This window comes from Zootoca vivipara, chromosome 14 (genome assembly GCF_965207765.1).
Source record: "Zootoca vivipara chromosome 14, rZooViv2.hap1.1, whole genome shotgun sequence".
Taxonomy (NCBI): domain Eukaryota; kingdom Metazoa; phylum Chordata; class Lepidosauria; order Squamata; family Lacertidae; genus Zootoca; species Zootoca vivipara.
Window position 1 is genome coordinate 16,407,684 of NC_142597.1, and position 139,866 is coordinate 16,547,549.

General features: G+C 48.6%; 6 protein-coding genes across 12 annotated transcripts; 2 read left to right on the forward strand and 4 right to left on the reverse strand.

Annotated features, from left to right (window-relative positions):
• Positions 1-1,096: 1,096 nt before the first annotated feature.
• On the reverse strand, positions 1,097-29,130 carry FXYD6 (FXYD domain containing ion transport regulator 6). Of its 5 annotated transcripts, none has more exons than XM_088658065.1 (8): positions 28,951-29,130; positions 8,082-8,141; positions 7,401-7,439; positions 7,221-7,295; positions 5,470-5,506; positions 4,568-4,617; positions 4,005-4,047; positions 1,097-2,780 (listed from the first exon to the last, which is right to left on the reverse strand). In XM_088658065.1, the coding sequence occupies exons 2-7, from the start codon at positions 8,137-8,139 to the stop codon at positions 4,019-4,021; spliced, it is 288 nt and encodes a 95-aa protein (XP_088514191.1). In that variant the 5' UTR covers positions 8,140-8,141; positions 28,951-29,130; the 3' UTR covers positions 1,097-2,780; positions 4,005-4,018. The 5 variants fall into 5 exon arrangements, with proteins under 5 accessions (XP_088514191.1, XP_088514190.1, XP_088514193.1 ...); XM_088658064.1 differs by having other exon boundaries at positions 8,082-8,144; XM_088658067.1 differs by having other exon boundaries at positions 28,927-29,130.
• A 1,872-nt stretch (positions 29,131-31,002) lies between these two features.
• On the reverse strand, positions 31,003-53,123 carry TMPRSS13 (transmembrane serine protease 13). 2 transcript variants are annotated; one of them, XM_088658063.1, is made up of 14 exons: positions 52,917-53,123; positions 48,856-49,036; positions 47,950-48,060; positions 42,663-42,785; positions 42,315-42,444; positions 41,466-41,558; positions 38,633-38,676; positions 36,740-36,899; positions 36,581-36,634; positions 35,993-36,168; positions 35,766-35,864; positions 35,469-35,611; positions 34,348-34,500; positions 32,919-33,084 (listed from the first exon to the last, which is right to left on the reverse strand). In XM_088658063.1, the coding sequence occupies exons 1-14, from the start codon at positions 52,938-52,940 to the stop codon at positions 33,064-33,066; spliced, it is 1,512 nt and encodes a 503-aa protein (XP_088514189.1). In that variant the 5' UTR covers positions 52,941-53,123; the 3' UTR covers positions 32,919-33,063. The 2 variants fall into 2 exon arrangements, with proteins under 2 accessions (XP_034994909.2, XP_088514189.1); XM_035139018.3 differs by lacking the exon at positions 36,581-36,634 and having other exon boundaries at positions 31,003-33,084; positions 52,917-53,083.
• A 9,516-nt stretch (positions 53,124-62,639) lies between these two features.
• On the forward strand, positions 62,640-69,908 carry IL10RA (interleukin 10 receptor subunit alpha). The gene is made up of 7 exons (XM_088657554.1): positions 62,640-62,799; positions 63,038-63,161; positions 63,335-63,513; positions 64,646-64,806; positions 65,280-65,430; positions 66,149-66,270; positions 67,883-69,908. The coding sequence occupies exons 1-7, from the start codon at positions 62,748-62,750 to the stop codon at positions 68,777-68,779; spliced, it is 1,686 nt and encodes a 561-aa protein (XP_088513680.1). The 5' UTR covers positions 62,640-62,747; the 3' UTR covers positions 68,780-69,908.
• Positions 69,909-70,909: 1,001 nt separating this feature from the next.
• On the reverse strand, positions 70,910-101,716 carry SMIM35 (small integral membrane protein 35). Of its 2 annotated transcripts, none has more exons than XM_088657556.1 (4): positions 101,577-101,716; positions 76,114-76,230; positions 73,665-73,698; positions 70,910-73,062 (listed from the first exon to the last, which is right to left on the reverse strand). In XM_088657556.1, the coding sequence occupies exons 1-4, from the start codon at positions 101,581-101,583 to the stop codon at positions 72,957-72,959; spliced, it is 264 nt and encodes an 87-aa protein (XP_088513682.1). In that variant the 5' UTR covers positions 101,584-101,716; the 3' UTR covers positions 70,910-72,956. The 2 variants fall into 2 exon arrangements, with proteins under 2 accessions (XP_088513682.1, XP_088513681.1); XM_088657555.1 differs by lacking the exon at positions 101,577-101,716 and adding an exon at positions 78,655-78,798.
• On the forward strand, positions 90,117-114,890 carry TMPRSS4 (transmembrane serine protease 4). Its single transcript, XM_060268318.2, has 13 exons — positions 90,117-90,343; positions 103,212-103,245; positions 104,046-104,159; positions 104,478-104,630; positions 104,738-104,870; positions 106,122-106,226; positions 109,043-109,083; positions 110,321-110,480; positions 111,575-111,741; positions 112,454-112,549; positions 113,500-113,642; positions 113,957-114,106; positions 114,271-114,890. The coding sequence occupies exons 1-13, from the start codon at positions 90,341-90,343 to the stop codon at positions 114,280-114,282; spliced, it is 1,311 nt and encodes a 436-aa protein (XP_060124301.1). The 5' UTR covers positions 90,117-90,340; the 3' UTR covers positions 114,283-114,890.
• Positions 114,891-125,975: 11,085 nt separating this feature from the next.
• On the reverse strand, positions 125,976-137,350 carry SCN4B (sodium voltage-gated channel beta subunit 4). Its single transcript, XM_035140042.3, has 5 exons — positions 137,015-137,350; positions 128,232-128,392; positions 127,190-127,436; positions 126,744-126,870; positions 125,976-126,308 (listed from the first exon to the last, which is right to left on the reverse strand). The coding sequence occupies exons 1-5, from the start codon at positions 137,067-137,069 to the stop codon at positions 126,218-126,220; spliced, it is 681 nt and encodes a 226-aa protein (XP_034995933.2). The 5' UTR covers positions 137,070-137,350; the 3' UTR covers positions 125,976-126,217.
• Between the last annotated feature and the right edge of the window lie 2,516 nt (positions 137,351-139,866).

The following is a 139,866-nucleotide window of genomic DNA, read 5'->3' on the forward strand; positions in this document are numbered from 1 at the left end:
GGGTCCTTCCCCCCCGAGATCAAGAGTGGCAAAGGGAGAGGGGCTCCTGCAGGCAATAACTGAGGTTTTTTCACCACTCCTCCAGCCTGCCCTATATGCTAGTCCTCCTGGTAGGCAGTTCATTGCTGCCTGGAGCCAGTCAACCCTATCATACATTTCATAGAATTGTAGAGTTGAAAGGTGTCACAAGGATTATCTAGTCCAACCCCCTGCAGTGCAGGGCTCTTTTGCTGAACATTTTGAGTTTGAATTAATTATCTGAGGGCCCTATCATTTGGCAGCAAGTGCTGGGGGGTGGCAGTGAGGTGGAAAAGGAGGAGAGAACTGTGTGTGCACCCCTTAAGCTCGCTTATTCCCCTCTGATGCAGCGGAGGGCAATATCTCCTCCTCCTTCTCTGGTGTTGAAGAAAGATTCAGCTACCAGAATGGTTGGCTTCTGTTTCTGGAACAGGGTGTGGGGTGTGGGGTTGCACCACCTTGTCCTTTGCCTCAGGCAGAAAAATGTCCTGGTCTGGCCCAGAATCAATACCAGTGAACTGCTTCCTAAGGAGGTGCCACATCCCTTGCACTGAGGGAGTCCCGTCTCAAAGCAAAGCAAAAGGGCTGGGTGCTTTATGCAAGGAGCCACAGGCAAATAAATATCTGGATGTTGTGTCGGTTTTGAATGGAGAGGGGCTGCAACTTCTGCAAAGCATTTCTGCCTCTCAGCTTTTTCTTACTTGAATGGGGAGAGAGGGGGCCCATCTGGGCACTGGGCAGGGCAAGTGCTGAGGGTGCTGGCTGAGGTCGATTTAGGGGAGTGCAACCACTTTCGTTGCAATGCATGTGGAGCCTCACAGACACTGCAACTATGATGTGGAATGTAAGGTGAGAGGCAGGAGGCCACCGAATTTTGGCATTGCACAGGGCACAGCTGGAATTTGAAATCCCAAGGTCCACCACTGGTGTGGGGAGGAATGAGGGCCAGGCACCTTCTAGTCACAGCAGAGCTCACACATGGAAGGCCTGGGCGAGACCAGCAGCTCCCCCTGCAAAGCCCCACAGAGAGCAAGGGCTGGTAGGACAGCTAAAGCCCACAGAGAGAAGCCAGAGCCACTGAAATAGAAATGATATTTTATTCCTCTTCTCACGTGGGTTTTGGGACACAACACAAAAATGCAACAGTCCTTTATCACAGCAGCACAGCAGGGTTGCCTATTTCAGATGAAGACACAACAGTGGGTTTGGCTTTCAGAGTTACAACACTTTTACAGCTGGATGGCTTTCTACCAGGTGTGTTAAATGGCTGTTACCAAACTGCACACTACAGACACAACGGAGAGGCACATGGCAACAGACGACTGGTGGTGTACACACAGCAAGCACTGGTGGAGGGGGCAGAGCAGGGTGGCCCACTCACTCATTGGTGTGAGCAGGAGATGAGGCCACCTGGGTGGGAGGCAGGTGGCCCCAAGCACAGCACTCTGACTGCCCTGCACAGGCATTCCCAGTGGCCTAAGTCCATCAAGGTTGGCTGAGCCGGGCAGAGAGTGATCTTCCTGGGGCTAAACTGTGCTGACTGAGACAGGGGTCGAATCCCTTTGCAAATCCTCACTGTCCCAGACAAGACAGAGGAGAGGGATTCCCTCCTTCCAATGGCATGGAACTGACTTGAATCTGTCATGGGGGCAGGGGCTCTGGCATAGAGCAAACCTTGCATTGGAACAAATTTAACAGCTGAATTTGCACATGTGGCTGCGTAAAGCATTGTGGAAAGACAACCTGGTGGTGACAAATTGATGGGGCAGTGATGGGGTGGAGGAGGCTGATCTCTGCAAAAAAAAAATATGCCCCTGCCTTTTGGTGCCATTTCGGCCCTGAGCCCAGGAGCAATTGCACAGCACGGCTCCAGGCAAGCCTGTGTAAAGTGAGAATGTCACCTTTCCAAGGCTTTACAGAAGAAACCTGGAAACTCTGCAGATCTCCCCACACAGTGGCATGGCTGGAGGGCAGAGATTTGCAGAGGCAGCACTCCCAGGTAAGCGAGGCAGTGCTGTTGCTGACACCTTCCTCTCCCAGTCACATGTGGAGTTGGGAAATGAGAGCTCTCCCCTCACCCCTGGCACAGAACTAGCTCCCTTTTCTGCCTCCTTCTGCTTCACCAGATGACACTGGCATCTCCCCTCAGGTTGGCATCACAGTGGCATGGGCAGGGGGCTTCTCATAGGCCTTGCTGAGTACTGGTTGGAGGCGAGAGACAGACACAGCACATTTCTTATGGAGAGGGGAAGGGGACCGAGGGGGGGGCAGGGCTGGAAAGAGAAAGTGAGCTGCTCTTATGGCTGAACACTGCACATTATATGCATAAATACCCTGGGCCAGGTTCCTGCACCCTCTTCTCTCCCCCAGCCCCACTTCATTGCTTTTGCCAGGATCTGAGGTCATGGAAAGGTACAAGGAAGAGAAGTTGTACAGGCCGAAGGAACCTCCTTTCTCACTCTCCAAGGATGGAGCATCACGTCAGAACAGCACGAGGGAAGTGAAGAGAAACAGACTCACACGACAACATCGAACTGGAGGCAACGGTCACCACGGATTAACATTACACAGGTGGATGGTATTGGCAGTAGTTGGGGGTGGGGGAGTTTTTTAAAGAGAGAACCGATGTTCCAGGACACAGCCCAACATGGACACAGAGCTGGCAGCATCTCCCTGCAAGGACCCAGGCAGGTCCTTCGCCTCAGCCTCTCTTCACATCGTTTGCATCGGAGGTCCGCTTGTCCGTTGTCTGGTCTCTAGATCTACAGGAGAAAAAGAAGGAAGGAAAGGAGGGCTGGCAGCCTGGAAATTCCAGCTTTGCTGGTGGTAGAGCGCAAGGGGGGGAGGGCACGCTGCCTTTCTAGGAAGGAGCCCAGATTGGGCACGCAGGTTGTGTCTGACTTGCGTGGTTCAAGATCGGGAGATTGCATCTGCTCCTTTATCTTAAAGACACACATTAGGAGAAGAAGCGGCAGGCAGCCGCCACCTGTGGCTCCCACACACCTCTGCTTGCAACAGCCTGCAAGGCCATTTCTTGGCCGGCTGCCAGGAATTTTGCGTTCACAACTATCAGTCACTTAAACAACTTGGCAGGAGGGGGGAACCCAAGTTCAAGGAAAAACACCATCTGCATGTGAGAGTGTCTCTGCCTTTGACAGGGACAACATTCAACAGAGAAATCAGGCTTTGCAAAGGCAGAAATCTGCAGCCACTATTAGGGATTAGATCAGGCCTCCATAAGGAGCTCAAAAGGAACATGTTCCAACTCCTGGAACTGGGGCTTCCTCCTTGTTGTTCATCCAAGGTTCATCCTGCCCCCCAGCTCCACCCAGCAGTCCCTAGGAAAGGGTCATGGGGGGACGTAGGGGCTAATGCAGCTCCAGTATGGGAGGAATGCTGAAATATTTGCACCCCCATTTCATTTTTTTCTCCTTTAATTGGCAGAGTTGGGAGACAGGGCAAGAGCCCATTGGAAAAGGAGAAGCTGTAATTAGTGTTTGTTATCTTCCAGCTCAGGAAGGTTTCAAGCCTTGACTCTAAGGATTCATCCAGACTTCCTTTTGCACAGCCCTTTCCAGGCACAGCTCCGTGTCCATGTGTTTTCCTTTATTGTCCAGGCATTTCCCCCAGAGAAACTCATGTTTTACTGCTGAATCACAGCAAATGGCAATCCATAGAAAACCCTGGGGTGTCGCTGGTTTTGTTTGCTTCAGTATAAATGCAATAAAAAAATAAACAAACGAGAAGAAGCAAAAGAAACCCACCCTCAAGAGATGCTGCCCTCATGTAGCCAAAACTGAGGAAAGAAGCCCTCTCCAATTCTCAAATCACTGTAACCACATTCCACAGAACAGAAATAGGGTGAAGTGGCCATGGATGGGTCAGCCTTCTGCCGCCCAAGTTTCGGTCCACCCCACTGGTATTGCCACCCCATGCAATGGCACACAAAGGACAGACAGCACTCGCTTCCTCTCTGGAAAGCTCACCTCGTAATTTCTGTTCAGTTCTCCGCCTTTTGTGCTCCTGTTGCTGCAGAAAAGAAAAGAAAAGACCACCTGAAAAATGCCCCTGACTCCTCCATGACACAGCTGTACATTTTCTCCTTATAAGGAGCACTCAAGTAAGCGGCTAGGGGGGGAAACATGATATCTGACCACCCACTCCTTTTGGTCTGGCACCTCCCACTGCCAGACAAAAAGGACAAGAGAGTTTTTGAAGACGTCCCAAATGCCAAGCAGGGAGAAACTATTTCCCATTCGATCAAGAGTTCCTAGAAAACTGGCCATGCAGTTAAAGTGGTCTGTCTGCTTTTTGCAAACCAGCACTGCTGTCACACAAAGCATCCTGGCTGCTTCCACTTGCAGCCAAGACTTCTACGCACAAAAGAAACATTTGAGCACACAGACTGCAGGCAGAGTCAGGAATTCAGAGTGTATCTGAAGCACTCCTTCAAAAGCACCCTTGGTCAGGTGCCAGGATGTTCTTCCCAACACAGAAGGAGGAGGAGCCCTCAGGAAGCTTCTGCACAGCAAGTATGAAAGGCCCTTACCATTTGAGGCAATCAAATTCTCCCCCTGTGCCTCCTCATCTCCAGGAGCCCTGCAAAGAGAGACAGAGAGTGCAGTGGAATGGCCAAATTGCCTCTTGCCCCAGCTGGGGTTAGGGGAGCAGGCAGGGGCCCATGAATGGCCGGTGTTTTTGGCCACAGTTCTATAAAGACGGTTCTCATTTTTTTCCATCTTGGAAATCTATCATTACATTTACAATTTAAAGACACCTCAGAGAGACTGCCTGAATCTCAAGGCCATCAGCTGTCAGGGCAACTCCTACAGAAACACCTGAAGCTATCTTTATTCAGAGTCAGACCATTGGTATTGCCAATGGTATTGCCTACTACACTAACTGTCAGCAGCTGTCCAAGATTTCAGACAGGGGCTTATCCCATCTTCTAGCCCTACCTGGAAATGCTGCCTGGAAATGAACCACAGACTTTCTGCATGCAACACAGACGCTCAAACACTGAGTTATGGTTTCTTCCCCAAATCTCCTAAGGGAAAGTACAAGGATGCTTTTAACTTTGCTCCCTGGGTCTAAACTGGATGTGACATGATGGCCCATAGTTGCCCATGCAAGAAAAACAGACTTGCAAAGGCTGAGGTGGAGAAGGAAGAAAAGGTTGGTGTGTCTGGAATTCTGAACAGAGAGAGCAAAGCTTCTTCTCTCAGCTGCTCCTTCCAAGGCTGCTTTTATTTCAGACAAAAAACACATACTTGATCTAAGCTGGAGGAATCCAACTAGAAAGTCGCAGCCACTTTGGCCCTTGCTCCCTGGAATAGGATGTCATGGTATTTCAAGTTTCATAGGAGTAATGAATGTATGGGGGCGGGGAAGGGGCTGAGGAGAGAGGTGTCACCCAGACGGAACCCAAGAATCCTCCGGGCTGCCACATACCTTGGCTTTTGGTTGAAACTGCACCTACATCTTCTGCCTGGGAAAAGAAAGAGCATGCCATGAACTTAGAACCAGAACCTCAACAAAGGGTTGCCTCTGGAAACTGGGCAGGTGTCCCTCCAAAGCATCACTGGGCATAGTTCCCACCAGAGCCCTCCTCAGTGGCAGGCTATCTTCGTGCTGCTGCTGCTGCTGCTGCAGCCCACTTCATCCCATGGTAGTGTATCTAGGGCAGGGGTTCCCAACAAAATTTTCTCGAGGACCCCTCATCGAGCCGCTATTGTGACAAGGACCCCCATTAATTCCTAATCCTAAAATTAAAAAGTGAGAGCCAAATTAAGAGCCTTTTTATATTTTATATTTATACGTTTTTTTACAGTTACAACAGAGTACTCCATCAGTATACAGTTAGTTTTAATTTTCAGTTCTTAATGAGATGAGTTAAATGTGTCCTTTGAGTCCATTATTTCTGAAATATTAGGTTCCAAACTTGAAACTTTCACTCTGAAATCCGACCACATGTCGAGCCGATTCCTATATTTGTTTTTCATGAAACACATGGAAGAAAATGCTTGCTCACACCGATATGTGGTTGCAAATGGAAGGATCTTTTTCATTGCCTTATCTCCAAGTTTCTTGTAGTCCTTGCGGCATACAGCAGAACTACTGCTTCTATCTAATTCTAGTTTTGCGCTAGACTCTGCTCATGCAGGAAGCGGCCAAAACAAAAAATCTGTTATCATACGAAATATATTTAATATATATTTTATTCTAATAGGATCTTGAGGACCCCTCTGGCATAGCTCGCGGACCCCTGGGGGTCCCCGGACCACCTGTTGGGAACCACTGATCTAGGGAATTCTTGGGTCTCTGGAAACTGGTGAGAACATTCAGAGCTCATTAGTTGAGCAACAGCTCAATCCTCTGTCTGCAGGAGCAGGAACCAAAACACTCCTCTCCCATTCTTGTTACCCAACAGAGAAGAGGGGGAATAAGAGAGCCACAACTGGGATGGGAGGCTCTGAAACTGCCTCCTGAGCAGGTAGGTTTCATTTAGGCTGTAGTAGAGGAACTGAAAGTACTGCATGGGGGGGGGGGGGGAGGAAGAGGTGCCACCCAGGCAGGGCCTCAGTGTCCTCCACATATGTCACCACACATCTTGGGCTTGAGGCCATTGTTTTAGACTGATGGCAACTTTTCATATTCAGAACAGCCCTGTCCCTCGGGGCAAATTTAGGCGGTGCTGTTCAGGCCAAGCCATTTTACTGCTTGAGGCGGAGTAGATTTGGCGCCCACAAGCCAAATCACACAGCACAAGTCTACTGGAACAACAGCCTCCTTGGTGGCCAAATTTCATTTTCTGGCCCTTAAGCGTTGTAAGGTTAAAATTGACAACATTGATATGGGTCTAAATGTATAGCCTATTTCTTATTGTCGGTTTAAGTTTTAAGTTCCTTTATATGTCCGATGTTTTAATTTTTGTATGGATAAATGTTTATTTCTGACTGACGGTCGAATAAAGTCTGATTGAAATCACACAGCAGCCAAGGGTGGCCAAATTATTTCGGCACCAGAGGCAGAAAATCCCAGAGGTCTGCCTTCCCCTCCTTGAGATTACACAATATGCAGCAATAGCCCATTAATAAGCTGACAGCTTGTTCCCTTTTTTTATGACACCTTTCACTCTGCTGCCTGAGGAGGCTGCCTCACTCTACCAAACGGGAGGGCCGCAGAGAAATTTGCAGACTCACTCAGTATAAGGAGGATCCCCACAGTGAAGAAGACCACAGCGAAAACCAAGCCACCGATCCGAAGGGTCTGGTAGTCTGGAAGGGGAGAGAAAAGGAAGATGCCGCTCGCTGCTGCTTTTGCAAACAGGCTGCAATGCCCAGAAACACACCGCACAGGGAAGGATGCTTAAAGATGCTCACCATAGTTAAAGGGGTCTTTTTCCTTCTCTTGATTAGTCACTGGAAATAAAAAACAAGAGCCTCATGAATATGGATCTGTCCACAGCAAAATACATGAGAATCCATTTCCCCCAATATGTGTGTGTGTGTGTGCGTGTGTGCGCGCACACACACACACTCACACACTCACACATGCAAGGAGGATGGGTTGCTGGAAGGGAGCATTTATGCCAAAAGCATGGAAGGTGGCAGCTCCCAGGAATGTTTCTGGGCAGAGAAACTGGGGCTTTTGCTACCTGGGACTTAGGGAGTAGCCAATGGAGCAGGAGAGATTTCAAGAGGATTTCAAGAGGAAGTGAATGCTTTGCAGGTGTGTTTTAGATTTGAAAGCCTGCTTACATGCCCACGAAAATTAATTCAATAGTACAAATACCCGAGTCACCCGAAGAGATAATGCTTCACCCCAACGCTTTCATCACACAAAGAAACAATGGCAGAATGAACCTGTGTGTGCCCCTAAAGGCTCAAGAAGCAAAGACCTCTCCCGAGTGCCTTGTTCTGTTCTCTTGAAGAGTCTCTTCATTAGGTGGCCCCTCCCTCTCCAGGGATGGCACTGGCAGCAACCTCAGGCAGAGAGCAGTGGGTTGGGGCAGGTGTTTTCATGAGACCCATTCTCCCCACCCATCCAAGGCTGCTACCTACCATCCACCAGCATCACTGGAACCAGCAGAGAGCAGAGAAAGATCAGCCCCGTTTCCATGGCTGCTGAGGAGGAAGAGAGAAAGCAGAAAGGGGGAGCAGGTGGTCAGACCAAGGAAGGACCAATTGGGAGATCTGTGGCAACAGGACAGTTAGCACTGCAGCAAGTCAGCCCACCCTCCAACCTGTGGGATGTAATCCTTTGGAGCAGTCAAGTACAACATTTTCTGTTTGCCTAGAGTGAACATGCATGAGGAACGTTGGTTCAGCCAGTTGAACTTCCTGTTACACCTGGCTGGAGCATCCTTCCTTTTGCATGTGACTAGTAGGTGGGCGTAACCTTTCCATTGGGTACCATTGGGGAAAGGGTGCCATCGTGGCCGCTCCCCCCTCGAACGCACAACCCCGGGATGCATGCCAGGCCCCCACAGGTGACGCACCATGCCCCTGGGACGCGCCACGCCCTCAAAATACACAGCAGCCACGCCCCCGCCTGTTCTCCGCTCCGGGGGGGGGGGCTGCAGCATGTTGCTCTGCCACTGGACCTTTCCAGACCTGGTAAATGACCAAGTGATGTAGCCACCTCCCTTCTTTTTCGTCCCTGATTCACCTGGACTGTACTGCTGGCTGTCAGCCAGCAGCCCCTAGGTAATCTCCCATTTGGGGTAAACCTGCTTGTACATACATTTGTAACTTTAAGCCTAAAACCTGCCTTAAGGGATCACACTGTACTCTGCCTGATCAGGAGTAAAACTTCTTTTTGTTACTTATGAATAAGACTGTTGTGTCTTTATTCTTTTAGGAGGGATTCAAGGGATCTTACCAGGAACACATCCAATCTGGGCAAGCCAGATTGAATTGTTTATTGTCTTAAGAGACTCACTTGAGTGTGTAACCAGCTTCTTGCTGTGTAAAGGGGAAATGCACTCTGCTGTATAAAGAAGCTTGCTAGGGTGAGTTTGGAAGGATTATATAAATCAATATATCCTCTCCTGTTACCCACAACATTCCCACACCACCCTGTTGCAACTCACTGAGCCCATTTTGTGTTGGACAAGGAATCCTGTGACATCTCCCACAGTGGGAAGATCTGTACCAAATTCCTTCAGCAGTTGCCTCCCATCTTTTCCAGAGCAGCTGCCCACTAACTGCCCAGGAGCGGCACAGGTCACCCTCCAAGTGGGCTTGAAGGTCAGTGGCTCAAACCACTTTAAAGCCAAACTCTTAAAATATCACTTAAAGCAGAGGTTAGCAACCTCTGGCCCACAGGCCGCCCATGAACCGAGCCACCCGCTCGGCGAGTCCCCTGCGCACTGCACTAAACCGGTGCAGAGCGGCATGGGGACTCACCGAGCGGTGCCGGAAATGGCACCTGCACCATTGCAGACGCTGGAAATCGCTTCTGCGCAGGCATGATTTCCGGTGTCTGTGCAGCTGCAGATGCCATTTCCAGTGTTGCCCTGCGCCCGTCCGGCCCACAGACGACATCCATGGGAACGATCCAGCCCATGGTCGGATAACCTTGCCGACGCCTGCCTTAAAATATACAGACTAGCAGGTAAAAAGGGACCCCTGACCATTAGGTCCAGCCGTGACCGACTCTGGGGTTGTGCGCTTATCTCGCATTATTGGCCGAGGGAGCCAGCGTACAGCTTCCAGGTCATGTGGCCAGCATGACAAAGCCACTTCTGGCAAACCAGAGCAGCACACAGAAACGGTGTTTACCTTCCCGCTGTAGCGGTTCCTATTTATCTACTTGCATTTTGATGTGCTTTCGAACTGCTAGGTTGGCAGGAGCTGGGACCGAGCAACAGGAGCTCACCCCGTCACAGGGATTTGAACCGCTGACCTTCTGATCAGCAAGCCCTAGGCTCAGTGGTTTAACCCACAGCGCCACCTAGCAGGACTAGCAGGACAACAGCACAAAAAGTAAACTTTTAAAGCCTGTTTAAAACCAACAAGCAAATAGGCTTGCCTAGTCACAGGCTGACAATCCATAATTTGGTGGGGGAGGCATTGCCGAAAGGGCTCCATTCTGTGTGTCTGCCAATCTAGTTGTGTTCATAGGTGAGCATCTCAACAGGTCGTCCAAAACAGATCTTAAAAGTACAGGCTGTATTGAATTGGCGGGAGCAGTCCCTAAAACCATCTGAACCCAAACATTTAGGGCTTTAAATGTCTTGAAATGGGCTGGGAATGTGGGAGAATGTGCAGCCAAGATCACAACTGTGTAATTGCTAGAGAGTCACAAACAGGGGGGGTATGATGTCACATAACCCCTTTGTGGTAGGAGGGGAACAATAGAAAACTTAATATTCTTCTTCCTCTTACTGCGCACAATCTTCTTCTTACCTAGAATGGGATAGGTTGTCAGCAAGCTCTCTCCAAAGAACACACACCATTCTTGAGCTGAACAATGGGCTTTTGTAACTTTTAATGATTATTAATTGCCTGCCTGATTTTCATCACTGTATCTATCTGAACCCTGGCACGTCTTTTGGCTTGAGTAAACTTTATATTTTCTTCTTTGCCTAAAACAGGCCTGAAAGTGATTTCTTTGTTAAGAGGGAAACTTAGATGGGAGATGGTCCAAGTCTGCTTAAGCACCCCAGGGATAACATAACAATTCTTTTTAGAAGGTTGCAAAACCTTGCCCCCAAAGCTTCTAAAGATCAGCTGCACGTGGATAGTGATTTTTAACTCTGCTGAAATAAGTATTTGCATTCTTGCAGAAGTGAAAAGGATAATAAATAAGTAATTAAATAACCTCTCCTACCCTCTAAAATCCATCCAGCAAGAAACATACTAGTGGCCTGTATAACTGGTGCAATATAGGCATCATATGTCCCATCCACCCAACCTGCATCCTGTACCAGTTTTGGTTTCTGAACCATATTCAAAGACATATTCAGATAAAGCGTATTGCAGTAGTCTAGGCTGGAAGTTACTAATGCATGAATAAAGGTGACAAAGCCCAACAGTTCTAGAGAGGGTCACAGCTGGTGCACCACTGGGAAGGGAGATTTACATGTGAGGTTCTGGATCTATTTCTCCCCCATCTGTAACCCAGGCCCAACTCTGTGCAACAAAATTTAACACTGGGAAGTTGTCCTGAATATGGGATTGCCCTTTATTGTATGAAGGATAGATACTGTCCCGGTCTGCAAACAGAGCCCTATTTTCTGCCTTGGCAACTTATGGCTGTGGTTAACAGAAGCACCAGAGGCATCAGTCAATGGAGTCTTTCTTCACAGGCCAGAAAGCACCCAGCAAATTCGTACTTTGGAGTGCTGCCACTCAAAGGGTACCATACATAGTTCTCTCAAGTGCCCTTCAGGTAGCCAAACCTTGTGTTCCATCCTGCAGATTACTCAGGGCCAAACCACAGTACTTTTAACGTGTCTGTGGGGTTGTTGTTGTTTTTTTAAAAAATAATACAGTCGTATCTTGGATCCTGAACGCCTTGGTACTCGGACATTTTGGCTCCTGAATGCCGCAAACCCAGAAGTGAGTGTTCCGGTTTGCAAACGTTCTTTGGAACCCAAATGTCCATCGGGGCTTCTGCAGCCAATCAGAAGTCGTGCTTTGGTTTTCAAACGTTTTGGAAGTCGAATTGACTTCCGGAAAAGATTCCGTTCGACTTCCAAGGTATGACTGTAATTCTTTTATCACTAGGGAAAAGGAGGGCTACAGTCAGGACCAGGGCTTCTACCCTTTCCCTCTCTGACATGGTGTTGGCAAAAAAAAATTACCAAAAGCACCACCTGCTGTTTGTGTTGGGAGGAAAGCTGTGAAAGAATCTCTGGTCTACCCCCAAATGTCACCACAAAAATATAATGCAGCTGGAACACACTGCCCAGCCACATTAAAACACACACACACACACACACACATACTGTACTTGTCAGCATTTCATGCCAGGTCTGCAACTGAGAGGCAGTGTGCCTCTGAGCATACACAAGCATTCCCTCCTTGCCACCTTGAATGTAGAATCCACCTTGGTAATTAAGCTGTATGGAGATATATATATATATTTGAATGATAATCACAATGCACCATGAGCCCATGTGACATTTCTCTTCGGCAACGTGGCGCTTCCTTTGCTGGGCAGGTGAGGAGTCCGTAGGGGACTCTTCATTTCATGACCTGCAGCACATATCCTGCCTGGCTTGCCAATCCTCCACCCCAGAGCAGAAAGGGCTACAGACAAAGAAGAAGCAGGCCCCACCTATGAACCTCTTCCTGGGTGCTGGACAGAGCCACTGAGCTTAGCCTCAAAAGCTGTGGCTGCAGCATCCAAGACCCAACCAGCAACATCCCTCCCTCCACAGCTACAGAACAGGCACTGGGATGCCTGGGGTGTAGAGGGTCCTTCTGCCTAACCACTGACTCTGTTATCCTGCCCCAAGCCTTCCCCTAAGCCTCCTCTTGCATTGAGAGTTACAGCCAGGGCCACAGAGGAGCAAACCAGTTGCCCGCAGGGATGCATGTAACAAGCACATGAAAGATGGCCCTTGAAAAGATTTGATGCATTTGTCACCAGAGGATGTGGCAGTGGTGGCTGCTGCTTAGGGACATGCTAGACAAGACAGCTGAGTGTACCTGTGATCAGACCTCTCAACAACAACCACCAAATGGGAACAAGGACTCTGGCAGAGAATATGAATGCAGGCAAGAAGGTGTGCAATAGAATGGCAATCATGTAAGAAATCTTATTGGCCACTCGGTACACATTGAATACTGTACAGTGGTACCTCGGTTTATGAACACAATTGGTTCCGGAAGTCTGTTCATAAACTGAAGCGTTCATAAACTGAAGCGAACTTTCCCATTGAAAGTAATGGAAAGTGGATTAATCCGTTCCAGACGGTCTGCGGAGTAACCGTTCATAAACTGAAGCGAACTTTCCCATTGAAAGTAATGGAAAGTGGATTAATCCGTTCCAGACGGGTCCGCGGAGTACTTAAACTGAAGCGTTCATAAACTGAAGCGAACTTTCCCATTAAAAGTAATGGAAAGTGAATTAATCCGTTCCAGATGGGTCCGCGGCGTTCATAAACCGAAAATTCATAAACCGAGGTGTTCATAAACCGAGGTTCCACTGTAGTGTAATATTGGGAAGGCTGTCTTAGAAGTAATATAGAACTAACTGATAATGATTAAGATTAGATGGGTAAAATATGAATTTATTAATGCAGTATTGTTTTAACTAAGTGGTTCCCTATATTTTGCAAATAAGCTTATCATCGTAAGGACCCTCTAGAATGACTTTACTGTTTTGTTTGCTGTTGTTGTGATTTGTTTCATCAACATGAAACATAGAACACTAATGATTTATGGAAGATTGTAAAGATAAAATACAAATTGTGTTTAAATTGTATAAAATGATTCAGGGCAACCCTCTCCAGGTATGGAGTGGTTGTTTTCCCGCACCCAGGCACAGCATCTCAGCAAGTGACCACTGGAAGCTGTAAAACAGGTGGGAAGGAGGCAGAGAGAGCTGTGGAAACACCTCCTAGCAAAGCCTAACACTTCAGCAGGGGCTGCCAGCTGGATGCCACCTGTCCAAAGGCTGCAACGCCAGCTTTGAGGCTGCCTTCTGTGCCTTGAAGGGCAGCCACTGAGCTGGGCAAGTAGCTGGAATCTGTCCTTGGACTTCCCTTTATTAACATTGTCCCTGAGCCACAGCTTGCCATCAGCTGCCATGGGAGGAACAGCAGCATCCTGCGCTGGGGACGGTAATGACATAGGTGTCCTTGCCAGTGCTGGTGAGCAGGGTTTCATTCTGCATAGCAAGAGGGGCCCCAAGGACCTCCTGTCTGCAATATGGGCATGTTCTGCTGGGAGTCTGATTTCTGCTGCTGCACGTGGAGCAGGGAGCCGTTCTTGGCTTCAAGGCTGAGCAGAGCCCATTCTGGAAGGCTCCCCACCAGAGTCTGGTTCTCTTGCTCCACTCAACCCTTTCTGCGGCAAGACAAGCACTTTCCCATCATCCTTCATCCCCAAGATTAGTCAAGTGTGCCAAGGGAACCCTGTGCAATAAGAGTCTCAGTCACTCATGAAAAGGATCAGGGATTTTGCATATTTAAAGCATCCAACTTCCCTGTGGAAGTTCCTTGGGTAACCTCATAAAAGGTAAGAGCCAAGATCAAGCCACAATGAGAACTACCCAGTGAGTCAAGTGTGCTCTGTTCCTACTGCTAATCTTCTGCTGTCTAAATTGTCCATCCAGTAGTCTCTGCCTTGAGGACAGCAGTCGATCTGGGGACTAATGCATCATTTAGCAGATCTATCATGCAGCAAGCAGTTTTCTTTTGTGATTTCTCCCTCCTCCTAATGACCAGACACAAAGGGGCCTTTGAGCAAGATCAGAGAGTGAGATAGATACTCTGCCTGTTCAGTGTTGCCTGCTCAGCTGCAGTCCTCAGCGTGAACAGGGCTTCTCCCCTTCTTAAAAATTAACCATGAAACCCACGAGACCCCTCCCAGGATTCCTCTCCAGGATGGAGATGGCGGGGGACTGTGGGATCCTGGCCAGTAGATGGAGACAGCATAGAACCCTCATGACTAGAAGCCACTGATAGCTTTCCTCTGACCAAGAGGACCCCATGGCAAAGCTTGTTATTGAGGAAATATTCCCCTCAAGTCATGATCAGCCAGGCTGGTGTGTCTCAGAAAGTTCCCCATGCCAAGGGACTTGCTTCCAACTTCCTGCACCCAGCGTGCTACAGAAAGGGCAGCCTTCCACACAAGCCATTTCCTGTCCCACATGCAAGGACCCTCCTGCAGGAGAGAAGTGGGTCGGGGTGGGGCAGCAGCCACAGCTTTGTTGTGCTAGCCACAGATGTCAAGGAAAGGGCTGCCAGCCTCCACATGCCATCCCAGCCCCATGGCAGGATCTGGCACACAGCAAGCAAAGACAACAGTATAGCCTCCTCCTCCTCTTGCAGCTGATGTGTGTAATCCAGCTGGAGAAATATTTGGAATGCTTTTGTTTTGCTGGCCAATAGCTCCATCATTCATGCGAAGAAAGAGATTAATGGAATACAAAACTTAACACAGGCTTTTCACATTTAGGGAATGTACATTTGCAAATATATCCATGCATGCTTTAGTACGTGAGCATGGATTTCATGTGCTAATCAGGCAGCTGCTTGCTCAACCACAAAGCAAAAACTCAGTGAAAGTTTGCAAAAATCACCAAAGCAGTAAAGCAAAGACCTTTGATAAGCATCTACTAGTGAGCAGCATTGGAAGCTGCACTGCTGGGCCACTCGCACCAAGAGAGAGGAGGCCAGGGTGGGTGGGGAACTGAAGAACACACAGGGCCAGCGCAAAACAAGGCAACATCTTTCCCTGGTCCAGAAGCAATCTGGACTGGTAATTAGTGATGGGGTGTCATCCTCCACTGCTCCTTACCTGAGACAGAAGGCTGAAAAAGGGAGCCAAGGTAGGCCTGTGACAACAGACCAGAATGGTGGTGGTGATGGGGAGACGAAAGCGGAACAGCTGGGGGCCACCCTCCAAAATCCCCAACTGAGCAAGTCCCTTCAGTCTGCCTAATGCAGGCATTCCCAAACTGCGGCCCTCCAGATGTTTTGGCCTACAACTCCCATGATCCTTAGCTAACAGTGGTCAGGGATGATGGGGATTGTAGTCCAAAACATCTGGAGGGCTGAAGTTTGGGGGTTCCTGGCCTAACGGCATTGCACAAGGTTGCCCACCCCCACACTTGACCGTTCATGACTGCTACACACCAGTACTGCACATACACAAGCACACACACCTGAGTCCAAAGTAAGCATCTGCTCCCATTCAGGGACCTCAGCATAAAGGTGAGTGTAAATAGCAACCTCAGTCCTTGTGAGGGTGCAGGGGAGCCCCATCAGAACACCATGGACTCCATCCTTTGAAAATGGGCTCTTCATTCTGTGTTTACTCAGCTATAATCATATATTTCAGCCACACACAAAATCTCCCCACCAGGCTAGAGGGCAATGTACCTAGCACTGGATTTTAATCAGAAGGGAGGGATTTTATCAGATAAATGAGGACATTCATGTTATCTCAGTCTCCTCCTTTAAAGTGTGCATCAGAAAATTGACTTTTAGGACTGCACAAGCATTCACCTTTCCCTTTTGCTTTTAAGGTATCCCCTGTGCACAGCAGAGACAGTCAAGTCAATCCTGTAGCTTTTCATGGTGGTTTTTGCAAGTTCTGCTGCCTAGTCACAGATACACTCCCCACCCCCACCCCTCTCAGTTTGCCTGCCTGCCTCCCCTCCTCCCTCCTAAACCAATCTGGACAATCCAACTTCAGGATTTGTTGTTGACTCATTGGCTGTGGGCGTCACTTTTGCTTCCTATCTGATTTTTCAGGGTGTATAAGAAGGCAAGACAAAAATGGAGGCCAGCTCTTTGTCCACAGATTATGTGAACCCCGGTTAAAAAGAAGCATCTGTCACAAATCTCCCCCAAACCAACCCCTTTAGAGAAGAGTTTCTCTGTCTCAAGCACACTGCACCCTTTTCTTCATGTACCTTAAAACAGGCAGAGCCCAAAGCCTGCATTTTCTGCACCCTAAGAAGAGTGGAAATTCATCTCTGCAGCTCAGCAAAGGAGAGAATGTCAATGTTGCCCATCGTCTTCCCGGAGCCACCCAGCCCCTGCTAACATCACAGCTTCCTGTTCTTGTTAAGGGGCCTGGAGGCATCTACCAAAGATCAAACCTGGTTAAAATCATGGCACTGCCCTTGAGTCTTGCCTGCACAGCTCAGCTGCCTCAAGGGGGAAAGGGGGTGCATGTGTGAACACAGGCAGGAATGTCACTTTGCTTCAACATCAATCAGGCTTCTAGTGTGAGGGAGGTTTTCTCCGTCTTCTGCTCCAGAGATTCTGAAGCCAGCCTGCACTGTGCCTGACAAGTGCTTCCCGCCACATGAATGCATTCCTGGCAGGTGGGGAGAGAGAGAGAGAGAGAGAGAGAGAGAGAGAGAGAGAGAGAGAGAGAGAGAGAGACCGAGACCCCTTGGCTTGTGGTCAAGCCTGGCCGCAGGAGCAGGGGTGGGGTGGGGGAAAGCACCAGTGCAAATGCCATAAAAAAAGGAGTAGCAGTGGTTTGCAATAAGGTGCGGGTGGCACTGTGGTCTAAACCACTGAGCCTCTTGGGCTTGCTGTTTGGAAGGTTGGCGGTTCGAATCCCTGTGACGGAGTGAGCTCCCATTGCTCTTCCCCAGCTCCTGCCAACCTGGCAATTTGAAAGCACGCCAATGCAAGTAGATAAAGAGGTACCGCTGTGACGGGAAGGTAAACAGCATTTCTGTCCACTCTGGTTTCCGTCACGGTGTTCCATTGCACCAGAAGCAGTTTAGTCATGCTGGCCACTTGACCCGGAAAGCTGTCGGTGGACAAACACCAGCTCCCTCGGCCTGAAAGCGAAATGAGCGCTGCAACCCCATAGTCGCCTTTGACTGGACTTAACTGTCCAGGAGTCCTTTACCTTTTTACCTTTTTTTAGTGCCACAAGGAAGAAATAAGAACAAAATCTGAGCAGGCTGAAAGCAAAAAGTAAGGTTACCATAACTTCCATCATAGAGCTTCAGTATGCTGATGTCAACGTAGTGTGCACATGCTCAGAGGATGACCTCCAAACCATCCTAAATATCTTTGCAGTAGCTTACGAAAAACTTGGCCTATCACTCAACAGCCAAAAAACCAAAGTACAAAATAACCCCTCCGCAGCACCACAAATCCAACTCAGTGGTGTAACGTTGGAAAATGTTGGTCACTTCCCCTACCTAGGCAGTTACCTTTCCACAAGGGCCAACATTGATGCCGAAAACCAGCATCGCCTGAGCTCTGCGAGTGCGGCTTTCTCCTGATTGAAGTGCAGAGTGTTTGAGGACCGGGACATTCGTAGGGAAACCAAAATGCTTGTTTACAAAGCTATTGTACTACCAACCTTACTGTATGCTTGTGAAATGTGGACCACTTATAAATGCCATCTCCAACTCCTCGAAAGATTCCATCAATGGTGTCTCCGAAAAATGTTACACATCACTTGGCAAGACAGGCGAACTAATATCAGTGTACTGGAAGAAGCAAAGACCACCAGTGTTGAAGCAATGATTCTTCAACATCAACTTCATTGGTTTGGTCATGTTGTGCGGATGCCTGATGATCGTCTTCCAAAGCAACTACTCTATTCCGAACTTAAAAATGGAAAGTGTAATGCTGGTGGTCAACGAAATAGGTTTAAAGACTGTCTCAAGGTAAATCTTTAAAAATGTAGTATAAACACTGACAACTGGGAAACACTGGCCTGTGAACGCTCCAGTTGGAGAACAGCCTTTACCAAAGGTGTCATGGGCTTTGAAGAAACTCGATCTCAGGACGCAAGGGAGAAACGTGCTAAGAGGAAGGAAGGCTTGGCAAATCCACACCATGATCAACTCCCACCTGGAAACTAATGTCCCCACTGTGGAAGGACATGTGGATCCAGAATTGGCTTCCACAGTCACTCACGGACCCATTGTTAAAACCGTGTTTATGGAAGACAATCTTACTCGGCTACGAGTGATCGCCAAAGAAGAAGAACAAAACACCTTGGATGATAATTCAGAGTGGAAAAGTCACAGGCACCACCAGAAACATCAGTGCTGGTTTGTTGTCCATTCTGCACAGAAGGGCTGGCTCTAAAATATTGGATGCTGGCATTTAGGGAGCATTTTGCCATCCCAGTTTTGACTTGTCAGGCTTGAAGGCTGCAGAAAGCCCCCTGTTCCCACCTGTCAAGACCCTCAGGCTCCTCCTCCCAGGATTGTAGCTTCAAGAGTCCCGCAAAATCAGAAGGCACCATCTCATTTTGCCTCAGGTGGTGAGATGGGACAAGCCACCCTTGCCTCCTTCCCTCCCACTAACCTAAGGGATCATGTCCTAACCTAACTTGGAACAATTGCCAGATCCATTTGGAGATGCTTTTCCTGGCCATGGAGGGGGTTCAGCTCATCAACCTGACGTATACATCACAAGACAGAATGTGGCAGGTCCCCAAAAGAATAGCTTGGCCCACTACCCACCACTAAGTACAGTCATACCTCGGTTTGCGACCACAATTTGTTCCAGGGAGCCGGTCGCTCCCCGAGTTCGTCGTAAACCAAGGGGCTCTTCTGCGCATGTGTGAAGCGCCGGTAGAGCGCTTATGCACATGCGCGCGTTGCGCAAATCGCTTCTGCGCATCCACACGCCACGGTACCCGGATGTAAACACTTCCGGGTCCGCGGCGGTCACAAATTGATCGGTCGCAAACTGAGGCGGTCGCAAACCAAGGTATGACTGTATCTCAGATGTGACTTTGGCAAGGCTTAGCTGCCTTCGTGGGGAAAACAACCTCAGAAGAAAGCACACGGGAGCATTCTTAAACGGGTGGCCCTTAATTGGAGGGTGGGTGGAGCCCTGGGTCTTTTGCACCATTCCCCAGATCTCCAACCCCATCCTCACCCCACTTATTAATCTTTAAAAATTATTTGACTTTGCTTACATAGGGTGCTCTCTAAAAGCTGACCTAATTTACATGTAGACATGCAAATTAGCATATGCAGATTTCATGCAGATTTTAATCATAGGTTGTGCCTCAAGTCTTTTAAGGGCCTAGCAACAGCCCTGGAGCCTAGAAGATTCTCTTGCTTGCTTGAGCAGAGAGGATGTTCCTTATTATTGTTTTTTTGCCTCCGCCTGATTATCTAAATATGTGAGCCTGCCTTTGTAAACAGAAACTCCAGCTAGCACAAAATATTGCTGCTTGCCTGTTGACAGGCTCGAGTCAGTGTAGTCGTCTCTCCATCTTATGCAAAACTCAGCTACTGAGCACCAACAGGACCATAGCCAAAGGGTGTAAACCCCAAATGTTTACAGAGGTACAAAAAAATCTTTAGGAAAAACGACCAAAGGAGCAACCCGCCTCCACAACAACAAATAGTGAGGACTGAACATGGTCAGTGATGGGCAAATAATGTCTCTTGGGGCCAAGGCAGTGGGTGGGAGAGTGGAATGGAGTTCCTTGGAAGGGGGGTGGCTTGCTAGCTGGCTGGCTGACACACTGAAATGAAACACTCCACAATTCATGGGAGGTCCCAGTTGTACCACTTCTTTTATTTTAAAACAGCTGCACCAGCTATTCATTCATTTCTGGGCTCAGTTCCAGGGGCTGTTTTTGACACTTGAGGCACTAAACAGCCTTGGACGAGGATCCAGATATCAGGGAGAACATCACTAACTGCCTCCTCCTACACAAACTTCCCCAGAATGACGACGGCATTCCTGAACTCAGAAGGAGCAAGCCCCGTTGAACACAGAGGGACTTGCTTCCAAGTAATCGGATTGCACGGTAAGTCCTACAGGCAAAAAACGATGCTTCCGATTCCACTATGGCATTTTGCACAGAAGCCACATTTGCCTCTGCAAGCAGCAGCACCTTTTTAGTTAAAGCCCCAACATTGTGCTGCACCTTCCTGCAGGAAGTGCTTGTGCACCCCTGTCATCTTTCCATAGGTGTGCTAAGACTTCTTCAAAAGGCCTTGATTCGGCTTCTCTGTTGTAATTTTTGTAGCAGATAGAGGTGCCGAGGCAGCAAAAAGATATGGGCAGGGAAAACGTCTTAACACTTACAGTCCCCTCATCCTATTATCATCAGTGCCACCCGGTTTGTGATTAACTGTGGCTGGTAGTGAGGGTGAAGTTTGGAGTCATTGTAAGACCACCCACCATTGCAGGCAGTGGGTGACATTTTTCACTTTGGGGGACAAAATCACTGTTTTGTTGTTGTTTTGATGCATCTATGATTGTGGGAGAGTCTAGTCCCCAAGTTTGAGATCGAGGGGAGGGACATAAGAAAGCATACCATACTCTCTTAGAATGCCTGAAAGCAGAAGCCATGGGTTCTGTTTTCAGTCAAGCATATGAAATTCAAAAGACCTTCTGTTCAAGGTAAGGAAAGCACATGGGGAAAGAAGCAAACATCTCAGCCTCTGAAGGTCAAGCATTATGAACACTGCAAGATGAATAATGTTCAACTTATGTTACTGTGGACCAGAAGCTCCCAAATCATTGCAAGTTCTGGGATCTAGTCCCTAGCTCCAGGAGATGCTATCCTGTAGATTAAGATAATCCTCACCAGGATAATTGTCTGAGCTCAGTTAGGAGATCCAATTGATACCCACTAGCTTCTTGATTGATGCAATTTTCTCATTTCTCAAAATATATGTTTATAACTCTGCCTATCAACCAAACCCACTCTCAGCCCAATAAATTCTAGCCTTTATTTCTAGGCAGTTCTGGATATTTGAGTCTGCAAGTAAATTGTCTTCCTCAATGTATTTGTCTGCACTCAGAAATCAATGTTCAAAATAAAAGACAGGTTTTATGCATTTAACATCTAATTACCATCTAATTAGAGCATGGCACAAACTGGAGCCAAACAAGACAGTATGCAGATATACAGTGACATTATTTGATAATTTACAGAGGGTTTGCTGTTGCAGCAAGAACATTAAAGGGCTTGTCTGCACCACAATTTACTGTGTGTTTGAATTCCCATTTAATTTGAGTAGTCCACATGATGTTACCCTCAAACAACACCAACCTTGATGTTTTCCTGCTGTAAACTCAAGTTTACCCATTATGAGGATAATCAGATAAATTGGGGAAAATCATGCTCCAAACTGTTCCACTCAGGGTCCCAGATGATTTGCTTCAGTGTTTTTGGGTGGATGGATCAATTGTCATTTTCTGCTGCTCCCTTTTCCATGCCTACCACTTCCACAACACTTTCATTTCTTTTCTGGCTGTACTTGTAACTATTTACGGTGTGGTGTGGTGTGCTCTTAAATAGAGGGGTGGTGGTTGTTTTTGATGCCTCAGATTTGCACAAAAATAGAAAACTGTACAAGCAAACCACATCCAAAAATTCTACACTATACTGTATATATTGGGCAGCAATCTGGAAAAATATATAATTGCTTTCATTTCTTTTCCAGCATGCTAGTAAGGCCTGGTGAGGAGCTCTGTGTGTGTGTGTGTGTGTGTGTGTGTGTGTGTGTGTGTGTGTGTGTGTGTTGGACCGGCTAGATGCAGAGGAATGGATGGAAGCACCAGCTTGGAAACCCCCCAAGGGAATCTCCAGGGGAAGAAAGCTCAGAGCCAGGGGATTGGTGGTGGGACAATGATGAGTGATCTGAGGGAGAAGACTGGGAGGAGGAAGTGTTGAAAGCTGAATAGGTACAGTAACAGGGCTTAATGAGCAGGAAGAGGGTGGGGCAAAAAGCAGTCCAGAATCAAAGGCAGGATAGCAATGGGGGCCAGGAGACAGAGGTGAGGCAGGCTTCTGGAGAATACAGGAAGTCTCTCCCTCCTGCTGTCACCAGCTCCCCTCCTCCCTGGTCTCCCTGAAAAAGGGCAACGAGAGACTAGACGAAGGAGCCTGAGATTGCTTGGGAAGGACCCGAAGGAAAAGGAGTCTTAGGGAGCAGAGAAAAATAAGGGGACCTTCCATCCTCATAATGGCTTCATAGGAGCAAGACCCAGTGGCGGAGCATATGCCAGGCACGCTCCCGAGGGGGGCATGGCGCGGAAGGTGCCCTCCCAGGTGCGGGATAGCCGCTCAGGTGCCTGGAGCAGCGTGCGCACCCTGCAGCTGGGGGCGGAGCAAGCCGCCCATGGCGGAGATTCGGTGTGCCACCCACCTGTGACTTCCAAGCCTCCCCCAAGCTGTCAAAACTAAGGGGGATGGGGGGAATGCCACCGGCAAAGCAGTGCAGATCCCTCCCTTACGCCAACAACTCAGGGTAGGCTTTGGAGTTGCAGATGGGCAGCATGCTAAATGTCACCCCCCTCAGTGAGGGCACCCGGGGCAGTCCGCCCCCACCACACCCCTTTCTATGCCCCTGCCAAGACCTACTGGGAAGAGTTGCTGTGATCACTAGGCCTATAGTGTTTTGCTTTCTTTGAGTCAAGAGTTAACTTCACAGACACATTGCTAACCTGCTCCTGACTTTGGCTCCTGAATGTGTTTGTGTTTATTCAATTGCCTGACCATATACTTTTGCACCCTTCTTGCAAGGGTGGGATAGGTACGGAGGTCGGCTATCTGTCCACATGCCCTGTCAGTACTTAACTGGCATAACAGAGTCAACAAATTAGAAGACAAGGACAAACACCGAAGGGAACATCTACTGGTGTGGACTGAAGTTGCTTCTCAGGTACAATTCCAAATGTGCATGGGTGTGAACTACTTCAGTCTAATTAGAACAGGGGGAAAGCAGATTAACAGCAAAATTATGCTCCAATGTGGACAAGTCCAAAGAATCTTAAAGCAGGGGCACGGAACATCTGCGGCTGGTCTCCATATGTTGTTGGACGCAACTTCCATCAGCCTCAGACAGTATGGTCAATGGTCAAGGAAGGATGATGAGGTCTGTAGTCCAGCGACACCTGAAGAGCACCGGTTCCCACCCTGTCTTAAAGACTTACAAATATTATTATGTATAGGCTTTCATGGACTAAAGTCCACTTCATTGGAAGAAATGCACAGGCATATGGGGACAGACAACTAAATTGTAAATTAACTCCGCATTCTCAAGATGATTATTTTATCATGTATCACAGCTGTGGTCAAGGGTCCCTGTACTTATTTTGTATTCCTGCAAGTTATAATGAATGGGCATTAAGTACATTTTGCATTACGTTTCCTCTGACCCCCACCCTCCAGATGCATATATTCCTGTACCTAAGGATTATGCTTCATGCATCTGCTGAAGTGGACACTACGGTTTGGCTGTAAGCAACGTATCACATTCTGTTTCAAAAATGGTAAAACTGTTTTCATATATTCCATAATTTTTTGTATAAGCAGGGTAAGTTTTTCATTATATTCCATAATTTATTGTATAAGCAGTGTAAGTTTTTCATTTAATTCAAAGTCAGCTTGTTTTAGTGATTGTATACAGCAATCAGCAGCTAACATTTTGCTTATGAAGTGTCTGAACTAGGAATAGAAAACTTGATTTAAATCAGTTTTTATACCCTGCCAGCTCAAGCTCGCTTCCAACACACTTTCTGGGCCCTTGTGTTGTGTTTTAGACAGTGTAAAATGTCTCCTCCTAACAGCTGCTCTGAAAGTTTTTCTTTCCTGTTCCCCAAAATTGGGATGTGGCCTGAAGGCACGTGATGGAATAACCTTGGTGAAGCTAAGCAGATCTAAAGCAGGCCTATGCCTGGGTGAGGGACCTCCTGGGAGCCCCACAAGCGATCCTTTGAGCTCCATGGCAGAAAGGTGGAATATAAATAAATGAAATATAAAGATGGACCACTGCTGGTAGGCCCTGTCCATCTTCTCATCTCCCCATCTGTCATCTCAGATACTGTACTGTCCCTCATTTAAGCTTTCCCATTTTCTTTCAACAGGGTGCTCACCCCATAGGTGCCAACTCCCAGACTGAAAAATCCGGGATCGGCGCGGCGCAGCACTGGAAGTCGCGCTGCGGCCATTTTGGAACTGGACGGAGCAGCACCAGAAGTTGCTTCTATGCATGCTCTGCCCATTTCCAAAATGGCCGCAGTGCCAGAAATCGCTTCTGCGCATGTCCAGAGACTCCAGAAATGCGCAAAAGGGGCCTCCCCGGGCTGGTAAGAATCCAGAGGATTTACGGGGGTTTTTTAAATCCAGGCTGCCAGCGGGAAACGGCTGGGAAAACGGGGGTTTCCAGGGGAATACGGGAGACTTGGCAGCTATGGCTCACCCACACACACAGGAGGGAGGAGGAACGCAGACCAATGGTGTGCAAGCCCTTATATAGACTTTTGAAATTGCCACCCTGTAGCTTTGGCCACCTCATGAGAAGAGAAGACTCCCTGAAAAAGACCCTGATGCTGGGAAAGTTTGAGGGCACAAGGAGAAGGGGACGACAGAGGACGAGATGGTTGGACTGTGTTCTCGAAGCTACCAACATGAGTCTGACCAAACTGCGGGTGGCAGTGGAAGACCGGAGTGCCTGGCGTGCTCTGGTCCATGGGGTCACGAAGAGTCGGACACGACTAAACGACTAAACAACAGCAGTTCAAGGACCACTCTTAGTTGGTCTCTAAGATGCTACTGGACAATTTTTTTATTTATTTCGACATCACAAAAGGGGCGGTCTACAGCAGAATCCTGTCTGGCAGGAAACCTGTTAACTGGTTTACCTGGACAGCCTGGCCATTCTTTTGTGATGATAAACACTTAGTTCCTGAGTCCAGGTCACAGGCTCACCCTATTCATACTCTAATGTGCCCTCAAGGCAGGATTTCTGAGCACAGACACAATGGGGAGGCTTTGCCCATTTCCATTCAAACTGCAGCGGAATATTTGAGGTCACTGAAAGAGTCAAAATGGCTTACGGAATGTTTTCCTGTACACAAGGCCGGTGGGTCCATTTAGGCGAACTAGGCAGTTGCCTAGAGCACGTAAATGGAGGGGGCGCAAAAACCCCGCGCCGCCACCACCCTCCCATGGCGCACGCTCACGCTCCTCCCGCCTATGGAGGTCCTATGGAGCGCAAGCCAAAAGGAGAGCTCAGCGCCCTCCCGCCTATGGAGGGGACGCTGTGAGCTCCTCAGTGGCTGCAACGAGCAAGCGAGTGATGGCGGCGGCGGCCGTAGCTGAAGCCTTCAGCTATGGGCGCTGCTGCTGCCACTCGCTCGCTCGCGGCAGCCGCCGCTGAGGAGTTCACAGCATGCCCTCCATAGGCGGGAGGAGCGCGAGCCAAAAGGAGAGCTCAGTGCCCTCCCGCCTATGGAGGGGACGCTGTGAACTCCTCAGCGGCTGCAACGAGCGAGCACTGCTGCTGCCGCCGCCGCCGCCGCCGCCAGAGGAGCTCACAGCATGCCATCCATAGGGGGGAGGGCGCTGAGCCCTCCTTTTGGCTTGCGCTCCTCCCGCCTATGGAGGGGACGCAGGGGCGCCAGGAGGTCATTTTGCCTAGGGCGCAAAAAGCCCTAGCACCGGCCCTGCCGGTACAGTTTCAGACATGTTGTTTATATATGTGTGTGTGTATGTATGTGTGTTTGCTTGTTACATTTATGAACAATTTGTTTTATATCTTAGGTCCTATAATTGTCATAACATGCCCAAAATCTCAGATGTGTATTCCAGTAAAGTGAAGCCAGAGTGCAGTAGCTATGCATCTACGCCAGAAGAGCTGGCTGGATCAGGCCAATGGTCCATCTAGTCTACTATCCTCTTCTCAAAGTAGTCAACCAGGTTGACTACTTTTGGGAAGCCTGCAAGCAGGACACAACCACAAGAACTCTCTCCTCTCCTGCAGTTTCCAGTTACTGGTACAGTCATACCTCTAGTTACGTATGCTTCAGGTTGCGTACAACACGGGATACATACGCGCCGAACCCGGAAGTAACAGAACGGGTTACTTCCGGGTTCGGCGATTCGTGCATGCGCAGACGCACCCAAGTGACATCACGTGCGTGCGCAGAAGCGCCGAATTGCACGGGGAGCATGCGCAGATTCAGCGCTTCAGGTTAAGTAGTGCTCTGGATGCGTACGGGACTCTGGAACGGATCCCGTTCGTATCCAGAGGTACCACTGTAGAAGAATTACTGCCTCTGACCATGGAGACAGAGAACAGACAGCATGTCTAGAAGCCATTGATAGCTTTGTCCTCCAGGAGCTTATACCTTTGCATCATGCCCACACGCAAGCCAGCACAGACATAATTATTAGGATTCAGATTTTAGAAAATCAGCGCTTCTGATTGCAAGGCTTCTGATTTAAAGTTTGTCGCACAGATCTGATAACTCATAAATTACTATCACACATTTCGCCCAGTCAGTTAAGAGTTAATTGCTTAATTGCAACGTGAGCCCCAGAAAGACAAGCCTCCCTCTTCTCCTCTGCTTGCAACAAAATGGTGGCAACCATGACTCTCTTAGGGGCTCATTGGGGCACCTCCAGTGTAGCTGAGCTAAAAGCCCATCCCGGCCAGAGGTAGTTTTGGCCAGCTGTGTCTCTCCATTGCAATGGCATTAGCTCAGGCAGACATCCTAGCCTCCCCCTCCCCATAGACTTTTAACTCTGCCTTTTATTGCAGCCCGCCCCCTTCCATCGCGCGCGCTCTCTTCATTCGGCTGGTTTTTGTTTTCAAAAGATAGGAGAGAGAAAGCTGAGCCCCTCCCTCCACCCGATGGAGGCCAGATGATGCCAAGGAGGGGCTGCCCAGAGGGCGCATGCGCACGGGGAGGGAATTGCGTGGAACCACTTTGAAAACATTTCTTCATGTTGCAAAAACCAGATAGGTCGCCCCTCCCTCGGCCCTCCTCCCACAGATCCCTCCCTCCTGCAAGATTATGCCTGTATTTTCCAGAGGGACCCCCCCCCCGGAAAAAAAGCATGAAACCCCTCCCTCCTCTTCTTCCTCCGCCTCCGTCGGTTCTCTTCTCATGTTGTGCTAGATAAACAAGGTTTCTCCTCCGTCTACCCCCTCCCCGCTCCTGCTCCCGCCCCCACCGACCATAATGGCTTGCTGTAGTTCACGTTGTATCCCCTTCCAACCGCCTGAATCATCCCACAGTCAAGAAAAGTCGCCTCGTAAAGATAATGCAATATGTTTGGAATGCAAGTCTGGATTAGTGTTTACCAGAAAAAAGAATGAGAAGAGAGGGGGCGGGGCGGGGGGACGATCGTCGTGGCCGGATGAATCCAGGCGCACGGCTGAGCGGCTTACTGAGGGCGGGGGCAGCGTAGATGGGGGGGGGGCGGGCAATGCGCGAAATTGCAGGCTGTCAGATGGGATTCCATCCACTAGCAGGGAGGGAGCGGGGAGAATGTCGAGGTAGGCCGGGGAGGGGGAGAGACTAGTCAAGGCAAAACATCCTCCCAGACTTATGTGGGGAGATAACTGGTAACTAGGCAACCCACGGAAAGAAGAGCCGTGCTAGCAGGTGGTTGGCACGGCAACAGCAAGGCCAATCACAGCCGCTCAATGGACGGATTTGCAAGACAGACAGACTGCAGGGCATGTGCAAGAAGAGCCACAGCGGTGCCAACAAGTGGGGCGTTGAAGGGGGGGGGAGAGATGCAGCTGGGGAGGCGGGAGGGAGGCGCGCAGAGAGCGCCTGGCGAAGGTAGGGTGACGATAACACTGAGCTCCCGGGAACTCCCGCTGAGCATCCAAAGCAGGCATCGCAAGCCCTACCACGCAGCAAGAGGGCGCAGGGTGGGTGTGAGCGATCCCCGGGTGCCGGAGCAGAGTCTTGCCAAAGAAGGCGCCCTCTTGGCCCGTCTCTTTCCCGCGCCCAAAGTGTTGGACTGCAGTTAATGCTGGTCTGGAGGGAGACACTCTGCGAATGCTCAGAGGCACGCTCCTGGTTATTCTCTCTCTCTGTCTATTTATTTTACAGATTTGATCCCCAAAATCCCAAGGGGTGAGAAGGGGGCAACATATTTAGGGGTACATGACGCCCCAGATCGGATGATTGTTCACTCAGGACAGTTTTGGCCTGGCGCGGACTGGCTGGGTGGGGTGTCGTGAGTGGGAAGACCTGGAGGTGCTATGCCCAGGAATGGGAGGGAGCTGATGTGCATTTGGAAAGGCTGTCGGCGGGCAGAAGGCTAGAGCGGCAACTGCCCGGCTCCTCGGGGCAGAGACCCGTCGAGTGCGAGGGAAGGACAATTCGGGCGGGGCACCGCGGGAGGCATTTGCTCCCCGGTCACGTCTCCCGCGGCGCCTAGAAGGAAGCAGCCCGGCGTTGGCCGGACCGGTGTCTCCTGGAGTGGGGCCCGAAAGCCTGCGCTACGTAGCTACCTTCCCGTCGGGGGCCCCGCTTACCGGGCAGGCGGCGCGAGTGCGACGGCGGCTCTCGGGCGTCTGGCGGGGCGAGACGAGACTGGGCTGCAGGGGGGCCGCTCCGACGACGAAGGCGGCGATCGCAGGGCGAGGGCGGCGCGCGAGGCTGGCAGGCTTGGTTAGGGTGTCTCCTTTCCTTCGGGCGCTGCTACGCTCAAGCCCGCGTCCCCTCGTGGCTGGCTGGGGCTGGGCGTGCCACGGGCTCGGGCATGGCTGGGCTCGGCTGAGAAAGAGGGAGGGAGGCGGAGGGGGGGGGCGAGCTGCGCGGAGCCGGGGAGGCGGCGCTGGCAGACAGACGGAGGGAGGGAGAGCGAGCGAGCGAGCAGGGGCGAACTGGGGGGTGGTCTCTCCGCCACCTGCACTGATGTCAGAGCGTGTTTCTGGACGCAGCCCCGAGACCGCCAGTCTCCGTTTCGGAGCGGCCAGCGGCTGCACTGCCTGCCTGCCACGGTCTCAACGAAGCTCAAGCAGACCCTCGACGCCATGCCAGCTGCCTGGGGGTGCTTAGGAGGAAGGCAAAGCGCTCTCTGCCCATGTTCAGCGGCGCCTTCACCGATCGCCTTCACGCGATCGCAACTACGCCCAGCCTTGGGAGGACTTGGGTTGTTCCACACTGCTCTGGAAACTGCTCTCCAGTCCCGTCCCACCCCGGATCTCGACGTTTCATGAGAGTAGCGCCGGTCCAGCGAGCTTACGTCGAGCACCAGAAGCCTTGCTGCGCGGACCCTGCCTTGCTCCCTCCCTCGTCCTGACTGGGGGGGGGGCTACAGCATCAAGTGGGGACTTGCCATTGCGTACTGATCAGAAGGTCGGCGGTTCGAATCCCTGTGACGGGGTGAGCTCCCGTTGCTTGGTCCCGACCCAGCTCCTGCCAACCTAGCAGTTCGAAAGCACATCAAAATGCAAGTAGATAAATAGGTACCGCTATAGCGGGAAGGTAAACGGCGTTTCCATGTGCTGCTCTGGTTTGCCAGAAGCGGCTTTGTCATGCTGGTCACATGACCTGGAAGCTGTACGCCGGCTCCTTCGGCCAATAATGCGAGATGAGCGCGCAACCCCAGAGTCGGTCACGACTGGACCTAATGGTCAGGGGTCCCTTTACCTTTACCTTTTTAACCGTCGGGAAAGCTGGTCAACTCTCAAGGCAGGAGAAGAGTCTCCAGCAGCGCAGCTTGGTTTTACATGTCTCCAGTAAGGCAGCCTGGTTTTCCGTCGGGGACAGAAGACAATGCGATTCTCCGCCTCTTCCCCAAGAAGAGAAACAGGAGGCCCTGCCTTGCCCACTCCCTGCTGTCCAGCTGTAGCAGCTTTCTAGGGGCCGAGCAGGAGCAGCAGGTGCTGAGCTCTGGCAGCTCAATATTGAAGCAATGCGTACCAATGTGGAAAATGCATAGGCCCTTTGGGGGCTAGTACAACTGCTGCTGCATCAACTGGGCAAATCCTGAGCTGATTGGCTTCCCTGTTCCTGACCAGGCTCTTTCGAGATTTGCATTCAAGACCAAGGTGCGTCAACATCACACACAGCCACACACTACCTCTAGCAGAGGGGCGGTGAACTTGTTGTTGCTCCTCCCTGACCATTGGGCTGCCTGACAGGCTGATGGGAGTTGGAGTCCAAGAATACCAGGAGGGTGTTTCCTCTCCCTGCACATCCTACTTGCCCTCCCTTCCTTGGGGGCATTCATTGCCTCCCCCTCTTCTTCCTTTAAAAAAACAGGTGGCTCTAAGGGTTGCCAGATGGATGCCCAACAGCTTCTAAGCCTAGGAATCCTGCTGACCTTGCACTGCTGGAGAATGGTCTTTTAGGAGCCTACCCCAGTAATTGTTTGGCTTCTGTAGGGAGTGGGGGGGGGGATGCAGTCTCTTGGGGAGGAAGCTGCTTGCAGGAAAGACACCTCTGGTTAATGGATTGTCCATCTATAGGATGAAGTGTAAACCGACCAGGAGAGCATTTTTCAAATGCAAAGCCCAGAACTCTGGTTTATACAATGTAATTGATTGAGAGGACAAGCAAAAGAATTTCCTCAAACAACACATAATTAAATAATATAATTCATTTTCACAAGAAGTGGCAAAAACCACCAGCTTGGGTGGCTTTAAATGAGGATCAGGCAACCCTGTGGAGGAGAGGTCTATCTACAGTTGTTTCCCCGAACAGCTAGGTTGAGCCTTTGTAGTGAGAGGAACTTACCTCCTACCGGTAGAACCAGATGCAGGGGGCTAATCATCAAGCTCTGCTTGTGAGCACCCAGATGTATCTGGAAAGCCCTGGGTTCTGTATTTGATGGGCAAGGTCACCCTGTACATCATCCTGCGCCCTAAGATCAGGAGAAATGGCTCTCCCTCCAACATCAGGACAAAGTCTAAACCCAGGAGCTACAGAAATGCGATTTCAGGAGAAATAATTGCCCAACAGTTACTATCAGGCTAATGTTGAAATGTGTATAAACATTAGAGGCAATTGTGGCATGGGGTGTGGTCTTTAAAGAGCACTGAATACATGTTGCTGCATGAGGAGCCCCCTAACAGCCCCGGTTCTTTGGGGCAGGCACAGTACTAAAGCTGGCTCCTCTTCACACCACCTCAGTGGCATAGCATGGGTTGCTAGTGCCCAGGGCCACATGAGGGATGGGAGGGAAGCAGGTGGAGTACACATGCACATTCAGCTGCCTAATGCCGCCCACATGCATCACCCAAGAGATCTCAGCTGCAGAGATAAGAAGAGCTGTTTTGTTGTCTGGAGAGGTCACTCCTCGTTTGCATAGAGGAGACAGTCAACAGAGCCCAGTGATGAAAGCACACCCTAACAGTTATGCACCCAGGACGACCGCTCCTGTGCCCCCTCCACGCTATGCCACTGCATCTCCTGTTAGAAAACTTATTATTGCCACATACCGATTATGCGCATTTCTGCTCGAAGAACTATGACGCTGATGTGGCAAAACAGCTGCCTTTGCCAATAGGCAAATCATACACAGTTGGTGGCTGGGCGCTTGGCTACTGGCAGCAGACACAGATAAGAAACTCTCTGCACTATAAGAAGGCAGCTTCGCTACCATGGTCTACCTCAAAGGGAGAGGTCATAACTAAGTGGTAGAGCACCTGCTTCACATGCTGTAGGTGGAAGTTCCAGGGGGCCTGGCTAAGAAAATGCCACACCTGAAGTTTCAGGAGGTGGGGCTATTACTACTGCCAGTCAAGCAGACAGTACAGAGCGAGGTAGACCAATGGCCTGCATCTCACTTGACATTGCAAATGGAAATGCCCCATAGGAAGCCATTGTGCCAGAGCAAAGGAGGCAGTTCCTCCCACAAGGGTGTGTTGTTTAAAAGGGTTGGAGAAGGGCAGAGAAGAGGCTTGTTCCCACAGCAGGCTGCCACAGTTTGGGGACTGAGAGGCACCCTTCTGCAGCTTGCCACTCTCCCCACATAGGATCACTGGTGGGGCCCAGTTCCCCAGAGTGGGTCAGTGGCATGGATATATCTAAGGCTGAAGCGTTTCTTAGCTGTGCCCTGAGGACTTCCCAGTGAGGGAGGCTGAGTGGGTAGGTGGGCTTAGCTTCCAAGGTCTTGTGATGTAGCCAGGCTGATTCTAAAATGCAAAGGAGGCAGAGATGCAGCAGCCAAAGATGCCACAAGGGCTCCTCTTCTGCCCTATTTCCAAGTGCAAGGACCTATCCAATCCATTCCTGGTCCAAACTGCACAAACAGGCAAGCTTAAACACTGAGAAGTAGTCTGTTCTCTTTTAGCCAATGCAACCTGATCCCAAGAGCAGTTCCAGAGCTTGAGCGCAGCTGCTTCTCTGGGGAGGACATAATCACACTCCACACTCCTCCCAAATGCTCCATTCCAGGCCCAACATCAGTTGCATCAGCCCCCAGAGGCACAAGCCAGAGTCCAAGAGGCACTGACAGCAACAGCAGCAGCAGCAGCCCAGAAGTACCAGAAGAGGGGAGGAGAAAAGGTTGTCCTTTGCCACACAGTCATCCTGATGGCCCATGAGCAGGACAATGCATCTGGCCACCCCAGCCTCCATGAGGACCTTTCCATGGGAAGACAGATGTGGTGCTGGGGGCAGAAGAGGCCCTTCTTTTCTCAGTCAGTCTGGCTCTGGCTCTGGAATGGAAGGAATGTAGGAATGAAATGAGCCCACGGAAAGCAGCTGCTTCATCCCCACAACTGGGGGAAAGCGAGAAAGGGGCACCTGCTGCCAGACTGAACTTCTGCTACTCTGGAATGTGCAAGCTTTAATGAGATCTAACATAAGCAGTCAAGTACAACACTTCCTGTTTGCCCAGAGTGGACACATGGGGATGTTGCTCCAGCCAGGAGGACTTCCTGTCATACCTGGTCTGGAGCATCCTCCCCCTGCATGTGACCAGGTAGATGAGAATGACCCTTGGAGACCCCATAAAAGGGTTGGTCACGCAGCCACCTTCCTCTTTCTTCTTCTTTGTTTTATTCCATCTTGATGCTTTTGCTGTGTGCTGGCTCTCAGCCAGCAGCACATGGGCTCATTCCCATATGGGATGAACTCAAACACTGTTCTGTAACTAATAGCTAACGCCTGTCTTCAGGATCATCCTGTGAACTGAATGTAAGTAAACTTCTTGTTACTTTTAAGAAAAGACTGTTGTGTCTTTATTCTTTCTAAGAGGTAACAAAGGGTATTTACCAGGAACAAACCCAATCTGGACAAGTCAGATCGGATTGCTTAAGTAAAGAGATTCAAATGAATCTACCAACTTGCTTCCTGCAACATACTGGGGAATTTAGTCTGCTACTGACTCACTAGCATGAGTGAGGGAGGATAATATTTAATCAATATATCCTCTCCTACTATCCACAACACTCCCACACTTTTGAACTCCCCAGGGCATCTTCTTCAGGGCAATGAAAAGGAGATGCATTCAGTTGCAAATATCAGTTTCTGTCCACATGGGCGTAGCCAGGGGGGCAGCTGCCCCACCCTAAATCAATTAAATATTATTAAAATCAATTAAATCAATTAAAAATACTTAACTAACCAATTGCGTTGCCAATAACTCAGTTCTTCCTCCCAACATAATGCCTGCCCCCCTCTAAAAAAAATCCTGACTACGCCCATGTCTGTCCACATTTGTAGGGCAGAAGGTGGGTGAAGAATGGCTTTAGCACTAGCTATTTCAGACCTGTCCCCATAATATGACCTAGAAGTTGCAATGAATCAAGGATGTGCTTCCCTCCACTAAGAGGTATGTTTGCTGGACAAACCTCTGATCTTTTAGCAGAGCATTGAAGAAACATTTCCAGCACCTCCCCACCTGTGGTCTGCCTGCCAGTCTCCTAAGCTAAAAGAAGTCAGCCGGCCCCCAGCAGGCTCCTCACATGCTCCCTTACCTCCATTTTGCTGTAAATCCAGCTAAGCAGCTTTGTGACCTTCGTGTAGACACCAGGCTTGTTCTTCTGGCCACAGCCAGTCCCCCAACTGGTGATGCCAGCCAAGTACCAACGGGAGCTGTCATTACAGACCAGGGGGCCTCCACTGTCACCCTGGGGCAGAGAGAGAAGGTCAGTGGGGCAAGATGGAACCAGAGGCTGGAGAGGGGTGGAGCAGAAGCCACCTGACATTTGGGTCCCCCAGGAGATGTCGGCTACAGTGGCTTGTGAGCAAGGCCCATGAAGGCACCACAAAGGGGGACTTTCCACTGCAGGCCTAGAGTTTATGACAGGATGTGTGCCCTGGGCATAACCTCTCCTCATGGCAACACAGCAGGTAGATCACCTGTCCCAACATTTTAAAGAGCTGGACAGGACTTGTAATTTATTGAGCCCTCCATCCCCAGAAAGCACAGCCTCTTAGGGACACCTCATGTCAGGGAATGGTCTGGAACTGAAGATTGGGGAATGCAGTCGCAGGCAGATCACTCCTCACAGAAGAGGAGGGGGAATATTCGCCCCCACCCCCTGCCTCCAGCATTTTCAGAAGCAGAGAGAGAGGCAGACACAGAAGCTAAACAGCTTAGGGAGGAGTTACCCAGCAACGAGATAAAGGGAGGGGGCAGCTGGAAGACACATCAATTGAGTGTGTGAGAGACCCCTCCTCCCCACAGACTTGAAGGTCCGCACAGAGAACAAAGGAGGCAGAGATGGGGAGGAACTTCCCATTGGTGTGCTCCTTGCTGCGGAAGTCGGATTCAGAGTAGGCAACTGATCTCCTTGCAGAGAGTTGCGTGTTTGTGCTTGCAACATGATGCTGTAATAAAAGGACTATAAATCTATCAACTGCTTGTTAATTCTTATCTGTGAAGCTACAGAAGGGAGAAGGGTACTCTCCACGCTTGACACCTCTGGTCAAAGCACTCCACTTGGTGCTCAGTGCACCCACCTCAGCCCCATGGCATTTGGCACTTGACTTCTGGCACCAGTGAGAAGAGGATGGGGGATGACCAACCTGAGGGCCCATGGGTACTCTTGAAATCACACCCCCTTGCCTTCTTTCAGCAAAATACCATTCTCACCTGGCAAGCATCTCTTCCCCCTTTCAAGTACCCAGCACACATCATCTGTGGGGTCAGGTAGTGGTCATAGACATTCTGGCTGTTGCAGAGTCTGTAGTCAATTATCTTCACCTCTGCCTCCCGCAACTTTGGTGATGTATTCTCTGAAATAAGCAGACCATGATGAGATGAAGGAGCTCTCCTGGGCACACCAGCACCTCCTGTTGGAGTTTGCTCTGCAGCTGGCTTGGCGTCCTCTGCACCCCTCAAGCTGCAGTTCTACAACCCATCAGATGAAGAACCCCCACCCCAATTTACCTTCATTCTCGTTTGTCTTGCCATAGCCTGTGATGTAGCAGGTCCTCCCAGGCTTGAACTTCTGATCAAACATGGGGAGGCAGGCTGGGCGGACATTGGCTGAAGCAGAAAGAGAGAGAGATTAGTTTCCCCTTGAGGGGGAGGCTGTGGGCTTGTTTCACCAAGGGACCTCAGCACCAGGAAGGCAGGGAGGTGAGATGTGGCAGCATACAGTTAGGGAGCTTTACCTGATAAGGTCAGAGGCCTCGAGAGCTTCAGCAGCGCAATGTCAAAGTCATCATGATCATCATCGTATTTGGCATTGATGATGATGTGTGAAACAGGGATGCCCGCGGTAGGCAGGTGCTTCAGGTTTGAGGCCCCAGCATACACCTTCCACTGGTCCAGGATCTTCACACTATTCCTTAGAGGCCCAAAGGATGAAATGCCACACAAGTTAGGGCAGAGTCACTTCTGCTTTTGCCCAAAGCCATCTTCCTCAGCACGAACGTGTGCTCAGAACATAAATTATGTGTGACAGGGGTGCATGTGAGAGGGAGAATGTGCTTTGGATCAGGACCGGGTGCCAGGTGATGCAGCTACTTTATCAGAAAGAGAGGCATGGAGGGGAGGCAGGGGCCAAAAAGGACAGGGCAGGGGCTGGTGGGGCTTACGTTGCAGTTGGGAGGAAGCTGCAAGCAAACCGGGGGGGGGGGATGAGGAAGAGAGTGGAGTGGGGTGACCTGTCCAGGGAAGTGGCCATGGCATCTCCTGCCTTGCAATAACAGGTGGAGTAGGCATCAGGGATGGGATGACAGAGCAGATGGTCCACTCACTTCCTTCCTGGACCTCCTGGACTTCCTTCCAGCCTGCCATGGTATCCTTCAGAACTACACGTAGCCACAGTGGAAACCCAGAAGGTCAATTTCCCCCTGCTGATGCAACCCTCCAACCCAGCCCCCACCTCGCAAGTTTTGGCCAGGGATGCCACTTACATGAAGAAGCAGTGAGCTGCTGTGAGGACCCACTGTGGGTCGATGATGGTCCCTCCACAGATATGAATCGACCCATAGTGCAGGCTCACTTGCCAAGGCCACTTGTTGATTGTTGTTTCGTTGCCTTCAACAATGCGGCCAGACATTGTTTGCCCGCAGTCTACAGGGAGAGAAGACATCCAAGAATCATAGAATTGTAGCATTGGAAGGGCAAGCAGAGAACTCTTGTGCCCCAGGAGAGCTTGTGCCCAAAATATGCCATGCTGAGATCTGGCATTGCACAGTTCCGTTGCATCACCCAAAGCTTCCTTTAACTCTTCCCCTCCTGCCCTCTCTCTCTAGTGATGTGCCACTCCCATGGCATTCTCTTCCCCTCTCTTGGCCCATGCAGGGACTTTCCTGGGACTGGGAAGCAGTAGATGGAGACAATGACAGGCAGAGAGGCAGAGCAATGGGTGCTAGTTTTGTCTCCATCCCCCTCCCCCTCCCAGATGAGTTTCACAATAGCAACACGGAGACCAAGGAGGAGGAAGCTCAAAGCCAGGCCCACTCTCTGGGCTGCATATGAGAAGACAGGTACATAAGTAGGTGGTGAGGGTGACCAAGGTGAGTATTTGCCCTAATAGACCATCCACCACTGGAGGCTCCTATTTCTCACTTACACATCTCTGCTGTGCTGGGCCCATGGTGCTTCTGTGTTTCCAGTACGTTTCCGAGCACAATTCAAAGTGTTGGTGCTGACCTTTAAAGCCCTAAACGGCCTCGGTCCTGTATACCTGAAGGAGCGTCTCCACCCCCACCATTCAGCCCGGACACTGAGATCCAGCACTGAGGGCCTTGTGGCGGTTCCCTCGTTGCGAGAAGTGAGGTTACAGGGAACCAGACAGAGGGCCTTCTCGGTACTGGCACCCGCCCTGTGGAACGCCCTCCCAGCAGATGTCAGGGCAATAAGTAACTACTTTCAGAAGAGAGCTGAAGGCGGCCCTGTTTAGGGAAGTTTTTAATGTTTGATGCTGTACTGTTTTTAATATTCGGTTGGAAGCCGCCCAGAGTGGCTGGGGAAACCCAGCCAGATGGGTGGGGTATAAATAATAAATATATTATTATTATTATTATTATTATTATTATTATTATTATTATTATTTAGGGGTGGAGAGGGAAGAACTTCTATTCAAAGGGGTGATGGTATGGATGGTGACCCGGAAACTGCAATTAATCCAGAATGCGGCAGCTAGACTAGTGACTGGGAGCAGCCGCCGGGACCACATAACACCAGTCCTGAGAGATCTACACTGGCTCCCAGTACGTTTCCGAGCACAATTCAAGGTGTTGGTACTGACCTTTAAAGCCCTAAACGGCCTTGGTCCTGTATACCTGAAGGAGCATCTTCACCCCCATCGTTTAGCCCGGACACTGAGATCTAGTGCCGAGGGTCTTCTGGTGGTTCCCTCACTGCGAGAAGCAAAGCTACAAAGAAGCAGGCAGAGGGCCTTTTCGGTAGTGGCGCCCGCCCTGTGGAACGCCCTCCCATTGGAGGTCAAGGAGATAAACAACTACCTGACATTTAGAAAACACCTAAAGGCAGCCCTGTTTAGGGAAGTTTTTAATCTGTGATATTTTAATGTATTTTGCTATTTGTTGGAAGCCGCCCAGAGTGGTGGGGGAAACCCAGCCAGATGGGCGGGGTATAAATAATAATAATAATAATAATAATAATAATAATAATAATAATAATAATAATGGGACTGGGCAATGTATGGTCAGGCAGGGATCACTTCAGGGTAGCTCACAGCTCAGTCTCTTGGGTATAGCAATGGAAATAACATAAGATCCAGGAGGGGACCCTCCCCACCTACCTCCCCTCCCACCTATATAATAGCAAAGTCTCCTTACTTGTGCATCGGAGGGAAACATACTTTCCAGTGCCACATTGGGACCTTCAGGAGAGATGAAAACAGACTCTGTTAGGTTTCAGAGGATGGGTCCAGCAGGCTGCAGAGTCAACACAATGTGACCTCCTGGCTAAGAGAATCGAGGTGCAGTAGGATCATGTCTCCAGGAACCAGCCAGCCAGCCACCTAACTTACACATGTGCCAGGAAGGACCACATTCCTCCTGAACCACAAATGGGCTTTCTGAGCACCTGTGTGCCCAGAATAAGCAGGCTTGGCTAGAACAGGCATGGAAAGGGATCTCCATTCCTGTGCTAGACAGTCCAGGGAATCAATGATCCAAACAGTGCCCAGGCAAAGGCCGATGCCAAGGGGAGAAAGGAGTGCCTCATCCATCAGGTGAGTTTCCCCAACTTTGTGTTATCCTCCCAGCAGTTTAATCTAAGAGACAGTGGCTTTCTCAAGGCCTCCTTGGCTAAGGGAGGATTTGAGCCACCTCGCTTCTCAGCATTTTTCATGGTTCCACTGACTCTCTTAAACCAGACTTTTCGAGGGTTAAGGGGCCCCAGTCAACATATAATAATCCTGGCAGATTTAGCTGGAGTTCTTTTGCCATTTCTAGTTCTTAGCTAAATAAAGCACATTTATAAGAGTTGTGGGATGGCAACCTCACATGCTCCAATATGTATCAGGTGAGCCCTTGAAATGGCCATTTCCTCATTGCAGTTCAGAGGGGCAGACTCTAGCCAACAAATTGCCTCCCCTGTCTTGGGAGGTGGGGTCAACAAAACACTCAGTTAAGCAATAATTGTTAATTTATGTTCTGGAACTCACACATTTTAAGGTGTGAAAAGTCTCATCTCTCACAGCTCCTTTGATGTTAGGGATTATGTTCTTTAAAGGGAAGTAATGCCTTGAATAATTTTGCATAGCAGATGGCACCAAGTCAGGAAGCACATGGTAAACTGATCTCCTGTGAAATTCACAGCTCCAGCTAACAACATCTTTGTAATGTGGCCTGAGAGAGACACAAATCTGAGGGATCTTTCTGTACACACACACACACACACACACACACACACACACACACACACACACACACCATTTAAACAATTTTCAAAAATAACACAAGACTATATATGATAACCACACAGAAATCATGTAATTTAGGGTTAGATTCAGATTCCAGACACATGTAGAATAGACCCAAGGAAGATCATGGGACTTAAGTTAGTCATGAAGAATTGATGGTTAAGCATGACGGGAAGTCTGGAACCAACACACAGGAAGGTGCCCTAGACCAGACCAGATCAGTACATTCATTCACGTAGCCAAGCAGCTGTCCAGGGTCTTGGACAGTGGGGGACGGTGGGGTGTTTTTCCTTGATACTTTCCACTATAGCAGGGTGATCCAATATGTGGCCCTCAAGGCCTTTTTTGGCACCCTCTGCAACATTTGACCCCCACACACCCAGCCCTTGCACTGCCTTCCCAAAGCCAGTTAAGTGAGTCACTGGACTTTGTAAAGGAAGGGTGAGAGCTCCGACAGGGTCCTAGAGTCCTCCAAACTCCTTAAAGGCTAGTTAACACTTTCCTAGCTTTGGGAAGGAAGGTGTGGGCATCAATATTTTGCCTCGCTGCACCAACACCATCCTGCACATGCAGCAAGGCAGTGTATGGCCTGCGGGTTCCATGTCGAAGTATGATTGCAACCCAGTTGGGACACCTTCAACTAGAGGGTACTCTTGTACTGAACTTCCCTGCAGGAAGAGGCCCATCCAGGATTGCATGATGAGTTGTTGTATGGCAGGAAGATCTAAGGATACCTGGATTTGGGGTGGATTTGTGGCAATGGAAGGATGCAGCCCTTGGCATTCTGGCTAGGCAAGCAAGAGAGGGAAGAAGCTGGAATCGTACTCATTCTAGTAATCCCTCTCCCCCCACCAATGCAATGCTTAAATTATGTGTGTGCGGTGTGTGTGTGTAGATGCATTTAATGAAATCTACAAGCCCCATCCCCTGACTCACCCAAATTTTAGTCAAACCATGCCCCCTAATACAAGCTTCTAGAACAGGGGTCAGCAAACTTTTTCAGCAGGGGGCCAGTCCACTGTCCCTCAGACCTTGTGGGGGGGCGGACTATATTTTTTTGGGGGGGATATGAACGGATTCCTATGCCCCACAAATAACCCAGAGATGCATTTTAAATAAAAGGACACATTCTACTCATGTAAAAACATGCTGATTCCCAGACCGTCCGCAGGCCGGATTTAGAAGGCGATTGGGCCGCATCCGGCCCCCGGGGCTTAGTTTGGGGATACCTGTTCTAGAAATAGTCACTGGGATCTGTCACAGTTTGTTTATGACAATAGCAGAGCCAGTCCTATCATTTAGTATGGGGACACACCTGACTCAAGCGGCAGATGCTGGAAAGTGACAATGAGCTGGTGGAGAAAGAGCTGTGTGTACCACAGAGTCAGTTCTGCATCCCCTAAGCTCACTTCCTGCCCTCAGGTGCAGTGGAGGGCATGGCCTCTTCTCCAGTGTTGAAAGAAGATTCAACAGCCAGTTTGGTTGGATTCTGTATCAGAAATGGGGTGGGGATGGAGGGTGGGAGTTGCAATATCTAGACCTTTGCCTCAGGCACGAACATCTCCTGGGCAGGCCCCAGGATTGGAGAGGGGCCAGTGCAGCCCCACCGCCAGTCTACAAAGGGGCAATCAATAACAGCCTACCAAGCTTAGCAAGGGGCTGCTACCCTGTCCCAGAATCTCACTGATAGGAGGAAAGGGCTGCCCTCTCCCCTTTCCAAAGGCCACCCCTTGCTCCCTTACCTGCTGAGGCTCTGCTGGATTGTGCTGTTCATTTCTCCGGCTGTGAAGCTGTTCCCAGACCACGAGAGAGGGGCATAATCTGTTAGAGAGGCACTGGGGAGACAAAGGAGGCCGTGTTCAGGATGCAAGAGCCGACCTTTAGGGCACAAGGCCTATCTTGGGGCAGCCCCAGCATGTGTTTGTACTAAACAGAGGCAGTGGAAGGGGCACATGTGGATGAGATGGAAGGTGGAGGGGTGTCTAGCAGGGGCTGCCTCTGAGGGCAGCAGAGGGATGTCACCCCCACCTGGGCCTCCACTGCCTGAGAGAGGGGGCGCCCCACACAGAATCACAGAATTGTAGAGATGGAAGGGACCCCGAGGGTCATCTAGTCCAAACCCCTGCAGTGCAGGAATCTCAACTGAAGCATCCAGGGTCATCCAGCCTCTGCTTAAAAACCTCCAAGGAAGGAGACTCCACCACCTCCTGAGGGAGACTGTTCCACTGTCGAACAGCTCTTACTGTCAGAAAGTTTTTTCATATGCTTAGTTGGAATCTCCTTTCTTGTAACTTGAAGCCATTGGTTCGAGTCCTACCTTCCAGAGCAGGAAGAAACGAACTTGCTCCCCCTTTCCAGGCTAAACATACCCAGCTCCTTCAACCATTCCTCATAAGGCAGCGACCCTTTGATCTCCTTTTTTGCTGGGAGAAGCAGGTAAGCCACACACCCTCCCTGTGGGGTGGCAGCGAGGAGGCGCCTGGCGGCAGATGTTCTGGAAACTACCCGAAGAGGAGGAGGGTTGCCTGCTGGTCTGCGCTCCTGCCTGCCTGCCTGCTTGCTGGGGCACGCCGCCCCCACCCAGGACTTACTTGATGAATCCGAGTTGCTGGCAGGTCTTCCTGGATAAATCATCTGTCCAGTCTTTGCTGCACACGGGCAGCCACCGCTTCTGGGGCCCCGAGTAGACCTGGAGAAAGGACTCGTTCCCGGCGAAGCGCACTGCAGAGCCGGAGAGGAGGAGCCAGTGAGGACCACGAGGAAGAAGAGGAGGAGGAAGACTTAGCCCTGCGGTGGCAACGCTTCGAGCGCCTTGCTCGCTGGAGTAAGCAGGCGACCCGGCCGAGGCCTCCTTTCCCGACCCGGCGAGCACTTGCCCGGCCCCGGCTCCCCAGGTCGCCCCCCCAACCCTCCCTTCGCACCCCCGGGGAAGGCATTACCGCAGTCCAGCTCGTCGCTCCGCTGAGAGCATTCGGCGACCCCATTGCAGCGCACCGCGTGGCTGTCGCATTTCTCGGCCGGCTCCTTGTAGACGATGCCGGTGCCAGAGCGCCAGAACAAGACTGCGAGGGGCGGAGAGAGAGGGGGAGAGAGATTAATGATTCCCACCGCCTTTTCTTTTAGCTGAGCTGCATTTGACAGATTGTCTCGGCTTCGAAGTTTATCTGGGTTTACGCGCCCGTGTTCTTTGTCCACCAGGTGTCAGGAAAGCTCCAGCAACCAGCAGAGGGAAGCTGTTATGCCCTAAAGGGAATTCCAAGCCTTCAGAAAACACCGCCTCCCTTGTCAGGGCTGCTGCCCTTCGTGATCCTCGTGACCTCCCGAGGATAACGAGGACACTCTTCCCACACACTGAGTTGTGGTCAAAGTGAGCATGGCGATCCCTCATAAACTAAATGACACCAAAAGTGCTTCTATATTAGATGCTGACCACACTCGGTTCATTTTAAAAAACAACAACAAGGCACCTGCGTGATAAAATCATCAAAAGGTAATTGGGAAGGTGAAAAGAGCCCTGCAGCTGCATCAGGCCCAAGGCCCAACCGGTCTATGGCAACGGTCAACTTTATGCAGGATCTGAGAGCCACGGCAGTCCTCTCTCCCCTTCTAATTCCCAGCAACTGGCATTTACTGTATCCAATACTGGAAGTTCCCCCAATGCTATCCTTGTGCTCCTCTCATGTTCATTAGCTTGCAGAAAATTCTGCTTAAAAATATAGGTGAAGGAAACAAAAGCATAATCTATACAAGTGTGGATCGCCTTTGGCCAAGGCTTTTTTTTGCAGCTGGGACTCACTGGGACTCAGTTCCAGCACCTCGCAGGTGAGCACTATTGCCATTATAAGAGAACAAGAGAAGTGTTCGTGGCAAGTTCCTGCAGAACTTTTTCTAGAACAATAGCACTGACTTTCGCGCTGTGCTTACTGCCTTGTGACATATGTGCTGGGCAGGAGAGCCCAACACATCACTTTCACAATTACCTTCCTGGTCAGTGCCATTTTTGCGGCACAGGTTTTTTGAACCTGACCTTATGCTAAAATGTTTGTTTGTTTTTGTTTTGCCTATAAAAAAAGATTCATGCAGTGGAGCTCAAATGGAAACATTTTAGGGTTTTTTTTTTAATAATTACAAAAATATTTCCCAATTAGCACCATTTTAGGAGTGACAGCCTCCTCATATTTTAATGAGTGCCAAAACACCTATATTAGAAAAACAACAACTCAGTAATAGCGCTTAAATGAAAAATCCTTTTATGTACAATGTCCAAAAATGTTTTTCTTTTTAAAAACCTGCACTGCTAAAGCCACACTGATCAGGTGACAGCCACTCCCTTTCCTGTACAGATGGCTATGCCATGGTATGGAATGGGAGTAGAACACAGTGGGGTGTGCGCACACAACAAGTGTGGGACCCTAGTCTGAAGCATGGAAAGTCAGTTGCCACAGCCATGGGTGTACCCAGCATGGGGCAGGGGGGTGCAGCTGCCCCCCCTAGAAGGCCAAACCACGGGCCCGACTAGGGAAGCAAATACCCTGCGCAGGCGCCCTGCTTGCTGACACGGGAGGGGAGGGGGGAGGAAACGCTGCTGGTGCCGCGACTCCGCGGCTCCTCGGCGGCGGCTCCTCCTCTCAGCCTGCCCTGCCTACATTTGCACCAATTCCCACCCACTAAAGCCTTCGCGCCTCCCAATGGAAAGCCCTGCCGGGCGGCAACCTCTCCTGCTTAAGAGTTCTGCTGGGCTGGCAAGCGAAGGAGACGCGGCTCCCTGCATTGGTTGCAGCCGCTGCCGCGCTCTACCTCCCGGTAGGCTGCACTGCGATCGTTGGCATCGCGGGCTGGGAATCGCCCCCTTCCCCCCTCCGCACCTCCCTACCCCCCCCCTGAGTTAGGAGTTGCTACTGAGACTCCTCCTGGGCCGGGAGAGGAAGTGCACCGACAGGAGCCAGTTCAGCCTCGGTGGGTGTTTGCGCCGGATTGCCGGCGGCAGGAGTAGCCCAGTGGCAGTAACCCTTCCTCGCTGCCCCCCCACCCCCAGCAATAGGAAAGGAGCTGCCTTGGGGGGCGGCACAGCTCTCCGCTCCCCCTGCGTGCATTGCCCTCTCCGGGCATTGGCTGCTGTTTCCTTCTTTGCAATGCGCCCCCCCTCAGCCGCTCTCCATTGCTGCCCCTGCCGAGAGAGGGGCATTGAGGGCGGGGGAGCCGCTGCCACCGCCGTAGGGTCACAGCTTTGGGGGGCTCTCTCGCCTGCGCTGCGCCACCCCACCTTTCCCATCTTTTGCTCCCTTGCGATGGGGAGGCGGCAGTGGCAGCTTCTTCTTCTTCTTTGAGGATCTCAGCTTGGCAGGGGGGGTCCCCAGTATCCTCCCAGGCCACGGGGGGATGGCCCCCCAGGACTAGCAGACCTCTGAGCTCCTTCCCCATCCCAGATATATAGGGTGGGAACTGGCAAGGCTTTGGGGGGACCTGGAGGAGGGAAAGCGGGGCCCAAAGGGGTTTTTTCAGGGGGGTGGCTAGCCGTAAATGGATGGGAGCGGTGTCTTCAGAGCAGGGCCATCTTAAGCATACCTGGCGCACTGTCACTGTGGTGTGATGGATCCCTCTGGTACCCCCACCCTGCCCCGTTTCCCGGCGCGGCGGGCGCAGCTCACTGCACGGCTGCCACCTGGAGGGCCAGAGCCCTGCGCAACCCAGCCTGGCCGTAGGGCTGGCCCTGGGGCAGGGGGTGCTGCCCGCCCCCTGTTGCGACGCCCCTGTACGCGGCGGAGGCGGCCCCAGGCCCGCGCGCCTCCGGAAAGCAGCCTGAAGCCGCTGAACAGCTGAGAGGCGCGCCTGGGGCGGCCTCTGCCGCGCCTCTAAGCGGGCACACTGGCACCCCTGGTGGCCTGGCGCCCTGTGCCACCGGGCCCGGGCCTAGAGACGACCCTGCTTCAGAGCAGGGGAATTTCGTGTGAGAGAGTTTAGGGGGTTCATTTAGCGGCTGCAGCCGCCGCCGAGTCGTCGGGCGCGCTGGCCCTGTAGCACCGCCCACATTCCCACTTTGTGCCCCCTCCCCTCCCGTGCCTTGGCCCCGCCCTTGAACAACCATGGCTTGCCCCCCCTAGTCTTGATCCTGGGTACGCCCCTGGCCACAGCATGCATAACTTGCTGAGAAGATCAACAAATGGGCAGCCTTAGGAGCCACCCTCTTGTGGCCATCCAGCAGAAGGAGGATGGGATGAATGCCAAGGAAAGAGAGCCTGGCCTGCAGCTGCTCCCCCAACTTCTCTCCTCTCCCTTCCGAACTGTTGACTCCGAAACAGAAGAGAAAGAGAAGAAGGCTCCAGCCAGTGTGTCCTTGTGAGGAAATGTGGGCTCTCAGCCAATTTTCAAAGGAAGGGAGGAGCCATGAATCCAGGTCACATCTAAAACTGGGCGGGGAGTTCTCAAGACAGGCTTGCCAGAGTCAGAATCCTGAAAAATGGGGCAGCCAGTAACACCATGTCATTTGCATTTATTTGCCTGTTCAAACTGCTTGTTGCCTTTGCGTTGCTTCCTCATTTTAAAATTGCAACAGGTAAGCCTCTTGGGCTGCGTATACACACCATACATTTAAAACACATGACTTCCCCCAAAGAATCCTGTGAACTTTAGTTCATTCCCGCAGAGCTACAATGCCCAGAACCTTTAACAAACTACAGTTCCCATAATTCTTTGGGGGAGGTCATGTACTTCAAACGTATGGTGGGTACATAGTCTGAAGAACGTGAAAGAGGAGCAAGGAAGAAGAACTCACGCAGGTGTAAGGGACAGCAGGGCCCTCCCATGAGCCACAGGACTCTCAGCTCTTCAAAACAGATGGAAGAACCCCAAGGGCCACATTTACCCACCCACCAGGGTATCTGTCATGTTTCCTGCCCTGCAGCAGAAGGAAGGCGAGATGACCCTTGGGTTGTTGTGTGTCTTCTGATGCTGCAGCACATACAGGTGAAACTTGAAAAATTAGAATATCGTCGAAAAGTGCATTTATTTCAGTAATGCAACTTAAAAGGTGAAACCAATATATGAGATAGATACATGACATGCAAAGCTAGATATATCAAGCCTTTATTTGTTGTAATTGTAATTATTTGTCGTTAGGCGGGTCAATTATAAATGGAATGTAATTAATGAAATGTAATAGTGATGTTTATTTTTGTATTATTGTAACTATTTGTTTTATTACTGTGGAATTTCCAAAAGAAAGCATTTGTAAAAATTAAAAGAAAAAATAGAAAATAATAAGTAGCATTACTGAAATAAAAGCACTTTTCGACGATATTCTAATTTTCCGAGTTTCACCTGTACAGGCCCCTCAGCCAAGTATTTGGTTTCTGGCTCAGTCCCTCCTTGTCATACTGTGATTAGTTATTTACTCTCACACCCAAACAGCACCCCAGGAGAGAGAGAACAGAAACTTCTACACACAAACACATACCAAAACAACCTCCCCCATCTGGCAAAATCCAGATATTTCAGACTACAACTCCCATAATCCCCAGGCAGAATGGCTATGCTAGCTGGGACTGATGGGAGTTGTAGTCCAAACAATTTGGGGTGGTAGACTAGAGGTTTGGAAAGAAAAGATTCTGTAAATTCATCCCCACCCCCCCAAAAAAATAAACGTTAGAGGGGAAATAATATATGTAAACCTAAACAACCTGATTTCTCAAAATAAAAAAATATGAGAAGACAGGACTTCTCTACCTCTCAAGGCCCCTGTGTGTTCTGCCTAAGGACACACAGAGAAATAGGTAACTACAGCTGGTTTTTGTAGTTCCAGAGATGGGGGGAATCAGCCACTGTGTATTTCTTCTTCCCAAGGCTCTCTGGTAAAACCCGATGCCTGCCTAGCACCTAAAACAACCTCACTTGAATGTCTTCTCCATCCTTCCCCCACTCTGTTTTAAGACTGCAGCCAGATGGAGACTCCATAGCTTCAACATAAGCCCCAAAAGTTCTCTCTCTCCCCAGTTCGTTTGCCATCTAGCCTCAGGTCTGGAGATCTCAAAAGCTCGCACTCTGTTTTGTAATATTTTGATTGCCCCAATATGAATTTGAGGGAAAATATATTCAGGGATATTTTTAAAAAATATCCCATAAATTGTATGAGATCTGCCCTCTTCTTCAAGCAGGATGTTCATTCCCAGGAATGAAGGAAGAGCAGAGACACGTTCCTTCCACACCACAAACGAGAGGAGAAGGACTCACATAGCAGAATGAGGGCCATCAGAAGCACAATGAGGATTGAGATGCAGACAATGAGGGCCAACCTCTTCTGGCCCATCCTCCAAGATGCCTTGAATGTTGGAGTGGAGGAGGCTGTGGTTGGAGAAAGAAAAAAACCCAGATTGGTTACAATTATGAAGTACCCCTAAAAACATCCAGCTTTGCTATGGTTAAGTCTGCACCACAGAAGGAAATTTGGGGAGAGAGACTCCATTACAGAAAACCAGACTCACATGTCCAAGCAAAACTGAGTTGCAAGGAGCATCATGCTAAATTAATTTGTCTCCTTTGGCTAAAGCCTGGACCATTCCTCCCTTATCATTTGTAAATTTAAATGTAGAACTCCTTTTACAATATTCAACAAAGATATGGTGTCCATCCTTCTGCCCACAATTACTAATCAAGAAATTTCAATAGTCTAAGGCTCAAGCAGAGCCCAAAATATATGTTAAGCTTTTCACTCATCTCTCCTGGACAACAGAATTAGATTTTCCAAGAAGACATTTTGCAAGCTTTTTTTTAAAAGCCAAACTCGTATTAACTAGCACCGTTTTAAAATCTTTACACCAATCCACTGTCAGGAAAGCAGGATTTATAGTCTTTGTTTCTGTATTAATTTCTGAAGGCCAATTAGGTTCCTCATTCTTGGGGAGACCTGCTTCCTTCCATCCCCTGACTGTGCTCATTTCTTCCTTCTCAGTTGCGTTACCCTGAAATCTCAGAAGTCAAGAAGAGGAGGGGATGAGTTAACACTTTGCCTTTCTCCATTAGCCATTTGAAAAGTGCAGGTGTTCTTGACTCTGCCAGTCCTGCCTGGGATATACCATCCAGACTCCTCCACCTTCCATCAGGTGGCTTCATTCTCCCCCACCCCACCCTCCATCTTACCCCTTGAGCTCTCACGAGCCATGCAGGGCACAGGACCCAGTCTGGAGTCTGTAGGGTAGGGTCTGAAGGCAACTCCTCGAATGGTCTCTTCTGGTGGGGGAGGTTGGGCCACGATGGGCAGGACAGATGATGGGGCACAAGGGCTGGGATTCAGGTTGGCATGATGCACGGTTGGAGTTTCCTGCAGGTAAAAAGGGTTCAGACTGAATAAAGGGTTCTGAAAAGGGTTTCGGATAATAGCTATTTCTCTGAAGGAGCCAAAGGTCAACATGACTGAGGCCTCACTCATGTTGGAGAAGGTCCCAGCTTCAATCTCTGGCATCTCCAGGTGGGGCTAAGATTGTCCACTGTCTGTAATTCTGCACTGCCAATCAGTGTATAGAATACTGAATGTTCTGACATATACTCAGCTTCCTATGCTCAGCTCTTAATGTTCATCAATAGCAATGGAGAAATCCCACCATTTTTAGTAGGTCTGACCTTGAAGGCTAGTAGAGAAGCATCAAAGCAGAGATGCCTCCATTGCAGGACCTGCCTGCCCACAAAGTGAGGTGAGGGGCAGGGCTGGATTAACCATTAAGCAAAATAAGCACATGCTTAGGGCATCAAGGGAAGGGGGAGGCACCACCATTGCCAGATTTTTAGCATTAATGGTCATAAATTATCCAGCTGAGCATTCATTTTCTCACTTGAAGTATATTTAAAAATCCCAACAGAATGACTATGCAACAAGGCAGGCTGGATTCCTTATCTCTACTAAGTATAGAAGCAGATGTGTTGTGTAAGATTGGTTTTGAGGATCTGATCAAAGACTTTGCAATTAGAAAAAAGTAGGAGAATACCCCCCCCAATATAAATAAAGTGAAAGTGTACAAAAATAAACATTATTTTCCATCTCGCTGCAGGTTTCATTTTGAAAAATTAAATTAAATTTTATGGTTTATTATTGTTTATATTTTGAATTAGACATATATGGGGGCACCAAAATCTTTTAAGTGCTTAGGCCAGGAGTCCAGGCTGCACAGGGACCTCCAGAAATGTTTTCTTAAGCTGCTTCTTCAAGGGATGGGAACACAGGGCATCTTTGCAAAGAAGTCACCTGATCGATTCTGGTGTGACCTGTGTGTGTGTGCATCTAGTTACTGAAGATGGCTCCCCCTCAATGAGGCCACCTTGTTGAGTCAATCATTAGTATCTGTTTGAGCAACCAAGGGAGGGGGGATTGGGTACTTCAGTTCATGCACTTCCTTCCCTGGAAAGGCAGTGGCTGCCCCAACCTTTGCTTTGGGAACACACCTATAATAGCCAAGGACCAATTATTTGCATCTGCTTGCTACTGTCTTCCTTGTGGGCAAAGGCGGGCAGGTCTCGAGCAAGAAGCCTGGGGTGCCTCCAGCCTGTTACCTTTCCAGGAGGGATTCAAATGTGTATGGGAACTTTAGGTTTGCACAGTTAAAGTGAATTAAGGGGCTCTGTCACTCTAGCACAGAAAATCCACTTCAAGAAAGCATCGAACTTTTTGCAGTTTGGAAAGTGACAGTGAAAAGCACTGGAAATGTGGGGTGATTGAATGTAGAGACACCCTGCAAGCAAAGGATGAATTCAGGATAAATGCCAGCTGTTGTATAACAAATCATAGGGAAGGCTCAACCAGACTAAGTCCACATCCACATCATCTATTCAAAATATTCTTATATCACTTTAACAGTCTTGGAGAATCCTGGGGATTGTAGTTTGTTAAGGATGGTGGATCTATGAAGCCCACACCCTTAGCAAACTACAGTTCCCAGGATTCTTTGAGGGAAGCCATGGCTGTTAAAGTGTTGTAAGGGTACTTTCAATGGATTGCGTGGATCTAACAGTAGTCTAACAACTGCATTAGCTTTATGCAAACAAACCAGGGCAAATAGATGCTTCATGTACAGGTCATCTGGAAGAGTCCAAAGTCAGAAATGTCTACTCACACAGGGTCAGGACCCCGTAGGCTCACTCAAGGCCAAGTTGTCAAGACAGAGGAAGCAGATCTGGGAGTATTTATAGCTGACAGTGGCACCCAATTGGCCCTCTGCTGTCATTTGACTTCCTAGGCCGGGAGGCTTATGGGCTGTTCTGTTCATGCTGTTAGAAATATAAAAGTTTAATGTAGTGAGTGCAATGTGTTACTTTGTATTCTGTTCTTAGTAATGTTTATATGTAACTACTTTTAAGACTGTTCTGCAGTAAAGCTTTGAAACTCATTCTTGGGGCAGAAAGCTCAGTTATCCAGGTCAGGATTCAGATTCAGGGATTTTGCTGAATGACTCCAACATGTGCCCCCAGCCGAAACGATCTGCAATTCTACCCCTTGGCCCTGCAGCAACTCTGGTAGTGCAGGGAGCAGGTGACCAGCAGTGACTGAGAAACGATGATCCCAGTTCCAACCTGGCACTTTTCTAAATGCAGAGATGCCTCCCAGGGCCATGGAATGCTGCTGGGCCATCATGTCACAACCAGGTGGAAAATTCTCTCTCTCTGATTCACTAACAACCTTATTAACTGGATCACCATCATCTTTTCCACAAGCTGCTGCTAGTCCTGCTGTGGGGCTTATAAGCCTGGTGTTGTGGGTGGTGAAATGAGAGGGAGGAGGAGGTTTCACTCCCACACTCCTATGTCACTGCTGCAATTCAGTTTGTAGGGTCTCTCTCCCATTACTGTTTTTAAGGGGAAATGAAATGGCCGAGGGACCCAGCCCCAGACCTCCTGTGTCATCCCATCTCCTTTTTGGCCCCAATGCAAGCTTTGGTTGGGTCCTGACGAGCTCCAAGGGGGCTTCTCAGTCATCAATGTAATGTATAGGGAAAGGCAGCCCTCATGTCAAAGAAGAGGCAGAAGAACAGGGAACTGGCTATTTCTCCAAGGGGAAATAGTTCCTCCTCAAGGCAAAGGAGGCACAGCCAGACCTTTCTGATTTCTAAGCTTTTGTCAGAGGGCCAGATAGAAACTGCCTTCTGACTGTCAGCACAGCTTCCAAAGACCTGTTTCCTGTGCATCAATACTTGAAGTTCTGGTGGATTTTCAGGTCTAGGATCTTTGGGCTGATCCTAAAAGGTGCTGAGCAACATGAAGTCAGTGTGCAGAGGCTTCCACTGAGTTGTGGGGCTAAATATATATAAGCAGACATGGACACACACCCAGGCTGAACTGCTTCCCTCCTCCTAAAAAAGGGTGTGAATTGCTTGCACCCCTGGTCACAGCAGAAAGAGGGCAATTAGATATTTGGCACAGACCCCCACCCACATCCTTTGGTCTAATTGGGAGGCAGGGGGAAGAAGCCCCCATCCATGAGGCCCACCTACCAATGCAAGCACCTTGGGGTTCTCCTTGCAGCTGCCCCAAACCATCTGCAAGCACCACACCAGCCTCAGGACAGCTACCCTGAAGTCCTGCACTTTTACCACCACCCGCAGCAGCAATCCTGATTATTCAGCTCCGGGAAGAGGAAAACAGTGGCTGTTGACCAAACAGTGGCTGTTGACCAAACATGAAAAGGGGGCAGAGGAGAGCACCAGGATGCTTTGGCTCCTGGCCTGGCAGGTCTGAAAAGTTGCCAGAAAGTAGTAGGGGGTGGGGAGATTGCGCAGCATCTCCCCCAGGATACTGTAAGGAGCAATGGGCTTTGGTAACGAAGGGAGCTTGAGGTTCAGTCTTAGGAAGAAGAGCTTGCAAAGAATATTGCACATTGGGCTAAGAAAACAAGTAGGGCTGGGCAGTATCTGGTTTTCAACTTCAGGATACAGGTATATCCCCAGCAACTGCCCCAGGATGCCAGCTGGTGGTGCTGAGGCTGCGAGGAAGGGATTCCCAACACATAGAAAACAAGGAAGTATCAGGATAGGGGGAGCAGCCTTGTCTGTTTTGTCAGCCCCACAAGTGAGGTCTTTTTGCCCAGCTGGGATTCTCAGGACAAGGCTCAAGTCCACCTCCCCCCACCTCCAGGCTGTTTCAATCAGTCTCTGCCCCCCACCCTATGACCTCCACACCACATCAAGGCCCCTTCATCTCCTCCTCTGTTGACTTACCAGGCACGGTGGTCTCCCTTCCATGGCCTCTTCTCTCTGCCAGGAGCTCTGGGTCACTGCCACCTCCCAGTACCCATGGCGAACTACCAAGGGTGGTTCGCTCTTCCTGCTCACTCTTGGGCTGTGGATACCAGCCAACCCAACGGAGTGGTGACTGTTCCAAATGGGGAGTCTGTCCGTCCGTCCGTCAGGCCTGCCTGCCTGCTTAGCTCACTCCCTGTTAGCTGTGTGGCAACCACAGATGGAATCCAGGGAAGAAACTGGACCAACCTGAAGCACTGCTGCTCAGCTCTGTGTTGCTTCCCTGCCAGATTCCTGGAGGCAGCTGGGAGGTGTGCTGGGATGGGCTCCCACTGGGACAGCTCCTTCCCGGCACAGAGAAGTGACCCTTGAAACCCAGCTAGGGAGGCATCACACTGACCGCCCCATTAGCTCTTTGAGCCTGGAGCCTGCCTAGCCTTAGACCTTTAAAGAGCCTTCGCAGGCAGGCAGGCAGGCAGTATTGGGGAGCCCCACCCACTTGAGGTCATCATCAGGAGCAGGGGAGGAGATGGTTTTCCTTGACTCAGGAGAGACAACAGAGTGTCATTTGGAAGGAGTAGCAGAGAGACAAATTACCTGGCTGGGGAAACCACCCAGGTCTGGGTCCTGCTGGGGAGCAGAATTTCATTGGAAGCTGCTTCTGACCTCTGGAAGCCTCTCAATTGCCATTAACAGCACACAGAATGAATGAATGAATGAATGAATGAATTCTTTATTTATTTATTTATTTATTTATTTATTTATTTATTTTATACCCTGCCACTCTGGGCAGCTCCCAACAGAGGACTAAAAACAGAATAAAACATTTAAACATTAAAAAACTTCCCTAAACAGGGCTGCCTTCAGATGTCTTCTAAAAGTCAGATTGTTATTTATTTCATTGACATCTGATGGGAGGGCGTTCCACAGGGCGGGTGCCACTACCGAGAAGGCTCTCTGCCTGGTTCCCTGTAACCTCACTTCTCGCAGGAACTCTTTCCCTTTGGGTTCTTCTTCTTCTTCTTTTTAGCCATTGCATCCCCAGCAAAGATGCAAGCCCCTTACAACATTCCAAAACTTTTGTTCACTTAGTCTCTGCGCTGCTGTCCTATCACCTGGCCAGCACCCAAAGGCAGCAGCAGGCAAAAGCTCAGCATCCCCCCCTGATTTCAGGACAGGTGTGTGCATGTCTGTACTGTACGTACGTACATGTGTGTGAATCTGTATTTGTGCTAAGGCAGAGTGAGTCAGCAGTGACCCCCAAGGCTGGGAGTTTGGATCCCTTGGTCTCATTCAATTCTGCCTTTCGACAGACACTGGGCTCCCCAGAGCAGTTTGATTCAGCCAGACTGTCTTCTTCAATTGGGGGTGGGGGAAGGAGGTTCAAGGGGCAGGATGAGCTGAGTGTGGCTCCAGGGTGAGGAAACCATGGGGAAAAGATGGAAACGCAGATTGCAAACTGGGCATGGGAGGTTGAGAAGGGACGTCTGCTTTGCACACACTCGATTCCTGTGTGAGTCTTGGGGAGAAGCAGGGCTGTCTTAAGCATATCTGGTGCCCTGGCGCCGTGGTGCGAAGATCCCTCCGGCGCCCAACCCTCACCCCGTTTCCCAGTGCGGCTGTCTGGCGGGCGTCGCAGCGCGGCGCCCCCTGGCGCCCTGCGCCACCCAGCCTTGCCATAGGGCTGGCCCTGGGGAGAAGGATCACTGTTACCCACCCTCAGCCTTTAGAAGAGGGAGGGGCATGAATCCAGATGTATCCACACATGTATTCATTAATATTTGTTATATTTGAGGAATATATACTCCACCTCTTTTTTTTAAAAAAAATCCTTGCATGGCTTTCAAAATCTTAAAACACCACAAAATGAATTTAATTATATATTTATTAATATATATTAATTATATATTAATTAATATACAAAACCCCAGAAAAATCACTAGAAACACCATTAAAAAACAGCAAACCCAGGCAAGTCAGAATAAAATAAAGAAACGCCTTTCCCTGGCACTGAAATGACATCAGGATAGGTATTGGCCAGGCAAGCCTCTCTGAGATGAGTATTTACTACTACTACTACTACTACTACTACTACTACTACTATTATTGCAAGGAGCTCAAGGTGGAATACGTATTTCTCCCCCTTCCCATTTTATCCTCACAACAACCCTGTGAGGTAGGTTAGGGTGAAAGTTAGTGCGCTTCATGGTTGTGTGAAGATTTGAACCCTGGTCTCCCAGATCGCAGTCCAACAATTTAAGCACGCTGAAGCAAGTCTGAATGTAGCAAATGATAGATTATTTGCGTTTATTATAAGATTACCACTAGGGGGTATTTACCTCAGGTAGCCTTGTGTTACCGACAACCCATCTCTGCAGCTCTTTCCCCCCCAAAATAATATGTTGGGCATCTCAGAAGAGGATGGTGTTTCGCATAACTGGGGCCACTACTGACAAGGCTCTTCCTTGGCTGCCAGCTGCTGTACATATGATGGGGAGAGACCCCAAAGAAGGGCCTCTGGTGAGGAGCTTGCTGCATGGACAGTAGAGGCCACCCATCCCTCCAGCCAGGTCCCATGACTAAACACTCAGAGATGTGCTCCTGACCGAAAGGTCCTGAGTAAATGCAGCAGAGTCACGGAAAAAAAGGAAGGGTCCTTGGATGAGTCAGTAGCAGATGAAAGGCCTCTTCTGCACGAAGTCCAAATGTGGGCTATATCCAGTGGGGGACGTCTGAGCCCTGAGCCCTGAGCCCTTGTCCTTGCCTGCTGCCAGGCTCAGCTAGTCATCTTGAGCATTGTTCGATGTTTTGCTGAGGTGCTAAGCAGCCTTTCCCAAGCACCAGCCTTACGCAACCGGTTGATCGTCTTGTCTGGCAAAGCAGAGGGAGGCCGGAAGCACCTGAGGACGAGGAAGCCAATTACTGCTCTTACATGGCAAAAGCATTACGAAAGCTGCTTCCCAGTTCACTCATCATACTGATGGGCTGATGTCACGAGCTCCCACAGAAGTTACATTGGCAAAGACGGTTTCGGCCAGCCTACTCGGCAAGATGCAACGCCAATGTCAGGTGGAGGTAGGCAGCTGTTCCTGCCTCTTCAAGCCTCCAGCCCATCTCTGTCTCTCACTGGGAGATGCGTTGCAACAAAGAACAGGAGCAGGGCCCAGATTTGAAAAGGCTCCTCGTTGCCATGAGAGCAGTGCCAGATTTACATATAAGCTAAACAAGCTATTTACATGTGGGTGGTGCTGTGGGTTAAACCACTGAGCCTAGGGCTTGCCGATCAGAAGGTCAGCGGTTTGAATCCCCATGGCAGGGTGAGCTCCCGTTGCTCGGTCTCAGCTCCTGCCAACCTAGCAGTTTGAAAGCACCTCAAAGTGCAAGTAGATAAATAGGTACCGCTACAGCGGGAAGGTAAATGGAGTTTCTGTGTGCTGCTCTGGTTCACCAGAAGCAGCTTAGTCATGCTGGCCACATGACCTGGAAGCTGTACACCGGCTCCCTCAGCCAATAACATGAGATGAGCACCGCAACCCCAGAGTCGGTCACGACTGGACCTAATGGTCAGGGGTCCCTTTAAACAAGCTATAGCATATGCCCCACTCTCTTGGGGAACCCAAAAAAATTAAAGGAAAAAAACTGGATGCACATTTCCAAAATATAAGATAAAAAGCAAATAAAATAAAACCTACATACAGCAACAGTGTTTTGTGTTGTGTAGGCTCCTATGATGTAAGTAATGGGCCCTGCCTGCTAGCCTAAAATATCACTGGTTTGCTCATTTCAATATATAGGGTACCCACATTCTGCATGGACTGTTATGTGCAAATGGCTTCAGATACCTATTAGGTCCATAAATTACCGTACAGCATATATTCAACACAAAAAACCAGCCACAATTTGTTGTTGACAAAGGACAGCTGGACAAAGGGCCCCATTACCTTCAGTAGCTTAGGGCCTCATCAAACCTAAATCCGGCCCTGCCTGGGAGTCCTTGCTCTCACAGCGCCAAAGTTGTGAGGGCTGACCACAGTTATGCAATGGCATTCTACACATGCTCAGAGACACCCTACTTATTGTGACTCCACATATGTGCACAGCCCGTGTCAAGTTTATATTGAGCATTCATTCCTGTTTGTTTACAGAGCAGTTATAAAAGAATAAGCAATTGCCTTGTGGGGTGCTGATACATCTTCCAAGTAATCATTCACTCACCCTTATATTTCTCTGTGCATTCCCCCAAAACTTTCCTGACTTGAAATGTACCCTTCAGAAGGGATTAAAGCACATAAAACTGAAGAGGACTAAAGAGCTCTATCGCCCAAGCACAATAAATCCACTAAAAAAAGCAACACAACTGGACTTTTTGCAGTTTGGAAAGTGATGGGGGCCTGCAGTTTGAAGTGTGGGGTAATGAATTACCAATGGGAAGATATATGAACACCCTGCAAGGAGATCAGGATAAGGTTACCAGATGTCCCCATTTTGTCCCCATACAAAATCCATTGAAATTGAAAAGTGTCCCCGGATTCATTGAAAAAAATCTGGTAACCTTAGATCATCAGGATGAATGCTCAGTGAAGACCAGATATAGTCTAACCTCCATGTAAGCTTTGTGCTAGCAACTCAGAATAAATCCTCAATAGGTCATCTGAAGGTACTTCAAATATCACTTTCGGTTGGTGTTTTTTTTAAGTTGACATTATTATTATTATTATTATTATTATTATTATTATTATTATAATATATGTATTTACATTCCGTCTCTCTCCCCCCCCCCCAGACAGGGACGTGTTGTGCTAGGGCAACATAGCACTTTAATCCATTTTAATTGCACAAAGCCTAAAGTTTCAATATGCACCCCAACCCCTCCCACACAGTATTAACAGTTTGGACGCAACTATAATTATTTTCCATGTGTGTATTAGTGCTTTTGAGTGTTTGAAGTGCTACCGTGTGCCCAGTGGTGCACCCTTCTGCTGCTTACAACAGTCCTGCAAGGCGGGCTGCTGATCCATTATTGTCCCATATTGCAGATACGAGGGCAGAGACAGAGAGTGGTTTCACTTGCAGCTACCGTTTCACCAACAGGTGGTGCTGTGGTCTAAACCACTGAGCCTAGGGCTTGCCAATCAGAAGGTCAGCGGTTCGAATCCCCGCGACGGGGTGAGCTCCCGTTGCTGTAGATCAAGCAGGAAGGTAAATGTCCGTGCACTGCTCTGGTTTCACCAGAAGTGGCTTAGTCATGCTGGCCACATGACCCGGAAAAACTGTCTGCGGAAAAACGTCGGCTTCCTCGGCCAGTAAAGCAAGATGAGCGCCACAACCCCAGAGTCATTTGCCACTGGACTTGACTGTCAGGGGTCATTTACCTTTACCTTTTTTATCGTTTCACCAACAGAAAGAGCTGGTTCCAGAGCCATTGAATCCGACAGGAGGAGGCTGGGGTCCCAGTTACAGAAGGTAGAAGCCTTCACCAAAGTATGCACCAAGGAGGGCAGGAGGGCAGCACAGTCCAAACAAGCCAAGGTCAAGTGCAGTGAGTTCTTCACCTGGTTCCTGTTCTTCGCCTGGTATAAACCGGGAGCTGGGAGAGAGTTCAAAGGGTTCCTCAGCACAGGATGCAGGAAGCCCTGCCTGCTCCTTAAGACCCTCAACCTGTGGAGTGTCTGATTCGTCCTCTGAGGAATGCTTTGATGGTGTTTCCTGCTTGGCAGGGGGTTGGACTGGATGGCCCTTGTGGTCTCTTCCAACTCTATGATTCTATGACTCCATGCCTGGTATCAGGTCAGGGCTAGGGCACTAGGCAGGATATTGGTACGGTAATTGTGCTTGTCACAGAACTTATGGGATAGGATGGCAAAGGTTTACATATGGGGTTGCCAGCTGGTTGCTCCAGTAGGGCTCCTGTACTTTCGGCAGCTGCATAGCAGAGAGAAGAGCAGCATGTGAGGTGTTCCTTAAGGTTGCATTTCCACATTGGGAACACCTTCATCTGTTGCTGTCCATCCTGGAGCTCACCTGGGGCAAGCAGGTTTGATGTTGGTATCTGGAGTGTTAGGGTGATGTCTCCGTTGGGCTTCTAAGTGTCACTGATGTACTCAGATCCCCAGGTGTGTGGTGAGGTCAGGCAGTTTTTTAGGAGCTGTCTCCAAAGTTTCCCATCTCCAGAGCTCCCCCTGGTGATCTCTAAGGGTATATGACAGGAGGACTGAGAAATGGAGCTCCATGCGCAGCCTCTGTGGCAGTGGTTTTCTACCATGGCACCCTGGGGCGCCTTTTTCTAATTGCAAAGTCCATGGTAAATCCAGCAATTCAATATTTCTGCCGTGCCCGCCTTCCCTTGATGTCTGAGCAAGTGCTTATTTTGCTTAATGGTTAATCCAGCCATGGGCGTAGCCAGGATTTGGGGTGGGGCGGGCGGGCAGGCTTTTGTTAGGGTATTGATTTGTCTTGATTTGGGGGGGGCAGCTGCCCCCTGCCCCCCACATGAATCCAGCCCTGCCAACCCCTCCAGTCCGTACCCCTCTGCTCTGCTGCCTCTTTCGTTTCTCGAAGCGCTGCTTCTTTCTTCTAAGCCTCTCTCTTTTTCCCCTTTTCGGTTGTTGTTTTCGCTCTGGGGTTTCCTGTGGAACTGTGGCGGGTGGGGAGGAAGAAGTCGGCCGAGACTTCTTCTTTGGGTTTCTCCCAGCTGCTCCAAAGCAGAGGGGAAGTGTAGCCCTTTCTTCTTCCCTGACCCGACGGCAATCGCTGCCTGAGGATAGACGTGCCACTTCTGACCGGTTGGGGGTGGGGCGGAGCCTTTTCAAGGACCATGATGTGACCTATGGTCCGGTGACGTCATCCTGAAAACTCTAGACAGGGCCTGTTAGGATCCCTCCGGCCAAAGGGCAGAAAGACGGTGGTGGAAGCCTCAGGGCGCGCGAGGGAGGTGGCATTTCGCTTCCAGATAGGAAGCCCACCCGCCCCTACGCGTTGTCACCTTATCCTCGCCAGCCCCTGAAACTGAAGCTGAAGCTGGGAGGTGGACTTTAGCTGTGACACATCCCACACACACACACACCTACACACTTGGCTTTCCCCAACAATTTACGAGGCAGACACAGGCGCACGCACTAAATCTGAGTCACGGGTGAGTATTAGAACGTGCGCGCGTGGACTTATTTCCCTTCGGAGCTTGGACGCTCTGTGAGGAGGGGCAGCGGCAGAGATCCTGACGCCTGGCGAAAGAAGAGCCTTGCTTGGGGAGAGGAAGGAAAGACAGACCCCGACAGCTCTCAGAGGGACACCGTCTCCCTTCTTCTGGCAGAATCCCCTGGTAATTCCTTTCGTTGGATGACAACACCCACTATAGGTCTAGCATAGTGAGCAGGGGGGAGGAAGTCCCCCCCCCTCTACCTCCACTTTCAGCACAACATACTAAACCCAACTCCCCAACTCCCATGGGCGTAGCCAGGGGGGCCGCTGCCTCCCCTAAATCAAGTAAGAAAAAATAAAGGCTAAATTGAAAGTAGAAATAATCAGGATATTTGAAACTGAAATGCTCGCTGAGGTCAAAAGAATTAAGTAATTAAAATGAAAGTAATTTAAAACAACTATGGTTGAGACATTTCATTCCGAATCTGCTAGACAGAGACAGGCAGACGATGATGACAGGTGGGCCTCCTGACGCCCCCCAGCATAAATACTGGCTACGCCCATGCCATCAATAATACACCCCTAAACGCTTCTGCGCGGGCAGTCGAAGAAGCTCTCCGCCCTGCAACTAGTGAACTTTCCTCTTTGGCAGGGCTGGGGGTGGGGGGTAGGACATTGCGCACACACACCCCATTGGAAACTGACATGTGGACTCCACCCAGCCCAGGGCCGGATTTAGGTTTGATAAGGCCCTAAGCTACTGAAGGTAATGGGGCCCGGCCCTTTATATGTCCAGCTGTCCTTAGTCAACAACAAATTGTTGCTGTTTTTTGTGTTGAACATATGCTATATGGTAATTTATGGACCTAATAGGTATCTAAAGCCATTTGCACATAACAAAATATGCATTTTAATTGAGGTAATTGTTGAACTGAAATACAAAATTATGAAGAAGTATATTAATAGTGATAGTCATGTTTTAGGGAGCAGGCTAGCAGGCAAGGCCCATTACTTAGTACATCATAGGAGCCTACACAACACAAAACATTTGCTGTATGTAGATTTTATTTTATTTGTTTTTTATCTTATATTTTGGAAATGTACATCCAGGTGTTTTTTTCCTTTACATTTTTTTGGGGGAGGGGCCAAGAGAGAGGGACCCTAAACTATAGCTTGTTTAGCTTATACATAAATCCAACACTGACCCCGCCCCACAGATATGCTGCCGCAGCGCCCAAGAATGGGCCGAGCAGCTGCCGGTCAGGAGCCTCAACAGACACCTGCTGCAAACTGCAGCAGTAGGGATGGAAACAGAGAACCATAGAACTGTAGAGTTGGAAGGGACACTAAGGATCATCTAGTGATTTTCTAGAATTTCTAGTCCAACCCGCTGAGATAGCTCAATCAGTAGGCTCTTAATCTCACGGCCCTGGGTTCATATCCCACGTTGGGCAAGAAGAGTCCTGCACTGCAGGGGGTTGGGCTAGATGATGATGGGGTCCCTTCCAACCTCATGATTATGTTCTAACCCCCTGCAATGCAGGAATATGCAGCTGCCCCAGGGATCGAACCTGCAGCCTTTGCATCATTAGCACCACGCTCTAACCAACAGCTATGCAGGCCAGCATTCATAGTGGTTGAATGTTGGAAATTAGGCGAGGGTCTGATGCTTGGCTCATTGAATTCCTGTGTATGGACTGTTGAAAACTGGCATGTCACACCTGCATGTTGCCAGATCTATGAAGACCACCACCGCCACCATAATTATTATTATTATTATTATTTTTTATTTATTTATTTATTTATTTATATCCTGCCCATCTGGTTGGGTTTTCCCAGCCACTCCGAACTGCTTGCAACAGAATATTAAAAACACGATTAAAAAATCCGACATTAATTAAAAACTTCCCTAGGCAGGGCTGCCTTCATAGGTCTTCTAAAATTCAGATAGTTTATTTCCTTGACATCTGATGGAAGGTTGTTCCACAGGGGTTCCCTGTAACCTCACTTCTAGCAGCGAGGGAACCTCCAGAAGGCCCTCGGCGCTGGACCTCAGTGTCCCGGCAGAACGATGGGGGTGAAGACGCTCCTTCAGATATACTGGGCCGAAGCCGTTTAGGGCTTTAAAGGTCAGCACCAACACTTTGAATTGTGCTCGAAAACGTACTGGCATAAACGTACAATCGCACGGAAATCTTTGGAAAGGCCTACTGGCGTGAAATAGTTGATAAATTATGCTGTATGAGTTAAGGCTCCTTTGGAACTCACCGGGACTGCTTTCAATGGAACAACCGTTAATTTGTATTTTGCTATAATTTGTGAATTGATTTCTCAAACTTTTAATAAAAATGTTTTTTAAAAAAACAAAACAAAAAACAAAAAAAACACCTGCAGATAGGGAAGAGGAGACCAGGTGGACGGATCCGCCTGCAGTGTTGGGCCGCTGATTCTCGCGCGGCTCTGTCCCCAGTCCAGAAGTGTTCTCCCGCCTCCTTAGGGGGACGTGCCGCCGGCCTGCCCAGAGAAGCAGCGGGACATTCCCCGAGGAACGTGGTGTAGGCGGGGATTGCCCCGAGGGAAGCGAAAAACGTCGCCAGCGCTCCCCTCCCCGCTCACCTCGCAGCGCTCGCTCAGTCGCTCGCCAGCAGCCGCCTGGACTGGAGGGACGGGGCAATGCTCCTGGCGGCGCTTCTGCTGCTCTTCCTGCGCTGCCTTCGGGGACACGGTGAGGCGGGAGAGGGTCGCGGGGCCGGACGGGGTGTGGGGCTTGGCTTTCTGATCCAACCGCGTGGCTCTCCTTGCCTTCTGAGGGTGCCAAGTCTGGGTCTCTCCGTGGCCGTGCCCTTCTCCTCTGGAGTAGAGCGGGTGGAAGATGCCCTCGCCCGCCTGGAGCCCTGGCTTGGTCCCTTTTGGGCTCACCTAGGTAACCGAGGACAGTCAGTCGCTAACCGCTGCCTTTGCAGGAGGGAAGATCCCAGCCCCGCCCGAGCGCGTGAGATTCGTGGCCGAGACCTTTCAGCACGAGCTGCGCTGGGAGCCACCGAGCACCGAACGCGGGCTCCTCCTGTACGACGTCCAGTACATGCGGTAAGAAGGGAAAGGGCCGTCGCGGGAGGCACTGGAGGTCTTGGTGGGGCATCTGCACCGGCCGTCTTAAGTGTGAAAGGGTCTCTGTCGACATCCAAGGCAAGCCCCCCGCCCCGTCGCCTCTCCGGCCTCCTCCTCTCCCCTCACCCGCTTTGCCCTGTCCTCTCTTGCAGATACGGCGAGAACGGCGGCTGGAGCCCAGCGCTGAACTGCACGCGCGTCCGGAGGCACTCCTGCGACCTCTCCTACGAGACGCGGGAGCCCTCGGGGTTCTACTTCGCCAGAGTCCGGACGGTGACCGGGATGCGCGCCTCCAACTGGACCCAGACGCATCGCTTCGATCCTAGGACAGGTAGCCGCCGCCGCAGATTCCCGCCCCCCCCCTCGAATCCAGCCGCCCCAGAGAATCCGGATTGGGAGCTGGTGCGCTGGACCAGCCCCGCCGCCAGGCAGGAAGATGCGCGCTCCCCACGCGACAGCAGTGAGGAAAGGGCTTTGGTGAAGAGGCTGCTGTGCGTGCAGAAGGCCCCAATCCCCATTGGCATCTCCGAGCAGGGGGGGGGGGGGCAGGCACTCTCCTGCCTAGAGAGCCGCTGCCGGTCAGTGTAGGCAATGCTGAGTTAGATGGACCCATATAGGCAGCTTTCTAACGTTGCAATATAGTTCTGAGTGGCTGACCGCCTCCCAGAGCCCTCCACCCCCCAGCTCCCTGGCCTGTGTCCCATTTTGTTTATGTTTAAAATTGGTACTTAGCCTATTTATCCAATGTGGCTAACAGACTGTGACAAGAAACAGAATAAAACAAACATAATCCCTAAAAAAAATATCAATGTACATTCAAATCACTAAATTAATAAGACTTGGAGATGCTATCACTGCAATCATGCATAGTTAATACAATTTGTGACCTTACTGTCTGTTCTTGGTTTGTTATTTTGTGTTGTTTGTTTTCCTAGCAGCAAAGAAATATCTATTTTTAATGACTAAATTAATAAATATCCAAATCTATTTAACAAATCCCAGCAGCACAATAATAATGCAGAGCTGAGCCAGCAGAACCGCAACATTATAAGTCAGGCCTGTTTTAAAAAACCTGCAAGCATCCTCTTGGCTACTGGGATGCTGTGTGCTGGGTGTCTGCTCACCCCACCTCATTCCCCAGGAAAAATGAAAGGCCATTGGAGTTTGGGATGGGAACAACTCTTCACCAGCAGGGCCGAATGGTTTTTCCAGCTTCTCTGTTTTACAGGATCTGGGTCCAGGCTGTGTCAAGGGGTGACTGTCACCCACACCTCCCAGTCACAGGGACTGGGCAGGGGTTGCTCAATAGATGGGAACAAATAGTCGTGAGGAGGGTAGAGGGCAAATCCCCCAATTTGGGACAACGGTATTTTCCTAACCTTGGAACGTCACACTCAGGCAGTTTTTTTAACTCCCCCAACAGAAATTCACATTAATTCTTTGGTGTTGTTTAATTTTCCCAGCAACTCCTCGACTGGCAGGAGTAAGCCTCTCTCTTTCCCACAACGTGATCCAAGTCAAGCTGCAACCTCCCACCAGCAGGTGGCACAATATAACCTATGAGGACCTCTACCACTCAGAGGAATACCATGTCCATATCCGGACGGTGTCTGACAATATCCAGGTAAGGCTATGGTGGATGGCAGGGCACCCTGGCTGGCAGAGTTCAGGGGAAAGGTCTGCCTGTGGCGGGGGTGGGAGAGCACCCAGCTACAGCACCCACTTCGCCGTCCCTCCTCCTGCTCTGCTGGCCACTGGGGGGCGCTGTCTCTGGACAGGCATTGCACGCTCTGGCAGGGAACCTGTCCTAAGGCAGTCCCTTCTTCTGTTCCCAGAGGAAGCCCTCTTGGTGATATTCCAGGGAGGCAGGCAGTTGCTGAAGGTTCCAGGTGCTTCCACAAAGAAGAGAATGGCCAGGCCCAGACCCTTTGGCATAGGGAGTGCTGGCCTCTTTGAGGATGCCATGGGGAAGAGGAGAGGAGACACCCTTGGCACTGACTGGGACTTGGCTAGAGCCGGGTATCATTGGCCAGCCTGGTGAACTCTGGTTAGACTTGGACTGAGCTGGACTGATAACTCTCACATTATTTTCTGCAGTTTGAGTATGTTGAGACCAAGCTGGAATTTAACCTCCCATCGCTGTCATGGGGAGAGTGCTATTGCATCAGTGTGGAGACACGGGTGGTCTCCCAACCAAGTCCTGGCAAGAGGACAGAGGAGCAGTGTATCTCAATACCCACTAAAGAAGGTGAGGCTCCAGTCCCCCTTCTCCTCAGCCCCCTTACTGTTCTTCTGTGTGGGGGGGAGAGAGGGGGGTGATACCAAAAAGAGAATGGGGGGCGGGGAAGGAAGAGAGATCCACTGGAGGGGATTGCAAAGGCAGGCTAGGCCCAAATAAAGCAGCCCAGTTAAATACTTGACAAAGAGTCAACAGCAGGAGACATAGGAAACATCTCCCAGGTAGCTAATGACCCTGCCCTCTGCATCTGCCACAAAGCACCCACGGGGTTGCTGTTCATGGGATCATAAAATTGTAGAGTTGGAAAGGACCACGAGGGCCATCTAGTCCAACCCCCTGCATGGGGCTCAAACCCACGATCCTGAGATTAAGAGTCTCATGCTTTACCAACTGAGCTCTTAAGCTACAGCCCTTTTTTTCTCCACAGCATGTGTCTCTGACACATTTGCATCTGCACACATTCTCATGTAAGGAACCTAGCTGCACCAGTCCTTTCCTTCACCTCCTCAAGGAAGCTTGGTTCATTGCGGAGGGCAGGGGGAGGGAGGCAAGATAGCCAGTGCACACAGAGAGGAATGGACACAGATCCTGGTCCCACAGTTGATTCTCCAGGTACTCCTGTCTCTACAGTGCACTTACTGGTAGCAATCTCCTGCAGATGCCTGTAGAACTCCCCCATCAGCCCATCCAGTTGAATAATCAGAGGTTGCTGCTCTCTTCTGTGCAGACCATGTAAGATCCATCCTCATCTCCAGCTTGGCCCTCCTTACGGTGATCATCCTCTGTGGCCTGGGAGTGGGAGTAGCCTGTGCCTATGTGAGGAAACCCAAAGAGGCACCTCTCTTATTGGTAAGTGCTTCTATGGAGGTTCAGCACCCTCTCTCCCTATGGGCAGTCCAACTGTACAGGGGAAAATGGAACCTGAATCCTAGGGGTGCTTCTGTGGCCATGGAAAAGTCTTGAAGAGAGAGTCGCTGCCTGCACTTCTGTAGAAGGCAACCCAGAGGGGGATGAGCAGCTCATCAACTGCGTAGGACCGACCCCGCACATTCAGGGTCCCTTCTACACCTCCCCACCTATTTATTCAGACCACCTAGCTGTCTTTCAGGGAGTGCTTATAAAAGAAAACCAGGTTTATGTAGGGCAAAGCCATAGAAAATAAGCTGTTAACATTCCTATTTTGCAGATAGGGACTGAGGCTGAGATACTGACCTATCCACACTGAGTGCACGACTGGGGGTGGGACTCAAACCCACATCTTCCAGCCCCACAACAGCTGCCTCTCTACCACCAGATTCTTTACTTCCCCTAGTCGTGGATTCAGTTCCTTATCGAGCAAGAAGCTGGTTCTGTCCATAGCTGCCAAGTTCTCCCTTTTTTTAAGGTAAATTCCCTTATGCTGAATAGGCTTCCTCACGAGAAAAGGGAAAACTTGGCAGCTATGGTTCTGTCATTAGGCAAAGGGTGGCAGGGAGTGGGTTGAGCATCAGCTGTGAGGTCTTAGAAGACACTGTGGTGTGTTCCACAAGCCAGGCCTGTCTGCTGCCCCTCCCCCGAGCTACCTTCCTGTCTTCAGCTGCAACTTGGGGCGGGCGGGCATCCTCTCGTGTGTTTTCTACTTGGATTAAACTGACAACCCAGTCAGCTTAGATAACTGGAAGAGGGAAGGCTCCCTGTCCTTTGCCTCAGGCAACAAAGTGTCATGCTCCAGGGGTGCCCTCAGGGATGAGGGTCTCAGTCCAAGGAAGGGAAAGACTTTTCTCAACGCACTTACCCAAGGGTGCAAGGTAGCCTCCACAAGTCCAAGTCAAGCACAGAGAATCAGTCTAGGTCCAACACGTGCTCCAGAAGCAAGGACAGGAAACAGACCAAGGTCACTAACACAGGACGTGCAGCAAGGCAGAGCAATGAAATAGCAGAGACCTGCCTTGTTTCCAGCAACTGGAAGGGTCCAGAGGGATGCCTTACATACTCCAGCCTCCTAAACGTCACCCTAACCACACGTGTTGCCAGTGAAGGATTCTCAGGAATTGCTTACCAACCACTGGGTCTGTGGATGGTGCCAGCAATCTTTGACCTGGACCCAAAGTTCTTGGCATCCCTACTAGTCAGTGGGGTAATTCCACCTCCTCTTCTGACAGTCCCAGGGGTCCTTCATCAGGTATCAACGTGGGGCTGGGGGAAGGGGCTCAACAGGGTCCTTAGCATTGGATTCAGGGGGCCCTGCCTGCTCCCCACTTGGTGCCTGGCACCAGGTCTGGGCTGCTCAAGACTGGCAGGTGAGTGAGTGAGAAGGACTCCCCGCCCCTCCAACCTGGCAAAGAGGAAGGAATGTTGAGCAGAGTCTCAGAGACAGGCTTTGGTTTCTGGAAGGGCCTTCCAGCTGTGACCAGCACCTGGTTGGCAGAAGTGTACAGAAGCCAGAAAGCCACAACAGAAATCTTTTCTTTCTGCCTCCCAGAAATCTCCCGTAAAGCACAGTCTGCACTGGGTGCCAAAGGAGAAGCCTCCGCTCGGGATGCAAGACTTGGTATCATGCTTAGAGGTGGATGCCATCCAGCCACTCTCCTCCATGGGACCGAAGGACCCTGTCTATCCTGACAGCACAAAGTGTGGAATGGGAGCAGCACCAGCACCACTGGGAAGTTGCTTCCGGCTGCCGACGCGGCTAACACAGGGTGCAGTGCTCAGGGACCTGATGGACAGCAGCAGCTGCAGCACAGACAGTGGCATCTGCCTGCAGGATCCTTCTGGCAGCCTGGGGAGGCTGTCTCTGGGAAGCGGTGAAGAGGGAGGCACCAAAGAGGACGAGATGGGTGCCCTCAGCAGACAGGAGCAGCTCTTGCTGGAGGCTCCCTCTTCTTCCAGTGGGGCAGAGCAGGTGGCTCCAGAAGCTGAAGACCCACCCAAGGCCCAGATATTTTCTGGGTACCAGAATCAGTCAGGGACACCTTCAGAGATATTGGGCTGCTCCCAGCCTCCCCTCAGTATAGATGAGATGACCCCTTCAGAGCCCGTCTTAGCTACTGGGTACTTGAAACAGGTCTCCATCAGTGCCCCCTCTGGCCTTGCGAGGGACGGGACTCTTACCAATGACTTTCTTGGCAGAACAGAGCAACAGAAACAGCCCTTCCCTGCCAGCACCCCCCTGGAGCAGCAGGGATTGCCCCCTGAATTCCCCAAGACCCTCTTGGCATTGGGCTTCTTTGAGCAAGAGCTGGCAAGCCCCTCTTCACACATCTCCCCACAAGTGAACTCTGTTCCACAGCTGAGCCTCGGTGTCCCAGGCCTCCTGCAGTACTGGGTGCAAGGACTGCCTCCCAATAAGCTGAGTCAATGGGAGATAGCACAGCTCTAATGGAGCCACACAGAGAGGTGAAGGCTGCAGGGTGGAAGGGGCAGGATTGGGGGCGGGCACCCTCCTGACAGTCCCTTTCTGTTGGACAGATGGAGCTCTAGTTCTGACATCCCTTCCCCGTGATACACCTTTCCTCTGTCCCCCAAATCCATACATGTAAACCAGCATGTTTTATTCTAGTCACAGACATAAAACATGCAGCAGGAAGGAGGTTGATGATACCAGATGTTTCTGAGAAGCTCTGGGACCTGAATGCAATAAGGGAGGTCGATGCAGTGGTGCGTGTCTGCCTGAAAAGGTCTGCAGCAACTAGAGGAAGGTAGTTGTGGGCGGTGGAAGGAGAGGACACTTCACACATCATTGGAGTTCTGCAACACTGAGCACTGGTAGTTTGTTGCTGGCAACAGCTGCAGTGTCTTCAGGATGATTATGTATATGTATATGTATATGTATATGTGTCTCTCCTTTCCTACAAAGAGCGCAGAGATTCCTCAGCTGCCTTCCATTCATTTTGGGGCAGACATCATTACCCTTGCATTTAGCTTTGGAGATAGAAAGGATGGTCACCCCGTCATAAGCAATAGGCACAGACTCAGCAGGACTGGCCTGTGCCTTTCTGAAGTGGAGGTCCCTTTGCTGGCCCTGAGCCTACCTGCCACCCCTCCCCCTCCCTGCACAGCAGTGAGAAGCCTTGAGCCCAGAAAGCCCAGTATCAGCCTCTGATGTCAGCCAGAGGTGCTCAGAGATGAAGGAAGCAGTTGGATCTGCCCTTGGCAGCAGCAAATGGCCCTTCCAGACAATTCAGAAGATGGACTTGCCTCCTCCTTACTGGGGGAAATTTGCACTAGCCCAGATTCAGCACCCTTTGCAATGTCAGGGCCAGCCTTTGCCACTGATGTGAGGGGTGGTAAGAAATATATTTGTTCAGCTGGGCACTGGCTTCAGGGCCCAAGCTTACCTTGCCAGCCCTACATTTCCTTAGGAAGAGAATTCAGTGAACTTCTTTCAGGATTATTACGATTATAGGGAGGTCGCTAAATGTTCGAAATATTTTGTACAAACTGACTTTATTTATTTTATTTATTTTGTAAATCTATTTGGAGCATACAAGTTTGTTTTTTTATCAATGCATTTTGGTGTATTTATTTATTTAAAATGCCATGCCACTTTGAAGCATTGCTTTGGGATGAAAAACCTCCGTGAAGCACCCAAGGACCAAGTGTGCGGTGCTTGCATTTGTGCAGAGCTGCTCACCTGGCATGAGGTCAGGCAGGCTGAGCAGCTGAAGAACATCTCCTGCACAGGCATCAGCTGCTGGTCAGATGCAGAGGCTCCTGGTCTGGCAAATCGTCTTGCTCTGTGCACTTCACAGCTCCCAGAGCTGGTGGCGGTTCCTTTTCCTACTGATGTCAAGTGGATTGCAAGTACACTGATGCCCTGAGAAGCTAAATGCACCCTCCCTTTAGGTACATTTGCAAATGCCAGCTTTTGCCCCCAAGTGGAAAGATCAAGTGACTGCTCTCCATGTACATCAGAATGACTGCACCAGACCATTTCAACTGCAGCAGGTGTGGACATGGGGCACCACTTCTGAGATGCTTCCCTTCCTTCCTTCCTTCCTTCCTTCCTTCCTTCCTTCCTTCCTTCCTTCCTTCCTTCCTTCCTTCCTTCCTTCCTTCCTTCCTTTTTTAAAAAGCCAAACTTTGCAAAGCAGCACATCTGGGATAAAAGGTCTGTCCCAGCCCTTTAGCGGTGGCATCTTCTTTTCTATTGCCAGGAGCTTTTAAACTTAGGGGAACATTTCAAACTCTTGAGCACCCCTCTGCCCTCTGAAGTGGCACAGTCCAGCCCACGGCCACCTGCAGCAGTACCTGCCAACCACCCAATGAGCCAAATCCACAAGGGCAGCCTTGGGTTTGTTTTGATGCAACAAGGAGGTGAAACTCCTCCCCTAGCATGGACAGAGAGCCACAGGGGAGTTGTGCTTTGCAGCTGGTTCTAAACTTAATCCACCCCTAAAGAATAAGAAACAGGTGTATTTGGCAGGCAAGACTATTAACAGCAATAGCAGACCATTGTTTTCAAAGCCTAGCTATGTTCTCATACTCCATTTCGCACTGCTATGAATAATTTGTGCATTTGATTTTTTTTAATTTGACAAAATTTGTATGCCGCTTAACTGTAAGTGAAGCCTCTAAGCAGTTTACAAAAAAATGTAAAAGATACAGTAAATTGTCAGTAAAAGTTCAAGGTTGTTTTTTTTTAAAAAAAGTCCAAAATATAATTAAAAGCACCCGACCCGTTAAGCTAAAATTACAGATTAAAAGACACACGAACTTTTAGATGTCTGGGTAGGCTTCCTTAAACAGAAAAGTTTTAGGGGGCACCAAGAAGCCTGCAAAGGAATTGCAGCAGCTTCACCTCCTCATGGGTCTGTGGTTTCTTAGCTCCCCAGAGGAGCAGACTGGAGCTGAGCTGTGCAAGACAGTTTCTCTGGAAACCCTGGAAAACCTTCAGATACAACTTCTTGAGAAATTCCACACACACAACATTGCAGCTCTCCTTCAGAGGTTCTGGACTTCCTCTAAACAGGGAGCAAAACTTGGTCACAAATGACCAAGGAGAAATTCCACAACCTTGTGGATTCCCCAAATTATCTCACAGTGTGACGGTTGGAGGAAGTCTGTTTGCATGTTATGCAAAAGAGGTTTCAGGAAGTAGTCACCAGGCAGCTGCAGAGCAAGACCCAAGTCTTTGGCCCTCAGGAGTTGTGCTTTTTTAGTAGAGCTGTTGAGTTTTTCCTAGTGGGGCTCTTTGAGTAAAACAACGAAGGTACGAGCAGGCATTTTCTTGTAAACACCCAGCCCTATAGATGATGCCCAGCACTATTGTTTCTTCCCAGGAGAAGCTCCCCAAGCTTCTATGGGTGGAGGGTCTTTCTCAGCTCTTCAATCCAAGGCATGGATTAATGGGAGATGCCAGGAGCTAAACCGAGGCCTTGAAAAAGCAAAGCCACCAAACCACAGCCTGCCATCGCCCCAAGGACATTCCATAGAGTTTTCTCTAGTCTACTCTGGTGACCTGCCAAACCATGAATCATGGCCGCCTTGAGTGGTCTGCATTGCAAACATGCCCACTTGGGGCCTCAGAGCAATGTGACGTGGAGCTGCTACCTGGTCAATGGGGCAATGCCAAGCATGGGTGCAGAGAGACTTCTTGGTAGGTTCCACCATCTGAAGTAGAATGGAGTCAGATCCCTGCAAGTGGCTACTCCAATTCATGCCATTCATACACTTCGCAGAAGGGGACACTGTCCTGTTTTCAAGCATTGAATGGGGTGAGATGAAGGCTGACCAAAGCAGCAAATAACTTTTTCCCAAAGAAGGAAACTTTTTAGCATTGAGAGGCAACCAGCTTGGTGCCTTCCAAGTCAGGGGCCCATTTTTCCTGAAGGCAGGGGCTGGGAGCCAAGAGTTGGTCCAGCAAGTTGGTGATGAACAACAAACAGGAACCAGAACCAAGGAGCCAGCAAGTGGAAATCCTGGGATGGAGTCAGAACCAGAGAATACCTTGGAAGGCAAAACGGTGACCCTCTCCTTCTCAAGGGAGGTTCAATGGCCAGCTTGGGTAAGCAGAGCTAGGGCAGTACATTTACCGCTAAACACATGGTAACCTGCACTTCTGTGCCTCTCCACATGGGGCAGCTGCACAGAACCCAGAGGCCCCCTGGCAGCTTCTGACAGAGTGGAGGGATATTCTGCAAACTTCTGGTTTCATCTAGATGCTTGCACCATCTCCTGAGACCTACCCAGAGATCCCAACGTCCTCCAGCCCTGCTCCCTATAAGTGGTTGTTTAGGGACTGTGTCAAAAGTCCTGCAACCTCTCTCACAGAAATCCAGGAATAGCTGAAAAGACTCCCTCCATTTTACACACACACATTGCCCAGACCCTTGAGCTGTGCAGGGTGTGAAGAGATGGCACCAACAGTGGTAGTCTGGGTGGAGCATCACTATGACCAACCTGCCCAAGCAGCCATATGCCCAATGGCTACTGCTGTCTAGCTGGTCCAAGACTCCTGGGAGACTTCTTTGAGAAGCAGTTGTCTGAGCTCCAAGAAGGTCTTGCTGGGAAAGAAAGTCACTGAGACCAGATTCAGAGTTGGCAGCTCCTTGGACTTACGTGCCTCTGTCGTGGAACCGCACATAGCCACTTCCAGCTTCGCGCATGGAGCCACTGATGGTGAAGGGAGGGACCAGTTCCACCTCCACTGATTTCAGATTGCTAAAAAGGACAAAGACAGACAGACTGACAGTTGCCCACTCCTTCATTTACTCCTAGAGCAGGCTTCCTCAGCCTCGGCCCTCCAGGTGTTTTTGGCCTGCAACTCCCATGATCCCTAGCTAGCAGGACCAGTGGTCAGGGATGATGGGAATTGTAGTCTCAAAACATCTGGAGGGCCCAGGCTGAGGAAGCCTGACCTAGAGTACCGTTAAGCAGGCACACACAGACACACGAGAGAACAGGAGATGGGAGTTTTAACATGTTGGTTCCAGTTGGCAAAGATGGAAACAAAGCCAAAAGGAAGTAATTCATCAAACCAGTAGAAATTGGTGTAGGAGTATGCAATATGTTAAGCCCCACAGGGGACTTCGTCTGGCACTCTGCTGGCACTCTCCTGGTTTTTTTCTTGTGAGCAGTCACTGCAATGGTCTGGCATGTGCAGTCAGCTCACTGTGCTTGAGGGGCCCCCTCTGTCCCTCCCTCTGTTAACAGTGACCATCACCCTGCAGAGGATCCAAGGTGAGCTAAAAGCTTGGGGTCTTGCAGAGTTTCATGGCCAGATGGGCCTGTGATATGGCATGCAGGTGTGTGTCTTTACATACCGGATATGGTAAAGGTTGAAGACAAAATTAGGCCCTGTAAGAAGAAAAAGAAGAGGGAGTCAAGAAACTGTTAGGAGCCGCAAGACTGGCAGCATACCCTCCATCATTCCTCCCATGAAGATAGGGGGCGTCCTAAGGGAAAGCAAGACATTCTGTGATCAACTCAGAAACTGAGACGGCTTCTGTAAATCCAGGACCATCCCGGGAAAATAGGGACACTTGGAGGGTCTGTGACAGCAGCTCTTGGAAACACAAGCATGGAGCCCACAAGTTATGGGGTGGGCCTGAGGGTCCCACAAGAGGTGATGGTGGCAGAGATCCCTGAGCAGAGCTCCTACACTTTCCTAAAAAAGCACATGTAGTTGTGTGAGGCCATAATTCAGGCATCCCCAAACTTTGGCCCTCCAGATGTTTTGGACTACAATTCCCATCTTCCCCGACCACTGGTCCTGTTAGCTAGGGATCATGGGAGTTGTAGGCCAAAACATCTGGAGGGCCGCAGTTTGGGGATGCCTGCCATAATTCAAAGCTGGGCTGTCAGAGTTGAGGAGGATATGTATGTTAACTCTCCTCTCTCCACTGCATTGTTTTCCTAGCCCAAATCACACGTACCCTGAGCTGCTACTTGCCACATAACAGGGACTGTGTGGGAAATAGCAATTCATGTGAAACCCAGACTTTGGAGCTAGGAAGAGGGGTGGCCTTTAGGCTGACCTTGCTTTCCCACCCCACCCCAGTGTGGCCTTATAGTTTTAAAAAAGTGTGGATTTTAACACTTGGACTGTCTAGAGTGAAACCCACAGGGATAACTGGAAACTCTCCACAGTCCTGGGGATCTTGTTGAAATCTCCCTTCCTCTGCTCACCTCAGCTGCTGCTCTGCCCTCCCCTTGTCAGGCTTTCAAAAATACCCTGTCATGCTGGCAAAACCCCTCAGAGTGAGTCAGCACCAATAAGCCCCGCTTTGTGAAGTTTCACTCCTGACTAGCTGGAATTTTGGCAGCTCAGGCAACTCTGTGCTCTGTTGACGCAAGTTTCACATCTGTGGCATCGAACATCTGGAGTTTGCTGTCCATGAGACCTTCCTCATCAGTTGAGGGGTAGCTCAACAATGACAGAGCAGTGTTTTGGCAGACTGATTGCTCTGAGGGTCTGCCAGTCTTACTTTGTAGACACTTTACATGGTAACTTGGGGTTTAACTAGAGGCATTGTGCTTTGAAATGTAACCCGGCTAGTGCTAGTTATCTTCTTGTTTTAGAATGTAATTTGGATAGCTCAGTTGGTTAAAGCGTGGTACAGATAATGCCAAGGTTGCTGGGTCGATCCCCATGAGGGACACCTGCATATTCCTGCATTGCAGGGGGTTGGACTAGATGATCCTCAGGGTCCCTTCCAACTCCATGATTCTATGAACCTATCATTCTATGAATTATTTCTAAATTTTCATCTAGACATATAAATTAGCATATGAAAAGTGTATGCAAATTGGTACATCCTTCTATGTGGACATATTAACCTGAGTCATTAGAAGCTAGCCCCAGCAGGAAATGCTTCTGGAAAGTCTTCATGTTATTGCTTTTTAATGGGATAATTTTTATTTGAATTTTACAGTGTAACTGCAGACAACAAATTATTTATGTAGATCACAAAGGTTATGTGTGTTTATGTAACTAATACATTTCAGTTTACATTACAACTGAGCAATAAAGTATTATACAGTAGTAACTGTTAGAAAAGATAACAGTAGACCCGCCCGTAAACTCACAGAATGACAGCTGGCTCATAAAAATAAATCATACCTGCAGGAGGAGGAAGAAGAAGAAGAAGAAGAAGAAGAAGAAGAAGAAGAAGAAGAAGAAGAAGAAGAAGAAGAAGAAGAAGAAGAAGAAGAAGAAGAAGAAGAAGAAGAAGAAGAAGAAGAAGAAGAAGAAGAAGAAGAAGAGGCTTCGTGAATATGCATCCCTTGTTACATCAGGCAAAACCATACAATATTATTACACAAGTCTTATTGTCTTAGCCAGATGCATTTATATGCGAGAGGCAGATTTTGACCATGCTCCTCTTTACTAACGTACATAATAAAATCAAACCATACTGATGTGAACCTGTCTTTCTTGCTCTGACCTCTGGAACCCCTTATTTTATACATTAACTTTTCTAAAAGGGCCGTTTCCTGTACTTTGTTGTACTAATACAGTATGTGACTCGAGCACCTGCCAAGTCTCTCCAAAACTGGCTAATTGTAGCCCTAGCAGCCATCAGTAAATGAACCATTTTCTCTGTATTGGAAGGTCCTCATGCCTTTTGGGGGAAAGAGGGTCCATGGGTCATGTGTGGGGAGCAGATGAAGCCAGGACAAGTGCCATGCCAGCCCCCAGCCTCTGCTACAGATCCAGCCCTGGGCTCTCACTACACTACACAGCAACTGCAAACCACACCCCATACTTACTGTTCCAGCAGTGTCCTTCCTGGTACCACTTGGCAATGACATAGCTAAGGACGCCAAGGATCAAGAGGGAGAGGCTGACGCCAAGGATGAGGCCAAGAATGCTGACGGGCTCCCCTTCTGAAAAGACAAAGAGCCCCACAGATGGAATCCAGTCAAAGGAAGACATGGAGGAGCCTTCTTATCCCCCAAGGCTGATAATGGGTGATTGGAGGTCTTTGCTCTTAGGGCTGTATTCAATTCAGAGTTGACCCACTGAAATCAATAAACCTAACTTAGTTATGTCAATTAACTTCAATAGGTCTATTGTCAGTAGGACCAGTGTTGAATGCCACCCTTAGTGCCTGGCTCCCCCCCCCCCCGAATGAATGTGATTTATTTATTTATTCTGAGCTTTTATACTACCCTTTAATCATATTCCCAACTCAGTTTCCAAAACAAACAAACAATTGAAATGTACTTTTCAATAAATTAATTAACACTAAAAACACGAAGTTATAAGCCCAAAAATGGAAAACTCAGGAGTTACCGACGATTGAAGAGTGGCAGACAAAAATGATGGACTATGCAGAATTAGCAAGACTGACTAGCAGGATCCGAAACCAGGGAGAGTCAAAGTTCCAAAAGGATTGGAGTAAATTCGTGGACTATATGGAAAGGAACTGTAGAAGTTTAAAAACATTCGCAGGATTGAAATAAATCCTACGAATTGACTTTAGATAGAAGGAATAAAGAAACTGTAAGACAGGAATGGACAAAAAAACCGACTGGGGGGGGAGGGAGGGAAGTCAAAGATCGGCAGAGCAAAGAGAATTGCAATAATTGAGAAGATGTTTAAAAGAAAAAAAATTGTGTTTATTATGTGGTGTTTGTTGTTGTTTGTTTCGTTTTGTTATTTGTTTAATTGGAAAATTTAATAAAATGCTTTTTAAAAAAAACCACAAAGTTATATTTCAGCATTGTTTTATTGTGTTTTAATCTTGTTTTGTGTTGAAGTTGTTGCAAATTGTTTTGGATTATTTAAAAGACAAGTGGCACTGAAAAAGAGATTAGTTTAGAAATGAATGCACATACAGAACAACCCCTCCCCCCAAGACCCACCCCTTGTAGCATGAGCAACCAAAGTATACCAGAACAAAGTTTTCTGGAAAAACAAACTTTTGTCAACACTGGCGGAGGCAAAGAAATGCCACTATCCACTGTGCTTGCTGATGGTGGGAGCTCCTCACTGTGTTTTCAGGGAGCACCCTGCTGGCCATGCCAGGAAGTAGCAGGATGGCCTTGAATTTTATTTACAGTAATAACTTTAAAGAGTTCTACCTGCCCTCTCTGCAAGGTCCCCAGTAGGTTGCCTCTATGCATGTGTGTTGGGTGAATGCTTTGGGTCCAGATCCATAGCTGCCAAGTTATCCCTTTTTTAAAGGGAAATTCCCTTATGCTGAATAGGCTTTCTCGTGAGAAAAGGGAAAACTTGGCAGCTATGTCCAGATCATCCAGCTAGGACAATCCAATCTCCTGAGAATTAGGGCTTGTGCTATCAGGGAAAGCCTCCCATCAGCCTCCCCACTTTCCCCTGGATAAAGAGAGATCTGCAAAGTCAAAACATGCCTTTGCTCCCTCCTCTGAATCTATGGGCAGCCCAAAGCTTCCCATTAAATGAAAGGAGAGGGACCTTCATACGAGCACAGTGTCAGATAACCTGCCTCGTATAACCAACATGCTTACGTCTAATTAATGTATGAAAGGGTTAAGTACATAGAGTATACTGTCCTGCCAGGCTTAGCTCACCTTGGGAGGGATTAGGTCAAGTCTTTGTTCCCGCAGTCTACCACATGAACTCAGCATGTGAAGAGGCTAAGCAGGTTGCTCCAACTTAGCTGCATGGCTCTAACAAGCTTCTCTTGTGCCCCTATACTTTAATTTAGGCACTTTCCCCACTAAGCCAAGTTTTACTGCCTGTGACACCTTTTTCTGAATGTTGTACAGAAGAGCACATGAATCTAACTTTTGGAGAGTTTGTAAGAAAACGTTTTTAACTTACCCAACGTGTGGTCTTTTTCTATGTTAGGAGAAGAGCAAAGTTTTGGAACTCACGAGAGCATATTTCAAAGGTCTCGCAGCCTGTATTTCCACACTACTTTGCTAAATATTTTGTGATTTTAAATCTCTCACCAAAGACTACATGCCCCAAACTTGGACCTTATCAGAAATTAGTCTATAATACTTATATTTTTCCCTTGCAACCAACACACAGGTACCCCTGTCTAGGGAAGTTATATGAGATTGTGGGTCTGCTGCTGCCTGACAGAACTATATGCTGTTTGCCTCCACCTATGGTCTCCTTGTATACTTCTAAATAAAGCAAATATTACAAAACTACAAAAACACCATGCATCTCCCGCGCTGTGCTGTGCTCCATGCAGTGTGAAACTTATACAGCACCCATGTTCATTGGAAGTGCTCAAAGGAGCACCCAGAATACCCTCCCCTTTTAATAAAAAGCCATGAAGCCTGGGGGGGGAGATAGGTGTCCCCTGAATTTACCTGTGTTGGGGTCCATCCTTTTCCTCTGCAGTCCAGCTCTTCAAACAGGAGCTCTCCCTCCAGTCATCCAAGCCAACAACCTGTCTGCCTGCCCCTGCTTTGCATGCCTCTCACCTCTTAGCTGTGGCCACTTCCTAGATGTTGACACAGAATGTTCCACTTTGCAGGCAAAGCTACTTCAAATATCCCACTTTGTGGGTGACAGAATCACAGCTGGCTCCAGCTCCAACAGAGGAGGCAGCTGAACCTCAAGTTAGGCGCAAGAGTGGCCAGGGGTGGCAACTCCCAGCCCTGCAGTCCTCCACAGAATCTCTAGGATGCCCATCTGCTACAAGAAAATCATGGGGATTAACTTAGGTCAGTTACCTATTGCAATGCTTTCACATGCAGGGCAAGCAGAGTTTGGCATGTAATCTTGGTTAAAGAGTAGATGCTATTGGTTGCAATCACACACTGAAAGATGCTTGTAGAGTGTGAAAAACAGGCATAGGCAAATTCGGCCCTCCAGATGTTTTGGGACTACAACTCTCATCATCCCTAGCTAAGAGGACCAGTGGTCAGGGATGCTGGGAGTTGTCGTCCCAAAACATCTGGGGGACCGAGTTTGCCTATGCCTGGTGAAAAATAACAAAGTACCCGTACTTTACTGTAGGAAATACTTTTATAACTTGGATATAAAAGTTTCTAGTTCTAACCTAGCTGTAGCTAATCTGGAGAAGAACAAGGCTCTGAGTGGCAGCAACCCATCTCCACTCCTGGGTCCCAGGCAAATATTTTTTCCAGCTGACTACTCACAGGAATGGGCCACTGAGTTCTGGCCTCTCAGCTTGAGGTTGGATTACACAGGCAGTTCCTACAGTTCCTCCTTATCCCATTCTCTTTGGACCTTCCCACTTAGACTACTGCAATGCGCTCTACGTGGGGCTACCTTTGAAGGTGACCGGAAACTGCAATTAATCCAGAATGCGGCAGCCAAACTGGTGACTGGGAACAGCTGCCGGGACCACATAACACTGGTCCTGAGAGGTCTACATTGGCTCCCAGTACATTTCCGAGCACAATTCAAAGTGTTGGTGCTGACCTTTAAAGCCTAAATGGCCTCGGTCCTGTATACCTGAAGGAGCGTCTCCACCCCCATCGTTCAGCCCGGACACTGAGATCCAGTGCCGAGGGCCTTCTGGAAGTTCCCTCACTGTGAGAAACAAAGCTACAGGGAACCAGGCAGAGGGCCTTCTCGGTAGTGGCACCCACCCTGTGGAACGCCCTCCCATCAGAGGTCAGAGAGATAAACAACTACCTGACATTTAGAAAATACCTAAAGGCAGCCCTGTTTAGGGAAGTTTTGAGTCTGTGATATTTTAATGTATTTTGATGTATGTTGGAAGCCGCCCAGAGTGGCGGGGGGAGACCCGGCCAGATGGGCGGGGTATAAATAATAAATTATTATTATTATTATTATTATTATTATTATTATTATTATTATTATTTTCCCTAGTCAACTCCAGCCTGGGGGAGGGAACTAAAGCACACAACCCCCTCCACAATCACGTGCTCTGGCTGCCCAGAATGAGCATCTTGCAACCTTTCCATTTATGCAACCAGCAGAGGTTTTGGCATCAGCTACACCCCAGGAAAGGGCCTTTCCAAGCCATGTTTGTACAGCTGGGGACCAGAGGGGGCATGCACCTTCCCACACACCTCCCCACCACCTCCGCCCATGAAAACAGCCCTGCATGACGAATTGCTGCTCATTAGATGAAATCTTAGCCTATTCAAGGACTGAGCTAACAGAGGCTGGAGTGGCAGGGCCCACAGGAGGGGTCCTGCTAGACAAACCCGTTCCTAAGCAAACTCTGGCACACAATGAGAATCCTCCACAGCCCCAACTCCCTGGGCCTTGCTGGTGAGAAGGACGCCAAACAGCATGGGTGAAACCTGACCCAAGATGAGGCCAGCACCCAGCACCCAGCGGCTGAGGTGCTTCTCTCTGAACCAGAGGCTAATCACCACATTCAATCTTTCTGGCCCTTCTCACCAAACACAAGAATTGTTCAGGTCTGCATCTCTATTTTCAGGGGCCTCCCATCCTGGACAGTGCTTGTGCAACTTCACCACATACACTAAGGCAGGGGGTCGTGAGAGACCTTCATGCTTCTGTAAGTTTCTGTCTTCCGGTGCACCACCACAAGTTGCTCTAGCACGGAAGCACATTTGTCTCTGAGTTAGAGAAGCTCAGAAAATATATCGGATTGCCCAGCCAGTGTGTGCCCAGCTCTAGATTCCTGCAGCCTCTCCTGAAACTGCCCAAGGCTCTTCCAGTGGAGTGTGCTTGCCTCCAAAGGCTGTTAGTCATGGTGCATGCCTCTCTCTTGCATGGTCCTTATCACAGAACAGAGGGCTGCAGGAGTTGAGTCAGTTGGTTCCCACACTCAGATTAGGTATACAGTACATGGTCCCCTGGCTACTGTGATAAATAAGAGGAAGGGAACTCACCACCAAGTTTCACATGAGTCCTTCATCCAAGGAAGCCGCCATCATTCACTTTGCCTTTAGACTCAGATGGGCAGCAAAAACGCAGGAACGGGCAAGGTCTCTGCATCCCAGCTGCACCTATTGAATCTTGGAGTCTTCCAACCTCACTGACTCCCCGCCTCGCCCCCCAATTAAAAAGCTCCTTCAGGTAGTGCAGCACCAAGTGGCTGCACATTGACAGGCTGGCAGAAGGTTGGGAGGATGTTTGAGTGGTGTCTGACCCAATCGAAAGTTCTCAGTTACACTGCAAACCAGACACAATGTGAGTCTGTTGCATTCAGGCAGAATGAATTAACTGCACTGTTGCTTAAGCGCAGCCCAAACCCTAGACCCCTCCTCCTCTCTTCTTTTGAACTTGGATACAAACCCTGTTTGATAGTTCCACCTGTCACTGTTTAGTTTGACAAATGATCTGCCTCCTGTTCTATTTTTAGACCAGAGGTTCCATTGTTTCTGATGTTTGTATTCTTATTCTGCAGCTGCCATTTGATTTGACTATTGATAATTTTTTTAGGGTGAAGGGCACATTATAAATATGTGAAATAAAAACAAATACGTAATAGATCTGAGTGACGGGCAGAGGAACAACAAGATCTGATTTAAGCACTGCTTGTGAAACGGGCCTTAATCCCTGACTCTTGCAGGCCTGACGTAGGCCTGTGTTTTGGTCAAGAGGAACATCAGGATTCACGTACACAAGAGCACATATTTCCTCTTGTTGATTTGTTGTGTGCACAAAACATCCAAGGCCCCTGAGTCACCTCAGCTGTGCCCAGGTGAAAAATGTAGACATCACACCCAATTTTCATTTAGAAGGAAGCAGGAACTGCACTTCTGCCCTGCCTCCATGCGTATGAATGTTCAAGTCACTGATAAAACAATGTCTACTATCATTTGCATTGCAAAGACTGGAAAGGCAGGGTGAGGGGCGGTGAATGGATGTGCTGCCACTCCTATTCTGGATACAACCTCAGTAGCCTCCCAAACTTAGACCGTCTGCAAGAGATCAGGACCAAGGAACTGGGAGTAATCTACCACAACTCTTTCCCTCACTCCCTTCGTGGCCCAGCCCAGATTAGCTTCCAACAAGTGTGGGAATGTTCAGGAATGTGGATGAGGAGATATTGTTTAATATATCCTATCCCCGCTTGCGCTAGCAAGCACAAAACTTTAGCAGAGTAAAACATTCCCCTTTTGCAAAATACACAGCAGAAGAACGTTTGCGCAGGCTTGATTTAAGCCACTAAAATAAAGTGTATTTTCCTGGTATTTCCCCTTTTTCCCTCTTAAAAGAAAAGACACAACACAATGCTCTTAAAAGTATAAAAGATGTTTACTTACAAGCATCTCGAGGTACAGCACACTCAAGAGGTAGACTTGCTTAGTTAAAAGGTAATATATACATTGTGAAGTTCACTTATAAGAAGTGAGACTCCATCTCATCTCTCTCTCTAGGCTGGAGGCCTTGAGGGAGAGACTCACTAAGATGTGTGTAGTCCAAGAGGTCTGGTCCAAGAGAGGGAAAATGGCTGTTTCCTTCAGGATTTATCTGCCACTTCCTCAACTCATTTGCATGTGAAGGAAGAGGAAACTACGCTTAGTCATATCCTCCTCCTCAGTCCTCCAAGTGGACTATCTAGGGATTGTTGTGACTTGACTGCACTTAACCCTTTGCATCCCACAAACCCCTTCTCAGGCAATTCACAACATACACAAAAACATACATAAATAACTTTAATCAACCACCCAAGAGTCCCAGCTTGCCACGAAGATCCTGGAACTTCTCTCTTGGCAGGGGCTTTGTTAGGACATCTGCAGTCATCTGGTCAGTGTTGCAGTAACACATTTCAACAAGTCCATCCTCGATCACCTGGCGTATGTAGTGGTACCTGACCCCAATGTGTTTGGTGCGTGCAAGGAACTTTTCACTTTGTGTCAGCTTCATACTGCTCTGATTGTCCTCCATCAAGCTGACAGGTCCCGTTCTTGGCACGCCAAAGTCCTTCAGGAGCTGATCCAGCCAGGGGATCTCTCTGCAAGCTTCCGAAGCCGCAATGTACTCAGATTCTGTGGACGATAAAGCTACACATTTCTGTTTATAGCTGCCCCATGCAATAGCTCCGTCCCCATACATAAAAACATAGCCACTTGTGGATTTATAATCCTTATTGTCCCCAGCCCAATCCGCATCAGTGTACCCAAGCAGTTTAGGGTCTCTGACAGCTGGCAGTTTTAATTTACAGTCCATGGTTCCCTTTAGATAACGAACAACCCTCTTAACTCCAGCCCAATCATGCTCAGTGGGACAACTTACTTTCCTACTTAGGATCCCCACTGCACTTGCCAGGTCAGGTCTGCATGTGGTAACCAAATACAAAAGTTTGCCGACCGCTGACCTGTATTGCGTGTTGTTTGGCAGCAACTTCGAACCTTGTTGATTCTTCAAGAAGTCTGTGGCCATCGGTGTCGCAACTGGGTGTGCGTCCTGCATCTGCATGCTTTCAATCAGTTCAGTTATCTTTTGCCTTTGGCTGAGTAAGAACGATCCATCCTCTTCTCTCTCAACTTGAATTCCCAAGTAGTATTTCACTTTTCCAAGTTCCTTGACCTCTACTTCCCTGTTGAGGTGTTTGACTATGTCTTTATAGTCTTTCTCATTTGACGTAGAAATTAAAAGGTCGTCAACAAAGGCTAAAATGTACGAAGACTGTCCATTCCTTTGTTTGGTGTACAAGCACTTATCAGCAGTCCCTTGCTTGTACCCAAGCTGCACCAGCATCTCATGGAGTTTCTGGTTCCAAGCCCTCGCTGCTTGCTTCAAACCATAAAGTCCTTTCTGCAGCTTGCACACTAGATGTGCCTCATTTGGTTTAATGAAACCTTTGGGCTGCTTCATATAAATCTGCTCAGAAATTTCGCCGTGAAGAAAGGCTGTCGCAATGTCAATATGGTAAACTGACATTTGCTTAGATGCTGCAATACTTAAAAGTAGTCTGACACTGCTGTATCGAACTGTCGGTGCAAACACTTGATCGTAATCCTCTCCATACTTCTGGGAAAAACCTTGTGCCACAAGCCTAGCTTTGTAGCGTTGCACCTCCCCTTCTGAACCCTTTTTAACCTTGAACACCCATTTACTTCCAATTGCTTCCTTACCAGGAGGTAGTTCTGTGAGTGTCCAGGTCCTGTTCCGATGAAGTGCATCTATCTCCTCCTGAGCAGCTTTCCTCCAGAGACTGGCTTCATCTGGTGGCATCCTCTCTATCTCTTCCCATTTGGAAGGTTCCTGTGGAGACGCCGACCTTGTAAGGTAGGACAGCCGTAATGGTGGAACACCTCTGTTGGTTCTGGATGAGCGTCTGACCTCTGGTCTTTCGACCGCATCAGCTTCCTCATCCTCCTCCAGCAGTGGCATATCCCCATACAGCTGCTCGTCATCATCTTCGTCTCTGGTGCTGCCAGGGGCCTGGACCTCCACGTCTTCTCGGGTGTCACCTATAGGGGGTGCTACGACACTAGAAGTTGGATTAGTACTTTGTATTGGTTCAAAAGGAAAAATCACAAATTCCTCATCCTGTGGCTCCTTGGAACAATCAATGGCAGTGTCCTTTGTATCAACTTTGCCTTGCTCATCGAAGTAAATTACATGCTGCGAACTTGTCTTGCCAGTTTGCGGATCCAAGACTCTATATCCTTTTCCTCCAGAAGCGTACCCAACTAGGATCCCTGCCTTCGCTCTGGAATCAAGTTTGTGTCTGTGCTCCTTGGGCACATGATAGTAGCACAAACTTCCAAATACACGTATATGTGACAAATTTGGGGCTTTTCCATGCCAAAGTTCAAATGGTGTGCGCTCTGCGCCTTTTGTGGGCAGTCTGTTCTGAAGATAGACTGAGCAACGAGCCGCTTCACCCCACAGCCTGTGTGACAAGTTAGCTTCCTTTAGCATGCACCTTGTCATTTCCAAAATGGATCTAAATTTCCTCTCTGCAATTGAGTTTTGTTGGGGTGTGTAGGCAACTGTGGTCACGTGTGATATGCCTTCTCTAGCCATGACGGCCTGCATCTCATGTGAACAAAATTCCCCACCATTATCGGACATTAAAATGGAAGGGGCTCGCTGGAACTTGTTCTTGACCATGTTAAGATAGTCCCTGAACAATTCCACTGTCTCACTCTTCTCCTTGATAAAGTAGGCTACGCAGAATCTCGAGAAATCGTCCAAAAATATCAAAATATATTTATTACCTCCTAGAGAAGACACATTCATTGGTCCACATAGATCTGTATGGACAATGTCCAATACTTTAGTGCTTCTCTTCTCTGCACAACGTGGGAAAGAAGGTTTAGTTGCTTTCTCACTAACACAAGTTATACATTTTGATGTTGGTGTATTTGTGTTGCTTTGCTTTACCTGCAGACCTCTCACAAGATCACCTTTCTGTAGTTCCAGAATAACGTTGGTGTCTCTGTGTCCAAGTCTCTTGTGCCAGAGTTCCAGACTTCCTTCGTCCTTTTGACTTGGTTGCGCCACCTTTGCAGACTGGTTCTGCTGGTTCTCTGAAACATTAAGCTCATATACACCATCCTTTAGTGTGCCTTGAACATAAACTTCATCATGCTTAGTCACAATACATTGTCCTTTTTCAAATGTAATTTTAAAACCTTTCCTGTCCAAACTGGACACGCTGAGTAAGTTGCAATTAAGCTTTGGTGCAAACTTAACTTCAGTTATCTTAGTATTAATTGTTTCATGATCTACGTTGAATTTCAAATTCACAGTTCCTGAACCAATTGCCTTTACAATGTTGCCATCAGCAATCTCAATTTCAGAGGTTTCATCCCCATTAATCTCATTAAAATACTCCTTTTCATAACAGAAATGAGAACTCGCTCCACTGTCAAGAATCCACTTATTGCGCTTATTTTCACAATCCTGGACAGCTAAACTCCTCTCCTGCATCAACATGGTTTGCTCATGACTCCCCTTCTTAACACCTTGTGGTTTTGAGGGGTGGGATTCAACTTTATCCCCATTTTGACTCTTGCAGTTCCTTGCTATGTGGTTTTTCCCATTGCATTTAAAACAAATTATTTCTCTAGATGTCTGTCTGGACTTTCCAAAATGCTTGGATGCATAGCTGCTATCCTTCCTCCTTGGATTCCTTTCTTGAGAATCAAGGCTATCTCTGCATTCCTCTCTTAAATGGTTGATAAGCTCATTAAAAGTTAAATCCTTTGTGTGATCCATTATACTTTTAAATGGAGCAAACGTAGGTCCCAATGATGCAAGCATAAACGTTACTTTAGTCACATCATCAAAGGCTCTGGGAGTAAGGGCAATTCTTTGAACAATCTCAGAAAAATTCTTAAAATGCTCTGTAAACTCTTCTCTAGAATTCATCTTCAACTTGAGTAACTTATCCAACAAGTATCTATAGGAACTCTCTGTAGATTGTGCATAAATGCGTTCAATGTCCTCTAGGATCTTAGATGCATCATCTTCAAAATTTATCATTGATAGATGCTCATTCCTCAAACTGCTCAAAATTATGTGCTTGGCTTCATCATTTTTAATACTCCAAGCTTCTATCTTAGCTAAAGCTTCTGCATCGGTTCCTGTAGGCTTTTCTTCCTTAATGGCCTGCAGAACACGCCTAGCAGCAAGATAAACTAAAACGCGCTGCTTCCACTGCACAAAATTATTGTCATCCAGCAGCATAAAACTTGGTCTTGCCTCACTATCAAAACTGGAGCTTGCCATCTTAAAACTTCAAAAATTTCCAAAATTCAAAAATCTTTCAAAAATCAAATTCAAAATCTCAAAAATATCTTCACTACCTCTGATCTTTCTCAGTGCTGTAAACTCTGAGGGAGGGGAGGGGTAGTTAATCCCCCAAGCACACTGCAGAACAAAGAGACCATGTGCTCAACCAGGAAATCCTAACTGGAAAAATCCTACAGAGTTCAAAATCACAATCCAAATCAATCCTTCAAAAATACACAAAATACGCAACTCTGGGCCGCAATAACCCTTTGTGGGAATGTTCAGGAATGTGGATGAGGAGATATTGTTTAATATATCCTATCCCCGCTTGCGCTAGCAAGCACAAAACTTTAGCAGAGTAAAACATTCCCCTTTTGCAAAATACACAGCAGAAGAACGTTTGCGCAGGCTTGATTTAAGCCACTAAAATAAAGTGTATTTTCCTGGTATTTCCCCTTTTTCCCTCTTAAAAGAAAAGACACAACACAATGCTCTTAAAAGTATAAAAGATGTTTACTTACAAGCATCTCGAGGTACAGCACACTCAAGAGGTAGACTTGCTTAGTTAAAAGGTAATATATACATTGTGAAGTTCACTTATAAGAAGTGAGACTCCATCTCATCTCTCTCTCTAGGCTGGAGGCCTTGAGGGAGAGACTCACTAAGATGTGTGTAGTCCAAGAGGTCTGGTCCAAGAGAGGGAAAATGGCTGTTTCCTTCAGGATTTATCTGCCACTTCCTCAACTCATTTGCATGTGAAGGAAGAGGAAACTACGCTTAGTCATATCCTCCTCCTCAGTCCTCCAAGTGGACTATCTAGGGATTGTTGTGACTTGACTGCACTTAACCCTTTGCATCCCACAACAAGACCCAGCATAGGAGCCAACTCCTAGGGGCTGAGGGGTCTGCACTCCCCCCCCCAAAAAAATTGAGGGGACCACCCCCAAAAGTTGATGGTCATTGGCATTCAAATGGTGTGTGTGCACTGCATCATGTGATCAGTTACGCAATATTTATTCAAGTGCAGCCTTGGACCACATGGGAGCAATTGAGCCTGCACCTGAAAGCAAGGGGTGCTCCAATGCCTACCACCCCTGCCCCTAACCTCTGGGTTGTGCCCTGAGAGTTGAATGCAGTCCCAGCTGGGTTGACACCTCATGGGGACGAGCATCTCTGACCAGTCTTTCAGACTAGCTTGCTGAAGAGGCCTGTGAGCAGGTGAGGAGATAGCGCTGGAGGAAGAACTACGCCTCCTTCCCTGCCCTGAGTCAGCCGGGCTGAGTAATCGGTTCTTGGGGCATCCAGAGGTCTTCTCTGTTTTGACAGAAAGCTGTTGTTCCTTCTCCGCGAGAGCACAGCAGCAGCCCAAACGGAGCGGCCTTTCGCAAGAGCTGCGAGCCTGCAGGAGGCTAGCAGAGCGCAGCTTGGTCTCGTCTGCTACTGACCTGAGTGACCCACCAGGCTCCCGGCTTCCCCGCTGTCTGTCTGGCGCATTGACAGCCTCCTTGCAAGAGACAGCCGCGTCCTGCAGCTCCTCCACCCGCGTTCCTACACATTTGGGTGCACAAAGGAAGAGGGAATTGGGGTCGTGGACTCGCCCTTGCTCCTGGTGCCCACGTCAACCCCCTCCTAGGCAGTCCGCTGCTGGTGGTGGATGATGCTGCCCGGCACATCGTCTTTTCCAGGTGTCTCTCCGCCCTGCCTGATCCCGCCCGTTCTTCGGTAACTTAACAGGCCGGCAGGGCGCACCGGGAAGGTGCCAAGGCAGTGGGCAGAGCCCGGCCCTGGTATCTCCAGCACAGAGCGGCAGAGGGTGACTGGCTGGCAGGCAAGCAGGCGGGGCTGGGTGGGGCAGCCGAGGGCACCAGGAGGGCATCTCACACTGAAGGCAAGGAGTCGCCCAGGGCGGGCGGGAGTTGGAAAACAGGTTTGTCGTGGGGCTTTGGGCACATTTGGGGGGGAAAGGGCGGCGAGTTTGTTGGCCCCCCACCCCCCACCGAGAGAGGAGATGACATCGGACTTTGTAGGATGGGAACAGACTGGCCATCCTGTGGCCTCCATTGGGGAGGCGGAGGGTTTGCCAGTCATTTCTGTGGGACTGATCTGGCTAACGCCAGATGTAAAACTCAGTTGGTTGGAGCGCGGTGTTGATAATGCCAAGGTTGCCGGTTCGATCCCGGTGAGGAACAGCTGCATATTCCTGCACTGCAGGGGGTTGTACCAGATAATCCTCAGGATCCCTTCCAACTCTATGATTCTACTCGCTTCCCATCCCCGAAAACCCCAGACTGAAAGCTATCTTCCTTTCTCCAAGCCCAAGTTTCCCAAAGCGGGGGGTGGTAGTGGCGGGGCTTCATCACTTTGCCTGATCTCTCCTTTTTCACCTGTCGATGAAATTATGCTTTGCACTTGGAAGCGCCCTTCGCCTCGCTCTCGTCTGCCGATGCAGGCTGACTTACAACCTGGGCAAGCGGAACCCCTGCAATTTCTGGGAGTCCTGCCTCTCACCCACTCGGGTGTCCCTCATGGAAGAGGGAGCTTCCTTTCTTCCACTTCGAGCTCTGCCAGCCCCTCGACGTTTTGACAAAGGCTCAGCTACCCAACCATAGGCCCAGAGAAGAGGCAGGCAGGCAATGGCAGGGTTCAGTTTAGAGCGGAGCAAGAGGTCCCCGGAGCCCAGCACCTCTCTAGGTCAGAATTCAGCATCTCCAGATTTGTCCCTTCGCTGTCTGCTTTATCGCATCAGTACCGCAAAGACCTCTGTGACTCTGCGGACTAGCCTGAGTTGCTAGTGTCTCCTGTGACCTTGGCTTCCCAATTCTCACAATCTACCTGGAAAGGCTTTTTCTTCCATCTTCCCCGCCCCCGGGGGCTTCACTTCATGGACCACCTAGGGGCCAGGTATCCAAGGTCCCTTAGGGATGGAGGGTGTGTGTGTCTTTTGTGCTTTAGGAGGGAAGGGTGCCTGTAGTCCCCGACGCCCCATCCTCCTTGCCAGGACTTCCCATTCGTGATTAACTGCGGTGGGGGTGACTCACTCAGGCTTCACAGTTAGAGGCAGGAGGAGGTGATGATGTTGCCACTGACAGGTGCGTGTCAGGTTACAACCCAGATCATCAGTCCCGCCTGACGACTCCAGCTGAGCCAAGTCTTAAGCAGGCGGCGGCGGCACAGCGCTGCTTGCCTGACCTCACACTCACAGCTGGCACGAAGGGGCAAGTGAGGAGAAGGGAGCGGACCCGCTGAAGACCTGGAAAGGACCTCGGCCACCTGGAGAGCAGCACACCAGAGCGGAGCCCTCTGAGCATCCCTGGGGACGACAAGGGCAACGCCTCTTGCCCGTCTGTGAAGGTAACTGGAGAGAGAGGAGCCCCGGTTGCAACAAACATGGTAAGTGCTGTGTACTAAATTTGCTTTCTAGAAGGCAAGATGAGTCCTATGGACTCTTTCTTCTGACCCAGTTGCCAGGGTGAGGGCGCCTTTCAACCTTCTTGGAAGAAACCACAACACCTCCTGGTAACTGGGCAATAGGGAAGCTGGCAGGACCTTTGGGCACACAGACAGGAACTAATGGCAGCAACAACCTCCACTGTGAACAGCCAGTTGCTAATTAATACCCCACCCCATCCCAGTTCGTGTGCTTATGTTGAATGAAAGACAAAGGGGGGGAGGGTTCTCTGTGTATCCTGAGCTGGCCGCAAGACCAGGCATTAGTTTACCACTGAGAGGTTCTGGGGCTTACATACACAGTAACCAGGAAGCCCGTTCCCTATTTCCAGATTTTTTGGGGTGTGTGTGTGTTGTGGCAGCAAAGGATAGGTACTCTGCATATGGAACAGAGTTGGTGTTTGTTGAAACAGACTGAGCCAAATGAAAGTCAAATTAAGTCTCATGGGCAAAAATAAGGGACCCTCTGTTCTTAAGGGCAGATTCTCAAAGCAAAAGAACATAGGAAAAGCCTTTTCCTGCTGGAAAAGCAATTGCCAGCCATATGCCTCACAAGAGGGAGAGTGGGACAGCAATCGTGCTCCTGTTGTTTGTGTCCATCTGGTATTCAGAGGTAGACTGCCCCTGGATATAGAAGTTCCACTGTGCTTGCATAGCAAGTGGACTTGATAATTCCTTCTACACTGCTTTGTGTCTGTGAAGAGTGTGAGCTGCAAAGTGGCCTTCCGAAATCTCAGCTGAAAGCATGGGTGTAGCCAATGAATGGAAATACTTAACTAATGGAAATACTTAACTAACTGACCAAACTAACTGACCAATCGTGTCAGTTCTTCCCCCCCCCCCAAAAAAAATCCCATGTCTGAAAGCACTGCCAATTATGAGGTTTAGAAAAGGATAATGTGCACATGAATTACCCTGAATAATCTCATGTGCTTTGATGTTGTTTAGTCATTTAGTTGTGTCCGACTCTTCGTGACCCTTCGTGATGTGCTACATAAGTGCAAAAAAGTTGTGGTGGTAAAATGAGTGGTAAGATGATAAAAGAGCCTACAAATATGCAGGCAGCAAAGGAACCAGGAAGTTGCAGGCAAATGAGGACAAGAAGGCTTTGCCGCCTTCTGTTGCCCTGCTGCTGCTGAGCAGCAGCAATTGAGAAGTTCAGCTTTGAACCAGACACTGCTTGGAGCTGTCCTGCCCAGATGCACCCTGGGACTCCCCAGTGACAATGGCACTATTAATGCCCTGCCAGGGAGTGAGCCTTTCCGTGAACCAACAGGACACCTCTTCCCCAGCTGCTAATCACCAGCAGCTCTTTGTATAAGCCAACTGGCACCACGTCTCAGACGGAAAGAGCAGCAGCCCTAATCGCTTCTAGAAGCCACTTTGGATGCCACCCTGCAGGACGGTTTTTCTGTGAATGGGAAGAAGAGACCTCTGGGCCCAAAGAGAGGGAGGGCTTCAACAGCACTGGCTGAGGCAAGCTTTGTCACCCTGGAAGGCAGAGAGAAGGAACAAGGCATGTCAGAGAGCACTGCCTGCCTTCTAAAGGACCTCCCCAGGTTTTGAGCCAAAGCAAGGAATCAGGCCAGGTGCATATACTGCTAGGTTGGGTACTTGGATCTTATTTTTCATATATTTGCAAAGGGATCTTTTAAAACCAACTCTCCTGTGGCTATGAGTGGCTTTGCACCACTCAAAACCTGACTTAGCATTGCCCAGATTTAGCCTAATTGAGAGGTCTGTCACAATTTGCTCCATGGGAAATGGACTGAGGATTAAATCTTTAGATTTATATCTGAACCTCTATCCCATGTGTGTAGGAGAAATGCAAAATGAAAACTGGCTGTGAAACCTTTTTAGCAGATTAAAACACTTACAAGTTTAACAGCTTATTAAAACTTAGGAACTGGACAGTTATACCATTTTATCCCTTTCATTTGTAGTATGCTGGCGTTCCCCTGTTATGGAGAATAAACCACACTTTTTTACGGTAGTAAGATAAACTAAAAACAGGTTTACTTACATTTCAATGCAGGCAGCATATACAACAAAATAGTGTACAGAAAAATATTTCTATGTTATAGTAAAATAAAAGTTGGTAGTTTTACCTAACATGTCTGAAAGCAGGAGCTTTAGCCATGTGTGTCTGGTCAGCTTGGAGGCATGGTGGAAAGAGAGTGTCTCCTCACAGACAAGAGGGAATATAAAGGATTGTCTCATTTGTTACAAAGTTCCTGTCCAAATGAGGCAAAGGAAGGACCACATACAGAGGGTCTAGGAAGTTCGAGAACTCTGTCTACTAGCCCTGTGTTTGTCTAGCAAAACATGCATTTGTGCATTGGCTGCAAATCCCACAGGCTCCACAACACCCAGACAGCTGTAGGAGAATAAATCCTTCCTGTTTGGGGTGAGGGCAGAGAAAAGAGAAAGTAAATTTGGCTTGGTTGTCCCTGTGTCAGCGGCAGAGTATGTGCCTGCGCTGCCTGGGGAGGGCGCATGGGGTGCACCCCCAAAGGGTGCTGGCTGTGTAGGGCAGTGTTTCTCAAACTTTTTTGGGCCACGGCACACTTGTTCCGTGAAAAAAATCACGAGGCACACCACCATTAAAAAAGTTAAAAAATTTAACTCTGTGCCGCCCTATATTATAATTATGACTGTAAGAAACACTTGCCAAATATTGGTTTCCGGCGGGTCAGTGTTGTGTATTGGCGGCCGCCAGGCTCGTTTGCACTGAGCTTTGGGAAAGAGGAGGAGAAATATTGCTTTCTGGCGGTTCAGTGTTGACTATTGGCGGCCGCCAGGCACGTGACAATGCAAATCGCCCTTCTCATCGCCGCACATCGCGGCACACCAGCCAGCGTCTCGCGGCACACTAGTGTGCCGCGGAACAGCGGTTGAGAAACGCTGGTGTAGGGCACCCTCCCACATGCCAGAGTTCTGGGTAGGAGAGGGGAGGGGAAGCTGCTGCTCACAGTCGTCCTGCTCTCTTCCCTGGGTCAGGTCTGACCCGGGGGCAGAGCTGTGCCAGGAACAAGCGCCGCAGCCAGGGCGCAGCTCCTTCTGGCACAGAGCCATGTTCCAATGAAGGAGCCTGCTGTGGGGGGTGCCTGTTTGCAAACCCCCCCTCAAAATTGTGCCTAGGGCCACGGCACCCCCCATGCTACGCCTCTGTCCTGTGTGAAATCAGAAACTCTTGATATAATAATAATATAATCCGGCTGGGTTTCCCCAGCCACTCTGGGCGGCTTCCAACAAAGATTAAAATACATTAAAATGTCACACATTAAAAACTTCCCTAAACAGGACTGCCTTCAGATGTAAACACAGGTATGAGGAAGCAGATAAGGCTTCCCACAGGTAGCAGCTCCCCAAGGAGGAGGGCATGAATCACACAGTCAGCCAGCTGCACCAAAACTGCCATCTAGGGCCATGTGGCCACCCAGACAGCTCTCGGATGTCTCTCAGAGGATAGGAGATGGCTAGGCACCTTCCCTCCCTCAGCAGATGCTTCTAATATCTGGTCTAGAAGCAGCATCAATTAGGAGCACAAGACAACTGAATTAGGCTAACCTGCTCCCACCACTGCCTGAGCATCAAACATGGCACAATCAAAGCAGGCTGATTTACAGCAATCCAGGCACTGGTATTAATTACTGCAGGGGTGGATCAACTACATATTCCACCATTTGAGCGCTGCTCCAGCAAGAGTGAACAGAAACTTTCAAGGCAGGCAGCCTGACCCAAGGCACCCCTCTAGGCAGCCTGTGGTGAAGGCACCAGCAGCAGCAACTGGCAATGGGCCCTCCTGCCCTACTATTTTTGCAGCTTTCTCTAAGTTAATCATTCATACTTCCTTCCATTGGAAGCCATTCCACCTGGCACCATCTAAGCAGCCAAAGAGGTGAGCCAGTCTCTTTCCTCCTCACCAAGAGTTGTACCTTTTTTGACTTTCCACCTGCCTGCCTCCATCCACTCCATGCTAACGGGAGTCCTCCCTTGTGCAAGGGAATGCCATACCAGGCAGCCAGCAGATGGTAGCAAAAGCCTTCTACTTTTACAACATCTGGGCTGGTGGGATCTCTTCTTCTCTCTCTTCAGTCTGGGTCCCGCCCAGCTTGTGTGGCAGCTACAGATTAAGAAACCTGAACAGTGTTTCTATCAGAGGGTGCACTTTAATATTTCTACCCCACCCTCTCTTTTCTCCACAAATATCGGCAGAGATGAGATGCTAATTTGGAGCCCAGTCCTTCCTCTGCAAAAAGGCAGCCAGAACAAAAACACACATATTCTCATCGGGTTAGCTTATTTCATAGACCAGGAGGGAGAAGTTCAGATTCCATGAAGCCTCAGATTTTGAGTTGACTTTTGCCTCTTTGTAAAAGAAGATCAGAAGAGAGCCTGGCTGCAGCTGGACCAATCCAGAGGGGCCCCATCTAGTCCAACAACGAAGCAAATACTCACCTTGGGAAGCCCAACAGCAAAACAGATGCTTCAGGTGTGGGACAGGGTGCTTTCACACTTGGCCACACCAGACCCCTTGTCCCTCTCCCAATTTTAAAAATGCATTATTAAAGACTTTGCTTACAGGGGGACTTGATGTCCTGCTAGTGGCGGCGCTAATGAGATGCCACCTGGCATCTTCACTTGCCCAGAGGAAATTAATACATTGGGCCCAGAATACCCTGTTGGCATCAGAATAGGCCCTGACAAGAAGAATTAATTTTGCCCTGAAAAACTGCAAAGATAAATAGATATTTGCATATGCAAATCTGTATCATGAACTTGTTAACAGCTAATTACCGTATATGCCAGCGTATAAGACGACTGGGAGTATAAGACGACCCCCAACTTTCCCAGTTAAAATATAGAGTTTGCGATATACTCACCGTATAAGAAATACGACCCGGCATATAAGACGACCCCCAACTTTTGAAAAGAAAAAGTAGTCTTATACACAGGAATATACAGTAATTGATAGAAGGAGCTAAGCCACTCTCCTGGTTAGAAGCTCCCATGTAAACTAAGATATCACCACAGCTATGCTCTGTTTTTTGTTTGTTTGTTTGAAGATGACTATAGATTTAATTTGATTTATTAAACCTGTATATCATCTTATACTAAAAAAGAAGTCCCAAATTTTTATATATGATATTCTGTGTGTGCATACCTGATACAGTAAAGCATAATAAAGTGTATTAAAATGCACACTATCAACATATTAGCAATAATAATAATAAACACTGAAGCCCAAATTAAGTAGCTGTTACAATATCATTAAATCTGTTAATTTGCCTAGGAGATTAAAATGTTTTTACCTGGTGCTGAACTAATAGTAAGGTTTGTGCCAGGTGTGCCTCCCTGAGGAGAGTGTTCCACAGATGGGGCCACAATTATAAAGGACCATTCACTAGTTCCAAACCCCCTCCTTAGTGCTTGTTTTGGAGGTGCATGGAAAAGTGCCTCAGGCCATGAACACAGCAGTATCCAGGCAGTCTCATATGGGGCAGCCCTTGAGGAATTGAGGCCCTGAGCTGTATAGGGCTTTAAAGGTCAGAAACACCACTTGCCATTTAACCCAAAACCCAATGACTGTCAATGCAACTGAGTGAGAATCAGTACTACGGTACAGTGGGACCTCGGTTTACGAACTTAATCCATTCCAGAAGTCCATTCTTTTTAAAAAATAATAATATATTTTTATTGAAACAAATTTAACAAAACAATTTATCAATCAATATAAAGGTAAAGGTAAAGGGACCCCTGACCATTAGGTCCAGTCGTGACCGACTCTGGGGTTACGCGCTCATCTCGCATTATTGGCCGAGGGAGCCGGCGTATAGCTTCCAGGTCATGTGGCCAGCATGACAAAGCCGCTTCTGGTGAACCAGAGCAGCACATGGAAACGCCGTTTACCTTCCCGCTGTAGTGGTTCCTATTTATCTACTTGCATTTTGACATGCTTTCGAACTGCTAGGTTGTCAGGAGCTGGGACCAAGCAACGGGAGCTCACCCCCTCACAGGGATTCGAACCGCCAACCTTCTGATCAGCAAGCCCTAGGCTCAGTGGTTTAACCACAGCGCCACCTGGGTTTCTCCCCCTTTTATTCCCTCCCATCCCTCCCTCTCCCACCCCCCCAAGGACTTCCCTCAGCTTCCCTCTCTGGTTTGTTTATACATATTGTTCTCTGCATGTTGTAAAATTCTACATATCATTACCTTATCTATCATCTGTTCTACTAATAAATTTGTGGATGTTTATTCAAAACCTGCCAAGGGAGTCCAAATCCTTTTGCTGTCTTTTTAAGTAATGTGTAAAAAGTTCCCATTCTTCCTTGAATTCACGATTGTCCTTCTCCCACAATTTGTTTGTTAACTTTGCCAGCTCTGCATAGTTCATCAGTTTTTCTTGCCATTGTTCTTTCGTTGGTATTTCCTCATTCTTCCATCTTTGTGCTAACAAGACTCTTGCCACGTTTTCCTTGGCAGGTCTTGTCCTAAGATCCCTAATAAAAATGAATCTGGTTTTTTTTACAAATGTACCAGTAATTTTGAACATTTTTTCCAATTCATTATATACCATCTCACAAAAGTTTTTGACTTCTCTACATTCCCACCACATATGATATAAAGTACTTTCTTTTTATTTACATTTGCAACATGTTTAAAAGCTCCATCTGGTATGCAGGCTGAGACCCTACCTGCCTGCAGACTGTCTCGCCAGAGTGGTGCATGCTCTAGTTATCTCTTGCTTGGACTACTGCAATGCGCTCTACGTGGGGCTACCTTTGAAGGTGACCCGGAAACTACAACTAATCCAGAATGCGGCAGCTAGTCTGGTGACTGGGAGCGGCCGCCGAGACCACATAACACTGGTCTTGAAAGATCTACATTGGCTCCCAGTACGTTTCCGAGCACAATTCAAAGTGTTGGTGCTGACCTTTAAAGCCCTAAATGGCCTCGGTCCAGTATACCTGAAGGAGCATCTCCACCTCCATTGTTCTGCCCGGACACTGAGATCCAGCACCGAGGGCCTTCTGGTGGTTCCCTCGTTGCAAGAAGCCAAGTTGCAGGGAACTAGGCAGAGGGCCTTCTCAGTAGTGGCGCCCGCCCTGTGGAACACCCTCCCATCAGATGTCAAAGAGGAAAACAACTACCAGACTTTTAGAAGACATCTGAAGGCAACCCTGTTTAGGGAGGCTTTTAATGTTTAATCCATTACTGTATTTTATTTTTCTGTTGTAAGCCGCCCAGAGTGGCTGGGGAAACCCAGCCAGATGGGTGGGGTATAAATAATATATTATTTATTTATTTATTTGACCCAGTTTTGTACATTTTTGCCATTTTCACTGGTGTAATATACCATCTATACATCATTTTAATATAATTTTCATTCAATAGAGAACAATCTGTGAATTTCAACTCTATCTCCCACAATTTGGAAATCCATAAAGCATCTATCCTTGAACTGCTGTCATGAACATGAGAATAAAAAGTGAACTGTTTATCAAACAAATGTTTTACTGTCCAAATATCTATCAGATTTAAGGTTTGAACCAAATAAAAAAAGGTCTTTGGTAATCTGCCGCCTTTCATATCCTTTTTTCTAGCTGTCCTTTTCTTTTTTTTTCTTTTTTAAAATATATTTTTATTAATTTTCCAATTAAAACCAATTATATCACATTCATTATTTCAAATTATACACATATATATATCAATCAAACCGAATGTTATGCCAAATCGTCTAGAGAGTTTTTTATTTGGGTTCCCATGCTTCAAGAAATTGGGGATTCCTCGCAACCGTCCACTGCCGTCTTTTTTCTAAAGTTCAAATCGTCCTCCAAGTTCATAATAATCCAGATCTTCCCCTTACAGTCACATAGATGTTTTCCACTTTCAACCGATTGTTTCCCAGCTGCTGAGATAAATATCAAACAAGGTTTCACAGATGTTCTTTCTCCTGTGTGGGTTAATCAGTCCAGCCTCCCCATAAATCTTCTTGGTCTGGAGCTCCCTGTTGCGTCGACTCTCAACACGAAGCAGCGCCATCTTTAAAAAACTCAAATCACTTTCGTTTTCTCTCATAGCCATGAAGATTAACGATCTTTATAGAATTTACAGCTTTTCCAGGCAGAAGACCCAAACATCAAACCATAAACTCTTGGTAAATTAATGGATCTCCTTGCCCTATAGCTGAACTTAGCTTCAGGTCGCTGCTCCAATTCAAAGTGCGTCACAGCTCATAAATCCTCCGAACGCGTCCAGGACTCCTTCCGTCCGACTAGGGGGGGGGCTTTTCTCATCGGCAACTCCACATCTTTAAAAAATATGCTCAGTAACAACAGTTTATAAAGTTCAACTCACACAGTCTTTTGCTTCTCTTTCACTCCAAACAAGCCAGGACATCGCGTCTGGGAAGATACGAAGTAACTCATATGAAGAAAAATAAAAAAAACTCAATTCCCTTATCGCTCCGTCCCCATCAATCCTTCTTCCAGATGATATACAGCCTTTGACTCCTCTCCCTCAGCAGCATAAATTTCTCAGCAGTAAACAGCGCTTCTTCCCCTCCTTCTGAAGTATGTCCATAGTTTTAAGCCTAATTATCTTCTTTAACCATGGAAATCCCCGCCATGCAGATTAGCGTCCGGGAGTCCTGGCCCTCGTAAGTGCTTTTCAGCCCAAGCTCCCCCCACTCCATAAACAGTCGGAGTGGGTCTGGGGGCATCGCGGGCCAGCGGCCCCTCTCCGTAACCCCCGGAGAGGGTAGGGGGTTGCCATTTACTCCCCTAGCAACCGCCAAATTCCTCACGAAGGTCAGAGGGATGGAAAACAGGTCCGCCATTCCTGCCGGCGGAAACCGGAACCCCGTCCTTTTCTAATGATGGAACTCCATTTAAGTCTCCCATTTAAAATAATTTTTTGATCTGCATATGCCAATAATTCTGTTTCCATAAAAAAAACCAACCCTGCTTTCTTCTCATTTGGGGCATAAATTCCTACCAAAATTATCTTCTCCCCTTGAATTTTTATTTGTACAGTGGTACCTCTGGTTAAGAACTTAATTCATTTTGGAGGTCCGTTCTTAACCTGAAACTTTTCTTAACATGAGGCACCACTTTAGCTAATGTGGCCTCCTGTTGCCACCACGCCGCCGGAGCACAATTTTTGTTCTCATCCTGAAGCAAAGTTCTTAACCCGAAGTACTATTTCTGGGTTAGCAGAGTCTGTAACCTGAAGTGTTTGTAACTTGAAGCGTTTGTAACCCAAGGTACCACTGTACTACCGGTAGTCACTAGTCAGCCAGCTCTTTGAACTGTGTTGAGAAACAAAGGAGCCAAGGGGGGAAAGTTCTGCACTGGCAAAATATATCCTAGCTGGTCAGTTAATTTGTTTAAAAGTTAATGTTTTCTTTTATCTAGTTTTATGATATCTGAGGGTCCCAGGGTGGCGCTGTGGGTTAAACCACTGAGCCTAGGGCTTGCTGATCAGAAGGTCAGTGGTTCGAATCCCTGTGACAGGGTGAGCTCCCGTTGCTCGGTCCCAGCTCCTGCCAACCTAGCAGTTCGAAAGCATGTCAAAATGCAAGTAGATAAACGGCGGCAAGGTAAACGGCGTTTCCGTGTGCTGCTCTAGTTCGCCAGAAGTGGCTTTGTCATGCTGGCCACATGACCTGGAAGCTATACGCCGGCTCCCTCGGCCGATAATGCGAGATGAGTGCGCAACCCCAGAGTCGGTCACGACTGGACCTAATGGTTAGGGGTCCCTTTACCTTTACCTTTATGATATCTGAAAAATCAATAAATTGCCATTTAAAAAATACAGTACTGTATATTCTGGCGTATAAGACGACTGGGCATATAAGACGACCCCCAACTTTCCCAGGTAAAATATAGAGTTTGGGATATACTTGCCGTATAAGAAATACGACCCAGCATATAAGACACCCCTGACTTTTGAGAAGATTTTCCTGAGTTAAAAAGTAGTCTCATACAGAGGAATATACAGTATATATCTTTGCGTCTCAGTTCAAATCAATGTTCTGACTCCTTATTCTGAAGCAGATGAAGTTTCTGGGAGTGTTCATGGGCAGCGCCATGGTTGTAGTTAGTGGAAATTACCAAGGCAAAGATTGTTGTGGGAAGGTTTTCTCCACCTGGGAGGGTGATGTGTAGCAAAAGGTGCTTCATGCCACTGTGGCCACTTGAGCCTCTAAAGAAGAGGCCAGATCTAATATCATCCATAGGCTCTGACCTTGATCCTTAAGAGGGAATACAAACCCACCCGGAACACTCACTACCACCTCCCATCAGCTGAACTACCTACCCACAACAGCATCTCCATCCTGCCTGGACTGGGACTCAGTTTATTAGCCCTCATTCAGCCCATTGGTTCAACCTTCTTGAACCACTGCGACAGCCAGCCTTACTGGGTTTCAGCATCCCCAATTCCCAGTCCTGACACAGGGGCGTACCCAGGATCAAAACTAGGGGGGGGCAAGAGAGGGGAGGAGAGAGGGAAAGGAGGGAGGGAGGGGAGAGAGAGAGAGAGAGAGAAGGAGGGAAAGAAGGAAGGAAGGAAGGAAGGAGAGAGAGAGAGAGAGAGAGAGAGAGGAGGGGGGAGGGAGGGAGGGAGGGAGGGAGGGAGAAAAAGGAAGAAAGAAAGAGGGGCGGAAGGAAGGATAGAAGGAAGGATGGAGCTCCTGTCCGCCCGCCCCCCCAGCTCAGTCTGCTCCTCCCCCCCCCATGTTCCTATCGCTGGCTGCAGCCGCGGAGGGGGTGGAAACTGCCCGATTTCCATAACCCGCAGCGACTTTTCCCCTTCAGTTTTTGGAGGGGAAAAGTGCGGGTTATGGTCCGTAAAATACGGTATTGTTCTTTTTTGCTTCGGGGGGCAACTGCCCCCCCTGCCCCTCGCTGGTACGCCCATGTCCTGACAGCTGGCTCAGAAGGACACTAAGAGAGGTAGTATTGAAAGTCACTGAAAGGGCCAAGAGAAGCCACTGGACCACATACCCCCTTGCTCTCAGCAGCTGTTGGTTCACCAGAGCAACCAAGGTGGTTTTGGTGGCAACCCCAGATGAAAAGTCATATTGAACTGGAGCTAGATTGTTCTCAGATACTGGGGGGAGGGGAGGGTTGCACCTCCAATGCCCATTTCTTATAAACCCAGGCCTTACCTGTCATTGCAGGATCCAAGAGTTGCCCCTGCAGGTAAATAAATGCTCTTGCTCAGGAGCAAAAGAGGCTTTAAAGCGACTGATCTGGCGATTGTTTCCAGTGCAGCAGCAATGGAGAGTCTCTTGGCGTCATTGTCAAAAATGCCAATCTAAGGTGAAGCCAAGCAGGATCTGGCTGGGCCCTTGGTTAGAAGCAGAGGGGCTGGCTTCTCAGAAAGCAGAGGGCTTACTTCCAGCTTCTTCATGCAGAGCTCAGGTGCTTTCTGTCTCGGTGCAGTCTGCCAAGAGTAAGTTGGCAGTCTCCTAGCAGCAACCCAGCCTGCTTTCCTCAGGAGGACTTTTGCCTCCTGAGATTCCACCCCCCCTTCCACCCTCCCTGCTGCTCATGCAACAAAAGGACATGGTGGAAAGAAGCAGGAGACTCAACCTCCCAGGCCAAAACAAAGTCAATGTGTGGCAGTCGCAAAGGAATTGCCTGCTGAATCGATGTGGGCTTGGGTTCCAAGGTGGAAAATTGAGGGCTTCCCCTGGAGTAATGTCTCCTTAGCTGAGATTTAGTCTGTTTCCAGGGAACATGCACTGCACAGCTTGTGTATGGCAGTGTTAGAGATATAATGCATTCCCACCAAACTTAGAGCAAACCAAGCTGCTTCTTCCAGTATGCCGTTCATTTATTTATTACAGTTGTGTAATAAAGATCTTCCTCCAGAGAGTTCAAGGACAAGGCCTTGTGCACTCTTCTCTACCCCCGCATCACCTACTTTATCTTAACAACCCTGTGTGGTAGGCTAGCCATTTGACCAAGTTCAATCAGTGAGCTTCAGAGCTGGGTAGGATATCGCACCCTAGGTCTTCCCAGTTCTTGTCTGTCACTCTAACCAGTGTTAGAAACTCACATATTTAAGTTAGGCACCAACCATCACCTTAAATCAAGGTTACAGCTGCCAAAACAGAATGTCCAGTTCCCATTTTTGGGCAAAACAGCTCTAATGTCTTATTTTTCAAATGATGGATTAAACATCTGGCTAGATAGATTTAACATCTAGTTAAACATCTGGCTAGATTAGATGACAACCATGAGCTAGATTAAGAGCTTTGAGAACTTAAAGAAGACAAATGACTTGATCCAGGGGCAGCTCACATATATATCGGCCTCTTCCTACCTTTTTTTCTTAACGGTGACTGCTCCTGCTCAGGCTGCACAGAAAAAGCATTTCGGTTCCAGAAATTCATTCCAATTGTACAAATAAAATATAACTAATAGAATTCTACAGGATGGGGTATTAGTGTGTAAAAACAGTCCAGAATCCATCATCTCCAGGCATGCACCTCCAGATGGCGGAGGTGTTGGGTGCCATCCTGGTGCTCAGGCATCTTCACTTAGACACATGTGGTCGAAAGCCAGGTGCAAAATGCGCCTGGCACCTGGTTAATTTTGAATGCTGACTCTAACCACCACACCACGCTGCCTCTATATCTAAATAAGTACCTTGGATTGCTTCTCATCAGTGAGCCATACTTCCACGATGGAAGGTGTGCCAGTGCGGCATGGTAGGGGAGGGGTCCTCCCTGTTTTGCTCCCAGGGCTTTGCTGCCTTCCCCATCCTGATGAAAACATCTCCTTTTGCTTTTTAGGATAAGGACACTGAGCAGCCACTCAACAGCAGAGGTAAGAACAGAGGAGACCCGTTGAATCGGACGAGCATCCTCTTTCACACAGGAGTCGACCAGGATCCCTCTGGGAAGCCTTTAACATGCACACAAGAACCCCCCCCCCCAATGTGGCTCCCCAGGAGTGGGTAATTCCAAGGCAGGCTGCTTCTGGGTGTGAAGGCAGCACTAGAACTATGATGGCGATGATGGCTGATTTATTCATTGTCTTCTGAACAACTGTCTCAAGGAGATGCATGCTAAAAATAGTTAAAAGCACAAAAACAGCAAATAAATTATAAACTATACAAAGTTGTGGTAAAGACCCACTTTATCCAGCATAGCAAGCTGGTGGCAGTCTTGAATGTTCCAACATTCAGCTTTATGTGATTGGTGATTACGACAGTGAAGGCAGAGAATAGCCATTATGGCTAGTAACTATTGATACATAGCTGCCAAGTTTTCCCTTTTCTCACGAGGAAGCCTATTCAGCATAAGGGAAAATCCCTTTAAAAAAGGGATAACTTGGCAGCTATGTATTGATAGCCTCCTTCCTCTGAATTTTTCTAACCCTCCTTTGAAGCCATCCAGTAAGGAAATACTACAACATTTGGGGCTTTTTAATTTAGAAAAAAAGATAAGTAAGGGGGGGATGGGAACATGAGAATGCATAAAATTATATAGTGTGGGTAAAGTGGCCGGACGTAACATTTTCTCCCTTTCTCATAATACTAGAACCCTCTGAAAGCAGGAGACTCACAGCATGAAGGAGTCTCACAGCATGCCCACCCTACCAACCAGCTCTCTCTATGTTCACAGATTCTTCACTCACGCACAAGGCTTTGACCAGCAAGGAAGCCTTCATACGCATTGGCATCCCCGTCATTGCTGCCATCCTGTGTATCGGGCTTCTCATCACTGTCATCTTCCTCAGTAAGAGACCCTCATGCTGCCAGCTCATACCGTCCGCCTGCCCCCCTTCCCACTTGTTTTCCTCTTCCACAATGTGCATTCCCACTCCGGGCCCATTGATGCGTTGCAGGGGGTTGGGCTAGATGACCATTGGGGTCCCTTCCAACTCTAGAATTCTATGATTCTATGGCATGCCAGGGGCACCCCAAAGGAAGCCAGGCGCCTTCACCAGGCCTGATGCTCATAAGAATCTCACTTGGCTACAGCTGGGGGCTTACCTGGGTCTGGGCTGTCCAGAGAACCCCAGAAGTGACCCTGGCTCTCGCTCTCTCCTCCTAGTTAAGATAGCGGTGGAATCCTACTACTTCTTCTGCAGCCAAACCTACAAGTTTATCCCCCTCAACCTCCAGTGCGATGGGAGCGTGGACTGTGCCTGGGGGGAAGACGAGATCGGCTGCGTGCAGCAGATGCCCGATGGCACCATTGTGGGGGGTGAGTCCTCGGGTCGCACCAGAGGGAGGAAGGGAGGCAGGCAGGCAGCCGGGGTCTGCGGCTGAAGGAAACCAATGGCTGCCGGGCCTCTGCTTCTCTCTCCACAGTCCGTCTCTCCCGTGACAGGTCCAGCCTGCAAGTGCGCGACAGAGAGTCGGGCCTCTGGGCCTGGGCTTGCCATGACAACGCCTTTGACATTGCCATGGCCACGGCTGCCTGCAAGCAGATGGGCTACAGCAGGTAAGTGAGGCGGGCAGTCTAATGCCAAAACAAGGTGGAAGCAGCTTCTGGGACCCCCGTGCCAAAGCAGAGGGAGCCTGCACCGCCACAGCCTGGAAGGCCACTTGGCTTGAAATAAGCGTGCACGGATATCCCGGTGGCATCACCTCTCCGCACTGCAGCCTTCCTGCGCAAAGGGCTCCAAGTGCTGAGAGGATCCCCTGCTGAGACTCCCAGGAGGGATTACAGGGTTTGCCAGACTTGGCTCTCCTGCTGTTTTTGGTTGACAGTTCCCATCATTCCTGACCACTGTTCCAGCTAACTAGGGATGGTGGGAGTTGCAGTCCAAGACAGCTGGAGACCCAAGTTTGGGATTACAGCAAGTGCCACTCCAACTGCTTCTGGCTGCCACAGCCAGCATGGTTGACAGACAGTTCTTCACCAGCTTGGCTACCCACAACTTAGAGAATCATTGCACAACTCAAGTGCACCCAGCTGACAGTGCAGACAGCCTGTGCTGTGCAAGGGTACCTGCTGGCCAGGTGGTGGTGGGGATCTGGCAGGCACTGGATGCCCATCAGGTGCCTTTACGCAGGCCTGGTCCAGCTTGAATCAAGGGGCAGCTGCTGCTCTCTGCTTAAGTGGTCCTAGGGGGTTAATAAAGGCCTGTCAAGAGGCACCCTAGCAGCTCCCCCAAAATGGCAAAATAGAGACAATGATTCAACAGGAACTGGGGAAATAATTAAATAAGGATTGACCTTGCTAAGCTGGGAAATATGGACAGGGATCAAGTGAGGTCTCAGGTTAGAGCTGTTTGCAATAGCAGAGTGTCGTCAGGTCATGCACCTGACACTTTTGAAGGACTTCTTTCAGCCCTGGAGAAGATGAAGTGCTTCTGAGCGCATGCAAAGTGCATTTCTCACACCAGTAGGAGTATCCTGACTCAAGGATCCTCTTTCAAGTCAATGTCCCAGGCCAGGCCAACCAAGAGATGAGGATGGTTCCTCTCCACTGGGCTCACAGGATCCTCCTTGGTATCTTGGGAGGAAAAGATTTCTGACAGAGCAGCAGAACCTTATGACCCTTCCTTCCTAGAAATGCACGATGCTTTAGTCACATGACTGCAGCCCCCCAAAGTGTGGGTCAGCACATTAGACTCCAATGTGCCCTTGGCGTCTGTTTTGCCCATGAAAAAAATGCTTCCACTTTGGCATGGAGTTGTATACCTGCATTCAGATGTCCCTGTTGCCAAGCTCCTTCCCTCTTTTGCAGTGTCCCCACCTTTAGTCCTGTGGCAGCCGGTGATATGCAGCAGGGGCAGCTCCTCAGACAGGTGACTCTGCAGGGTGGGGAACTCCGCTGGACAGATTCAGAAAGGTGAGTGAGGCTCAGCAGGTGGGGGGGGGCACTGCTGCTTTTCTGCTATGAGGAAGGGGCAGTTTAGATTTCCTACAACACCCCTAACACAGCGTCATGCCAGGGCCCTGTCCGAAATGACTGTGGTGGCCAGATCCAGCTGCTTGACACTCACTGGAGCACAGCTGCCTGCCACTAGATGGAAGAGAAGGCCCAACAAATGACAAGTTTGCTCAGCGCCCTCCCCAAAACCCCTGGATCCATCTGCATTGGACTCTCTCCCTTGCTGTTAATATGACAAGAGGGTTAATCCATACTTACCTTTTGCCCTGCTCTATCCAGACACAGATCCATGCTTTAAAGCTCTGTGTCTGAGTGGCTTTTTTCTCCTTTTTTGCCCCAGAGCTTTCCTTGTGAAACCTTGCTTTCTGGAGCTCATTTGGAGCAAATGTCGATTCGGGTCTTCTATAGATTTGTGCCAATTCAGCTTTAAAGAGCAGGTTTTCACAGGGAATGCTCCAGGGCAAAAAAAACCCCAACCCCTCCCATGCTCGAACACAGAGCTTTAAAGTAAGGACTGTGGAAGGAAAGATAAGTGTGGATAAGCCCAAAGCTGCTGTTGTGAGTTCAGTGACTTTAATGCATTTGCCTTGCACCGAATGGAACTGAGGTGTGATTTCTTGAAGGCTGATTTGGTGGGAGGAGATGCCCCTGGTAGGGGCTGGCAGGGTACCCAGCATAGATGTGTTGAGAAAGGGAGGTTGGGGGGGGCCCTCCGGAATCCACATGGCTTGAAGATGTGGGAATGTTGAGGAAAGTAGGAGAGGATATACTGATTGAATATTATCCCTCCTCACTCACGCTAGTGAGCTAGCAGCAGAGCATGGATTCATTAGAATCATTTAAGTTGAGCAATCCAGTCTGGCTTGTCCAGTCTGGAGTGTTCCTGGTACTGTAAATTTCCCCTTTTATTTCCCTCTTTAAAATAATAACACAACAATCTCATTTTAAAGTAAGAGTAAAGTTTACTTACATTCAGTTCACAATAGTTTTGTGAAGACAAGCTTTATCTTGTGGTTACAGTTACATTTGTAGAGAAAAGAAGTCTGAGCTAGGCCTCAGACTTTCTACCTTGTGGATTCCATCCTCTTTAAGGATGAGCCATGTGCTGCTGGCTAAGAGCCAGAAGAGAAGAAAATGCCAAAAAAAAGACCAAAAGAGAGAGGAAGATGGCTAAGTGGCTAGCCCAGGGGTCAGCAAACTTTTTCAGCAGGGGCCGGTCCACTGTCGCTCAGACCTGGGGGGGGGCTATATTTTGGGGGGAAATCATGAACAAATTCCTATGCCCCACAAATAACCCAGAGATGCATTTTAAATAAAAGGACACATTCTAGTCATGCAAAAACATGCTGGTTCCCGGACCGTCCGCGGGCTGGATTTAGAAGGCGATTGGGCCGGATCCAGCCCCCGGGCCTTAGTTTGGGGACCCTGCGCTAGCCCTTTTGTAGGGTCTGCTAGGGTCATGTCCATCTACCTAGTCACACACAGGGGGAGGAGCCTCCAGAGCAGGTATGATAGGAAGTCCTCCCTGTCTGCAGCAACATTCCCCTATGTGTCCGCTCTAGGAAACAGGAAATGTATTTTACTGCTTCAGTGGTCCATCCCACAGAAGAGACCCAAACTGGCCAATTTTGCCTGATAAAGTCAGAAGGAGGAGTGATGAGCGTACCTACGCAAGGGTTGGCCAGGTTGGTCTCCGCCAAGGATGCAGGTCCAAGGTATGGGAATGTTAGGGATGTGGATTAGGATATATTATTAGATAGATCCTATCCAAGCTTGTGTTAGCAAGCTTCCAATATTAGCAGAGTGACATTCCCCTTTTGTGCGCAGCAAAGCATGTGCGTTAGATTCGCTAGAATCTCTATAACAATATTACACTTCCTGGCAAAAGTCCCCTTTGTCCCTCTTAAAAGAAATACACAACACAGTGTTTATAAAATAAGATAGAGTTTACTTACAGTTTCATCCTGAGTTACAGCATAATCTCAGAAAGGCAGGCTTGCTTAGAAAAGTTACAAGTACATATATATCTAGAGACTACTTAGTAAAGTAAGACTCCATTTGGTCTCACTCTTGGCTGCAGGCCTAGAGTGAGAACCATGCTAACTGGAGATTCTCTGGAGATGTGTCCTCATCGAGGGAGGAAGTAGCTAAGAGAGAGAGTGATTGCAGGCTAGGGGCTTATCTAATCCAACTCATTTGCATGTCTGAGGGAACAGGAACTGACCTGTAGTCAGGTGTCCCTCCAGGTGAGTTCCTGTTAGTGGACACTCTAGGAACTGTTGTGACTTGTCTGCCCCAGTGTTCCATCCCACACAAGGAGGTGCAAAAATTGTGCTGCTCCACTCTGGCTTCGCCCACCTGTATGCTTCCTGGGCTGCTCCTTCACTGCTCTCTGTGGCTAGCCAAGGTGCACAGGCTCTGGGCACCTCAACAGAGGAATCTGGTTGTTGGCATGGGCCATTGCAGCAGCCATGTGGGGCCCCCTCCCTAGCCAGCCACTATGTGAAGTGTGACTGGAGCACCCAGCTCTTTGCACAAGGGAGGGAGGGCACTGATGCAGCTCATTGCCAAGGGTGCTAGGGAGCCTAGGTACACCTCTGTTCCCACTGAATCCTATGCAAGACCCAAAGAGGCTCAGCACTGCTTCACTGCGAAGCCTGAGCCATGCCCTTGTTGACTCCTAGGGTGAGTAAAGCAGGCCGTGTTTTTCTCATGCCGATCTCCTAACCTGTGACCACTTGGCAGCAGTTTCTGACCAGGTCTCTCTGTTACAGGCAATGCCCCTCTGGCTCCATCATATCTCTCTCCTGCTCAAGTGAGTATATGCATGCTCATAGTGATGACTACAGAGCAGCAGTGACATGGACCTGCCTGGACTTGGGCTGGTGCCAACAGAGCAAACCCATCTGAAGGCCCGGGAGCCAGGGGTTGGGTCCATAAGGACACTATTCAAGTTGGGGCTGGAGCAAATTTCACCCCAGCAGGGCAGGGCACATGCTTGTTGGTGACTTGATTGGTGTGAATGTTGGTGGTGAACTTCCACCTCCAAGCAAGCACCTGCCTTGTGGCTTAACCTGTTACCCTTTCAAGAACCAAAGAAACTTATTTTTGTATGCAACTATTGCGGTGAGTGTACTATACGCCCAAAACTGGCAGGATGATGCACATAGCTTCCAAGTTCTCCCTTTTTTTTAAAGGAAATTCCCTTATGCTGAATAGGCTTCCTTGCGAGAAAAGGGGAAACCTGACAGCTATGATGATGAGCACCTACAAATGAGGAGTGGCAGATGAAATTGATGGAGTATGCTACATTAGCAAGCTTAGCTAGTAAAATTGGAGAACAAGATGAGACAGCCTTTAAAGAGGATTGGAAACCTTTTGTAGATTATTATTTTAAAAATATTGTAAATGCGTTAAAACGCTAGCTGGCTTGCAGTCAGCTCAGCACTAAAAGCTACTTTGAGAATAAGATGGATGAAAGAAGGATTAGAATAATTATAATATGCAACAGCAATTGATAACTTGAGGAAACCATGGAAGGGTGGAAGGGAAGTCGATCAAGAAGAGACTATATTTTGGAACTGTTTGATTGACTGTATTGTATTTTTGGAAAATTCATAAATAATAATAAAAAGCACCCTTTGCTCTTTCAGGGTGCAGGTCCCGCCCCCACCCCCCTTGAGTGAGTCAGGAGCCCAAATCCTGTCTTCTGGCAAGAAGGTTCAATTGTTTTGCCAAGTGTTGTATCATGCATGAAGGAAGAACCTAAGCAGATTAATTTCTGTAGCCTGGGCAGTTGGGTGGGGGACAGACTAGCACTCAGCCCAGAACCCTTAGATCTTTTTAACCTGTCTCTCAAAAAGACAACTGACAGTGCTGGGCTTTCTGTGAGCCTGCAGGGATCCTTAGCAGTTGACTTTGCAGAGAAGAACTCGCAACTGCAGTATTATCTTCTGTCCTGCTCCACACCCAGCTTGTCTCTTTGAACCAGACTCCCAAGGTAGCATCATATGCTGAACTGAGACCCCGATTTGCCTACCCTTTGGATGTAGGTTGTGGCCAAAGCTGGAAGTCGCCGCGAGTCGTGGGTGGTGGTCCAGCTTCCATCAAGACATGGCCATGGCAGGCCAGCTTGCATCACAAGGGGCAGCATGTCTGTGGAGGGAGCATCATCAACCCCCAGTGGGTTCTGACAGCAGCACACTGTTTCCGGTGAGTCAGTGAGCGCCAGATTAGGGCCTAGAACAGTGATAGGCAACCTTTTGAGCTTGGTGTGTCAAAATTCGCCAAAAAACCGAGCATAACTCGGGTGGTGTGTCACTTCGAGGAAAAAAACACCACAATTTAATTAAATGAAATGAAAAAATTTATTATTAAAACCAATAACTAATAACTAATAACCAATAACTAATAACAATTAAACCAAAAACTAATTATTTAACCTAACCTAACCAAAAAACCCATATTTATCACAAAGTGCCCAGAGTTGTTGAGCTTTTAGGGGGGAACTGCTGACCAAAGTTTTTGGGGGATGCAAAAGTTGCTTTGCTTTTTTGGGGGGATGCCCAAAAGCTGCTGCGCTTTTGGGGGGGGGGAAGAGAACAGAAAAAAGGACAAATAATACCTTCGCTGGAACTAACACGCAGCACCAACATAGTCTGCCAAAGCGCCAGAAAAAACAGCATAGAAAGGGTTAAAAACTCTGGCTACCAGCAACAACAACAACAAAAAGATCCGGGTTTTAACAGCGGAGACAAGCTGTAGTGTGAGGAGGAGCAGGAGAACAAATGCGAGGGGGGGGACAACAACAGCGTGAATGGGCCGGTGGGGCGCGTGCCAGTAGTGAGGGCTCTGCGTGTCACATCTGACATGCGTGTCATAGGTTCGCCATCACTGGCCTAGAAAGAATTGATATGATTCCCATCAACCCTGGAGGGAAATGCATCCAGACACAACAGAGGCTGCAAGGCAGCCCCAGGGAGGAGCAGAAGTCCTCTGCTATATCAAAGCAGGACCTACATGCAGACTTGAACCAGAAACACCACCAGGCCCACTTTCACTAGGCCTGGTTCAAGACTAGGGTTGCCATCTTTTTTTATTATTAGCTCATGCTCCTGTGCCTTTAACAGGAGCTTTGACTGCAGACACTGGAGAGCAGTCAGGCTAATCATTGTCAGCATAGAGGCTCATAAGCAGGTTGAGCCAATTTGGGCTACTTTTCTGGCCAGTTGGGCCCCTTTGCGGCATGCATATGTCTTGCCACTGAAGGGGAAGAGCAAACAGGTGAGCCTCTTTCTTTTTCTCAGGACCAACCTGGTGACGAAGTACTGGCAAGTGAAAGGTGGCTCAGAAATCCTCTCAAGTGCCACCGCTGTCCCTGTGGAGAAGGTCTTCGTCATTGACGTCAAGTATATGTTCCCCAAAGATGAGGACATTGCACTGGTCAAGCTGCAAAACCCCTTGAACCTCTCAGGTGAGAGTCTTCTCAGACTGCCAGCTGGGGCGAGTTAGGGACCTCTAGCTGGACCAGGGACTCATAGCTCATGACACACCAAGCCCATTGCAGAAATGGGTTGGAGTTCACAGCCGAGATGCTGGACTTGCTGCTTGCCTGTGCTGTATGGGCAACCTTTTCCAGAAGATATTTGTAATTTCAAGGAGTTTAGTGATCTGACATGGTCATCTCTTCCTGCCTCTGTTTACTTCCCTTCTTTATCTCTTGTTAAAGTTCTTTGATGGCTGAAAGCAGCCTTTAATTTATAATCTGGTGGAAGGAAGAAGTGATAATGCAGGGTGCCTTCTGACCTTCTTTGCTGTTAGACATTGTTTGGAGGAATGTGCAGTATTGGAAGAGGGGGCTAGCTAATTAATAATCTCCACTAGCTAGTTGGGCAAGGTACGTAGGCTAACAATTTAGCTATCTATAAATTGAATTGTTTGGGGGCATAGCTCTCAGAAGCTTGTGCAACCCGAGGCTACCTGGGGGTCACTTCAGCACTTCTTGGGGGCTTCCCAGTGGCAGATCGAAGTGTTTGCTTGGTAATGCATATAATGCTTGCTGTTTAGAATAAAATCTAATCTTCTCACTCACTTGTGTTTGTATTGCTTCTGAATCTCATAAAAAGAACCACCTTGCATTTGGCAAGACATTTCCCAACTGCCTTCCTTCCCTCTTTCTGCTGCAGGATCAGTGAAGCCAATCTGCCTGCCTTTCTTTGATGACGAAATGGCCCCAGGAACCCCCTTGTGGGTGACAGGCTGGGGATACACCAAGCAAGATGGTGAGTTTTCCCTTGGCATGTTCATCTTCTTCCCCACCATTGCTCTGCAAGCGCTGGGCCAGCTGCATTCTGGTCTCTGCTGCAGCCTGCTTAGGACTAAACAAGGATGCCAGACTCTAGATGGGGTGATTACCTGCTGTGCCTTTGAACTCCCAAGCTGTTCCCACAAGGTGCAGCTCCTGAGGACAGCAGACAGAGCCCAGGGGCCTACAGAGACCAACCAAGAGCAGGCAAGTGGGTACAGGTAGCTACACCCAAACAAAAGTCTGGCTTGAGCAGCCATGAACTTCTCTTATTGAAAGAGCAAAGAGTGCCTGCCAGCCTTAGGGACAGGCCATAGCTCAGTGGTAAAGTATCTGCTTTGCATACAGAAGGTGCCAAGTTCAATCCCTGGTGGCATCTCTGGTAGGGAGGGAATGTTCCCCTGCTTGAAATCCAGGAGAGCTGCTGCCAGTCAGTGTTGACAATACTGAGCAAGATGGACCAGTGGTCTGACTCGATATCAAGCAGCTTTCTGATGTTATTTGTATCCCACCTTTCAAACCATGCTCAAGGCGGCTTACAACATGAAAAAAAAACACATAGCTGCAACATAGCAATAGTCATAAGCAATAAATAAAACCTTAAAAAACACACAACCAATCTGAACAATTTCCACATAAATCGCAGCAAAATCTATAATATACAAAAAACCAATAGCAAACAACCCCAACAAAACCTGGCCAAGAGTCTCTTCAGCAGCCTCAGCTTTTGTAGCTGGAGTCAGAGCCCTGCCCTCCCAGGCCAGGTGGAAAAGGACCTGCAAAGCAAACAACTGGAATGAGCACTCCAAGTGTGAAATTGGCTTGGAACAAACCCCTCAGCCCTACATATAGATGGGGTGGGAATTCGTTTGGGCCACTGCAACCTCTCCCATAATTTGAAGCCATCCCCACTACGCTTTTTGCTAGGTACACTATCCAAGAACCTGCAGGAGGCACAGGTGGAGTTGATTGACAGCCGCATCTGCAACGCACCTGATGCCTACCATGGGGAGGTGACCGAAAAGATGCTCTGTGCAGGCCATGATCGGGGTAGAGCTGACACCTGCCAGGTAAGTGGCACAGAAGGATCAAAGGTCGCAACTCTCCTCCTCCACCACTCAGCAGTCCCAGCAGGAGGGAGGGCAGAGCACGGAATCACCAGTTCCCTTTTTCTAAGAATGATGACGCTGAAGCTGAGCTTCATTTGGAGAGGGGACTGGTGCAGGTTAGAGAGGACAAGGCATGGCTGGTTGCCCTTTATGAGAGACAAACTACGGTAGGAGCAGGGCGAGACATGCAGAGCTCCTGATCCCTAATGTTTCTGTTTGGGATTCAGCTGAGTTCTGTGCACATTTATGCAGCCTGTGTCTTCCTTCTCACACAGGGAGACAGCGGAGGCCCACTGGTACACAACCAGGGCCAGTGGCACATTGTGGGCATTGTCAGCTGGGGCCATGGCTGTGGAAGCCCGAGCACCCCCGGCGTCTACACCAATGTGCAATCCTACCTCAACTGGATCTACACCATCCTCAGGGTCAGTGTTGCTTTTCCTCTGGGATAGGACCCATTTTCTGTCCTGGCAGGATGGCAGTGGGTGGGCAGAGTTAGGCTGCCCACCACCAGGGGAATGGGATCCTTCATCTGAGCCTTTGCCTCAGATGGTCACCAGGCAATTCCTCTGTGGTTTTCTTCATCCAGACAGAGTCCTGAGAACAGACTGGCCGCAACTGTCCTGCACACATGCACACCCTTGGAGCAACGTGCGTGTAGGGCGTCCTTCCAGTCCTGCCACAGCTTCCACTGAGGACATGGGAAAGGCAAGAGGACAGCCACAGGATGGGGCCCTCAAGAAGGTGTTGGACAAGGCTCCCTGGGGAAGATGTTAATTTATGGCTGCTGCTGCTGATAATGATGGTGATGATGGAATCCACCTGAGATCCATTTTGCCAGCTACTCTGTGCCTTTCCATTTCCTGCTATCTTTCTTGGCAGAGCTTGGGGAAGCTCTTGCAACCCAGCAGTTTGTTTCCCATGACCTGACGCTGACAAAGGGAGCAATTGCAGAGAAAGGCTGGGTCCAGACCTAGGATAAGGACAGCCCGTTGTCTAGCTTTCCATCTTTTTCTCTGTCTGGCAGGAGCCCTCACCTGGGCATCCCGTGGCCTTGAGGCTGTTCCTCCTCTGACCAGGCCTGTGCAAGTGTAGTCTGACCCCAGCAGCTCTTCCTCCTCCTATTTATTGCACCCTGTACGAATCCCTCTTCCTCCCCTTCCCCCCCCCCCCCGCTTGGAATAAATCAAGGAATGTTTTATACCAAAAGACTTTTGAACCTGTGCTTGTGGCCAAACTGAGTCCAGTATGAGGTTTGCCGGACCGACAGCTGTTGGAGTCATACATTCATTTTGGCATCAGGAAAAACTGGGAACTGTGGAGGGGGGCCTTACCACTTTCCCTGCCTTCACAAAAACATTGCCTCCCTCTGAATATAAGAGGAGCCTGGGTGCTGGATCAGGCCAAGGGGAACCCATCAAGGCTAGCATCCTGTTCTCAGAGTGACCAACCACCTGCTCCAGTGGGAAGCCCACAAGCAGGCCACGAGTGCAACAGCAGCGCTCTCCCTACTTGAGATTCCTAGATAGGGTCTTTAGAGGCATATGGCCTATGAGAGTGGCGGGAGAAAATAGCCATTGTGACTAGGAGCTATTGATAGCCTTATCCTCCCCCACAAATTCGCTTAATCTTTTAAAGCTACCCAAGCATCCCTACATCTTGAAATTTCAAATTCAATACTAGTTTAAGCATGTGCCTTGTTAAGAAGTTATTTCCTCTCCAGAATCTTTTAGCTTTATTGGACAGCTCTGAATTCTAGTACTATGAGACATAGGGTGGATCTACACGCCGGGGGGGGGGGAACCCACTATAAATAAGTCAGAAATTAGACATAACAAACTAAAAAATACCAATGGAAAATCATGTATAAAAAACTCCTCCTCTCTGGCACCATCTGGTGTTGCATGTTTGTAGTACATTCAAATTGGTTTGTTTGTTTTACTAATATAGCTGTGTCCATAATTGTATACACATCTGTCATATCCACCCCCTTACCTGGCTTCCCTCTAAGCCAAAAGGTCCCAAATGCTGTAAGCTTTCCTTGATCGTTTTGGTTGCCCTTCTCTGGACCTTCTCGAACTCTGTAATATCCCTTTTGAGATGAGATGACTAGAACTGTACACAGTGTTCGAAGTGCAATTATGTTGCAGATTTCTACCCTGTTTCTCCGAAAATAAGACATACCCATAAAATAAGCTGTAGCAGGATTTCAAAGCATTTGTGCAATATAAGCCATACCCCAAAAATAAGACATAGTGATAGGCGCAATTCTGGAGGGCACCAAGGAAGAGGCTAGGCTGGACACATAGCTGCCAAGTTATCCCTTATTTTAAGGGATTTTCCCTTATGCTGAATAGGCTTCCTCGCGAGAAAAGGGAAAACTTGGCAGCTATGGCTGGACATGTAATTAAAAAATAAGACATCCCCTGAAAATAAGCCACCATGTGTTTTTTTGAGGAAAAATAAATATAAGAAGGTGTCTTATTTTTGGAGAAACACGGCATAATGGATTTGCATAGGATGTTGACAGCTTTATTTTTGGTTCCCTTCTTAATGATCCCTAGTATGGCATTTGCCTTTTTCACAGTTGCTGTACACTGGATCAACATATTCAGCAAGCTATGCATGCTCCAGCAGGGGTGAGGTTCTCAGTCCAAGGAGGGTAAATTATTTTAACAACAAACGTACCTAAGAGAGCAGAGCTCAAGCAGTGGTATGGTCTCCCCAAGCCCAGGTCAAGCACAGAGAATCAGTCTAGGTCCAAACATGGTTCAGAAACAAGCTCAAGGAACTGTCCAAGGGCAATAGCACAAGGGAAGAGGAGGGCACAAGAAGTAGGAACTAGGATCCAGAGACTTGTCTTGTTTCCAGCAACTAGAAGGGACCAGATGGATGTCTCACATACTCCTAAATGTCGCTCTAATCACATCCCTGTGATTTCTTAGATCTCTCTTTAAAAATTAGTCTTGCATTGGCCAATTCCTGTCCTCGGGTAGAGAAGCCGATCTCAGAGACAAGTAGCAAATCTTTGCTGGAACACAAGCAATTTCATAGTTGAGTTCTTTTAAGAACTTTGCAGTGGATGCCCTCCAGGCCTGGTGAATTCTCAGTTTATTAATTTGTCAATAAGACCTAGAACTTTGTCTCTTTGTCACCACTACCAGCCTTTGTTCCCTTCCTGCAAATGTTAGAAATTCCCTTCCTGCAAATGATAGAACTTTTTTTTTTTTAAGGTTTAAAAATACTTTATTGAAACTTTAAAATGAACATATATCATTAAAAGACAGATAAATCATAATTCTTAAATCCACTCACTCTTCAAAAAAAGGAAAAAGAAAAGAAGAAAAAGAAAAAGAAAAAAAATTATATACATATAAATCATATAACTCTTATAAATCATATAAATCATAAATCATATATAATCCATTCCATTCATGCAACTTAATATAACGCTTCACAAAAAATGACAACAACAACAAAAATTAAAGAGAAAAAAGACCGGAGATAAGGGGAAAAATAAGAAGATCTGGTAGATTGCGGATTAAACAAAGAAAGAAAGAGAGGAAAGAGAATGAAAAAAGAAAAAAAGAAAAGAAAAGAAAAAACAATACAAAGAAAAGAACATAATAATAATGGCTAGCCTTCCTACTAATTACTACCCGCTTTCCTTCTTCTGAACCTATTAACTGCCGTTTCTCATTTCCCCTGTTTTTTTATAATATTCTATTTATCTAAATATTCTTTCTCACCTTTTATAGCTTCAATTTATGCACGTTACTAATCTATTTTCTAAATTCTCTTTTTCCAGAAACTCTTGCACATATTTCCATTCTTCTACTATTTTACATCTAGGAATCTCTCTTATTATCGCCGTTAGTTTTGCCAATTTTAGATACTCTACTAATTTCTCTTGCCAATCTTGAATTGTCGGGATCTTTTCTTCTTTCCACTTTGCTGCTATTAGAATTCTTGCAGCCGCGCAAGCATATAATAAGATGTTTATTCTATCCTTTGGGAAATCCAATGGGACCATACTTAAGAGGAATAGCTCGGGCTGCTTTTCAAAAGTAAATTTCATATTTTTTTTTAATTTTTCATAAACCTCATTCCAAAATTTTGCCACCTTTGGGCATGTCCACCAGCAGTGATAGAAGGAGCCTGTCTTTTCCCGGCATTTCCAACATTTACCATCTCCCGATCTATAAAATTTCCCAATCTTTTCCGGGGTTATATACCATCTATAAAACATCTTTAGGATGTTTTCTCTAATTGTTATACATGCAGTAAATTTAACATCTGTTCTCCATAATTTTTCCCACTGACTAATTTGGATTGGTCTTCCAATATCAATTGCCCAGGTTATCATTACTTTTTTAGTCAATTCATCTTTTAGTTCCCAATCTAATAAAAATTTATACATTTTGCCTAATGGTTTTTTATCATTATTTATTATTATTTCTTGTAGTTTTGACTCTTTACCTGAGAAGCCGATTGCTTTATGTAAATTAAATATACTTTGTATTTGGTTATATTGTAACCAACTTGAACAATACTTCTTTATTTCTTCATAAGGTTTTAAATTTAGGTTATTTCCCTCCATCACTACCAGGTCCTTGTATGTCGGCCATTTCCCATCTCCCCAACTAGGTCTCATCACTGACATTTCCACGGGGGATGCCCACCAGGGACTCTGTGGCTCCACTAAATTTTTAAACTCTTGCCAAATCTGAAATAATGATTTTTTAACTGTGTGGTCTGTGAATTCCCTATTGTTTCCTTTTTGTTCCATTAATAAGTAATTATGCCAACCTTTGATATTACGAAAACCTTCCACCTCCAACAATTCTTTATTCTCTAAGGTTAGCCATTCTTTGATCCAGCAGAAACCCGCTGCCACATAGTACAACCTTAAATCTGGAACTCCCCAGCCACCTCTTTCTTTTGTTTCTGTTAATAATTTGTACTGAATCCTGGGTTTCCCCCCTGCCCAGATAAATTTGCTTAAAATTTTTCGCCATTCTTCGAATATCGACTTTTTCCCCACTATCGGAAGAGTTTGGAATAGAAACATGATCTTAGGTAACACCACCATTTTTATAGCTGCTATTCTGCCTGAGATTGTTAGAAATAAATTTTTCCACCTTTCCAAATCCAATTTTATCTCTTTCCACACTTTTGAATAATTATTCTCAAATAGGTTTATATTATTCGTGGTCATTTCTATGCCTAAATATTTCACTTTTTTAACTACTTGCCAGCCTGTCAGTTTTTCCAAATTTCCTATCTCTTCTTTTCTTATATTTTTTGTCATAATTTTTGTTTTTTTCACATTTACTTTAAAACCTGAAACAATCCCAAAATCTTCTAATTTTTTCTTTAATTTCAATATTGTTTCTTCTGGATTTTCTAACATTACTATAATGTCGTCCGCGAACGCCCTCACTTTAACTATGTGTTTTCTCACCTTTATCCCTTTAATTTCTTCCTCATCTTTGATTTCATTTAATAAACAATCAATAGACATTATGAACAGTAAGGGCGAAAGCGGACAGCCCTGCCTCGTTCCTTTTCCGATTCCAAACTCCTCCAAAATTCTTCCATTTACAATTAATTTGGCCGTTTGATTTTTATATATAGCATTAATGCCTTTCGCAAAATTCCCCTTAATTCCAATTTTGGTCATTATGTTTTTCATAAAATCCCATGAGAGGCTATCAAAAGCCTTCTCAGCATCTAAAAATACAAAAGCAGCTTTTTTTCCTGGGTTCCAATCTAGGAATTCAAATATATTTAAAAGCATTCTGATGTTATTTGCAATTTTCCTTTTTGGTAAGAAACCTTGTTGATTTTGATTAATTATTCTATTTAATACTCTTTTTAACCTCTCTGCCAATATATTCGCATATATTTTATAGTCCACATTTAGGAGTGATATTGGTCTAAAATTCGAGACCAATATCTCCTCCCCTTTTTCTTTTGGCAGTAGGATTATATAGGCCTCTTGCCATGACTGAGGTATGTTTCCCTTCTCTAATGCCTCATTCACTAATTTATGATAAATATCCATTAACTCCTCTTTTAGAATTTTATAGTGTTGACTCCCCAGGCCGTCTGTTCCCGGCGATTTCCCTAATTTTAATTTTTTTATCGCCCAGGTAATTTCTTGTTTCGAAATCGGGTCATTTAACAATTTTATTTCCTCCTCTTTCAATACTTCTCCCCTGTACTTCCCCAAATAATTTTTAATTTCCATCTCCTTTCCGGCTTCCCCTTTGTATAATTTTTTATAATACCCAATTAAACATCTTTGTATCTCATCAATCTTTGCCCAACATTTTCCTTCTTCTCTTACTTTTGTTATGATTTTCTCATTTTGTTTTTTCCTTAATTGCCATGATAAGAATTTCCCCATTTTATTTCCCTGTTCAAATTGTTTTTGTCTATACCAACTAATTTTTTTCTCCAATTCTTGATCTACCACATTTTCTAATTCTTTTTGAAGTATCTTTATCTGACTTACCAATTTCCCATCTTTCGGGTTTCTCCCAAGCTCTTTTTCTTTTTCTTCAATTTTCTTTTTGATCTCCTCTATTCTTTCTCTCCTTTCTTTTTGTTTCTTACCTTTTTGTTGTATATATAGGCCTCTTAGGAATGCTTTACTGGCATCCCAAATTGATGTTAATTTTGTCTCTTCTCTAACATTTATTTCAAAAAATTCTTTCAATGTGCTTTTCATTTTTCCAACAAAGGCCTCATCTCTTAAAATGTTTTCATCTAATCTCCATCTTTTTGATTTCTCTCTTTGATCCTCTAATTTAATCATAACTGGGTTATGGTCGGAGATTGATTTTGGTAATATATCACAATCAATTATTCCTCTTATTAGATTTTTAGTTGACCAAATTGCGTCTATTCTAGCTGCTGATTTTTTTGACTCCGAATAATGTGTAAACTTCCTCCCAGTTGGGTTCCATTCCCTCCAGATGTCTTTCATATCATAATTTATGGTCAATTGTTGGAAGCTAGCCGGCAGCTTTCCACCTTTTTTTCTACTCACATTCGTTCTGTCCAAATCTGGTTTTATAATACCATTCAGGTCGCCTGCCAATATAATCTCCTCCTCTCTCACATTTTCTCCTATCAATTTCTCTACTTGTTTAAAAAAATCCACCTTACAACCATTTGGGGCGTAGATATTTACTATTATGATTTCTCCAATAGTTAATCTGATTCTTACTCCTACTATTCTTCCTTCATTGTCTTGAAATATTTTTTCTGCTTTAGATTTTGGATTCACATATGTCACTACCCCTCTTTTTTTCTTTTTATCAGCTGAAATAAATTCATTTCCTAGTCTTCCATTATTTAAAATTCTTTCGTGTTTTTTTGAAATATGGGTTTCTTGTATACAGATTATATCCCAGGCCCCTTTTTTCAATAGATATTCTACTTTATTTCTTTTGCATTTCTTGTTTAAACCATTTACGTTCCACGAAATCAAGTTGAATCTCATTCTTTATTCTTTATTCAATACACTTCAATTTTAAGATTGGCTTTCTACTGGCTACTTCTAAAAGCAGAAGATTTTTCTTAAATCAAGAGCAGTTCCTAGACAAATATTTATGCAGGTTTTCCCCCAAGGAAACAGAAAGTGAGAATAGAAGCAAAAAACCCCGGTCCCCTATCTAGCACAATTAGATTCAGGCCTATAACCCCTTTTATTTCCCCCCCCCTCCTTATAATACATAAAAGAACATTTTTAATTTAACTCAGATTTTCATTTCCTCTCCACCCGCCCCCCTTCAGCTCTCAGTGCTTCCTTCCCCCTCTTCTTCTTCTCCTAGTTCATTTTTCAATCTTCTCAAAAATTTCTCAGCGTCGTCTTTCGTCTTAATCGTTTTTCTCCTCTCTTTGTAGAAGAAGGTCAGACCCTCGGGGTATTCCCAGAAGAACCATATGCCTTTCTTAATTAAGACCTCTGTTAAATTTTTATATTTTTCCCTCTTAAGAACAAATCTTTTGGGCGTTTCTTTAAAAATGGCCACTGTCCTGCCCTCAATTATCAATTCCTCTTGTTTCTTTTTCTGGAGGATTTTGTCCTTTAAAAGTCTAGAATTCAGGATCACCATGCAAATGATAGAACTTCAGGCACAGGGATCTGCCCTGTACACCTTCTGCTGCATCCTCCACCACCACAGAGAGGTGGCAGAAGTGAAACTTTTTGCAGAAGTGAAACTTAGAATGCACGAGCAAAGCAGGCAGCCAGCCCTGGCTACCAGTTGAAAATGCAGAAAGCCCAAAGAGAACATAGTTGATCTCGTAGGTTGAGCTTTGGACCCCAAAGTTCAGCAGCCCCAGGCTGCTTGCTTGTCCCATAAAATAGCCATTATCCCCAGCAACTGTTCTCTTCTGCCCCGGAGCAGGAGAAGTAGACACAGAGGGTAAGAAAATGCAGCATCCCTTCCCCAAGCACAGGAGAGAGGACCAGCTCTTGGAAATTTCCCAGTACAAATCCTGCCCCGGAGCATCCAGCACTGGGAGGAAGGGTTTGGTGCCTCTGGAAATCCTTGCTAAATATTTATTTTTCAGTGTGGGATCAAGGAGGCTTTGGCTTTCAGCCATGGAGGACGGCATGCATGTCTTGGCTCAGGTCAGGGAAAAAAGGCTCGAGTGGATCTCTGTCTCTGCATGTGTTTTAACACCCATAAAAACCCAGTGTCATTGAGACACTTGCACACACTCCAAAGAACAAAACGAAAGCAGCCTCTGTAGTAAATATAAACGATTTATTTCATTCAGGGCAATGAAGCCAATTACAGCTGAAGAGTGCAAAAGAGAAGTCTCGAAGGCAACACCGGTTACCAAAGGTGCACCTGTGCTTGGCCCAGCCTCTATGCTAGCCTGCCGCCTCCTCTTCCGTTCCTGGCATGAGCGCATGCAGGCAGCGCCAGGCTTGCTCCAGCAGAGGCTGCCAGCCTCTTTGGAAAAGGAAGGAGGGCAGAGTGGGGAGGCCTTGTGGCAGAAGCAGCTGGATCAGGAGGGAGAAAGAGCTCTGCTCGGATAGTCTCTTGTATTCACAGAGGGAGCAGGGCGGGTGGGGGGGGCACGCATAAGCGCAAGACAGCTTGGTGATGGAAAGCCCTTGGTGAGGAAGGCAGGGCCTTGAGGCAAGCTGCAGGCAGGGTCGTCATCCTCAGGGTCCTACTGCCAGGGGAAGAGCCACCAGGGGAGATGAACAGGCCTCCCAAAAGCCAGCACAGGACCAATGGCCCACCAGCCACTCTCACGGGCAGGCTCAGGTTTCACACCAGAGTCTAGCTGGCCACTGCTCCTGGTGGCAACTTGCCCCCGCCCTGGGGCAAAGGCTCAGCTTGAAATAAAAACAGAGGTGGGAGGAACATTGGGGGGGGCATCAGTGTTAGCCCAGCCAGGAAGTCCTCCTGGGCAGAAGGTTCCCTGGCCAATGCTGCCCCTCAACTTCTTCCTCCGCCTTAAGCAGCTAGTGCCCCCTGCTGGGCTGCTCCGGGACTCCCATGGGAGCTCTGCCTGCAAGCCTGGCTGTGAATTGGAGCCCTTCCTTGGCCCTTCCAGGCTCCCACCTTCTGACATTATTGCCAAACGTCGCAGACTGTGACTTCACCCTCGTCCACCAGCCTGCTTAGGCAGACGGTTCAGAGGAGTGCAAGTGGAGGGTGGGGTGGTAGTTTCTTTTTCTTTGGATTTGCTGCTACACCCAGTGAAGAGGATTCATTAACCTGAGGAATCTGGTTAATTTGTCCAACACCAGCCCGTCCTGTCGGCTGCTGCTGCTGCTGCTGCTGGCTCAGGCTGGGTTGCACTGTTATTGCTGTTCACACCTCCTTGCGTGGGGGGGGGGGGTCAAGAGGAAGGAGGAAAGAAAGCAGACATAGGAGCAGAAATCAAAGCAGGATCCAGAAATAGGGGGATGGTGTCTTTCCAAAGCTTGGGGGGGGGAGTGCAAGTCACAGCCAGGAAGTCACTTGAGAGAGCTGAGGCCCTCCATGTTTGCTGCCACAGCTGCTAAACTTCTTGTGCTCACTTTGTGTATTAGGGTGGGAGGAAGGCCAGCACACACTTACGACATCTGACAATGACCATGAATCAAGCCTCTTTACACCCCCACCCCCACCCCGGGTAGGTTGATATTATTACCCATCGTATGGGAAGCTGAGGCACAGATGAAGGATGTGACTATTTCAAAGGCACGCAAAAAGCGAGAGAAAGAACTCTACTGCGGTGGGAGCTGACCATTTCTCCTACTCCCCAGAACAAATGGCATCTTCTCAGCCACTTTTCTGTCAAACGCAGAAAATGTATCTCTTCGATGAGAAAGGGGAGTGGGGAGCACCACCCAGAACTGTCTCCCTCCTGCCCTCCCTCCTCCCCAACCTCTGGGAGGTCAGGAGCTTAGCACGCTGTCCTGCCCAAATTCACCCAGACCAGACAAAGCGGAAGAGGTGGCCTCTTGTGGGTTGCAGGACAACCTTGTGCAGGATTTGCAAACGCATAGCTTTCATTATCATTAGTATTAGTGTTGTTGATGCTAGTCCTCATGGTAAACAAAAGAAAAAGCCTGAAAATTTCTGCGGTAAGCTCAAAATCAGCATGGATCTGGGTCCACTATCCTACAGAGTGCCGAACTTTTATTTCTTCCCCCAGTTTAAACAGGGGAAGATAACATTCCAAATTCTGAAAATGCCCAACTGAACCAAACACACAACGATGGGGATGCAGCTGTGAGGTTGTCATGCTTCTCTGTCTGTGTCATTTTGCAGGATCCCCATTTGGCCTGGCTACAGGGACATAGGTTTTTATATATATATTATTATCACAGAGGAGATATTAGTGGCTCTAGCAAGCCAGTGTGGTAGAGTGAGACCTCTGGATTTAGGGTGGTATATAAATAATAATAATAATAATAATAATAATAATAATAATAATAATAGTGGTGGTGGTTAGGGTGTCTGATGAGGACCTGGGATACCAGGGTTGAAATCCTTGCGTCAATGAATTCCTCTCAGCCTACCTTCACAGGGTAGTTATGGGGATTAAATCAGGAGCAGGAAAACCATGCATACCATGTTGAGCTCCTTGGAGAAAAAGGTGGGATGTAAAATACAGAATGGGTGGTGTCAGAGGGTTAGGGGTTCCAGGCCTCCCTCCACCCTTTGCCAGCAAAGAGGGACCAACTTGCCATAGGAAAGGGGAGCTTCCTGCAATGGGGGGTTTAGGTCTGCTGGGTAGCAGAGAAGACAAAGCCTTTTGGACCAAGTGTTTTGGTCATGATCCTGGCAAGACAATGTAACCTGCAGACACATGCAAGCCTTGCAAGGTTCCCATCAGAGTTGCTCCTGACCATGGCCAGACAGAAGAGACTCCCTTCCTCTTCTCCCAGCGGGAAGCCCAGGAGAGGAGGAGCGATATAGAGCCAAGCGGCAGGCCAGCTAGGAGGGGAGGGGAGCGCCAGGGAATTGGCTTGCTTCACACTTAAGGCCTTGGCAGATCCAAGGCAGTCCAAAGGCCTGAAACAAGAAGCCAGGTTCCTGGCTCTCTCCATCTCCTCTCTCACCAGGAGACCAGGAGGAGGAGCCAATGCAAGTAAGTTGGGCCCAGGACCGTGAGTTCAGGAGCCCCAGACTCACCAGTTGGGTTGAAAAGAGGCTGCCAGGCTTAACGGCTCACCTTGCCTAGGTGCCATTCCTCACTACAGTGTGGCGGCTGAGGGCAGAGCAAGCACCGCTTTAGGAACTCCAACCCCGAAGGGGTGCAGCATGAGCAATGAGAGCCAGGCTGCTTCTCTTATCCCCTCAGCCTCACAATCACACAAGCATTAAACAAAACAAACAAAAAATATTGTATAGCTATTGTGGGAGGTAGGGCGTGGGCAGGCAGTAGTGGTGACAGAGCAGCAGGCTCCAGATGCAGTTTGCAGCTTATCTACTCTCCCACCCACTCCAGGAGGCAGGAAAGATGACAAAATCCAGCAGTGGTACAGGCAAAATGGCGCCTGGCTCCCAGGGGTGCTTCAAACTCCTATTGCCTGTGCAAGTTCTATCCCAGCAGTGTTGGCCCTCCCATCCTTTAGAAATGAGCCTCGGCTCCTGTGAGAGGCTGGCAGGGAAGAGGGTGCCAAGCATTTCCCCTGATGGATCCCAGCCCATCTGTATCAGCTGGTTGCCCTCTGCCCAGGAGGAGAACCAAGTCCCTGGCACCACGCCCACCTGCCAGCCCAGGCTTCTGCATTGCATTGAAGATGCCCAAGCTCACACCTACCAAATCCCACCTGGCAGCATCCTCTTCATGGCTTAAGAACTACCTGAGCACACAGCCCCTCCTCCCCCCAGCCTGCCTGCCCAATGCCTGCAGTCTTATCTGAGAAGCAGTGCTGGTTGCAGCCAACTGTATAATATAGTCATGTGTCTCAAGCATCAATCATTTGGAAATGGTCGACTCTCCTCCTCTTCCTCCTGGGCCTGGATTTCAGGGCCACACAGGTCACCGGTTCCACAGCAGCCTCAGGCCTTTGGGGCGGATTTCTGTTCTGCTTTGGAGCCGGCCAGCCCATTCTCTGTGTTGTCATTTCCTGAAGAAGTCACAAGACACTCTCTGCGGAGAACAAGAAAGAGGCCAACTATCACTGTTCCCGGCAGCGTGTCCTCTCCTCAACCACCACAGCCTGCTTCACCCTTCTTCTATGCAATGGCAGCCCCGAGGTGGGGAAATCTTCCCATTCAGCAACCAGGCCTCCCAGAGACATAAGCCACACTCAGGAGGTTTGGGGCTCAGCAGGGCTTGCAACAGCAGCCCAGGGTGGGACAGGGATGAGATGGCCTCCAGGAAGGCAAGGAATCCCTTCACCCCAGTGATACTCCAAAGAAAGAAGCCACGCAAGTTGCCTACAGCATGCTGGAGCCCACATGCTGTGTGCCATACTGGGCCCCACTTTGCTCAGGGCCTCCCAGCCCCTCTGGTGAAAGGGAGCCTCTCAGTCTCTACTCCCAAGGGGAAGGTGGCAGGGAATGGGAATCCAACCACACTCACTTCTCCCGTGTCTTCTTGAGAATGAAGAGGGTGACTTTCTTGATCAACATGATGAGGACCAGGAGTCCAATGACACCCCCGACGACTGACACGATGATCACCGTTAGCGTGTTGTCCTTCTTCTCCACTGGGGAAGGGAGCGGATAAGGAAGGGTGAGGCAAGAGGGCCCCAGGGTGGTAGGGTGCCCCCTGCCTGCACATCCATGCCAGGCTGTGCCATGAGCCAAGGAAGGGGCTTCAAGCACCCCCTTCTCTCCCTTCCTCCCCAATATGGCAGCTTTTGGGTGAGATGCAGCCTCCACACCTTATACATGTGAGGAGGACCCAGCTTGTCTCACCACCCAATGCCAGGGCTGGGAAAGTAGCCCCGACACAACCCCTGGGCAAAAGGAGCAGCTGGTCCACTGTGGCCCCCAATGGCTGCCCTGGTGGCAACTGGTACTTACTTTCCACGACCACTTTGAGCGTGATGGTGGCACTATGGTTGGCATTCTTCTCCCTTGGGTTCTTAACAAAGCAAGTGTATTTCCCAGAGTCACTGAACTCTGCAAAGAGGAGCAGGAGGGAGACGTTGAACTCCCGGTTATCCTTGCTGAGGGCAATATCAGTCGGCAACTCGTACTTGATGAGAGACCTGTACTCCGGGTAGGGCTCTGGCTTGGAGTCTTTGTTCTTGACGATTCCTTTGAATATCTGCAGCAAGGAAAAACCAAAGAGCAAAGGGTCTGGTGGTCCAGAAGAAGCTTCCCCTGATGGGTCACACAGTCAGGGATGGGGTGGGAAAAGAGCTGCTTGATGCATTCATCATCATCATCATCATCATCATCATCATCATCATCATCATCTAATCACCCTCTATACATGTGTCTCAAGGTGATATACAAAAAAACAGCAGAAACACTTAAAAATAGCAATAAGAGTTAGAACAAAGACCCATTTACCCAGCTGGGAAAGCCTGCTGGAACAAAAATATCTTGCAGGGTTTCCAGAAGGTGCAGAGGATCGACACCTGTCCTATCTCGAAAGGGAAGCTGTTCCGCAGAGCAGGAGCAGCCACACTCAAAAGCCCTGCTCCATGTTATACATCAGCTCAAAGTGCACAGCTGAAAAGGGCCGGTTTCTCTGGACAGCCAAAACTGCCAAGGAGAGACTGCCTCCGTTTGGAAGCTCCTGAAGGATACTCTGGGGATAAGAGACCTACGGGGGGGGCCTTTCTTTACCTCCCCTGTGACCACAGCTGAGACAGGAAGGGGTGGGCAGCAGATGGTCACAGTTCTGTATGTGAGCTGTTATACATGGAAGGAATTGGGCCGTCACTCATTACTTATTAAGACACGTGTATTTTGCCTTTGTGCCCTAGACTTAGGACCTTCAAACCAGCAAATAATAAAAGCAGTAAAGTTACACCATTGGCTGTTAATGAGACTCATGATGCCTTTCCACTTTGCTATCCAACCCCTCGCCTGCAAAGTGTAGTAAGCCACACACTTCAGTGCTATTGCTGATCCACGAGAAGTTGGCTCTCTCGATTCCGATGCAAGAGCTGAATGTGCAGGGCAAGAGGACATCCGTGCCATTCTTTACAAAGATAACGGCCGTCTTGCCCACCGAAACCTCCAAGGCAAGTGTCACAGAGCAGAGCTGAAGGCCTAAGGAGGAGAAAGCAGAGGCACGTTGACTGCGATGTGGTTCTGCTGGGGAAGACTCTGGGCACTTCCAGACTGTAGCTGTTTTGGGGTGAAATTCGACAGCATAGCGGCAAGTACAGGCTGCGCTGCTATAGTTGCTTGGGAGTTCTTGTGCAAGAAACCCACTTGCCCCAAAGAACAGACTTTTTGCCATAAAGAAATTGATTGGAAGATGCATTGGACAGTATGGGCTAACACTTGCTTTGATGAAATAAATGTCATCTAACCTCCCCAGGAACAAATCAGAGTGGGCACTCATTAATTTGCCAATGTTATCTTCCTGCAAATCAATCAGAATGAATGCTCAGTAAACAGGCTGTCTGGAAGTGCCCTCTTTTCCTCCACACACCTCCAGAGAGGAAAGCAGAGCAGCTGACATCACCACCAAGCAGGAAGCCCTCCCCAGTGATGGACATAGGTGATGTGGGATTTCTAGTCAAGAACACAAATGCATGATTGCCAGACAGGCACATGAGCAACTTCACGCATAGAGTTCTAGAATTAATATAGAAGGTGCTGTATGAGGTCATTTTTTTAATGCTTTGGTGGGAATTTCTAACAAAGGAGAGAATCTGATGTATTTCTTCTGTGTCTGACCTTTCTCTCTTCTTTCAAGCCGGTGATGTGAGCCCAGATGCCATTATAGAAATTAATTTTGTATTTTGTAACTGATTTTTAACTGCATACAGTATTGATGTATTTGCTGCCTGCACTGAAATGTAAGGAAACCTTTTTGTTCATCTTGCTAAAACATGTGGTTCATTCTTAGCAATGGGGACAAAAAAAGGAAGGTCAGCAGATCACAAATAAATGGGGGGGGTGTAATTGCCTAATTCCTAGCTTCTAGTAAGCTGCAAATGTGAATAAGTGTTTTTTCATTTGCAGCCTGCTTACTCTCATATTTCTCTCACACATTTGGGACAGAAAGTTTAAATTTTAACTTCCTAATTTAGTCCTCAATCCATCTCCATCAGGTGAGCAAAAGGAGCTGCCTTCCATCAGGGAAGCGGCTATTTGTCCATCTAGTTGTGTTGACATTACTGAGCTAGATAGACCAAAGTGTCTGACTCAGCACAAAGCAGCTTCCAATGTTCTTACGACCTCAGGCAGAAAACGATTTCTTTCATCACTTGCAAATTGCCATCCTTTTAGCTAGAGATGTCCAGGGTTTCCTCCTGGGGCCTTCTGCATGTAAAGCATGAGGTCTATCATTGAGTTCTGCAGGCTACTAACCCAGAGTACATCCATGGTGATGTGCAGGCACCCAAACAGTTTTCACCCAGTATTTGACAATTGTCAATGCACCAGTATTAGTGGGTGAAACAGTATTAGTGGGTGAAATGGATGAAATTGGGACTCTGCAGCCAGCACTGGTAGGGTTAGTGGCAGGAAGTGGCCACCCTGTCCAAGGGGCACTGGCTACCACAAAGTTCAACCTGCCCCAGGTCTCTTACAACAAACTGGCATGCCTTAAATGCAGAGGTTTACAGCCACCACAGAGGGTGTTTAACACTAGCATAAAGTCACCCGAAATAGTCAGAGAGGCCACATGACAGACAGTCTCAGAAGATGTTTTCTAGACAAAGAACATGTTGACCAGAATAACTGGATTGTCATTGAAATGATGTAATGTTTGCTTCACAAAGAAAATGAACATGAACACACACACACACACACACACACACACACACACACACACACGCACACACGAAGAACATATTTTTTTCTTTGGCCAATAACACACCCTTGTGCCAAGTATGTGCTGATCACCCTAAGCTAGGCAGATGCAAGCCTAAGACTTGATCACAGCATCAAATGTGGACATACCAGGGTATGTTCTGAAGGGATATGAGGCCACCACCTTGCTGAAGGTAAGGATGTTTGGGTCTGGTCAGGGCCATAGATGGGTGACCTCCTGGGCAGTTCATAGGTTCCATAATGGAAGAGAGGCAGGGTATGAATGCTAAGAACATAGAAATAGCCTGTTGACAGCTGACCAGCAAGGCAAAAAAAAAGGCCATATGTCCATTAGAAACTTGTTCACTGGAATGTTATCTAAAACAATCAGAAGAGTGAACGCTTGTTCAACAAATGGCATTAATGAAGAATACCGGAATGGAGGCCAATGGGCAGAAGCTCCACCTCGGCCAAGGACCCTTTAGCTACCTGCCCTCTGAGTCCTGCCTGACTGCCCCTCACAGCTCAAGTACCCAAATTCTTCTGGGAAAAGGTGCCACTAAAATACTTAAGAGACTTAAGAGTTGAAGAACAGAGGTGGTATGCTTAGGAACATTCAGGAAACTGTTAATCTCATAATTGTTAAATCAGTCTATAGGCTGTGTTCAAAGTGAAAGCATTGTAAACCACAAAGTCTATAACTCTATAAGCTGTCATATGCGCTATTAGGATAAATAAAAAGCTGACTGTTTAAAGCAGGCATCCCCAAACTTCGGCCCTCCAGATGTTTTGGACTACATCTTCCCCGACCACTGGTCCTGTTAGCTAGGGATCATGGGAGTTGTAGGCCAAAACATCTGGAGGTCCGCAGTTTGGGGGTGCCTGCTTTAAAGTTTCAAGCTGCCTCTTAGTGCTATTTATTTCCCTTCTTCCCTCCAGTGCTTAAGAGTTCCAAACATACAGTGTCAGTTCAGGGTCCAGAGCAGAACACCATTCTCATCAAAAAGGTTGCAATCCTTCTTTGGGGCCCTAATCTAGAACCTGCAAAAGAGGGGTCACACCACACAGCATGAGAATGCAAGAAGAGCCTGATGACTCCTGCATTGCAGGGGGCTGGATTAGATGACCCCCAGGGGCCCCTTCCAACTCTGCAATTCTATGAATCATCATCCCAATGGCTCATCTAGGCCAGCATCCTGTCCTCACAGTGGCCAACCATATGCCCAAGGTTCTCCAGGGTTTCAGGCAGGGGCCTTCCCTACCTGGAGAGGCCATTGGAGATTGAGCCTTGAACCTTCTGCATGCAAAGCAGGGGCTCTGCTCCTGAGCTACAGCCCTTCCCTTCACCAGGGGTCCTCTGCAGAGGAGCGGACATGGCTCATCCTTAGCCTGTCCTCATACATCAGGAGCTTCTTCTAAGCTCTGTAAAATGAGCGCAGCTCTGTCCACCTCTTGAAAGGCCTGCAAGGGGGATCTGCAGTTGTCACATATGGGGAAATCAGTGAATGTTGCTTAAGATTGGACAAGGTAAAGGAATGGGGAATCTCCCAAGATCTGAGCATCCTGCCTTGTAGATACCCAGAAATGAGGTCCACCTCTGCAAGAGATGTGGAAATGGGAGCATGAAAGTGCAAGGTGCTCCTGAAGACACCCCCCCCCCAAAAAAAACCCTCTCTCAGAGTGTTTTGCACACCTGCATGCTACCTACCCTCAGTATTTGCTAATTAGCCCAGCCAGACAGGCTCCATCTCTTATGTGCTGTTTGTCCCCACCAAACATATCTGGGCAGCCTAGTCTCTTTGGAAGATAGCTTTGCCTTTGGTGCTGCAGCTGACAGATGACCTTCAGGCTGCCAGCTTCAGAGCTGCTGCATCACGCACTTGCATCTCTCTCCCCCCTGCATCTTCTCATATATATTAACAAAGCAGAGAGAGAAAGGAAGTACCGGGAACGCATAAGGTCCTCTCTTGCTGGTTCCCCCACAGCTTTGGTCCTGGGCACCCACTCAAGAGGGGCCCAGCTGATGAAGAGATTCCAGAGTCCCCACATCTTCAGTGCGAAACAAGTATCAGGAACTGGGATTGATGCAGTTGCTAAGCTGTGCACCATCACATCCTCTACTGCACGTGCCTCAGCCACCGTGCTGGAGTGCTCTCTATCCAGCTTGCCTCCTCACAGAGCCTGGAAAAGTGGACTCCCAGACCAAAGGCCAGCCCAGCAAGACTATAGATTTGGAGAGGTCCTGTGGCCAGAGCCAAATAATTGTCCTGCAAACCCTCTGGTTGTACAACTGTGTGCTCTTTGGGGGCCAGCAGAGCAACTACCCTCTAAAGTATCTCACCACGCTCCAGCCAGCAAGTCGGCACCTACAAAGGCTCTTCCACCCTCAGAGCTCAGTGCAAGGAGCCCAAAGGAAGGGTGCCACCTACTGCATCATAACCCTAGCTGCAGGAAACCCCTTGGCAGCACAGTGGGCCTCAATGCTTTTGCCCACTTGCTATGGCTTTGAGGGAACTGACAGGAGAGCAAGGCAGCTGCAGAACAAGCCAAGGCTCAAAGAATTGGGAGCTTGCCTGTTGCGGAAGAGAATGCATCCAGATGAATCTGGCTTGGTGCTTCTGGAAGACTGCAGAAGGATCCCAGGCCATGCCCAGGAGCTGGAAACCCAGTCCGATGACCCCTGCCAATTCCCCGGCCTGCTCCACTACTTTGGGCTTCAATCCTGCCATGACCAGCACTTTGTGACAGCTCCTTTCTGCATCTCTAACCGGCAGCAGCAGCCAGTCAGCCATTCTGCAGCCTACCAATGGAGTCAATGATGAAAGGTGGTATGAAAATCTCTTAAATAAACAAAAGGATTAAAAGGTAAAAGGGAGCTAATAGAGAGCAGATTTTGGGGCTCCTTGGGTCAAGGATTAAGTGGTACCTTCAGGAGCATCAGGAAGATCTCAGTGGCAGAGCAACTGCACTTCAAACTGAAGGTCTGAGGTTTAATCTCTAGCTTCTCCAGGTAGGGCCAAGAGGCTCCTTTGCCTGAAATCCCGGAGAGCCACTGCCAGTCAATGCAGAGAGACAGAATGCTGAGCTAGATGGACCAAGAGCCCGAGTCTGTATAAAGGCAGCTTCCTATGTTCTCCAGACAGGGTTAGGAACCTGCAGCTGCACACCTACATGGTGTGAGCTGCCTTTCTGAAGCCAGCAGCTTCCAGAGTTTCCAAGAGGGTCACAGGAGGCCTCCTTTCTTCCAGGAAAGGGCTGCTGAGCAACCAGTTCCATTAGGAGCAACAACCTGCCCAGGCCTCCTCCTGCAAACGGAATGGATGGGGGCCTCTGGGGGCCTCATCATCTCGCTGCAGCTCCTGCCAGAAAGACTCTCAAAGAGTCATCCTGGGGCTATGAGCCACCCCAGAAGAGCTAGGGAGCCTCAGAGCCAGGGCCAGCCCCCAAATAGCAGAGGCACAATCACAGGACACATGCGTAGTCCTTGCAGCTCATTGATACAAGGTCTGCTCTGTGGATCCCCAAGAAACCCAGTGCTGATATTTGTAAAGCAAACAGAAATCAGATCATTCCATTGTGACCCTTCCTTGGCCCCTCTCCCTCCATTTCTTTTTTTCAGCAACTTGGTGTTAATGTTTAAACAGGGAGGTAGCCAATCTCACTCTGTAAAACACCACAGACAATGGTGATGCAATTAATCATACAGTGACCAAGGCAGACCAAGGGAGACTAAAGCCTGGAGCGACTCCCCACTTGCCTACAGTGAAGCTCTGGGGTGGTCAAGTCAGCCAACATCTACTCTGCACAGCATAGGCAAGGATTAAATGCTATTTATTTTATTAGACAAATGATATAGCACTTTCCATAGGAAAATACTGAAGTTGTGTAAAACCACAATGAACAATGTACCGTATATCTATCTAATTCCATTTAAAAAAACTCAAATCATATTGATCAATGGTAAGCATAGCTAGGTGGCATTTCGGAAAAAGCATGTGTGGAAAATAGTTTTGGGGCCAGCATCACAGGACTGATGCAGCTGACGCTTGCCTGATAATAGCAGGGATGGAATTCCTTCCACAAGGCAGGAGATGCAGCACTGCTGTAAATGCCCTGCTCCCCCTGATCACGGGGTGGGCACCCTCTAAGACGCACCCACTGTTGCCAAACTGGCCAGCTTGTTTTATTGCCCACAGCCCCCTGGAGTAGCAGGGAGCCCAAAAGGCTCTACAGGATCACAGGAGATATTTGGAAGCAATCCAAGCAATGCCCCATAACATTCCACTATTCCATAGGGAAAGCAGGGTCTTGATAGAATAACCAACTCTATCCACTGGGAAATTCCCCAGAGCATTCAGGAATCCATTAGCCTGTGTAGAAGGACCATTCTAAGAGGTCCCCCACCCCTGCAGGGAGAGACAGATGCCATAAGCCCAAACTTCACCAGGGAGTGGTCTGACCATGACAATAGGATCCCCTACCTTCACAAGGACCCAATTGAGGATATGCCTTGCATTATGGATTGGACCAATGATATATTGGGCCAGCCCCATGGTTGCTAAAGAGGCCATGTAGGGCAAGATGTATCCTTGATGTGACTGCTGAAGCCACCCAGCAGGACCACCATTCTGGACTTTTGAGACTGCCTCGGCCATCTCTGGGCAACTGAGTGAGTTACACACCAGCATTATGCACCAGCTGTCTCTATGGCCCAATACCAGAAGCAGGCCCTCTAAGACAGATCCAAGACAGAGCAGTTTTGTGGCGCAAGAGATGGATGCACAGAGGACCATGACAAACTTGCCCTGCCCCCTCTCTCCAAAAAACCCTCCAGCCTGGGTTGGTGCTGCACAAAATGCCTGGACAGCAGAGCTGAGTCAAGTTACATACCCTCCAACATTTCTCTAATAAAAATAGGGACGTCCCATTCCATAATTATAATTTTACTATTTATACCCCACATATCTTACTGGGTTGCCCCAGCCACTCTGGGCAGCTTCCAACATATATGAAAACATAATAAAACATTTAACTTTTTTTTAAAAAACAAACATTCCCTATACCCCCTATTCAGGCAACTCAGGGGTCGGATATCTCCATATGCTCCAACATTTCTCCAATGAAAATAGGGAAAAGTGGGACATTCCAGGATCAAATCAGAAACTGGGACAGCTTCTCTAAATCAGGGATGTCCCTGGAAAACAGGGACACTTGGAGGGTCTGAGGTCATTCAAGTTACCTGGGTCTAAGCCATCCAGGGCTTTACAACTTAATTTTGAACTGGGCTCAGAAATGAACAGGAAGGCAGTGCAGCTGTTCCCTATGACTGGAAGCCAACGCTCACAGTCCCAGCTCCCGTCAATAGTCTGGCTACAGCATGCCAAACACTTAGCAGTTTCAAACCCGTGTTGAGCACGCTACAGTCATCCAAACATGGCATCACTAAGGCAGATGTCAGATCCGCCATTTCAAGGAGCAGATGCAATGGGCACACCAGCCTAAATTGCTCAGAAGCACTCCTAGCTCCAGTAACCACCTCAGCAGCTAGGTTTAAAACTGAGTCTAGGAGCATGGCTAACATGTGAGAGCACCCCATTCAAGACAGGTCACACACTCTGGTCCCTGGACTGGCCATTCAACTTGACCAGGAGCATGGAAGACCTTTGCCATCTCTGGATTGCATTTCCATTGACTTGCCCACCCACAGACTTGTGCTGCCTTGGAGCAGAATGCACAGGGAAGCAGGCACTGCCTGTTGACCTCGCGCTAGAGAGCCATCAGTAGGCTTGGTGGTGGCTATGTTCCACCTCCACCTCTGAATACCAGTAAAACACCAGTCCTGCTTGTGGGCTTCCCAGAAGAGACATCTGGTTGGCCAATGTGGTCTGAACTAGATGGGTCCCCCTTGGCCTGATCCAGTAGCAGGGAGCATTTTTAATGTTCTGACACTGACTCTGAAAGGGGGAGCCGAGTAGGGCCATCGTGCCTAAATTAATGACCAGTGGCCTGGTCTTGGGTCTGGGGACTTCGCTGTTCCCAGGTCCCGATGGGCCAAAGAGCAGGGAGCTCAGAGCAGGAGCAGGGGCAGGTTTTTCCCCACAACCACAAGATGGGAGGGCGGTAGAGCAAGCTTTTCTTTGCTTTGAACCAAAGGCACCCATTATCAAAGTTCTTTTTCCTTAGGCACTGGTGTGTGTTGTGTTGAAAATATACACTATTTAATATACCTATTCGAGAACGATTTTAAATAAAAAGAGAAGAAATAATAATTTTTTAAACCCCAAGATGGGCTTCTAGGCAGACTGGAGCCCCAACGGGGAGGAGACAGGAGCCTGTCCCAACAGAGCAGAGCAGAAGCAAATGTTGCCTCCCCCCCCCCCCCCGCCGCCGCCGCCGCACTCAGGAATCGGAGGATCCGGAGCTGCAGTTTGGACAGCACAGCAGCAGTTTCTTCCTTGCAAGGGAGCCCCAGCGGCACTGCGGGTGCGGGTCTGCAGGATGTCCTGCTGGGGCCCCGAGCTGCTGCAGTTGCTCCCGGGGAGGGGGCTATCCGCCGAGTCCTCCGGGCCTGGAGAAAGCCGGTGTGTTGGCGTGGGGAGGGGGGCGATGTTTCGTAGCCAGGCTCCCGCAGCCAAGTTGCTGGCAGGCGCCCACTTTGCTCCAGCAGCCCAGATGCCGGCGCGGTCCTCTTCGGGGTGGAAGGCGCCCCTGCTTTGCGGTGTGGCAGATCGACCGACCGACCGACCGCCCCGCTCCCTCCATCCCACTCTGCGCAGCTGAGCCGGCAGCAGCTTCGCCTCTCCCAGCCCAGCCCGGGCGCGCCGCCTGCGGCAGGACCTGCGCCGGGTCCCCCCTCTTCACTCGCATCCGCCGTTCCCTTCCCCGCCTGCCGGCACCGCTACTTACCCACCAGGGCGACCCCCGGCCAGCCCCTGGCCCCGCCGCCCGCGCCCCCGGCCATCTCCTCGCCAGCTGCAGCGCCGCAGTGGCCTCTTCCGCCGGCCCGAGCGAGCAAGCGGCGTCCCAAGTGTGGCTCTCGCTCCGCCGCTGCCTGCGCTCGCTGCCAGCCTCCGCGGCTCTCTCAGGCTCCAAAAGTTGCCGCGCGCGCGACCCGCCCCCTCGAGCAGCCGCGCCTTGGAGGCTCCGAGGGGCGGAGGCAGCCGGCTCCGAGCCGCTTCGCGGGACCGCCTCCTCCGCAGCGAGCCCTGGACGGGACCGAGAGAGCAGAAAGCCTCTTTGCCCGGTCCGCGAGGCAGGCGAAAGTTGCGGGACCGGCAGCTTGGTAGCGCCGACAGGGTGCGTCGATTGGAGCCCTGTCAGCAAGCAGACAGGGAAGGCTGTTCGCGTGGGTCACTTTAGGGGTTTTTGGAAAGGCAGAGAGCCTCCGCCGGAGTGAGAACCCTAGAATCTGGGTCGGGACCAGTAAAAAGAACGAGAAGTTCCCTTCCTCGCCCTTGATGCCATGGGCTCCGAAGCCAGCCTCTGCAGCCATGCCTGCCGGGAGCATCAGAGTGAGTGGAAGTCCTCCTTTATCAGGGCGATGTCCTTACTCGACCCCCCCCCCATCCCAAATGCCCTTGGGCATCCCAGTTAGTGGGTCCCACCCACTCAGCATTGATCATGACACGAGTACCGTACTCTAGCCCTTCTTTCTGACTGGAACGTGATCGCCCGTCCACACGTGAAGTCCACCTGGCCTCATCCCGGAGCTCTCTCTTCCTTATCACCTGGCCTGGGTGAGAAAAAGCTGCACAATATAGGCAGTCGGTCCTGTGACCAACCGGGTGGGTGGTGCTGTCCACTTCAGGACCAGCCCTGCCATTAGGCAGGGTGAAGCAGCTACCAAAGAACAGGGACAATCATCATGAGATCATGGTGGAGCAGCTGCCACAGGCCTTTGTGGTGCAGCTGGCCAAGCCTGTCTTGCCCCTACATGCTTCTCTGGAGCATTGGCCAAATAGCTTTTAAGAACATGACATAAAGGACACAATAAGAGCCCTGCAGGATCAGGCCAAAGTGGGTCTTCAGGTCCAGCATCCTGTTCTCACAGTGGCAATCCAACTGCCCATGGGCAGCCTGCCAGCAGGACCTGTGCAAGAGCACTTTCTCCTCCTGCGTTTTCTAGCAACTGATTTTCAGAGGCATAATAGGGTGTTAAGGCTAAAGAGAGACTCCAGCTTGTCCTACACGATCACTTACCTCCAGGGTGTGGCATCCAGTTGCAGGTGCCATCAGCAGAAGAGTAATGGGGATAGGCATCCATTAATGGATGGAGGCCCTCAAGGAGTTTGCAATTGTGCCGCCTCAGCAGCACATTAAGAACAGGAGGAGAGCCCCACAGCTGGATCAGACCACGTCCTGTTCTCATAAGCAGGACATGAGTGCAGCAGCACTCTCCCAGATTCTGCTCCCCTGAGCATTGTCCTCCTATTCTTGCTCTCTGCTTCTGGTTCTTTAACCAGTTACTGACCCATGAGAGGCCTGTGGGATTTCCAGTCAAAATCACAAATGCATGATTGCCAGAGAGGCACCTGAGGGGCTTACACACATCATAGCTGTCAAGTTTTCCCTTTTCTCACAAGGAAGCCTATTCAGCATAAGGGAATTTCCCTTTAAAAAAGGGAGAACTTGGCAGCTATGCCACACATAGAGTTCCTGAATCATTATAGAAGGGACTGTATGAGGTCACTTCCTTAATGCTTTGGTGGGAATTTCTAACAAAGGAGATAATCATATGTACTTCCTCCCTGTCTGAGCTCTCTCTCTTCTTTTAAACCAGTGATTTGAGCAGACATACATGCCTGGGCTCTGCTTAGAGCCCAGACTCCATTTTGGAAACTATTTTTGTAGCTAAGAAATATTTTTTTCCCGCATACTACTCTTAGGTATTTGCTGTCTGCACTGAAATGTAAGGAAACCTTTTTGTTCATCCTACTAAAACATGTAGTTCATTCTTCACAAAGGGGACAAAGAAGGGACGGTCAGCAGACCACAAATAAACAGGGAATAAAAGATGTGATTGCCTAATTCGTACCTTCCAGTAAGCAGCAAAAGTGCAGAAGTGTTTTTACTCTTCTAAAAGGGCTATTTACTGTCATATTTCTCCCACACACATGGGATAGGTGGTTTAAAATTGAATTTACACATGTAATCCTCAATCCATCAAGTAGGAAGCTCTCCTATCATCCCAAGACTGATAAACTTAGTTGAGAGTGGTGAGGGACTGTTGTGTCACAAGGACAAAAATACCATTAGTGACTACTAACCACAATGGCTGTATACTACCTCCACTGCCAGAGGAAGTATGTTTCTGAATACTGGCTGTTGGGAATGACAAGCAGGAAGAGTGCTACTGTTGCACTCAGGCTCTGCTTTGCAGACTGTCCAAAAGGGACATCTGATTGGCTATTGTGAGAACAGGTTGCCGGACTAGTTGGGTCCCCTTTGGTCTGATCAAACAGCATATTTCCTTACCTTCTTATGTTAAAACAGAGGCAATCAATTCATTCAGCTTCTCTGTAATCATTTTCCACCTTCAGCACACCTGTGACTCCCTTATTACCCAGAGGTCCAACCATCTCCCTAGCCTGTCTCCCGCTTCTAATGTATTTGGGCATAACTTTCTTTTTCTTTTTCGTTTCTTTTCCATTTTTCAGTTTGCTACAAAACAATAGAAATCAAGCAGAATTTTACAACTTCAAACAACAAAAAGTGCCCCGGCAAACATACAGACTTGTATCATGCTTTACAATAAAGTT

What these genes read in the sequence shown, in the direction of transcription:
- IL10RA (XM_088657554.1), top strand. Translation starts at nt 62,748, where the DNA reads ATGCTCCTGGCGGCGCTTCTGCTGCTCTTCCTGCGCTGCCTTCGGGGA. An exon ending in TACGACGTCCAGTACATGCG is followed by an intron (nt 63,162 to 63,334) that starts GTAAGAAGGGAA and finishes CCTCTCTTGCAG; the next exon opens with ATACGGCGAGAACGGCGGCT. An exon ending in CGGTGTCTGACAATATCCAG is followed by an intron (nt 64,807 to 65,279) that starts GTAAGGCTATGG and finishes TATTTTCTGCAG; the next exon opens with TTTGAGTATGTTGAGACCAA.
- TMPRSS13 (XM_088658063.1), bottom strand. Translation starts at nt 52,940, where the DNA reads ATGGAAGGGAGACCACCGTGCCTG. An exon ending in ATCCAGCAGAGCCTCAGCAG is followed by an intron (nt 38,677 to 41,465) that starts GTAAGGGAGCAA and finishes TCTCTCCTGAAG; the next exon opens with GTCCCAATGTGGCACTGGAA. An exon ending in GAGGCCTCTGACCTTATCAG is followed by an intron (nt 35,865 to 35,992) that starts GTAAAGCTCCCT and finishes TTTCTGCTTCAG; the next exon opens with CCAATGTCCGCCCAGCCTGC.
- SMIM35 (XM_088657555.1), bottom strand. An exon ending in GGAAGGACACTGCTGGAACA is followed by an intron (nt 73,699 to 76,113) that starts GTAAGTATGGGG and finishes TTCTTCTTACAG; the next exon opens with GGCCTAATTTTGTCTTCAAC. An exon ending in TTCAACCTTTACCATATCCG is followed by an intron (nt 73,063 to 73,664) that starts GTATGTAAAGAC and finishes TGTCCTTTTTAG; the next exon opens with CAATCTGAAATCAGTGGAGG.
- SCN4B (XM_035140042.3), bottom strand. Translation starts at nt 137,069, where the DNA reads ATGGCCGGGGGCGCGGGCGGCGGGGCCAGGGGCTGGCCGGGGGTCGCC. An exon ending in GCCGGGGGTCGCCCTGGTGG is followed by an intron (nt 128,393 to 137,014) that starts GTAAGTAGCGGT and finishes TCTCCTCCTTAG; the next exon opens with GCCTTCAGCTCTGCTCTGTG. An exon ending in GCTCAAAGTGGTCGTGGAAA is followed by an intron (nt 126,871 to 127,189) that starts GTAAGTACCAGT and finishes TCCCTTCCCCAG; the next exon opens with TGGAGAAGAAGGACAACACG.
- TMPRSS4 (XM_060268318.2), top strand. An exon ending in CGCTGGACAGATTCAGAAAG is followed by an intron (nt 106,227 to 109,042) that starts GTGAGTGAGGCT and finishes TCTCTGTTACAG; the next exon opens with GCAATGCCCCTCTGGCTCCA. An exon ending in GGGATACACCAAGCAAGATG is followed by an intron (nt 112,550 to 113,499) that starts GTGAGTTTTCCC and finishes GCTTTTTGCTAG; the next exon opens with GTACACTATCCAAGAACCTG.
- FXYD6 (XM_088658065.1), bottom strand. Translation starts at nt 8,139, where the DNA reads ATGGAAACGGGGCTGATCTTTCTCTGCTCTCTGCTGGTTCCAGTGATG. An exon ending in TCCAGTGATGCTGGTGGATG is followed by an intron (nt 7,440 to 8,081) that starts GTAGGTAGCAGC and finishes TTTTATTTCCAG; the next exon opens with TGACTAATCAAGAGAAGGAA. An exon ending in AAAAGACCCCTTTAACTATG is followed by an intron (nt 7,296 to 7,400) that starts GTGAGCATCTTT and finishes CTCCCCTTCCAG; the next exon opens with ACTACCAGACCCTTCGGATC.